This window comes from Vicugna pacos, unplaced genomic scaffold, assembly GCF_048564905.1.
Source record: "Vicugna pacos unplaced genomic scaffold, VicPac4 scaffold_143, whole genome shotgun sequence".
Taxonomy (NCBI): Eukaryota; Metazoa; Chordata; class Mammalia; order Artiodactyla; family Camelidae; genus Vicugna; species Vicugna pacos.
This window is the reverse complement of record NW_027328823.1, coordinates 9,539-143,129: the sequence shown is the minus strand read 5'-3', so window position 1 is coordinate 143,129 and position 133,591 is coordinate 9,539. Positions and strand designations below refer to the sequence as shown.

Genomic DNA, 133,591 nt, shown 5'->3' with positions numbered 1-133,591 from the left:
AGGTGACATTTTAGGTTATTGGGTCTCAGATTGCTGGCACACTCATCCCTGTTCTCAGACATCTTTTAAACTTGGGTGAAGTGATAAGTAGGGGAAGATGATTTACTGAAAGGTAAGAATACTTAAATTCGCATTAAAGCTACATTCTGTCAATCTTTCTAAAATGATTTTCCTCTGATTCTAAATCCACGACCTAGTGAATGTTGTACTCCTGTGTAAAATCATTGATCTTCACATCACATTTGTTGAGTGGTCAACGAGATTTGTTAATTAGATTATTCCTGAAAGGAAAAGTTCAGGCTTTTCAGAATTCCTTGTCTGATGTCACCCAGGCAGTCACAGTAGAAGACAGAGCTGATATAAAAATCCCTCAGCTGCCTGAACTGCAAAGCTTCTGGGATTACTGATCCCTGAAATGCAGGTGACTCTTGATGATAATCTGGGGGATGGTTTAAATGATCAGATTCTTCCAGTCCTATAAATGGGTTCCGTGGCCCCAGCCCCGGGAGAACTGGACATAAGGGCCATATCGTGTGTGGTGGGATGGGAAGGCAAGGTGTAAGAGCTGGAATCACTGAGATTCCACACTCGCTAAACACAGACTCCAGAGCCTAATTGTTGTCAGGTTCTGTTCTGGATTTGAGAGTGTGTTCATACATGATTCTTGCCCTTCTGGAGTCACTGCCTGGGTGGAAGTAACCTTTACATAGATCTGTGTAGGATGACATTTAAGTAGATGGGCTGTTATGGTTCTCAATGTGCCGAGGCTTGCTCTTCCAGGCACTCGTGGGACTAACGCGAGTCATGTTATTCACTCATTCACTGATTTATTACCCTTGAATTGATCACTCGTCCCACAGTAAGTGAAACAAGGTAACAGGAAGCTGAGTTTTGTCCCCTCTCCTATCACTGATTGTTTTTCAGTCGGGCGCCCTGCGTATGCATTGTGAAACGGTGGTATTTCGTGCCCAATGGGGCAGCACTGTCAGTTCTGAGAATCAGGGGAGACACATGGGTAGGACAGCACCCTGACACACATGGCACCCCCCATCCCGTGAGACAGAATTGTCGATGCTCAGGTGACCCGATGTAGACTGCGGTGCTAAACCTGAGCATGTTTAGTTATCCTGGTGGCTATGAAAATACAGACTACCAGTCGCTACCTCTGGAGACTCTGAGGGTGTGCACCCCAGGATTCTGCATTTTAAGAAGCACTAACGAATCCTGATGAAGAGATCTGAGTGTCCCACGGAGAAACACTGGTGTGCGAGGCACCAATATTGAGGATTCTCAGGGAACGATGTCTTTTTAGGATGGTCCATGGGCCCTCACTTTAGACTTTTGCCTTGAGTTTAATTGTATGTGTTCAGAAGTGATGTCTTTCAATTCCAGTGCATGTCAGCATGCTCTGTGCAGGGATTTACTCTCAGTAGATGGCAAAAACTATGATTCTTCAGGTCACCGAGCTACACTGTGAACGATATTTTATTTTGGTTTTCTTTGTAGCAATGCAGAGTCTCCCGAGAAGAGATTTAGACTCAACAGCTTTGTGTCAGACTTTGGAAGACCGCTGCTGCCCAAGGTGTTCTCTGGCAGTGCAATGACGAATCTAGGTCCCTCTTTCACTGCTACATCAATGAAGTGGACCACTTGGACAAGGCCAAAGCTGGTATCCCTACCATAGCCCTTTACAGTGTTATTCGGCTCCAGGAAGCCATCAGATGCAGCAGGTGTCCAGAGGAGGAGCCGAACAGACTCATGAAATGTGACATCCCCAACTTTATCAACACGGACCAGAACTCTGCCTTTGTGGAAGATGATTTCCTGATTTTGTAACTACCGATTGTTCTAGAAAATAAGCCAGTTGCCCAGAACTCACACAAAGACTTGAATTGAGAAACGTGCTTTCTCAGGTATCTTTCTGAAGATGTGAAGTCTGTCTTTGTATGGAAGGAAGTCCCCTTTCACAAAACTGAATGTGTTTGTGTCTGAGAGAGGGAAATGGAGACAGAAAGACGAAGAAGCAGAAGAGAGCCCCCTCAGAAGAGATCTAGTTAAGGTGAGTTTTTGTGCCTTTAAAAAACATTTGGGGTTTTAGGGGGAACAAAGTATTTACACTGTCTTATTCTCCTCATTGGAAACCTTGGCCCCGTCGTCAGAGTCAGCGGCCTTGAACGGGGGTTGCACGCTGCGTTTCATCTGGCACTGCGACTTCCACGCTCTGCCTTTAGCACGTTGCTTTGCCTGTCAGGGTTGCCACCCTTTTAACTGTAAGGTGAGGAGTCTGGAGTAGATGATCCACCCCAGCTCTGCTGTTTTGCAAATTTCTGATTTCGTATTCGGATGAGTCTGGGATACACCCAGAGCAGTATAAACCAGGCCCTACCTCCTGCCTATTGCTGGGGCATCCCTCAGGTCTGTGCCTTCTACTCAACCCTTTACTGAGCCCAGCTTTTGTCAGGAGCCCAAGTGCCTACCGGGATGGCAGGGGACTTGTCTTTCGTGGTCACGGTGGCCAAGAATTCTATTGGTGTGCTGAAACAACTCTTCTGAGATCCTCCACCCACCCCTGCTCAAACCTAATGACAGCACTACGGTTCCTTTCCTAGGAGGAGGATCAATCCATGGTGCATTTTATGACAATCCTGTCCCCAGGGATGCACGGAAGTTTATCAGCTGAGTGAGGGGAGGTGCCTCTGTGTCCCTGTATCTCTGTCTGCTGACAGTTCGCTGCCACCGGCTACTGAACAAGAAAAGTGCTATTCACCATGTTGTGTGTTTTCCAAATGTGTAGGTGATGGTCTTGTGGCTCGTGCGTGGGCTTTGATTTGGGATGGTGAAGGGCTTATAAATACCTCATCAACATGTATTCGAGGTGGCCTGGTGCCACACAGATTTGATTCATGAAGGCATCAAGCCTGCACACTGGTTTGGAAACAACTTGGTTTTGATCATTCACACTGCATGCATGACTCGCTGCTAATCTCTGGGTGGTTTTTTCATTTCAGATTTATTCACCCCATGTCTTGCTTAAGCTGAAAAATACATTTATTTCACCAGAATATTCTCTGATTCTTTGTTTACACACATCCAGTTTTTTTAATTCCTTTAAAAATGATTCTGTGTTTATAATGCCTCCTAATTTCTATCATCTCTATGTTGCCAGTGGCCTGAGACATGCACCAGATTTGATGCCGGAACAGTTCCACCAAAAGAAATCCCTTTGCCGTAATATCTTTTGAGGAAAATATTATTCTTTAAGGCTCTAACAGTAAATCGTAGAAGAAAGCATGGAACATTTCTTGTAGTTAATACATGTTCATGCGAAAAGAAATGATATTTTCATTAAACAATGTTGATTTTAATAACTTTTACAAATGTGAACATTATTATTCATAATTTAAGTAACCAGATAAAACCACAGTTATTTATTATGAAGATTGAAAACTATTTACATGGTCTCTTAATTAGAAGTAGCTTTATTAGAAGACTGAAGGGTATTTAAAAGATGGAAAAATACCCATGATGACACCATCATTTTTATTAACTAAATATCAAGAACTGTGCAGGGATAAGATTTAACCCTCTGCAAACTGCCAAGTTAGCATGAGGTAGTTTGTGGATGCTGCCAGAGGACAGGACACTCCCCCAGGATCAGAGACAAAGGACTCCCTGCCAGCACAGAAGGCAGCCTGTGGTTCAAGTTCATATTGGTTCCTGAGTTCCTTTCCTATTGCTGTTGTAACAAAGGACCACAGACTCAGTGGCTTAAAGCAATACACATTCATCTTCTCACTGTTCTAGGGTGCAGTAGTGCAAAGTCAATGTCAGTGGGCTAAAACCAAGGAGTGGCCAAGGCTAAGTTCCACACCTAGGCTCTTGGGAGGGATTCATCATCCTACCTTTCCCAGCTTGCAGAGGTGCTCACACTCCTTGGCCCAGGGCCCTGTGTCACTGTGACCTCTGCTGCCACTTTACATCTCTGTCTCTGACTATATAGATATAGAGGAAGAGTCTTCTACATCTGGTATGGACCCTTTTCCCTACATGGACATTGTATCCTTATTTATGTGCAGATGAAAACCCCTTCCCTCCAGGGTGCGGTGGCATCAGCTCACAAGATGACCACTCTGGGCTTTAAGTGTCCTCTTTGTATTGTCATCAGGGAACTTCTCTCTCCATAGTTAGCTCTGTGTTACTTTGTTGTTATATTTTACCCAGAATTACTGAAAGTTTTACTTAAAAGGGATCCTAATTAGCTCTGTTTACCTGTTTCCAGAGCTGAAAGCTTCAGTTCTAGAGTATCAGTTTGATTTTTCCTAAAAATACATTCCAGTATATTTCTCTGGTGAAAGTCTCTACCCTGTTATCTATTCTCCCATCATTTCCTTATTTTCTTGAATATATTAAAAGTATTTTATAGCCTTTATTGGTAACTCTGATGCCTACATCACCTGGGGTTTGCATCCTTTGTCTAATGCTCCTTATTCTCATGTTATCTGTCATATAGTCTGGACATGTTGCATGTCTAGAAATTCTTTATTACATGGCAGACATTGCAAATGAAAAATCCATGTTATCTTCTGTGAGAGCTTTTCTACCTTCCCGTTAGGCAGACAGTGTGAGGGACTGATCATGTCACTCCAATCAGGCGCTGAGGTGGATCAGGACTAAAGTGCCTTTTTTCTTAAAACAGCTTTGAGGTATACTTGGCAAAATAATTTTCACACGTTTAAAGTGTACAGCTTAATATGTTTTGACGTAAGAATATCCCCAAGGAACCATGACCACACTCAAGACAGTGAACATACCCATCACCCACAAAGCTTCTCTCCTGACTTTTTTTGTCCCTCCCTCCCTCCCCGTCTCTTCCCCTGGGAACCATTGATCTGCTTTCTATCACAACATATTGGTTTGCATTTTCAAGATCCTTATATGAATGGATTCATGCAGTATCTACTCTATGTTGTCTGACTTCTTTCATTCAGTGTAATTATTTTGAGAATCATCTGTGTTGCTGTATTAATAGCTTATTTGTCTTATAGTAGAGTATTGTTTAGTGCTGAGTTTTTACTGAAGAGTTTATTGTGAGCAGTGTTTGTATAGACTATCATTTCTTTCTGCATTTACTTCTTGATGGATGCATGGGTTATTTACAACTTGTGCTATTATAAATAAAATAGCAGTGAATATTTGGTTATAAGTCTTTGTATGGACATATGCTTTTCCTTTCTAAAGCACCAGATGAGGAATGTCTGGATTATATGGTACATAGGTGTTTACCTTTTTAAAAGAATCTGTTAAAGACTTTTCCAAAATGGTTGTACTATTGTAAATTCCTCGTGGTGTGTATCAGTTCTGGTTGCTCTACTTCCTTGCCAGCACCTTGTAAGGTCAGTCTTTCTAACTGTATTCATTCTAGTATGTATGTGAACTAGTATCTCACTGTGGTTTTTAAAAGTATTTCTCTAATCATTAATGACACCTTTAATCAGCATCTTTTCATATGCTTATTATCCATCTGGATATCTTTACTGAAGTGTGTTTTCTGGCCTCATTCATTCAGGTGTTTGAATTATTATTGAATTTTGAGACCTCTTTATTCTGGATCAGATACAAAGAGAGACCATTATCAGATATATGATCTGCAAATAGCTTCTGTCTATGGCTTGTCTTTTCATTTGCTTAGCAGTGTTTAGAAGAGCATTGAAGAGTCTTCATGTTCATAAAGTTCACTCTATCAGTTTCTTTTTAAAATAGATGATACTTTTGGTGTCATAGCAAAGAAAAATTTGCCAAACCCAAGGCCATAAAGCTTAAGCCTATGCTTGTTCTCCTAGCTGTTTTATAGTTTTAGATTTCCTATTAAGATCTATGATCCATTTTGAGGTAAATTTTGTATATTTTGTGAGGTGTGAATCAAAGTTCATTTTTTTTTTTTGCGTATCACTATCTAATTGTTCCAGCACTACATGCTGAAAAGATCCTTTCTCCACAGCATCCTTTTTGAGAATCAATTGTCTGTATAAGTCTTGGTTTAGTTCTGAACATTCTATTGTGTTCCATTATTCTATTTTCCTGTTTTACACCAACACCATAATTTCTGATTACTGTAGCTTTATAAAAAAAAAGTTTGAAAATCAGATAGTGCAAGTCTTCCAACATTGTTTTTCTTGTTCAAAGTTGTTTTGGATTTTTGGGATCCTTTGAATTTTTATATGAATTATAGAATAAGTTTTTAAATTCCTTACATCCTGTTCTGCCAAAATTCCACCCATGTCTTTGGCCGTCTCCAGAGCCACATTTTCTGAAGAAGTCTCTCTAGATCCCAGGTGAAAGGAATTTCTCTTTCGTCTGTGCTCAAATCACATTTGATATTATTTGATTCCATTTAATCATATTTGCCTGTATGTACTTGTCTGATCTTTCCAGCCATTTAGTAAATCTCAAAAGATTAGGAATCTTGACTTGGTTCCCTCTGTGTGCTGAGAAACTAGTTCTATGCTTTGCAGGAGTGAGCCCTGCAGTAAGAGGTATCTGCAGCACACATCTAGCTCATTGCTTGAATATTGTCAAGGAATTCTGCAGATTTAGAATTGTTTATTGATTGTTGTCTCCAAGACGGCTCAGTCTTTTTTATTTCTATTGCTACTGCTGCAGTTTCAAAGAACAATGGGCTAGTTATTTTCCAAATATCAAATCATACTCTAATTGTGTTGTCACGCAAATTATGTGCTGCTGTGTCTTAACAACCTGCTTAGTGTTCACAGGCTCCTTCACTCATGGAAAATTTGGGAGAATGTCATATCCTTAGAGATAGCAATGCTGTCTTTGGCGACCTGAGCAGCAGTATCTGAATTCACTCCTGCTGTTTTTCCAGTGTCCCCTCTAGACCTCCTCCAGCCCTCCATGGGGGGCCCTGCAGTTCTGCCCTAGAAAAGCCTGTTGCTTCTCAGGAAGACTTCCCTATGAAACATAATCATGTCCTTCTTGTGGGGACATTCAGTCCAGAGACCTGAAAGCAGGGGAAAATGTTCAGCCTGCTTTTGGTAGAACCTAAATTCTTCCATACTTGTTAGAAGCAATTTCAATGAGGAAACTGTTTTGGCATCTAACAAATCAGCAGAAATGACTGATGAGGAAGATCAGCTTCCCCATCCCACTCAGTCGTCATGTTGATGTGACACACACATTGGCAAACGTTTTCCCCTGTGAGCAACGTAAAGTTCAAGACGTTATGAATGGCTTTTTATTTTTATTTCTTAGTCTTTCCACATTCACTGTGTCTCGTGAGATTATATGAATCCTGCTTATTTTCAGCCCAGCACTAAACTTTTTAAAAGGATCACGTGTTTAAAAGGCTAGTGGACAATTTTTTAGAAGACAGAAATCCTTAGATTTTGGTCCCAGAGTTGAATCTTGGTTAGTGGTGAATGAAAATTCCCGTTAAAATTTTAAATTCAGTGATATAAAGTCTTAAAAATAGTTAAATATTAGTCAATTTCATTAAACACTATAAGAGTTATTTACCTTTAAGCCTGTTTCTGGGGCAATTTTGCAATGATTCCCTCCCTTTATCGATTCCCTCTTTATCAGAATCCTTGAGAGGCCCCTGTCATCATTGTCAGTATCATCATTATCATCATGGAACTGATTCTTCTGGAAGATTCTAGGAAAATAAAGAGATGGACGGGATTATGTGTAGGTCAGTGTGTGCATGTACAATAAGAACAGCTGTCAGGCATTAGATGCAAGATACCCATTTCATTTAGGGGAGAATGTGGTCATGAAATCCTGATGTGGTGAATGAAGGAAGCGGTGGGAACAGGATAGTCAATGCAAAGGAGGAGGAAGTGAGTGAGTTGGAGAGCATAGATCCTTGGTTAGTTGATCAGCACATTGGTAAGAATGAGGGGAGTGTGATGGCAGAATCATGTCCCTCCCCGGCCACAGGGTAGCCACCTGTGACATGTTACTGTACATGGCAAAAGGGATGACAGATATTTTAGGATTAAAAATCTTAGAGGATTTCTGTCTCCTAAATTGTCTATTAGTTAGCCTTTAAACCCATGATACATTATTATAGATTAGTGCAGGGGCACAAATAAAAAGGATTCATATAATTTCACCAGACAAACTGAATGTTGAAAGGATAAGGAAGAAAAACAAAAAGTCACTTATAAGTGCCTTGAACCATAAATTGCTCATGAGGAAATGTTACACAAGGTGAATGTCACAGCCACATACATACTGCCTGAGTGGGATGGGACAAGGGGATCCTGAGATGAGACAATAGGGTGAGTAGTCTGGATTGTCCAGGTGGGCTGAATGTAATCACAGGGGTCCTTAAAATGGAGGATATTTCCCAGCTGAGTTTAAAATCAGAGGGAGGTGTAGCGATGGAGCAATGTTCAGAAAGGCTGCTGACCATGAAAATGGAGGAAGTTGAGGGGCACAAGCTAAGGAAGGTGGGTGACCTCTGTAAACTGGAAAAAAAAAAGGAAACATTCTCTTCTAGACCCTCTAGAAGGAAGGAACCCTGCTGGTATCTTGAATTTATCCCAATGAGAACTGTGTTGGATCTCTGACATCCACAGCCATAAGCTGATAAGTCTGTGCTGGTTTAAGCTATTAAGCTTAATGGAATTTGTTACAGTGGTAATAGGAAAATAATATAGTGAGCGGTAGTGTAAGGGATTAAAGGTCTAGGATGGGGTGTGGAGAGAATTCTGACATTTACACCTAAAAAACAACCAGGTGAAGTGGGAAGGTGTTTTAAGGAAGTCCTACCTGGCAGGGCTGTCAAGCAGACTGGAGTGAGCGAATCCTTGGAGTTAGAGGAATCAGTTAAACCTCTACAAGGAAAATAAGAAATAAAATGTAGCAGGGCTTCAGTGTTAGTAGATGTAGGAATGGAAATGGGCAGAGAGATATAAACATTATTTTGAAATTAGCTACAGGTTTGATGACTGCATGTTTGGGAGAGTTAGCCGATGTGTGGACTGAATGCATCCCCTCAAAATCCATATGTCGAAACCTCATCTCCCAGGGTGATGATATAGGGATGCGGGGCCTTTGGGAGGTGATTAGTAGGATAAAATGAGGTCATGAGAGTAGAGCCCTCATGAATGGTATTAGTGTTCTTATACAGGGCCCCAAAGTGCTTGCTTCTCTCTCCTCTCTGGGCCATGAAGATAGTGGGAAGACAGCCATCTTCGAGCTGGCAATCCTCTCCCAGATACATTGACCTTGAAAGCCTCAGCCTCCAAACCATAAGGAATATGCTGGTTGTTTAAGCCACCCGACACACGGTAATTTGTTACAGAATCCCAGACTGACGAAGACAGTGGAGAATGCCACTGCGTTTGGCACTGATTGCCTGGAGAATGCTGAAACCCAGGGAAGTGGGCAGCACAGACGTTTACTCATTTAATCCTGCCAACACTGTAGGGGATAGAGTCTACATTTTCCTCGCTATTTAAAAGGTAAGGAAAAAGAGGCACAAATAATAACAATGACAACGACAACAACAGCAACAACAGCAACAATAATTTGTCCAAGATTCACACAGAACTCCCTGGAGGGAGAGTGAGAATTAATACTTATGCAGGCTGGCCCCAGAGCCCCTGCTCATAACTACTAAGTCAGATCACCTTGCTTATTTAGATCAGTTTTTTTTCAACTGTGATATGAGTGTACTGTGTCCAGTAACTTATAATTTCAAAATACCTCACTGTAAGGGAAACATTAGTTGCAGGCATTACAACCCACAGAAAGCTAGACATACAAAAATAACTTGTTAGGGCAAGATAACCAATAATGTTTTTAAATATTATACCTGCTGACCCTTTGCAATAAAGTGTTTATTTATAATTCTGTCTGGCTACAGAATAACATCATAATCCTGCATGTGGCTGGTGGCTCCCGTGTTGGACAGCACGGGTCTAGAGAATTTAAATGACTTGCCCAGCCTTGCCCAGGAAGCTCGTGGTGGGATCAGAGCTATAGTCTGGGACTGTTCCTTCCTATCCAACAATTCCCTCATGGAAGTTTAGAAGCTTCTCCTTTGGTGCCCAGCTGTCTATCCGTACTTATGACATCTTGTCAGGTGCCCCGGCCTGCTCCTGAACATCAGCCAGAACCCACTTCTGCTCTTTTTTGGCCAGGTAATACCTTCTAGCAACTTCCATTGCCTTCTTGGCATCAGTTTTTACATGGAAGGGTAGTGGCTAGAGAAGGAAATGTGTCCACATGACAGGTTTTTCATAAATATAGTAGGAGTGGTCAAGAGAAGAAAACCTCAGGAATACGAGTGGAAGCAGGTCATTTAATATACCAAATGCGTACTTTCAATGTATGTTTGTGTTTCCGAGTCCACGCTTGTTCTACTCGTGCATTATAGGCCAACACATCAGGAGACAAGGATTTGGGGCAAGAAATAGCGGCTTTAATTTGTAAAGCCAGCGGAGAAGATGGTAGACCAATGTCCTGGAGAACCATCATCCCAAGTCAGAATTCAGGCTCTTCTTATATTAAAAAGGGGAAGCGGGAATGCTTGGTTGTTGCAAACTTGGTGTATGAATTCTTTATTGTTAGAATCCTTTGTTCTTGCAGCTCTTCACCTGGGTCAGATCCGTGTAAACCTCCAACAAGCAAATGTTATTTTCTATTCTGTATCTTGTTATCTTTATACGAATGGAAAAGTGATAATATCCTTCAAAGTCAGAGCCTTGAGAATAGGGTCTCCTGTATATTTCAGGATCTAGGCAACATTGTTTCACAAAAGGTGCAGAAACAGCAAGACTAAGCCTAGGAAACAGGGCACATGTTTAAAGTCAAAGGAACAGATCTAATATGGAGTCAGATTTGTTCTTTCCTATTTCAGTAGTGCCATGGAGAAGGCACTGTGGGCAGCTTTCTGTAGGGTCCTGGAGGCTTTCTCTCTCAGCCTCTGTGCGCCTCTATTGAAAACCCGTCATCGCTATCTGGCCTGCTGGAAAACCAGTCCGCCTGTTTTGCCCTGAAGTTGTGTTCTGTTTATAACTCATCTCTACTCCTTGGAAAACAACTCAATAAAAACTCAGTTGGTTTCCCACCAGCCCTGAGCAGGGGTGAGGGATAGCATGTTATTATTTTATTAAAAAAATATATAAAAGAGTTTTAAAACAGCACTGGGCACATAGGAGAGAGACAATCAATGCTTCCTGGCTTAAATCGAAAATGATGACTCAGTGAGTCTATGGCTGCTGTATTTGCTGAGCTAGTTACTCCTTTGCTCCATTACACATTTATTTTAACTGAAAAAGAAATATATGCATATGGTTAAAAAAATTCAAACAGAGCAAAAAATACTCAAGTGAAAGAAGTTTTCCCTCATCCTCTGTTCTTACACGCCTCCCTGGAGATGCCAATGTTTACAATCCTTTGTGTGCTTTTCCAGATATGCTATGCAAGTTCCCACCAATGTATGTAAATTCCTTTAAAGTTTTACTTATTTTTAACTTTAAGGGATTTAAATCCTCAAGTGGCTTCTGCCACAGTAATAGAAAAGAAGAAATCTGACTCCATATTAGGTCTGTTCCTTTGACTTTAACCCTGTGCTCTGTCTCCTAGGCTTCTTCTTGCTTGTAAAACAATGTTGCCTAGAGCCTAAAATATACAGGAGAGCCTATTCTGAAGGCTCTGACCTTTAAGGGTATTTAACACTTTTCCAATCATATAAAGATAACACGTTGCAGAATAGAAAATAACGTTTGTTTTGTTGGAGGTTTACAGGGATCTGACCCAGGGAGATAGCTGCAAGAACAAAGGATTCTAACAAGAAGGAATTCCTACACCAAGAAGTTTGCAAAAACCAAGCACATAGGAAAGCAGCCTGAATTCTGACTTGGGGAGATGGTTTTCCAGGACATTAGTTTGCCATCTAGGTCTACAGAAACTTGCTATTCCATGCCCCAACACTTGGTCTCCCAACTTACTGGCCTGTCCTGCACTGAGGAGAATGAATTTGGACTCAATAACACTTCTACCTACCTAGCAAGTTGGACACTGGGACTGAGGGCAGCTCTCCCACACACAGGGGCCTACGGTGAGCCCTTGATTATTCCCCGAGGTTGGGGTGTGGTTTACCCAGGAGGGATGGGGACTCTACACCAACACTCAGGCAGTCTGCTCCTTCTGGGGCTCTGACATTTTACCTCCCGCTCCCTGCCAGCCCAACATTTGGGACAGTGGAGCTAAGGCAGAGATCGTGCCTGCCTGTTTCCCAGCGTGTAAAAGGGGAATATGTACTCTTCCCAAGGTAGTTCTGAGAAACAACACCTGCGGGTGCTTGGTTCCCTGAGCAACAGTAAACCTAGCTCCTTGTGGGGGCAACGGGTATGATACCCGTAGGGTTTCTGCAGAGACCTTAGCTGGAGGGCTGGGCCAGGGACGTAAAAGATGAGCTGTGGGCAATGACGGGTAAGAGAAGGGTGTATAGGCAGGACTGCTGCCTCCTTCGGGGTGCCACAAGAGGTAAAACGCTTTCTCCCCATCTCTGTTACTCCCCTCCCAATTCCAGATAACTGCCTTCCCTCTGCTCCTCCTGTCCATGTGTCTCCCTCCACTTTTCCCCGCCTCCCCTCCTGCTCCCCTATTCTCCCTCCCTCGGTTCCCCTTCTCTCTCAGGACCCAGAGCGGATCGCTGGCCCTCCTGCGCATGCGCAGTTGCTGCCAGCTGGACCGCGGGTTGGAAGCTCCAGCTCCGAGCCGGGGATCGGCCCCAATGGCTTCTCAGCTCTGTCGCCCTGTAGGCCTTTGGCTACTGCCTGGGGCCGGGGCCTCTGGCTGTGGAAGTGCAAGGTGAGGGGATATCGGGAAAGGGGTGAGGCGGCTGCGGGAGGGCGGTCGGCGTGTCACAGCCCCCCAGGGCGCCAGTCAGCGTGTGTTCAGCTGGATTGCTCGGGCCAGACCCCTCTGCCCGCGCCACCTGCCCCGGCGCACCGGCCACAGCTGCCCAGGGCCAGGTGTGCCCCTGCCGCCTCTTGACCCAGCCGGGCTCCCCTCAGTCCGCGGCTGGCATCCGCTTCCCCTCTCCCGCCGGCGAGTCCTCCCCTCCCGGTCTTCCTCTCCTTGGCCGCCGACCCGTCCCCACCACTGGGCGGGCTGTGTCCCGGGCGGGCAGGGTCTGCACACCCGGACGGGGCGGGCGGCTTGGGCTGGGGCTGGGGCTGGCCTCCGAGCGGGGCTGCAGCCCGCGTCCCCCACCCCGCTCTCCCTGCCCCGCGACCCCGGGGCTGCCTTCCTCTCCCTTTCCCGATCCCTGAGGTCCAGATTAGCGGCGTGGGCGCTGCTCCCCAGGCTGAGAGCCCGCGGCTGTAACTCCCAGCTTCTCCTGGTGGAGTCGGGAAAAGGGAGCGGCAGTGCTGAGGGAGCTTCTGTCTCCTTGATCAGGATTTCTGCCCCAGGTAAGTACCTTGAACACTTTCAGGTGTTATGATGGCGGTGCTTGTTGATGTCACATGTTTTTATACTGAGAGGGATTACAGTGGTGAAAGCAGGGCTTGGTTCAGTTAAAAATGAGCTGAAGGCATGAGGCTGTCTCATCCTCCATCATTCACTCTCCCAGGGTGAAACGTGAGACCGTCGATCTTAAAAAGATACTTATAGTCCCTAACTAGTCCAGCCCAGCTACTGTGTGTTAACAGGAACAGCACAACCTGAGGCGTTGGAGACCCAGGGACATTGCACTCCTAAAGAGCTCCTGGCAAAATCTGGTTTGTTTTGGTTTTTTTTGTTTGTTTGTTTTAATTAAATTGTGGGACAGACTAGTAGTATAGAGGGAAAAATAATTGGCAAGAAGGATTTTTTCATATAACAGCTTTATTGTGATATTGTTCACACACCATGAAGTCCACCCACTTGAATGTTACAATTCAGCAGCTTTTAGCATATTCACATTTGTGCAACCATTATTATTCCAGAACGTTTTCATCACATCAGAAAGACCAGTTGAAATGCATGACCTATCCACCCCTTCCCAGTGGTGGTTCTAAAGAAGTTTCTTGGCTGTTCCTGACCATAAATTAACTTGTTACATTCCATGAAATATCTGGGAGGAATTCTAATCAGAATTGCAATGAATCTGTCTATCAAAGCAGGAAGAATTAATGTCTTTATGGCATAAACTTCTTCTACACATGAATATATCTGGGACCCTAACTTTTCATCTGTCCAGAGCCAGGCCTATGGGAAATCCTCATTAATTCTTGGGTTTGTGAATGATGAGATTCAATACATCATTAGATGGAACTGTAGCCTTTCACTGAAGAGAAAAGTAACCTCGTAGAAGCCAAGTGATTCTCTGATGGTTAGAATGAGAGACCGCCAGTGCTGGAGTATTCGAGTGGACTTGGTGCTTGCAGAGTTCTCCACCACCTACAGCTAAGGGGATTACCGTGTTCTTTTACTTTTTTTTTTATGGCGTTGCTTTTATTTTTACTTATTATATAAAATTATTTTTTATTGAAGTGCTGTAAATTTACCATGTTAGCTTCAGATGTACAGCAGAGATTCAGTTATAAGCTTATGCATATGTATATAAATGTTTTTCAGATTGTTTCTAGTACAACTCATTACAAGAAATTGAAAATAGTACCCTGTGCTATATAGTAGGTCCTTGTCATTTAGTTTATATTTATTAATGTGTATCTGTTAATCCTCCCTTTCCTGCCTGCTAACAACAGTTTGCTTTCTATGTCCATGAGTCTATTTCTAGCAGCACCGTTTTTGCTAGCAATATATGCTGGTTGGCTCTTTTCTGTTTCAGTAGTTCCATCTTATGTGTGGGCGTTTTTCTTCTGGTGGGCCTGTGTGTGGTTTGCACACGTGATAATAGAGATCTGTATTTGGGAGAACTCCAGGCCTCGTGTAGTCCCTCGTATGGAGCGCCCACTGAACTGATGCTTGAACTTGGAAAAAAACAGTAAATGTTGGAATTTCCACTATGGTTGAGACTTCCAGGTTTCTATAACCTCTTTAGCCCACCTAAATTTTGGCTGCACCCAATACTGGATAATTTGGTGGAACTTCATGGTATGGTGGTGTAGAGACAGGGCCTTGTATGCTTCTTCTCTTTCCTTTTTCTAACAATCATTTTCCTGGGCCTTCCAGGTACTCCCCCAGAAGGGCCCAGGGCTGGCTTGGTGCTGCACTGAGGCAATATTTGTTAATAAGTCCCTTTCCTCATCTCTTCTGAGCCTCCATTTCCTTCTCTACACAATGAGGGCTTAGACTAGATAAGTGCTTTTCAGTTTCTTTTAAAGCCATGTTTCCTTTGAGAAACAGAAAATTCAAATCTCTCCTCCCATCACAACCCTTTAGATTTTGACACGTCCTCCAAGGAGTCACATAGCTCTTTGTGGTAAATTGATGTGATTGTGATTCCACGTGGCACAGAAAAGACTCTTCAGAGATTTATTGCAGGGAGAGGGCAGGAAAGGGGCAGTATGTCACACTTTCTTGTGTGAGCACTGGAGCAAAGGCTTGGGTTTAAATACAGTGTCTGATGTGGCATCTCTCTAATCTTGCACAATGTGATAAACCTCTATCCCTAGTTTCTTAATGTGTCAAGTTGGGGTGGTAATGTTTTAAGGCTTTTGTGAAACATTATACACATAAGCCATTTGTGTCTCGGTAGATACAAGACCTGCTAGAGAGTCGGAATTTCTTTAAAAATACATATATATTGTCCACATCACTCTGTCTGTGTGTATTTTGAAGTTCCTGGAGGGTGAGGGTTGAGTGTAATGTCCATCGTGGGACAGGTGGCCCATGGGTCTGTGTGCCTCAGATTGCCCCCTCCTCCCCAGTCCTCTTCCTCTCAGTCCAGGATGAAGTTCCCTAGTAGATTTACACACAGGTCTTGTGGAAATGGCTTTTCATTTTATTGTTTCACCAAGGAGGGTTGCCATCATGATCTCTGTGGTCAGGTTTTGGTGACCTGAAGGCTATGCAATTGGGGATTTCTATTTTATAAAAAGAAAAAAAATTACAAATACAAAATTAGACCTAGGTTGGTGGCAGGGGCTTTTGAAAGTGGGGACCATTAGCTTTTTTAGCTTCAGGTGCAGTGGCCTCTGGCCACGAGGACACATCCTCATGCTCTGAATTTGGAGGGACCAGTGGGTTCAGTGGGAATATTTACTGAGTGCATCTCATGGGCTGCGCATTCTCTTATTTGTACTGTGTGTTCCTTATTTGAGATGGTGAGCTGATTTAAACTCAATAGCCTCTTTAAAATAATAGACTTTTTATTTTTAGATGTAATGTAGATTCCCATGTAGTTGTAAGAGATAATATGGAGAGGGCCTATGGACTCTTTGCCCAATTTTCTTTAATAGTTCCATCTTGCAAAGTTGGGGTACTATTCATTCGTGACTCACTAACCCTTTTAGGTTTGTGTTATTGCCCTCACTTCTATTTATGAATAAACTGGTGTTGAGAGAAGCACACAGGTCTGCCCAGGTCACCCACGTGGTTAGTGAAGATTTGGGTGGAACGTGGGCATGGCATTTCCAAGCAGTACCATTATGATGGTCTGTGGCAGGGAGCAGCATTCACTTTGCTTGTTTATTCATTCATTCAACAAACATTTATTGAATAAACTCTGTGGGTCAGATGCTTTCATAGGGTTATCTGATTCTTCAGCAGTATGGAGAATCAGGTAATGTTTTCTTTTTCTTTTTTTTTTTAATATGAGAAAAATATCTCTGAGAGGTTATAATCTCCCCAAAGGAAAAATAGCTCATAAATGAGGGATAGTACATTTGTACAGTTCCTTCTTCTTATGCAAATGGTACCCTAGGCATTTTACATTTGCAAACTTCCATAATCCAGATATATTCTTGTAAGGCAAGAAGTTTTTTTTTTAATTGAAGTATAGTCAAGTTTACAATGTTGTGTCAATTGCAAGGTGGTTTTTTTTTGAATTTTGAATGGAGAAAATATTTTTTGAGGGGGTTAATTAAGTTTATTTATTTGTTTCATTTTTCTAAAATGAGGTACTGAGGATTGAGCCTAGGTCCTTGAACATGCTAAGCACGTGCTCTACCACTGAACTGTACCCTCCTCCCCAAAGCAAGTTTTCTTACCCATTATTCTGCACCTTAGGAGTTCAAATAAATTGGCGTTGAAATCCAGATATTTTGATCCTACTATGGTTCTTTGCATTATATCCTGCTGAGGGGTGGGGAAGCAGTTCCTTTATTCATTCATTTATTCAGCAGTTTTGAGCACCGACTTTGCATCAGGGCCTGCCTAGGTGCTTGGAAACAGAAAACAAGAAATGATCCTTTTCTGCAGGGGATGGAAGCCTAGACCAAAAGCTGGGTAATGTGATCTGAGCTTCAGTAGCCATGTGCAGACGCTGAGGACAAACTTATCCCCGATTTGCTTGGACTTCCCTTGCCTTCTGGCTGGTGCACACCAGGTCGCCGCATCCCAGTGAGGCCCGCAGCCCACAGCACAGTATGTACATCGATTTACCCTCCCTTCTCGGCAGCGCCTGCAACATGAACGCCCCTGACTACATGCAGTGCGCTGAGGACCACCAGACTCTCCCGATTGTGGTCCAACCCGTGGGGATCATCTTAGAGAATTTCTTTTGCATCTATAATGGAATCTCCTTGGTGAGCCAGATCAGACCGTGCGGCTCCCAGTGGGCACTCTGTATCTACTATAGGTATCTCTATGCGCCCGAGAATGGATGGAGTGACTTCCAGACCCACCGCAATGTCATGGGCCTTGTCAACATTACTGACTGCCTCTTGGCCAAGACCTTCTAGAAGCTCCACGCACAGAGGAGCTGTATGGCACCACGCTCTACGACTCTCAGCTCTTTGTCTTTGTGCTGTATGGGGAGGTGGCCGAGCAGCCGCACACCGACGTGGCCTTCAATCTACGAGGACTGCAGGGTGGTGGAGAAGAGGATCGACGACTTCACTGAGTCACTCTTCATCTTGCCCAAGTCCAAGTGGCTGGATGGGGACCCCGAAAATTCTGGGGAGAAGACCCCCCTCCTCTACATCCTATTTGAGAAGGAGGACTTCGTGGGACTGGACACAGACAGCAGGCAAGTCAACCTGAAGGCCGGGCCACCCTGGCTGTGTGACAGATTGCTTCCCTACATCCAGAATGGGATCATCAAGGAGGAGGGCTTTCTTGTAGCCAAGGCGGGAAGGAGGTGTAGCCCGCCGGTTTTCAGACGTTTAAAACTAAATCCGCCTTTGTTTCAGAGAGATCCTTTTAGGGTTAGTGTGGACACTTACTCCCCTCTTTCAGCCAGGACACTTGGGGGGACCCCTGGAGTTGCTGTCCAATAGAGTAGCCACAGCTACTGTTGTTAGTAGTGCTGGGGAGGAGGCCGGTCTGAGCTGAGATGTGCTGTAGGTCAAATGCACATCAGACGCTGAAACTTGTCTAGTAAAAAGAATATAAACTATCTTGTTACTTTCTATATTGATTACACGTCAAAATGATAGTATTTTACATACAGTAGAATAAGTAAGGTCTGTTCTTAAAATCAGTTACTTGGTTTTTTTTGTTGTTGTTACATTTTAAACGTGGCAACTGAGAAACATTATTTACATGACTCTCATTTCATTCCTGTTGGACAGCCTGTCCTGGGACAGTTTCATCCCTTTGCTTATAAATGAGACTCTGAATCCCGAGACGCAGAACGAGGTGCTGGTTGAGCTCAGGGTGGAGCCGATGTCTCCTGCCTCCCAGGCCCAGCACCAGCACGGCTCAGGCCCTCTCCCCTGCCTGACAGCCACCATGCCAAGTTAGGGCATCAGAAACACTGCCAGGGGCTTCCGAATTAGCTCCTTACGCAGGGAAAGGCATGTCACGGTGTATGGGACACAGCAGGGAAAAATTCGTCCTCACTTTGTCCCTGTGATTAGGTCAAAGACCCCACTCTGCCTTGGAAGTGCAGATGATCTCTTCTGGGCTGCCTAACCCCTCACCCTCTACTATGTTTCCCTGTGTATCTTTCAAGCTGTCCCTCGGGCAGAAGAGGGTGAGACGTCTTTGCCGAGAGGTGGTCCCCCTTTACTGGGGAGAGTGAGGTGAGCTGTGTCCCCCCGGCCTACGGCCTCGGGCCTTGAGTCTGGAGAGCGCTCATGGCGGTCCCACAGGTGACGGTCGGAGGACATGGCACGTGCTGCCGGGCCCGCTGTGCAGGAGGGGCTCTGTGATTCTCTGTGATTCTAAGGTCAGATTCTACTTTCTTGTTGTTGGTAAGATGGAGGAGAAGATGCCAGAGAATTGATAAAAAGAAAATCCACACCAGTCCTGTGAATGACAGACACAGGGGATCCGTGTCCCACCTGCGTGTGGTGCCTGGCAGGCTCTGGAATAATTTTCACTTCCTCCCCGGACATTCCTCTATGGCTTAAGGAAGGGGAGAGGCATGTCGTGGCCATGATCTGTACTTGTCCTCACAGGGCCCTGTGATCTACATGCCCACACTACACTTCTGCTCCTTGGAGATGAGGTGTCAGGTTTAGGAAACTGGGCACTGCTGAGGGCATAGCTGCCAGAACCGTGCTACACCAAGGCTGGCTCCGTTCACCTCACCTGTCACCTCCTGTTGAGTCCTAAGGCGTCATTCAAGGTAGGTGCATCGGTGCAATGAAAGCAGGGACCTCCTTCACCCCCTGGACAGACTGGTGGGTGATCAGTGGAAGCCTGGAGCCCTGCCCCAGCCCCACGCCAGTGCCTCCTATTTTGTCATAGGAGGCACTGGTGACATTTTTGCTCAGCAACTGCTTGGCTCTGATTCTGCAGAGCCAACAGAGAATGCCAGCTTGTTTTTGCCTTTTGAAGTCTGCCCTTGGGATTTGGCGGAGTAGCTGGATGTGTGCTTAGCCCATAGTGGTTGACACTGTCACCATTGTTTACCCAGAACCTCGTGTACCAGGCATGGCTGCCGGCATCAAAATACAGCAGCACATTAAACCTCCCTCCTGGTGGGTCTGTCTGTTCTGGTACCATAAGGGCTCAGCCAGCATCTGAACGTCAGTGAGATAACGTGGCCAGTGAGCTCGGGTCAAGCACGTTCTCCTCCAGTGACTTTTACTCCATTGTTGCTTTTACTATTACACAGTCATTAATTTTTTAAACAATGCTTTGGTTCAGGAGCAGAACCTAATTCTCCCCTGTTCCTCTTGGTGGGAGTGAGTAAAGTTGTCCAGCTTGAAATGCGACCACATTTTGTAGCTCAAAAGCTGTCTACACGCATCTAGGTGAAGTTTTGGTTTGGGGCGCTGACCACGTTGGGGTCCCCCGGCAGCATCGCTCCCCTCAGGCCCCTGCCTTCCCTGGATCAGGAGGTGAGGGTGGGTCTCACCGTCCCCGCGTCCCTGTCCTCATCACACTCACGTAATTTCTTGTAAATGCTGTCAAAGTCATTTTTGTTCTCGTGTGTTTCTAATTTTGGCTGTTCCTCTATTCCTTTTTCTATTTTCCTTTATCCCTTATACCACCCCGTGAGCATGTTGTTCGGTCTGAAAATGTGGGCTGTGCACACCCTGCATTGGAATAGCCAGATCGCCCTCTGTGCCGTCTCCATCGCTATAAAAAGCAAAAACTTAACAGTTGCCATGATTCGTATATTATCCTAGTCATCTTATTTTCTACTTTTTTGGAATTTTTGCTATGTTAGCACATCACCCACTGGAGTTTGATATATGTTAAAGTCCTTGCTTTGAGGAACCTATTAGTTCGTCCTTATATTTGGTAACAAATGCTCTCTTACTAATTTTGTTTATTTGTTTTGAAGAAGTGAGATGCGAATTGATTTAGGCGGCTGCTGAGGGATGTTTTTCATGGAGTATTTAAACTTGGAAAGTCAAAATCTGCAGCACCTTGCTTGATTCTGGCTTTTACACAAACGTGCTCGGCACACGGTTCCTGGCTGTCGCTGTGTGACGTGCGTGACGGCGCTTCCTGGCCGGCGGTCACTGGTGAGGAAGTGGCCGGCTCGGGGGTGAGCAGCTGCAGGGGACGCTGTTGGAGGAAGCAGTCACCGGTTTTTTGTTTTTTGGTTTTTTTTTTTGCATTCACCTTCCCAGTGCCATTTACTTTACTTTGCATTCATAGAGGGGCAGGAGCGGGCCTAAAACCATGCCACTCTTTTGTTCCCTTTATGAGGCTGGTTTTTCTAAGTATCAGGAAAACATTGCCTTGTCCTAAGGAGCTGGTTCACTTGGATCTGGTGGACACAGGGACCCCTAAATGGGACCATAGCTTCCTCTCTGCTTCAGCCAGTGGGCATTCAGAGCCGGGTCTGTGGTTTGCCTCAGCAGCCGTGCAGGCCTCCCTGCACCGGCCTTTACTTTTACCCCTTTTTGGCAGTAAATAGCTGACTCTGTGTCTGTTGCAGCTGATGTCCACCACTGACGGCCGTGTGGTTATTTTGCGGTAGTGAGTCTCCAACACCCCTGTCAGCCGTGAAGGGACCTTGCATTCTCACACCGACCCTGGTTCATCTCACCCAGGGAAAGGGCTTGGCCACCACCGTCATGCTGGACATGAGGCCTTGTTTCTCCTTTCATGCTCTGGTCCAAATGTGGACACTTCATCCTTCACTGACTTGGTCTCGCTTGAGACAGTCCAGACTTTCTGAAAGAGTCCATCACATTCTGGGGGGGAACAGAACAGAAGTAAGGGTCGCAAGTAGGAATCTAGGCTGTCTGGGTTGGCAAATGCAGGCTGGGATCTGTGATGGCCGGTCTGTGCCCTGGAAACTGGCCTTTCCCGTGGCTCCCGAGAGAAAAGGGGTCAGAACGAGAACAGACTTGCCTGGGTTGCCACCATCCTCATCTGCTCACTGACAGGAGTGTCAGCTAACTAGGAGCTCCCCCAGACCTCGGGCCCTTCAAACCTCAGATCACGGGAGATCCTTGAGTCCCTTCTTCTGGTCCTTCTTTGTGAGAATCCAGTGCCTTCTGAGGTGACTGGCAGCAGGAGATGCCTCCCCCTCCAGGGAACTCCCTTCGGAGGACTGTGACTCAGTGCACCTTGCTGTGAGCTTGTGGGTTTCCATCGTACTCCCTGCAGAACCAGACTTGAGACTGGCTTAGCGACAGAAATAACAAGACTGATTCCAGGGCAGGGCCAGGTGGAGGGAACAGTGGAAATTGAATGTGACCTCAAACACCTAGGTGGGTGCTGGGGCTGTTACTAAAATGGGGAGCCTGGGAGGTACCTGCCAGGAATCGAAGTCTAGAGTAAATGGTGGACATAAGGCCTTTTTTTTTTTGACATATGGCATTTTTAAGATGCCATTTGTCATCCAAGTTAGGACTTCCAAGAGGCACTCGTGTCTATGAGCCTGGGGCTCAGGTGAAGGAGCTGGACTAGAGATACACATTGGGATTCGTCATTCTTAGCTGGTGTTCACAGCCGTGCAAGTGGATCAGCTCATCTCAAGAGGTGCAGACTGTGTCTGAGGGGGGGCAGGGCTGTGTCTGGTTTGGAGGAAAGCCCGGACCATGCAGCTTTGGTGTGTCAGACAGCGGCGTTTGTGATTTTCAGAGCAATGGCATTTATCCTTAAGGTTCTGGGGGGTGGGCAGGCCCACCCAGGAAGAAATCTGAAGAGAGGGTTTTGGCCACGTGTGCACGTCTTGGGACGATCCAGAGGCTGCAGGGTCCAGAAGGGGAAACTCCTCAGAAGCTGGAGTCGGAGTGGGGAGTTGGGAGAATGTAGTCACACTCTCCTGTGATGAAGGGAGGCAGGCCTAGGGAGTCCGCACCCTAGCGGACTCTCTTTCCCACGAACAAAAGGCAATCAGACAGAAGATTTGAGGTAAGAAGGGATGGGCGTTGGGAGAGGAGCCAACCTGGAGAACGGTGGTTGAACAATTCTTGAATAGTCTCCCTGAAACATAGAGTTAAAAAAACCCAGACTCTTAAGAATATTGATAGTGACTGGGGAGGAGGCAGTTGTTTTTCTGACCTCCTAAGGGTAAGGTATGTATCCGGGGATATACAGAAGAATCGGGCAGTCTGTTCCTGGGGCTTCACCCTTACCAGGGGGAACAGTGCAAGTTTAAAGGGGGAGAAGGGCAGCGGAGGGAAACTAGCCAGGCCCCGTGTCACGTACCAGTCGGCCGCCCTACTTGCGTGTTGCATTCACATCCATGCCTCCCAAGTGGGCGGTGGCAGCCCCGTTTTGAAGATTGGGAAGCCTCCTCAGAGGTTTAAGGAATTGGTTCATTTAGCAGCTAGTAAATGCTGTAGCAGGATTCCAGCAGGGCCTTGTCAGACTTCAAGGGCATGTTCTCTCTACTAATTCCGGTTGTACCTGAAATGGTGAAGTGAGTCAGTTTCGGAGCCTTTCAGAGAAAGTACGCTTTAAGTGCCTCAGGACTGTTGCACAAAGCTCAGTGTTCTTTCATGGTTCGGAACCACCGCAGTGCTTTTTGCCCCACAGATGTAAGGTCTTACTCCTTTGACGATGGCGTGGTTGTAAATGACATACAGGTGCAAAACCACACTTAGCAGCTTCTGAAGGGAAACTCTCCTGTTCTCCCTTGATCGGCTTTCTTCCACGGGATGTAACTGTGCTGCAGCTAAGGCCTGAGCTTTCCGTATAGAGTGAGGGTTTGATATCCAAATTTAGCATAAAACAGTCAGATGGAGAAAATCGAAGATGACAATATATTTTGGGGTTTCATTAGACAAGACATACTATCTGTTAATGGCTCATAAAGCTAATGAGATTGAGTACAGAACATTTCATTTCTTATTTTCTACTGAGAGCTGTCTTCCAACATAAGGTTCTCTGCTTTGGAACTTCAGCTCAGCCACTAGGGCGCCTGTCATTTTGTTGGTGTGATTGCATTTACACAGTGCATGTAATCTGGGCTTCCTTAGCCCCAAACACTCCAGTGCAGAATCATAGGCTGTAGCCATCACTTAGTTATACAAATACTTCTAAAACTATATGATACCAAAAAAATAAATAAATAAAAATAAAGAGAGAGAGGGAGATTGCCTTTATCAAAGTTCCTTTGGATTTTAACTGCAAAGTGTTGTTGAGCAGCTCTGGTTTCCTTTGGATATGAATATATACATTTCTTTGCATGTAACTTGGATTTCAGGCTTGAACACCAAGCTCTTGTTTTCCATGAGCCACAAAAATCATAGCCAAATGACACACGTATGAAACAGTTTATTCTTTTTATCTGAGACAGAATCCTTGAATTTGGGACTTGAGCTGCGACTTTCCTGTTTGCTCTTCCCACCCCTCTTGTCACCTCACTCCTTTTTCCCACGTGGCCTCCAAGAGGTCATGGTCTCATAGGAGCAGGTGGACAAATACCAGTTGGTCGCCAAGCAGTGCTGCTGTAGATGGAGCCAGCCAAGAGCTAAAGGACATCATCAGGGAGGACTTCCTGGAAGAAATTGGCTCTACATTCAGTTCTGAGGACAGAGTAAGAGTCAGCCAGGGGAAGGAATCAAGAGGGTGACTCAGGTGGCAGGAGCAGCCTGGGTAGAGGCCTGGAGGCTTGTGGGGTGAGGACTCGGGGAGACTGCCCTGTGTGGTCCAGGGTGGTGGGTGACCCTGCTTTGAAGGACACTGGAGAGGGCCTAGGGGTGGAGGGCTTTGGAGGAGCTTGGTTTTTACTAGAACTGACACAGAAGAGGCAGTGAAGGGTGTCAGCAGGAAGTGACCCTTAGGAGAGCAGCTCTGCCTGTCCTTTTGAGTCCCACCCCTTCATTCTTTTATTCACAACACACGCAATTCTGAGTGTCTAGGGGAGAGGGGGTGGACCCACAGTAGTAAGCAAAATGTACTTGCTTCTTGAGAGCTTAGCAGTGTCAGAAGTTGACTTAGATTAAAATGTTTTATTAACACAGCAGGGCACCTAATCCAAAGTGCGGAGGTTGGAGGGAAGGAAGACTTCCTTGACAAACAGTTAAAATGAGCCTGGAGGCTAGTGGGAAGTAGCAGCAGGTCACGGGGCCCCTGAGGTCACTGGGGACCTGGTACTGAGGTGAGGATGGACAAGCAGGGTCGGGGGTGGGGCTAGAACTCTACCAGGGAGCCTCTGATGGGTTTGAAGTGGGGGAGATGTAATCAAATTTGTGCTTTGGGAAGGCTGCCTTGGCTGTGTGTGTGTGTGTGTGTGTGTGTGTGTGTGTAGCGGGGAAGAGGGGGAGGGTGTCACCAACTGGGAGGGTCATTAGAAGACCATTCACAGGCTCGGAGGCCACCAGTGGGAGAGGGGCGTCGGGACTGCTTGGGGACCGCAGGGGCAGAGTGGATGCCGGGTTTCCTTGTGTGGAGGGCTTGTTAGCGGGGTCGCTCTAGCGACACCTTGTGGCTGGAAGTAAACAGATGGAGGCCGCCAGGTGGACTTACCTCTTCTCTCCTTCCCTGCCTTGTGTGATGATCTTAGCTCTGCCAACATATGGAACAGAAGAGCTAAGTTCCAGAGTAGCCCAGGACTTTGCTGGGCTCGTTCAAGTGAGAGCAGATAGGATTTAGGCTTGTGTTGAGATCTGTAAGTTAACTTAGCTAGAAACGTCCTGTCTTTTGGATTTTCATAGGGGTAGTAATTCTTGATAAAGATTGCTTTCTTGGTGAGAGGAAATTTAATACAACTGATGTCTTTCTCAAAAAATATCTTATCTTTTAAGAAATTTAATATTCAAAATAATAGGAATATTTTAAAATGATAAACTAAGGCTTTCGTGTAGTTTCTTTGGTTTCTGAGTTGATGTGTAGGTAGACCCTTTGCATTACATAATAGCACATCTTTGACAGTATTTAAAGAGCTGTTAGTGAGCGCCCCCAATTTGAAAGCATCATTAAAGCTTGCTCTGAAATAGTGAAGTCATATAGGTCTTGTTTGCAGAAGCCAGATATTTGGTTTATAATCTGCAGCATAGCTCCCTTTATAAAATAATAATAGATTCAAAATTAACAAAGTGGAAAATAATTGATTTTTTTTAAAAAATGAAACATAAACTTTCTTGTGCTATTGTTGCAACTGGAAATTTTGAAAAGAAAAATCCTATTGTAATATCATCTAAGTGAAATACATATATGTCTGTCACATTTGAATAGTAACTGCACAGTGGTTTTTGAAGTCAGGATCATTCCAGCTCAGATACTGGCAGTGATGGTGGCTGGTTTTCAATGGAAGAGCCTAAATTTGCTTTCTTAGCTTTATTCTTTTCTTTTCTTATATTTTCTTTTCTTTTCTTTTCTTCTGTTTTCTTTTCTTTTCTCTCTCTCTCTTTTTTTTTTTTTTGGGGGGGGTAGTGCGAGGGTTGAGTAGTGCTGTGCCAGCATGATTTGGGGGCAATTTGTGGGCAGATGTCGTGCAGCAGCAGTGAGATATTTCCATGCATTTTACTTTCCGGACATCACCAGGGAACATGTGTGGTTTGTGCCTGCAGGATGGGATGCTGCAGGACTCCCTGGTCCATCAATGTTATGTCTTGGAGCTGCTCCGGTCAGTGAATGATTTTCTGTGGCTTGGAGCTAATGTGGTCTGATGCAGATGATCAGATGTGTAACTAAAGTACTGTTACTTGAAATAAGAGAAAAGCTAGCAAAAATGTCTCTAAAATACAGGATGAGGGAGGAGAATTGGCTGAGCTGCTTGCAGTGGGGATATTCTTAGGTGACTCCCTCACTGTGTCTCCTGTCACTATCCCCCACAGCCCTGCATGGCAGTCCTACTGAAGCAACCATTCACTTTCTCAGAAACGCGCTGAATTTCCTTGTGCCTCTGATTGTTCACTTTTTTTTTTGAAAGCACATCTTGCCCTTTGCTTAAATGCCATCCCTGCTAGCCACCACTTACACTCATTCTTCTGGACCTCATCCATATATAGCTGCTGAATGAAAGAACAAAATGTAGTATCTCCATTTAGTGGAATATTATTCAGACATAAGAGTGAATAAAAAAGAAAAAATAAATAAAGGGGAATATGAAAAAAGCCATCTGCTCTGGGTAGTCCACCCTGACTGCTCAACCCGGACTTTTCCCTTTGAAACCCCATCCCTTATACCCCACTCTACTATTTTTGATAGTATTTACCACCTTCTAATAAAGTTTAACATTTTCAAAAAAAAAGAGACATGCTGATACCACTTCAACATGGGAAAGCCTTGATAACAGCACGTTAACTGAAAGGAACCAGACACAAACAGCCACATATTGTTGATTTCAGTGATCTTAGAAATGCCCAGAATTGGCTCATGCAGTGGCAGAGAGCAGATGATGGTTGCAAGGGGCTGGGTGGAGGGGGGTTGTGGAGTGACTGCTAGTGACAGGGGTGTTCTATTGGGGTGATGAAGTGTTCTGGAAATAGATGGTGGTGAGGGCTGCACAACCGTGAGTGTGCAGAAGACTGCTGAGCGCTGTCTCTGGGAGTGCTTGTTGTTGGGGCGGCTTTATTTTGTTCTCATCCTGTAATGTGAAGGGTCATCTTGTGCTGAGACCATTCAACTCCTGTGAGTGGTAAGGCTAAGAGACTTTGCAGAGTCATGTTTCTTTTTTCCCCCTTGCTGAGTGTAGGCAAAAATGGTTTAAGCCTGAGAAAGTGCTCCATATGCAGAAATGTCTTTCAGTTTTGGCTGGTGTAAAAATCTTGTGAGCTTTTTAATCATTTAGGACAGTCTGTAGGGGGAAACAGCCTGTGAAGCCTGGGTGAGACTTGGAAGAGCCGCGCTACCCTCCCAGACACGGGTGGGGATTTCACCCCCATTCAGGCAGTGAAGGGCCAAGACCCGTGAGAGGAGTTGACAGTCATGAATATTTATGTGTATCCGCTGCTTCATCTTGGATATTAATTTCTAGCTGAGTCATTTTGTGGCGGCAGCCTCATCCTACATCAGGAATTTATAGTATCTGCTCTTTGAGGTGAAGAGCTGACAGACTTGATTATTTAACAGTCTATCTTGTATTGATATCTCAGATTCCTTTGTCAATCGCAAAACAGCAGAAATACAGACGTCCTTTAATGCCGATGTGATCTGGAGCAGGTTTAGTTTCTGTACCTCAGTGACCTTATCTGCGTGTGGGGAAGATGATAACAGTGCTTCCCTCAGAGGGGCTGGTGAGAGGAGACTGAGAAGCATAAATGGAAGACTTACACGAGATGCTCATGAATGACAAAATTTAGTGCTCTCAGCCTGGTGAGGCCTCAGGGGCAGAGATGTCAGAACAGAGCAGTCCTAGCCAGAGTTCGATCCGCATTGTCAGGTTTTATGATCACTATCACCACTGTGGGTTATCAGGTAGTTTTAAGACTTGGTAATATGAATTCATGAATAATGTTAAAGACTAGACAACTCAGATCCGGTTTACATAGTTCTCAAGATTTCCTGTGAGAAATGGATATTTTTTCCCCATCTTAAATCTGAGTGGATTCTCTAAAAAAATTCTGTAGTCCTCCATCTTTTTCCTTTAATTCTCCTTTTTTTTAAATAAAAGTTTTTAAATGGAGTTACTGGGGACTGAACTGAGGGCCTCATGCGTGCTGAGCACATACTCTCTCAACTGAGGTATACTCTCCCCCATAATTTTTTTAAACTTTACTTTCTTAGTATTCAGAGGTTAGAGGCCTCTAATTCTTTTTTTGGAGACTTGTCCATAAACCGGTAAATCTAAAATTAATGGACAAAATTTGGTTTATTAAAAAAATCATTAGAACTTTTATCAATCCATTCAAAAGGAAATGCTTATTGAGTTAAAATGTTTCTCCTTTATGGTGATTTCTAATTTTTGGTCTAGCTTAACTTATTAAAAGTAATCCTCATCATCATAATGACCAAGCTTGCTGTGAGTGGACACCTACCAAAGGCTAAACTGTTTTTCTCATGTTTTACTTCAAAGCAGGTGTTTGACGGTAGGTATCAATGTCTCCTTTTTGCAGCTGAGGGATTGAGAGGTGGGCAGCTTGTCCCAAATCAAACGCAGCTGGCGGTGCCTAGCTCGGTGCTGGAATCCAGGCTGCACAGGATGCATTCTCAATTTCTCCTCTGATCAGCCTCCCGTTGAGTGGTTTCCCGAACTCCTGTGAGTCCATAAATGACCGATTTTGGCGATCTCAGCCTGATGAGGCCTTCAAAGGAGAGACACCAGTGAGAATGTGAGACAGAGCGGCATAAATTAAAATTGTACATTTTCACAAATGTTGCATTCTCAGGTAATGACTTAAATAGTTTATGTTTTCTTTATATTAGTGCTATGTAAGCACTAAAAACAAAACATTAAAAATGATTATAGTGCAAAATAGGAGTGGGCTTTGAAAGTCCAATCATTGCTAATGATGTTGCTTGTTTTTCTCTAGTGGTGTTTATTGACAGAATAATTTACAATGACTGAATTTGTTTTATGTATGTAGTCTTAGTATGGAGGAAAAGTTTGTCAGTGCATATTGAAAGTAAAATCTTTACTCTTTTCTTTCCTGATGATAAATATGTACGTTGTTTCCATGGCTTAAGTATATTTCCTCATTTGTGAAATTTGAGTGATGCCATTTACCATGTCTGACTGTGAGAGGTAGACGCCTTGTATACAAAGCATCCAAGAGCTGCTTAGTAAAAATGTGCTGTCACAATGACAGATAGTTTAGAAGGATCAACTGTGAATACTAAAGAGGGTGGCTTGTTTCTGATGCATATTCAATATGGATATATATGAATATGGCTTAAAGTAACAAGGATTCAGGGTTTTGTGTGTGTGTGTGCGTGCAGTATGAAGTTTTAATGAAATCTGTATCATTCTATTGAGACAGGGACTAGTTAAATTGACTTAAGCAGACGACCTTGAAGATTATTTACACAGAATGTGTATTGTTACAACTCAGTGTTCATGCTGCCGTGTAACTATACACTCAGACATTTAAATTCGTAGGACTCTGACCAGAAGCATTAAGTTTAGAAAAATCCACATTGATCATTTTCAGGGAATAAGCTTCTCTCTTTTGTGATTAAAGAAAATTTTGATTTATTTTTCTGCACTCTTAATAGGTTTTAAAATATCAAAACATTGATTTGACATGTCAGCTTTTTTAATAGAAAAAAGCTCATGCTGTTTTAATATGTAAATAAATGTTTTTGTATTTCAATACACTTCTATGATTTCCTGGCTCTTTGAGAAGTATTTTGCAAGATACTTAGATTACCTCCTGTTGGAAAAATACAGACATGACTTTTATGAATATAGGCCTAGTACAGGTCTGTTGGTTTTTGCTACAGTGCAAGACATGAGGACTAGGAGAGCAGTATGTGCTACATAAGCTTTTAGTTATCTGATTCTTGTTTCTGATCCACAGGCAATTTTTGTGTTGCACCTTTCCAGGCAACCAGGAAGGCCTTTTAAGCCATAGGTGGCGCTGTTACACCTTCTTACAGTCTTAACTTTCCTGTTTGTAAAGGAAGTCTTAAACAACGTTTTTTTTTTTTTTTGATTCCTTTGCTTAGTGCTTCAGGGTAGCACAATGTCCATTATGTCTGACTACCTGGAACTATTATTCTGCTTATGTCTTAGTTTTATTCTATCATCTCGCTGTGAACATTTCAGACTTCCTGTGCAAACAGTTGCAACATCGGACTTTTCTTGCAGTGTTAGAAACCAGTGAGCCGGGATTTTATAAAAGAGCTAGAAGCGGCCTCTGGAGCACCTTAAAGCTGAAAAGTGTACTGAGTTCCCTAAGTATTATCCCCACCGCTGTGTGTCAATGGGTGGTAGGAGATTTGGTACATATACAAAGGGGTGTGGTGTTTTGACTTGGGTTTGCGTGCACGCGCTGCCACTGAGCTACGTGATCCTGAGTCAGTTCTTTCTGAGTTTTTCCCTCGTCTGTGAGATGGGGACACTCATTTCTGCTTTGTAGAATTGTGAGAATTAGAAATTATGTAAAGTGTTTAGCACAGTGTGTATGACAAGAGGGCTCATAATCTTAACTGCTGTTTGGTGTGAAGCCATCATTTGATAGTCTTTGGCAATTACTGAGAAACAGGAAAATAAGAAAAGCTGGTTTTATGATGAAAGATATTTGAGGAGGTTCCATAGTTCCTATACACATAATTTAGCATCAGCAGAGTCAGGACAGTTACACAGTCGCCCTGAACCAATGTTAAGCCACAGAATTTTTGTTACTTCATATATGTTGGGGCTTAAGGGGACCCAATACTTATACACATGTTGTGTCCAGCAGCCAACTGAGAGATGACAAAGAAGAACAGGCAGGCGATAAATGTCTCCTTTATTACTGATGAAGCCACGTTCTCCATGAAATTCAGGGCTGTGGGAGAGTGAGTGTCATGACACTATGTCCCAGAATTAGAGACTTATGCAGTCCCAGGTAACTCTGGTCCACAGCGAGCATTCCCTTGAGAGATTCTGACCCATAATGCACAGGACTGTCTTGCCATGGAACTGAGCATCCTGGCTGCTTCCTAAGGGTGGCCAACACTGGAGGGGAAGGAAAGCTTTCATATGCCCTGCTTGTCTCCCCGGACTCACACCTCAATCTGTTAGTGTGAGGAGGGCTAGCCGTGGGCCAGTGGTCAGGAGTGTGAAGGGAGAAGCAGTCTCCCATGGACCAGAGGAGTGGGGAGGAGGGAATCCCCCCTCAGTTTAAACAGGTGGTGGCTTGAAACAGAAGGGTGCTCCTCAAGAGTTTATAAGAGGGGAAATAAGGATTTCCTTTGGGACTCAGAATAGTCATGAAACACAGAAGATGATTAGATGGGAGACTTGTAAATCACTTTCTTATTAAATTGAAATTTGTTGGGCACCAAAAATGTGCTACATTCTTTTCTGAGAGTTTTACAGAAATGAATCCTCCAATTTTCACAACAAGTGAGTAAGAAAGATTTGATTGTTATCCCAGGTTTACAGTGTGGAAATTGAGGCACACAGAGGGTAAGTAATTTGGCCAAGGTAACAGAGCTAGTAAGTGGCAGAGCTGGGATTTAAATCCTGGCTATCTGGTTTCCAGGCTCCCAGGGATGGGCTTTGGGTGTTTACAGGTATCTGCATCCCTGGATCTCTGTACCTCTGCATCAGTTAGACCAGAAAGGACAGGGAAAGTGGAGTTATACAGGTGCTCACAGTCGTGTCTCAGCCACTGTCCATGGAGTGTGCCCCGTGATTGGCATTAATTGTTTTCCAGGCAGTAGATCTGTTCTTATAACAGAAATTTAGTCCATTGAGTTAATCTAGAAACCCTTCCTGCTCTGCTTCTGTCCACGCTTGCCATGTGACTGCCTGCCCGAGATTGGGCCGTGGAGGAGAATCTGTACTCATGGTTGAACTCTGATATTTCAATCTGGTTTGTAGTTTCACATCTCCTGTTACATTAATAAATTAAATTTCTGGTTTTCTTGCATCAGTGTGTCATAAGTTTGCTTAATGTGAAACCAGTCCATGGGAGCCCAGGGGTGCTGACGGTATAATTTCTGAGCATGTGGCATTTCTACCCGTGCAGAAATGGCTGGAGGATGTCCACCTTCCTCACTGATTTCTCCCAGCAGCAGGGTCCTCTCCCACCCCCGGATGTGAGGATGGGATCTCTCTGAGTAGGCCATTCAGAGGCCGAGTCCACCAATCCGAAAATGATGAAGTACCTGGAAGTGGGTTTAATAGAAGACAAGGGCTTCCAGGTTGTCAGATGTGCTGTTCGAGTCCATTTGGTGAAAAGCTGTCCACTGTCTGTGGTTGAGCTGCTTCTTTGCTGTTTAAAAGTCTGTATTACATGAAGGGATTTTAAAAAGCAGAAAGGTGTGATTTCAGGTGGTACATCCGCACCGGTGAGTAGTGCTGGATGACCGCCTGTGTGAGGAATAGACAGAGTCTTACAAACTTCATAAAACAGCTTTTAAAGCTCTTCCATCTGAGTGCACTTCGTATGGGGTCCAGTTCATGACTGGTCGCGCTGAGAGGGCACGTAACTGATGATGGCAGAAAGGACACGGAGGCATCAAAAAGGTCCCAGACATGTTCTGTGTTTAGAGGATGGGGCACAGAGTAACATATTTGAGCTGGTTTTTCATTGAACACTTTTGAGTATTTTCTAGGACTCCCCAATCCCCCATGGTTCCATGCAGCTGGGTGTCCCCTCAGTGCAGCTCTGTCAGCGCTTGCCCTGGGCTGACGCGGTGTCACGGGGAGCAGGACGGTCAGTGTCCCCGGCTCCTCCGAGCTCCGTCTCCTCATCCGCAGAGCCGGGTTTCTCATCCGTGTCTACTTAGTAGGATTGCTGAGAATCACACGTGATGGTTGTCAGGTGTGACTTTTGGTTGTCTCTGTGATTGGCGTATAGTCAATATTTGATAGAAACACTTGTTTTTTATTATAATTGTGGCTCCTAGATTGCAGTGGTTTTTAGTCTGCATTTATTTTTTTATATAAATTTATCCTTATTTTTAAGTAAGCACTTGTATTTATTTATTTTCATGAAGGTACAGGGGATTGAAGCCAGGAACATGTGCGTGCACAAAAGGTGCTCTACAATGGAGTAATACCCACCCTCCTTGTCTGCACTTAAAAATAAATATTTCAATACACAAAATATTTCTTAAACACCATCATGGGTCCTATTTTCTGCATAGACAATTGAATACATATGCCATCTCAATAAGAATAAATGTCATGGGGACATACCTTTCTAAATCTGTTTACGTGTTTTAAAACGATCATAGCTAGTGAAAAACACGAGTCTTGGATCCACTACTTCTTAGGGTCTGCTTTGCCATCATGGGGAATTACATTCTACAGAGAAGGCTTATTGGATCTCATTGATATTTGGATGATTTTGCAATGTTCAAGGCTTTCAAAAGCTGACCGTTTTGTATTTTAAACTAACTACAAAGTTATCTTCTAGAAGTTGTAAGTCCTTAGCTTGTGAAGTGCCCAGTAATTCAGTTTGTATATGTCTGTGTCTCTGTGAACGTGTATGTGTGTGATTTCAGGAATATAGCAATAAGTTCCATATAGCCTTCTGAAATCTTTCTCCTCCAGTTCAAGGTGTAGGTATATATTTACACAAATAAATTGATACTCTTTTGTGATTTGGCATATTGGTGGGAATAAGAGGTTCTCATAATTGTTTCAGAAGGGTTGGGGAGCATGAGCTTAGAAAATGGGAGGAGATAGAGGCAGGGAGGTTCTTTAAACTTTGTGCAAGATGAGAAACAGTAGCTTTTCTTTTTTCTTCTAAAGCAAACTGGCACTGAATTGTAACATACTAATACTCAGAATTGCTTTTCTGATCAGAGACAAGTGCCTCAGATTTTTCAAGGCAACATGAATGATGAAATGTGTTTTAGCAGTTATCTTTAAAAGTAGTTTTATTTTTCAAGTATAAGTCTATAGACTGTTCTTTTTTTCCCAGCTGCACAAGAATTTCTCATTGACCCAGGTACGTGATCAATGTGTTTAGTTTCTTTGGGTTATTTATTTTTTTTAAGTGCTTGATTCATTCTGGTGTGAATGAATGTTTAAAATTTCTGGATTTTGATCTTTAAAACTTGCTGATTTATCAGAACTGCAAAAAACCTGATGTTTGTTCCTTGTTTGGTGGGGCAACCTATTGATTTATGTTGTCTGTTATAGAGGGAAATTCTTCCTCTAGCCTGTAGATAATTAAGTGAATGGTTTGCAGTGTGCCTTAAAAATTATTTGAATGCATTGAGCATGTTTGTCCAGTGAATTTTGGATTGAGTCATAATAATGACTTTGCTTTGATTCTGTGGCTTTTGTCCTCTCCACAAGAATTTGAATTCTCTGTTGCATTTTGTATTCGTGTTCTTAACAGGGGAAGGAATTTTGCATTTTTTACAGAGGTGGGTTTTCCTATCCCCTCTGAATTCCTTCTGTAATTGATACAGCGAAAATCTGTTATTGCAGTGCTTAATTATTTCATAAAAAATTTTTTGGCTTAATCAGAAACAATGACAAAGAATGATAATAAAAAATACTAAAACCTTCCTTCCTTTGAAGAATAGAAATGAGGTGGTCAGGCTCACGCATGCTTTGTACCTGACACACTTACTCTCATGTCATTGTGTATCATGAGTCGGAGATGGAGTTGCTTCAGGTTTATAGATTTTTGTTTTAACATTTGTGTTGAATTCATTCTCTAGGCCTGATGATTCCTGTTGCCTTTGTGGAAAGTGTAGATGAAGGGAAACAAATGCTTTGTTTTGTTTTCAGGAGGCCTGAGATGCTGATGAGAAAAGAGTAGAGGGTGGGCTGAGGAAAATAGTGATAGACCCTAACCTCCAGGCTGAAATTGATGAACAAAGAAATCAATTAAGTGTATCGGTATTTGACTAATAGAAGTCAGACAGCCCAGACTGTCTAGTTATGCCCAAAGGAAAGTACTGAATTCACCTGCAGAATTAGGTGCTTTACCATGTAGAAGCAGCTTACAGCAATCAGAAAAATCAGTGATGAGATATAAAAAGAATATAATATCTTTTATTTCTGAAACTGTTCTACATTAAGTTGTGTAGAGCTAAAATTAAGTTTCAAGCACCAGGAGTTAAGAGTTTAGGTGGTTCTGTGGGATCGTTATTCAGGGATGTGTCTAGACCCTGCTGGAGTGGCCGAAGCTGGCAGGAAAAGATCCAGAGCCAGGATTTGTCATCCTAGGATGTCCTCCATAATGGTTCCATGTGGGAGCCCATGATTGAGTTAACAAGTTGTAACACATCCCAGCCGCCTGTCAACTTTAAGAAAAAAAATGTGCTTATTAACTGCTTTAAAGCAAACACCTGTGCATCCTCACTCCTGTCTCCTTGCCATAAAAAGCAGAGACAATGCCTTGCTTGCATATTTGAGGTTATAGATAGCACACTGCTTATTGCAGAGCAATGACCCAGGCCCTCAGCTATAAACGCCAGGCCTGCGTGGTGTTAGATAGTCTATTATCCCCAAAACAGGGACCAGGCTGGTCTGGTGGTCTGCTTTGTAATGAACATGTCTAAAAAATATATCTTGTTCCCCTCAGCCCATGACTTCCCTAAAGGTAAACTAAGCCTTAGTACTCATGGTGGAGTCTACAATCTCTGTCTCATCCCTTCTTTCCCCAAGTTCCTGCCTACTATCTCACAACTGTTATTGACTTTTTACTTTGATTATACACAATAAATATGGGAGCATTTGAGAGACTCGTGGATTTGGCTCCCTAATCCCTCTCGCTTTCTTTCCTTTTTCCGCAGTCTTGAGAAATTCATTCCGTGTCGGTAAGACTTCCGCCAGCCAGAACCCACAGTTCCAGGTGAGAAGGATGCAGGCTTTATCCCTCCTACCCGAGGGAGAGAGAGGAGATAATTGAGATATGCTCCCCTGTGGTCCCTTCCTGCCCCAGGGCCACTCCAGTTCACCTGCAGCCTTCTGGCCTCTGCTCACAGGGCCTCTGTCCCAGGATTGACCGCAGCCTTTTATTCCCTTGTCAACATTCCCTGTGCCTTTCAGAGGTTGCTCTCTTCTCTGCAATTCAACCCTGGCAGATGTGATGGTGGTCAGCGTGCTGATGGGCAGTTACTTGGGGACTCCCAGGAGCCATGCTGATTCTCCTGAGTCATTCGGGGTTACAGAACTGTCAAGCACTGCAGGAAGCCCATTCACGTGAGTTCAACACAGCATTACATCACTTTCATTTTATTTTTGAATTTTCAGTGGAGAAATTATTTGTAGCACACTGTTCCAGATTTTAGGCCGCCTGCTTTCCTCACCACCATTTCCTTGTTGGCTCTGGTGCTTGTTTTAAGAACCAGGTTTCTTCTCTGGTCATTTGTAGCAGCTGGGCTTGCCGAATCCTTGATTTGCATTTGAAGCAGAATGCTTCTTCGTGATGTCAAACTGATTTTCCTTGTCATGTCTGAATATTTCTTGTACACTCAGCAACAGTTTCAAGTGAAATGCTCTTGTCCAATTTCGGTTAACTAATATTTGCTGATCTCCTGCTTTCATGCTGAGGGCAGTTTCTTCTTCCTGTAATAAATGTTAGCAATTTGCATTTACTATGGAAGGTACTAATCCGAGGTGCTTTTGTTCTTAACAGTTTTAATACAAATCACCCATTAAAATGTACAGCGGATTTTACTCTATGCCCAGAAATGTGCATCCCAGTCAATCTTAGAATATTTTCTTCCCCCCAACAGGAAACCCAGTACGCATAAGCAGACATTATCAACTTCCCCATCCTCCCCAAGCCCCAGGGAGCCACTCTTCTGTCTCTGTGGATTTGCCTGTGCTGAACATTTCATGCAAATCGAGTCACTTCATGTAAGTGGAACCGTCTATTTTGACTGACTTCTTTCACACTGAGTAACGTTTTCAATGTTTGTCCATGTTGTGGCCTGAGTCAGTACTCTATGCTTTGCTATTGTTGAATAATATTTCACTGTATGGCTGGGCCCCTTTGTTTACCCATTCATCACGTGATAGTCATTTGGGTTGTTTCTGTTTTTTTGGCTCTGAAAATTAATGGCGAAAAGTAATGGTGAATATTCCTGTAGGAGTTTTTATGTTAACATTTGTTTTCAGTTCTCTTACTTGTGTGCCCAAGAAGCAGAATTGCTGGATCATTCAGAAGCCAAATGTTCAACTCTCTGAGGACGTGCCAGGATGTTTTCCAAAGTGGTCACGCTGTGTTACATCCTCACCAGCAATGGCTGCGGGCTCTGCTTCCTCTGTGTCCTCATTAGTGCTTGTTAATCTTTTTTTGATTTTAACCTATTGTAGTGAATGTGAAGCGGTTTCTCCTAGTTGTTTTGACTTGATTTCCTTTAGAGCTAATGTTATTGAACACCGTTTCATTGTGCTTATTGGCCATTTGTATATTTTCCTTGAAAAATATCTTTTCAGATTCTTTTTTCATTTTTTAATTGAGTTGCCTTTTTATCGTTGAGCTGTGGAATTTTTTTTTTGATACACAAATTCCTTATCAGATAAATGATTTGAAAAAATTTTCTCCTGAGTGTTGTTTTTTCATTTTCTGGATGGTGTCTTTTGAAGCAAAGTTTTAAAGTTTAATGAACTCCAATTTATCTCTGTTTTCATTTTTCCTTGTGCTTTTGGGGTAATATTTAATATCTGATGTATTTTATTAAAGCTTGTATATATAAAATAACTTAATTCTTAGGACCGTTCTAGGAGATGGGTGCGGTTGTTGTCCCCAGTCTATGCATCGGAGACTGAGATGCAGAGAATTTGACTGACATATTAGTGTCAAAGCTACCCAGTGCTGTGGGAATTCAGACCCTCATGTTTTTCCCTAGCATCTGAGCTCAACACCACCATGCTCCAATCTTTCCAGGAAACGTTAATGAAAAAATCTTTACTTTTTTGATTTCTTGTTAGATTTTTTTCTTATTGGGGACCTCAAATTCTCATTTTCTTTTCGGATATCAGTGTCGATTTATTTTAGGTCTCATGTAGGGAGAAGCATTGCTATCAGTTAACTTCTTTATTACTCACTCTCCAGTGATGATTGTTGCTAGTTGATCTAATCAAGTCATGCTTAAGTCTTTCCTGCTCATGACACTAACAGCAGAGTCATGACTTATAGAATGCTCAAAGAAGAAAGTACTTGATTGATTTTATTTTGCCAACAAATCAAACCAATCAGATAAAACCCTGGTGTTGACACAGACTATAAGCCCTCCAGAATAGGGTCACTGTCTTCATTGTGTTTCATTTGTTGGGTCACAGTGTCTGGATAGTGCCTTGCTGTCCAGCAGTTTTGTGAGGATACGGTGCTCGTGAATCATTGTAAGGACAGAATTTTGACAACAGACTGTGTTGTTCATTTCACGACGGGAAAGGTAATATAGAATTACTGTTCAGATCTGTTTTAAAATTAAGCTTTGAATTTTGAGAATAGTTCAAGAAGCCATACAAAGCTCTTTTTCACTAATTTTAGATCTATCTTAGACACATTATGTTTACATAGCAGAGTAACTTATCAAGTAGATTTGACAAAAGGAGTGTTATATTGATTATTTGTTTTAGTTGAAATATTCTACCAGGGATAAAGTCATAAGTGCCCATAAATGAACAAATATATTTGTATTTAAATGCAACATGGGAGCAGACTACATATGTTTCTATATAATATATATGACTGTGTGTTTTAATCTTTCTGTCAGTGTTTTAATAGTTTTTCAGCAATTTTGTAACTTTAGAATTCTTCTATGGAAATCACCCCCAATTCTAGTGCAGTTTGTACTGTGTATCCTGTCTTATGCATGGGATTCCACTGTCCCCTCAGTGAGGAATTTCCTCTCCTATTGTGTTAGGAGCAGAGTTAAAGGAACTGTGATTTCTAGGCCTTTGCTCTCCATGTGTTTGCAGTTGGCTCTCAGTCACGATTTTCCCTTTCCAGAGTTTTTATTGTTAAATTAGAATTTCTGAAAATAACTATTAATATGTTGCATTGGTCTCCCTAGAAACTTGACGTCTTTGTGCTTTTCAGTTTTCAATTTATGAAAAATGCAAATGCACTCTTGTTTTTAAGTTGTCCTTTTTCAATAGATATTTATCTCTTAATTGATAGAATAATTTTTTCCCAATGAATGAATCGGTGTGCATGTTTTAAAGGATAACTTACTTTTTATTTTTCTTATTGTAACAGTAATATTCATTGTAGAGAATTTAGTAAATAAGGATTAACACAGTAATAACTTCACAATGGCCTCTAATCTCACCTGGAGATACAGTTGTAAGGTTTGAAATTGAGAATTATAAGTCCTCTCAAATTTTTCTTTTTCAAGTACATATTGGTTACTGAGATCCTCGAATTCCCATATGAATTGTAGCAGCAGATAGTCAGTTTCTGCAGAGGAGCCCGCTGGGATTGTGATCGAGACCACGTTGAATATACGGATCGCTCTGGGGAGCACTGCCATTCCAAGAGCACTTTCTTTTGATAGGGGAATGTGTGTGGAGTGTCTGTCCTGGTATTTAGGTCTTCTTTAACTTTTTTTTTCAACAATGCTTTGAGTTTACAGAGTATTATTTTACTTTAATTATCTTTGCCTTTATATTGAGGACAAGTGTGCAAGGTACCGGGATCAGAAGTGTATTTGAGCCCCGCAACTTGCTGCCACCATGGACGCTGCGCTCTTGCTTCACCCGCTGTACAATCTTGCACAGAATACGACCTCAGTAACTCTCTCTTGAATGAATGATTATATGATTGTTGGATGATGCTTGAGAGTCCTTGTGATGATTTTTTTCCCCAGCCTTTCCCCAGTTCTTAACTATGCCCTTTCTCTTCCTAAACTCCAGCCTGGGTTTCAGCCTGCCTGTGGCATTGATTTTCCTTGTCTGTGGACTCTTCCTTTCACTGGTTCCCGATAATGTTACATGTGGGCTGTGGAAACTTGCTAGATGTCAAGAAAGAGCTAATCCATTGTAGGCCAGTATTTTTAGAGTTTGTTATTGTTTTATTGATTGAAATTAAATGAGGCTGCCCCCTGAGCCCTCCCATGAGCACTTTTGACCTTCCTACAGCTGATACTGCTCTAGTTGCTGCATGTGCCCTTTCCCCAGCCTTGATTTTGTAATTGAATAAGTCACCATCACTGGAGCCCTCTCTTTAAAAGATAAAGAGAACATTTGCTCCTTTTCCCTGTTTGGAGACTTCAATGAGATGAGATCCCAGATAAAGAATGGAGCCCCACCTCTTTCTGACCCCCGCTGTTTCCGTTCCTTTCTTCAGGGGAAAAGAGTACAATTCAACAGTATAAAGATTGATTGTGAGCTAATGAGATAGACAAGACAACCGATCATTTATTAAATAACCTTTCATGATAGAAACAAATGTATTATACACACAAACAGCACACAAAGCACTGTAGTACCATGGTTACAATCGTGGGTCCGAGTTCGTGTCCTGCTCTGGAGAGACCAGTCCTGTGAGATGGAGAACTGGTAAGTCGGCTTAGCCTCTCCAGAACTGGTTTTCTGTCCTGCAGAGACGGGGCTCGCTAGGCGTCTCCCCCGTAGAGGTGCTGTGGGGTGTAAATGATGCGCATGGGCAGCCTGAGCACAGCTGCTCATTCCTCGTAAGTGCAGGGTAGCATAGCTTTTGCGGTGATGGCTTTATGACCGCCCCATGTAGACTGTCAGTGCTCTGAAGGGATGCCTTGTGGTTTGGAGATGGGATTCTCACTTCTGTAAATACCCAAGTGTAGTGTTATTGGGCCCTGCTGATTTCAGTCTATTCTTTAGAAAGTACATATTGTAGATATATTTTTCAAGCATGCGTGCTTTTTTTCTTTTACTATTAAAGTTCTACCCTCTCATCTCTTGGTGTTACTTTTCATGGAATCCAGGAAACAGTCCTAAGCTACCTGCCTCTTCACACTTTTCCGTGGTGGTTTCCTTCCCTGATTAGAAGAGGGTTTTGCATAGGAAATTTTATTTGTTCCCCTTTTCTTGGAGTCTCTCTCTCTGTCTGCCCATCTCTCACCTCTCAATCTGTCCATTTCTCAACCCACTGCTTCTTCTGACATGTTCCAAAACGCATTTCAGGTAGCTTACAGAAGAACAGATACCAAATAAACAGGTGAGAAAATGGGGCCCAGTTCAGACAGTGAGGCTAGGAGGCGAGCCTGTGTGAGGGTTGCAGGCGTGAGACACATGCCTCTGCCATGTGACTTATAAGATCGACAGCAGCAGTGTGTTTCAAGCTCCCAGCAGACACAGGGAAGCAGGATTTGAGGGAGATGCTTACTGGCTGTGAAATAAATAAGTGACTTAGGAGAAGCCCAGCCTTTCCAGCTACTAAGGCTTAGGAGAATATTTTGAGTGTCTTCCAAAATCAGAGTATGGCATCTTTTCTTTTTTCAGAGTTCTATGTATAGTTGGTTACATTCTATACCTGGAAATTTCTCCAAAACTGCTTCCCACGTGAGTCCCATGGCTCGGGGATTGGGTGGTTCTGCTCATTGATGGGGGTTGGCCAGAAACAGAAAATGAGAGCCTCAAAGCGGCCTGGGATTTGTCAGTTATGTTTTGTCAGTGCTGTAGGTTTCAAGAAATGCTTTCACCGTTTCTCTCCATCTGAGGCGGCAGCGTAATCTCTTACCAGCATCAGGAGCTCAGGGCCACGGGATGGTGGGGGCTGACTGCACTGCCGTCAAGACAGCTGAGCTAGTCACTGCAGGTGTGGTTCTTTTACATACTGCAGTTCATGCTCTTTACTAGAATGTTTCAACAGGGAGTTAATTAACTGAGTTAATTAACATTTAATAAATATGATCTTTGTTGAAAAGACAGTTATAGGCAGAATATAAGCTGTGAAGTCTTTAAAAACGGTTTCATTACTGAAATTTCATTTGGGGAGATACACGGTTTATCTTATATATGGCTCTCTTTTAAAGTAACAAAGAAACAAGACAGAAAAGGCAGAGGATGATTTCTGTTCTTCCTCTCGGCTTGCAGGTGCCTTCACCTCCAGTGGCATCCATCCAGACACCAGCACTGACACTGGCCGTGCTCAGAACTGCCTCAGCCCTGAAGACACTGCTGACAAATAGAAGGGGGCCACGCCCTGTTACAGCAGGTGCTCTCACTTTGTGGGTCCTTATGTAACTGCGTGGTGTTAATCAGGATCGCCCGTCCTACATTGTGTGACGCTGCTGCTTTGTCTCCTAGTTACTTGTTTCTCTAAGTATTCTTGTATTATTCTCCAATGCATAGTACTACACACCTAAAAATGCTTTTTTTCAGATGAAAAAGAATGTGCATTTAAAATAATAACTCTGAAAAAGGGGGCAAAAAAGGCTATCCTTGTCCCGCTATTCAAAGATAATAATTAACACGTTAACGTATATTTTCATCAGTGTGGATCACCTCTGTCATAAAAAACCAGAGAGCACTCTGTGACTGTTTACTGTGTGGACACCTCCATTTTCCATTCGGCTTTTTATATGTTTTTCTACAATATTCTGTCTCCTCTGGCATGATTTTTGATGACCAGTATAGCATTCTGTCTTGTGGAGGCATTGTCCATTTTACTTCGGACTTAAATAAACTTTTAAATTCCAAGTATACTTAACTGAAATACTGAAAAGAGAACTGTGGTGGTAGAGGAAGGCCCTACCTCCCTTCCCCTTATTTCCGAAGAGTAAAAACTGTTGAAAATTTGATATATAAGTTTCATGACCTTTATGCCTATGACATACATATATACACACATATGAGAATTCCATGTATACGTGTGTGTATATATGCTTTATTTAAAAATGAGACCATACTATATGTTTTTCTGCAGCTCGCTTTAATCACTCAGGTGTATATCATAGACGTCCTCCCACTCCAGACTCACACGGTCCTTTCAGATAGAGTGGAGGGGTCTCCTGATTTGCGGGTGTGGTCTCTTTCCCACGCACACCTTTGGTGAGAGAATGCTGTGGACAAGGCCCTGGACCACGGCGAAATGCCGGCTCCCTCATTGCTCGCAGCTCGTCGTGATTTAACGCATCATTGTCTTGATGGTGGACAGTTAAGTTTTCTCCATTTTCCACTGTCAGAAAGGATATTTGACTGGCATCCTTCTTGTACAGACATTCCTGTGATCTTTTATGAGTATTCCTTTAGTTAAGGCTTCTGGAAATTTAGTCCCTGGATGTGACATTTGCATTCATCACAGACTCCATTCAAGTAACTCTAGAAATTCCTTCCATAGGGGAATGAAAAGATGCACAATTACTTATGTAACCAATTCTCTATTGCTGGATATGATTTCACTTCAGTTTTTCTTCCCACCATTGTAAACAGTGCTGTGTAAATGCCCTGATGGGTACATCTTTTTGGACTAAATTTGTTTTTTCCTAGAGGAAACGATTCGTAGAAGTGGTGTTGAGTCAGTGTGTACGTACGTTTTTCAGAGTTTACATATCCATTGACATGTCGTCCTCTGAAAATGTCGCTCATGGTTTCTTCTCCCACAGATGGACACTAGATAGAATATCTTTTAAAAATATTTGCCAATATGATGAGCAAAAGTGCTTTTTCATTGTTTTAGTTTGCATTTGATGACCAGTGAGGTATTGAGCATTTTTCACTCATTAGCCATTTGACTTTTTTAAAATGAATGATTCCTTTTATCCTTTGCACACATTTAAGTGGGGGAGCTTCTTGTTGGTTTGTGACAGCTCTTTGTATGTTATGAACATTAACTTCTTGTCTTCAACAACATGTATCACAGAGCTTTTTCTTGTCATTTCTTGCCTTTCATTTTGTTTAGGAGGATTTTAATTTTGGTAGTGTCTCAAAATATTCTTATGATAATAAATGTATTCCTTATGTGTTTTATCTTTGAAATTATTCTTAAAAATAATTTCTTATACTGGAATAAATCTCCTCTGTAGGTTTCTTTTAATCTCTAAGATGGAGATGATAATAGTACTTGTTAATGTAAGGGTAAGTTGAGTTAATAAGAACAAAGTGTTGTATTTGCTGTTATTAGTACTTTTTTATATTTACATCACTATCTGTAAATTATCTTGTGGTCCTTATGAGAGGAATAGTATTTATTCTTTCTAGGTGATTGTCTGATTGTCTCAGGACAATTACTGAAGTCATACTTTTCTCTTTGATTTGAAATCCCACCTTTACAAAATACTTATGTACACTAGAGTCTCTTTTTGAGCTCATGGTTCCCTTCTGTCAATCTGCCTTTCTTACTCCAGCACCATAACTTACATATTGTAAAAATTTATTTAATAATTGGCAGTCTGAATTTTTTTTCATTCTTTTCTTCCATCCCAAATTTTCTTGTCTAGTATTATGATTTTATTATTCCTGAAGAATTCCAAAATATTTTGTTCAAGTTAAAAAAAAATCAGATTGGAGTTGTCATGGGAGTTTTCAGTAAGTTTTGAATTATTCTGATGAGAACTTACATCTTTACAAAACTGCTTTCCTCCATGCAATTTGTTGATGTCTCTACATTCTCACCTCTTACTTTACCCCTCAGTACAGCCCTGAAGTTTCTCCATTTAGAACATGGGCATTATTTTTTAACTTATTCCAGATTATTGTTTATGTTTTTGTCAATTTTGTAAGTGAAAATTTTTTGCTATTATATTTTTAAACGCTTAAAACTGAAATTTAGAAAGGAAGATTCGGTTTGTAAATACTCACTTTGTAATTTGTCATTTAAAATTGTAAGTATTAAGTAGTTGTTCCAGAATCCTTTCTTTTTTGTTTTTAAAAATTTGTGTCGAAGATTCTCAAAATGTTCATAGCTAAGTAGTATAGGTGGGGAGACAGATGGAGAGAGGTAGTGTGGCTCATGTACAAACTGTGAGCAGTTTCATGGCTGCCTTTAGGCTGGAGAAACCACAGAAGAGCCCAGGTTAGACAAGGAATGGCTTTGTATGCACTTGAAAGCCAGCTTTCCTGCCTGTATGGTGAAGCCTGGTGGGCGTGGCAGGTAGATGATCAAGGTCTGATCAAGGTCATTTGCTGCACAGAGCCCTGTGTCTGTGAGAAATGGTGACCATTGCCATGGCAAATGCTTGGTGCCAGGAACAATGCAGGGGAGCTGGGGAGCCTGTGTTAAGGATTTTCCAGTCCTGGGAGTGGGAAGATCAGACTCTGCATTCAGATCTGAGTTTGAATTAATCCTCTTTAGTTTACTGGACCTCTGACTTTTGTCAAGTTATGCATCCTGTTTGAACTCCTGCTTTGTTGTCTCTCAAAACAGAAGAAATACAGCCTGCTGCTAGAGTGTTTGATCAGGGTAAATGATTTGTGTCTATAAGATGCCACGTACAGTCACAAGCTCAGTGAGCAATGAGCTGTTTTCTCTTCTCCTGCAAATCAGTGCTCGATAAGTCATCAGCAGAAAGCGAGTCCCTAATTTGTATGTGGTGCAAGGAAGAACAAAACTAACGTCTTGCCTTTCCCTGGCAGTATTCTTACTTCTTTGCTTCATGTACCTCTTTCCTCCTTCACTCTCCCCTTTCACCTCCTCCACCAAGAGCCCGAGACTCTCTCAGAACACTAGATTCAAATTATTTAAATGTTGGCTCAGTCCCATGAAATGACAGTGACTTAAAAAAACTGTACACATCCCAGAATTCATTGTATTTGATTTACACACACACACACGTGCACACACACACACACACACACATCAGGCTACCTCCCATTTGCTGAGGGAGAAGGGCCACTTTTTCTGAGTTTTCATTTACTCAGCGTGAGAGCAGTCTCTTAAGCAGAATTTCACCTGGCTTCGTGCATGGTTTTTTAAATTGGATTTCTGCTTTTTGTCCATAAAAATATTCTCCTATTAGAAGACAGGAAGTGGAGACATAGATATTCTGCTGAGATATTGGTGTTATCATATTTGAGTTTTAATGGACATAAGGCGGCATAGAGTCATACATTATTATGGATGAGAATCCATGATGATGTAACTTGGACAAGAATCTGGGTCTCCTGCCATCGTGTCCATGCGGGTGAAGAGGCAACTGGGTGGGGGATGGCAGGGAACCTTCTTGCTTGAGTTCCAGGTTCTTGTTAGTTTTCATTGCTCAGCTGCCTTTAGTTTATGTCCATGAGGCCTCTCATGGGAAGGTCACTATGTCCTGAGAGACTGAGTTACTAATCAGCAGAAAGCTCTGGACCCACTCATATTTTCCAGAGTTTTTCTGCTGACCTGCTGACACTTTATATAAATGAGACCTAACAAACTACTGGATATAAAATACTTATTGTTATCATTTGCCCTCAAGTTCCATAGGAATGGGGTGCTGTCTCAGGCTGTCTAAGGCTAGATCTGAACAAAGATAGGGTGATAGGCTCCGCTGCTGGACCCTCCCCAGTCGAATGGGATTTCCACCTTAGTTTTTAGAATCAGGCAGATGAGTTCAAATCTTGTCTTTACCAGTTATTAGCTTTGTGACCTTGGGGAAATAACTACTTTTTTGGTTCCAATTTTCTTTATCTGTAAATAAGTTCAGTATTTATTTTAGGGATTTTGTTTTAGAATTGAATGTGCTAATTCCCTAATTTATTCCTAAAATACTGATCACATGGTTCTATGCTGGTGCCTTAGTAGTTGATTGCTAAGGGACTCAACAGTGAGAATGGGGATGGGGCCCCCTGGATCATACAGTTTATATTCCAGGATATGCTTGTAAAAGACAAGATTGCAGTGGATTTTTAGTAAATGTCCATTCCTTTCCTAATCCCCATTGATTGTGTATATATCTTTATACTAATATATGAACAATTTTTTTTGCAGTTTAAATCTCTTTGTAGTATTTAAAGAATGTAACTATAACAAAAATACGTGAAATAAAATGACTTGACTTTTATTTTCCTTTCAATAAGCAAAACAAAAGAAAATAGAAAAGAAAAGAAAAAGTATTGAAGGAGTAGAAATAATTTTATTTCCGTGGAATCAACTCCCTATGTTAGGTTTTTCCATTGTGTTGTTCAACATCATATAAAATTGACAGGTTGTGACTTCAGTGTTGATAGCTAGGTGAGTATAGTTTCTTTTTGTGGTTGTCTTTGATGAATTATTTGCACTAGATCATAAATGATGTGCATGTTACATATTGGAAACGAGGAAACTTTGGAGACATACTACCTCCAATGCAGTCATTTTGTTACCGAGTCCAAACTCGTTCTGCTCGCCGCATGACAGGCCAATAAACCGGGAGATGAGGTGTTGGAGCAAGGAATAGTGACTTCACTTGCAATGCTGGCAGACCCAGAAGACGGCAGACTGATGTCCTGGAGAACTATCTTCCCCAAGTAAGAATTCAGTCTCCTTTTATACTAAAAAGGGGGGGGTTGTGGTTGGTTGTTGCATACTTCTTGCTTTATGAATTGTTTGTCCTTTGAATCCGCTGTTCTTGCAGCTGTCCATGTGGATCAAATCATGGTACCCCTGTAAAACCTCCAAAAAAACAAAGGCTATTCTCTATTATGCAACTTGCCATCTCTACAGAAGTGCAGATGAGCTAACATTTTTAAAGATCAGGGCCAGGAGAATAGGCTTTCCTGCAGATTTCAGGCTAAAGGCAACTTTCTTTTTCAAATGGTGCAGAGCTACCAAGTCTGAGCCTAGGAAACAGGGCACAGGTTTAAACTCAAAGGAACAGATTTAACATAGGGTAAAAACTGTACATTTTATTACAATTCCGTTTCCAGCTTCATAGATAATATTAGTAAGAAATACGAGCAATTTTGTATTTTTGCTTCTTAATAACCGATAAGTGTACCAACTATATTTTGTGAGCAGGGATGCTGTGCAGGCATTGGGGTGACAGCAAACTCTTGTAGGGGGTGGCCGACCCTGCAACATCTCTGATGCCCCGTGAGTGTTGGTGAGGGTCCCCGTAGCCAGGGGCTCTCTTCAGGAACCAGCATATGGGCATTGACCTCTGGAGACCTCTTTTTCGGCTGCAGGAATTTTTTCAGATATTGAGATTGAAAAATCACTCCAGCTGGGAATAATTAGGGAAAAAAAAGAAAAGGAAAAGGGTTTGGAGTAGAGTAGAAGAGTAGGACTTAAGATCACGGAGCCTGAGTGCTTGGCAGCGGGGCCTCGGGAGAGAGGGGAGCAGAGGTGGGGAGGGGCCTGGCTCCGGAACCAGCTCCTGTAATTGTCCCTGCACGCAAGCCACATAGCTTTAAATTGGCCTGGGCCACCTCTCTGGGCTGGATATCACCCTGGGCAGAACCGTGGTATCTGTAAAGTAAAATGACTTCACAACTATTGCACAGAGCTGCAGGTGTAAGAGAGCCTAAGCCTGTCTCAGAGTGCAGGGGACAAGCGGAAAGGAATGGCAAAATTTCCACTGACAATTGAAATTTTGTTAAATAGCCTGCTACAGTTGTTTGCATCACTTGAATGAATGCAGGCATATTTCTGTGGGCATTTATAGGTTCACTGAACCCCACCAGCCCCTCTTGCCCCCATCGGAGATGGGCTTTCTCAAGCACAGTGCCCCTCCTGCTTGGGTGGAAAACGCTGCTGGTCCTTGCCTGGGGCCGGGCTGCTGCAGGGCACTGAATCCCCGAGGCACGGCCTGTGAGACACGACAGGAACATCTCTGCTCTTGACTGGGTGCCTCCGTTTCCCCTGCAGTGTAAAAATGCCGATGACTGAGTTAGAAGCATGCTTCCAAGCTGTCCATGTCCTTGGCATCCAGAAGCGGAGCCTGGAAGCTTTCGAATTTATCCAGAATGCGGTTTACATTCACCTTCAGCAGGTGAGTGTATGTCCTTACACAAGTGGAGGAATTACTGCAGTTTTCCTGGAACTTTCTCACTACAAGTCCATTTGATTTTTCTGTGCTAGGATTCAGTATGGCCTGCTAAAAACTCTGGAGTGAGATCTTGAAACCCTGATGAAGAGCATTATTTATTTCATTTCTCTATATGATACTCTTTTACTTTTAAAATTCAGAATTTTTGGTTGTTTCAAAAATTTTTTGGGGGGGTTGGAGAATCATGTTTACTCTTACCATCTTTGCAACCTGTTGCTTTGTGCCTCTCACCTGTCTTCTGTCACTTGTGAGGCGGTTCCATTTGTGACCCTGTCCGGGTTGTTCATGTTATAAAACATAAAGCCTGTAAAAGTACAGTCCCTTTTCCTCCGAAGACATTCCACAAATACTCCTTTAACCTGGGTGTGGTTTTAAGAAGACAGAATCTTTAGAACATGTCCTTGCAGGTTGCTAGTGCAAAATCCCAAAATCAATAGTCTAGCTCAACATCTAAAATCTTTCTAATTTACCTTGGAATTGTATGGATAAGTGAAGCAGTTTGCTAAGAACTCAGACCAGGTTTAGAATACAGGTTGGTGTAGCTCAGCAGGTCCTCCCAAGCTGATGCTCTGCCAGAGGGCGGGGCCGAGGGGAGAGGGCGGGTCCTGCCCTCCCTGAGGTGACAATTTCATGGCAAAGACTTTCACCTGGTGAAGAACTTGGAGTTTCTTCTAAGAAGAGTGGGTCTGAAAAGAGTCCAAAAAGCGCGGGAGTGGCACAGTCCCATTTGTCTCAAGTAGGGGAGAGCGGCTGTGGGGCCACTTAGGAGACTCGTGAGTCCAGGTGGGCAGTGTTGGTGGCTTCCACTTGAGCTGTGGGACGGTCAGTGTTTAAAAGCGAACATATTGAAGGCATGTTTAGATGGTAAAAAGGAAAGGATGAAGGCTGGCTGTGAATGCAGGATGGAGTAAGGCCCAGGTTTCTGGGTGGATTAATGAGGTAAATGATGGTCCTTCTGTGCTCTGAGGAGGGAAAGCTGCAGAGGGAGTTCTGCGGAAAACTGATGAGTTCAGCTGTGGGTAAAGTGAAAGGTTGTTAGATGTGTGGTCTGGGAGCTCAGGTGAGAGCCAGTAGTGAGTAGGGGGAGGTGAGAGGGACTTTCAAATAATTTTGTATTGTGAACATACAAATAAGTATGAGTAATGACACATTTAACACCTCTATATTCTGGATTTAAAGCCCAGTAACATTTTGCTATACTGACTGGAGAGGTTCTTAATATTTTTTAATAGAAATTAGTAGAAACAAAATAGTGGAGTTAGTGAGCATCTTAGAGTAGATGTGTGTCCTTGTATGTATTTTTATACCTCATCTGTTTATAATCATAATCTACAAAAAGTTATCTTGCTTAGCATAAGAGTTAAACACAGGGACGTGACACACATTGTTGGGGGTTGAAGCTGATCTTCTCGGGCAAATTATGGACCCTCTCTTTGCCTTAGTTGCATCGTCTGTGACTGCCCCAGGGCCCCTCATCACAGCTGATTTCCTAGAGTAGATGTTGGGAGGGAGGCTGCTGAAGGGAGTAAGAGGTGGCAACTGCTAGGGATATTGAAGAGAGACAAAAACAGATTAAAGCCGATAAACTGAGTACAAATACCCTCTAAATAGAAGGAATCCCGCAGTGTTTTGAGCCGCTTATCATAAGGGAAAGAAAATCACTTGGATCCAAAGCTCTTGAGCATATGAGTATTGTGGGTGGGAGGGTGTCATTATAAAAGTGTTGAGAAAAGGCCTCTTTGTTTTCCTTGACATTACCAGTAAGGATGGGGAGCAGAAGCGAAACCCTCTGCTTCACAGTTGAAGGTGCTGTTTTGTGCGAAACTGACCAAAGTTTGGAAACCAGTCATCAGCGATGCTGGCAAATGAAGAGGCTTCTGGATTGGGTGGGGCACTTGCTGTGACTTCCAGGTGACCTGCTGGCTGGGGGCTGTGTGGCGGGCAGTAGTTTTGCAGGGTAGCCCGGGCATAATCCCTAGCTCTGATGCTGCTGGTCTGATTAACAGACCTGGGCGCAAACTGTCCTAATGGGGCAGCTCGGGATGTGGCCCTGCCGTGCTGAGAGCGAGAAGAGGGCTCCCCTGAGGAGGTGTCCCTGCAGAGACTGGAAACGTCCTCCTGCAGGGGAGGAAGAGCCTCTGAGCAGCGGGCCGGATGCACAGGCAAGACCAGCATGAGCACTGATGTTTCCGGGAGCCGGAAGTCATACAGTGGCCCAAACGGCCTTGTTCCTCAGAGACTGGAGGAAATAGATGCTGAAAAGGCAGGCTAGGGTCAGACCCTCTGGTGGGCTATGAGTGACAGGAGAGGATTGTTCAGGCAGGCATGAGACAACCCTGTGGGCGTCCCAGCTGGGGCGTCACGCCGAAGGGAAGAGCAGAGTTATAGACTTTGCCACTTATTAGCTGTGTGACTTTGAGCAATATCACCCCACCTCTCTCTCTATATATCTTCATCTGTAAAGTGACACAGTGACAAGGTCGTGTCATCAGAAGTATTAGCTTAGCTCTGATCCTCTTTGTCGACTCCTGTCAGTGCTTCCCTGCAAGGTTCTGCAACGGCTGCTTTTACCCTGAGACGGGAGGGCATAGAGGGACACTGTAATACCCGAGGGAAGAAAGGGGTTGCTTTAAAAGCAGACATGTAACATCCTGCAGCTGCAGACCTGCAGGCAGTTTGGTTGACTGTCCTTGAGAGGACTTTGGAGGCCTTAGCGTCGTCTTAAGTCTTGTTTCCTCTTGGGGACCGGATTTGCCTTTGGGGATTGATGTTGAAGATTTGAGCTTCTGCAAAGTTGTTTTCAGAGATGTGTATATACGTAAAATATCATATAAAATTAAATGATTTATTTAACGTGTGCGAATTTGTAGCTGTTAGGAACAGCTCTGTTGGACTGGTCTCCACGGAGGACACCAAGGGTCAGCAGAGCGTACAGGAGGGCAGGCAGCCTGCAGTGCTTCTGCGGGGTGTTCTCCCCAGCAGGGTGCTCTGCTGAGTTGAGTCTTCTACGAGTTTTGTTGCCAGAGGAGCAGACAGCAAATTAATGAGTTCTAGAGGGATTGTATAATGACAGGAAGAAATAGGAACCCGGAGATTTTCTGGACTAAAACACGCTTTGGTTCCTGATTCAGTGTGTTCCATTACAGAATTGATGAGTTGTGTCTATTCTGGAACGTCATTGAAATAAACGTTCAGCCTATATGTTAAGGGCTTTGTTTAATTTGGATGGAGGACTCGAGCCGGGATGACAGCCTCTCAGATCACTCTGAGGGACTGCTCCCAAGAGGTAGGGGAGGAGCTAGGATATATAGAAGCTTACAACAAAGACCAGGTAATTGGAACAATAAAATATTGCTTGTTATCTAAAGAAAACCAGATATCTCAAGTTCAAGTATTTACTGCTTTTCTATGTATGGTGAGAAGCAAACATTTGAGTCATTGAATTCATTCCTTTGGCAAGCCCCTGGCTATCTAGGGCCAGTATCCTGTCCTTTCTTACTCTGAGTCTGCTCAGAGGGCACCACTGTGAGTGGCTGAGAGGCCGGGCTGTAGGCATGTACTCGCTGGGGGTTGGCAGCAGCCGCTGATGACTCGGATTCAGCATTCTTTGTTTACTGTCATGGTTGCAGTATTTTCATGCACATTGTAGTATTTTCATTCACAGTGCTCCCACTTGGTCCTAAATTTGACCAATATTTTGAGAGAAATTTCATGACCAATTTTGTCCCACGGTGCTAGGATGGCTCATTCCTAGTTCAGGTGAAGAATCTTCTAAGTTGCCATTCAAGGTGTAAGTTTTTTTTTGTCAGACCCTGTTGATACTAAAAGTTCTCTGGATCACCTGTCTTACTAGTCTATTATGATACAGAAAGTGTTTACCCATCTTTGCTCATTCCCATAAATAGAATCACACTATTATATTTATTTTATTCAGGGTTATAAATTTTATCTGTTTCTTCAAGATGTTTAGCCATCATCAATCTTGTGGGCCTAGTTACACATTGGGAAATGTAACAGACAACAATTTTATAAAATAGACAGGATATAAGTAATACAGCTAGTAACGTTAATAAAGTCACGAGTAAGAATTTAATAGTCGAGAAGTTGTATTTTTGGGTTAAAATTTTGCTTGTGTTTCTGAGTTTGATCCTATGAGAAAGTTCATATTTATGGTCAGGGTCAGAGCAGGTATTAATTGGCCAGTTGAAATCTCCCACCTTGTAAGATCAACAGTGGCCTAAACAGAACTATAAATTCTTTTTAGAATAACGTTTCTGAGGGCTATCTAATTAGAGCCTTGGAGTAGGGAAACCCACCAAGGTAACACAGAAGTACTAGACATAGGTAATTTATCATAAACTTAACAATTGGAGTAGATCATAATCAAAGGTTGGAGAAATTATCAAAGTAATTGGTATACAGTCCTGGTCCGGTGTCTTGGGTCAGCTGTCTAGCTCAGATGTCGTCTTCTTCTCATCCTGGTCTGGTAGCTTTTTCTCCATTTGGGCATTGTTTTAAGGTGAGCAGCACTCGATAGGCCAGTGCAGTGCAGGGGATGTTTCAGATAGGAAATGAATCGGAGACTCTGTTTCCTTCAGCTTTGGTGTGTATGGTCTGGTAAAGAGTACCTGAAAAAGGGTCCTTCCATTCAGGTTGGAGACAGTTCTTTAAGTCATGCCTGTTGCAGTATGTATAATCCCCTGGCTGCAGGTCATGGGGCATTGGAACTTTACCCAAGGATAGATTTCTGAGCTTCAGAAACAAACCTAGAGTATCCTTTTCATAATTCAATTAAACCTTACAGTAATGTGACATGACAGCAAGGAATAATCTGGGAAGTGTCTTAGTAAATATGGACCTCAATTAACAAAACTAGAATTTAATATCCAGTAAAATATAATTTATTTTCTCTCTTAAGTTACCCTCAGTTTTCTCAAATATAGCCAAATCAAGATTAATTTTTACAAGTTAAGTCTGATTATTTGATCATATAGGCTTTTTTAAATTGGCTGTGTTGGAAGTTTTAATACGGAGTCTCAGGGTAGAATGTTAAGGTTTGCTAAGGCCAAGAAAGACACGTCAAGGCTTTTCATGGGTTTCTGCCTTACAGATTTAGGTAAATTCTTTTCTCTTTAAAATCCTTAAAATATCTTTATACTCCTATATCTGTTAGGAGATGATCTCCCTAATTTGTTTGATAAAGCCACTGGGGACCTAAGTGTTTTTAGTCTCTTGAGGGATCAGATAGAGAGAAAAGATAAGTGTTCCAAGTGTGATTACATAGGTATAATTTATCAAATTGCTGTGAACCATAACTAGCTTAAGGAGAAGAGATTCTTTACGTCTGGGAAACAGGTTAAAAGCCAGTAGTATTTCAAACAATATCAAAAATTATAACCATATTCAGCAGGTTAATCAGTCCCTTGTAACTAATTCTTTTAATGAGAGTTTTCATTAGAACTTTGAAATGTCTTACCCAGTTTAGTTCAGTGCTATAGTGTGAAATTTATTAGGAATCAGTAAATCTCCTTGAAGAGAAAGCATTTTGCAAAACCATCAGAAGAAAACAATTAACTGTCTATAAATGACAAAAATTTAAAAGCATGGTTAAACACCGTTACACTATAATCAATAAAGAAATCTGTTCACTATACCCATAATTATCACTGGTAACATTTCAGATATACCAGAATTTTAGGGAGTCCATATAATTTCTACAATATCTATATTAATAATATTGTCTCATTCAATATAACCTTAGAAGATTTATGATTCATTTGACAATTCCATGTTATTTAAAATGTCAAATGAAACTTTATAGTTAAAAATCTCTCTTTGGGATGTTTCAGGGGCCTTCTGTAGCATCCCAAACTTAACTGGAGATTAAAAGAATTTTAATTAATTAAATTAATTTTTATTTAATTAATTAGAATTTTATATTTGGGGAGCTTTTTGAAAGATTTCAGAACACTTGATCAGATAAACATATAGATCACTGTAAAGTAGTACTAATTCATTAACAAGAAAATACGTCAAAAGTAAAGGCAGAACAGATCAGCTAAGTGGTATAAGAAGTTTTACAATCTGTTACTGAAGGAGGATTAACATTTTAAGAAAATTTTTTCCACTTAACAGAGAGAAAAACAATTCTAATCTTGTACCAGCTTACTTCTAAGATTCATTTACGTTGCCCAATTTGTTTCTAAACTTAGCCAATTCTGACCATGTACAAAACTCTTCCCTCAGGGTTCCTTTTCCACAAGCCTTCCACAGCTTTCTATACTTATATTAGTGTGTCCCTTATTTTTCTTCTATTCAGAAGTAACCAGGTTCAGGAGAAAGTCACTATTTTTCATTAACAAAATATAATTCCATTCTTATATCTTCCTTTACGCATTTATATTACTTTCCTAGGATACTGAGATCATTCCCTTACTAATAGAGACTATTTCAGTGTGGCACCAACCATTTATTAATATTTCTATATACCTTTAGTTTCACTGTAAGAGGAAGTTAAATGTTAAGTAATTCGTATTTCAATGTTATTTTATCTGAAAATGGCATAGCTATTTAATAAAATCTTGTCATTTAACTTAATTTAGCACAACACTAGAATTTAAAGATACCAGACACTTAGAGATTATCTTAAACATACATTTTAAAAATATATTTTAAATATTTACCCAAAGCTCTCATCTCATTTGCATTTAATTTAATTTAAATTTTACCACAGCACATTACTTTTATTTTTTTTTTGACAAATCTGCAACAGATATAACAGGATCTTATTTGACTTTCATTAAACCTAGGTACAGTAAAGGTATTATACATAATATTGATGACTTTAAAGATGTCTATATTAATTAGAACATACTTAAACTAAACAATATCAAATATTATCTTAATATTGCATATTTTCCATTTCACATGACGCTGAAAGTCAATTTGTTCAGTTGTTATTTTAAAAATACTTAATGTTTAAGCTCTTATAATTTTACGTCAATTAAGCAGAGCTCTATGACTTTGAATTTTTTTTCTTTAGCAGTAGAAATATCTCACTTCTATAATGTGTACACAGGCTTATAATCAGAAAAAAGCTAGAGATCTCATAGCTTCACTTTAAAACTTACTTATAAGATACGTATAATAATAGTTGGAGTAAGCTGAATTTGCTTGCTCAAATCATTAAGGCTTACTATTTATGAAACAGACAGTTAAAATTTCTTCACAATGTCTGAAGGACCCTTCAGAGTTCTGAGTTCTAATATGCCAAAAATTTCTTGGCCTTAAGGTTTATTTCGTTGAGCTAATTAGACTCAGTCCTAGGTCACTGTTTGTTGTATTTATATTTCTGATGTGCAAGACAAAGACACTGTCTTCCAGGTCCCCAGAGAACTGCTCTCTCACCCAGGCCGTATTTTATCTCCTTAAATGGCATTTTTGTATCAGTGAGAAGAGCTGTAAACAAAGAATTCCATGTTTTAAAACTTTAAGGCTTACTTAAATATGTCTTCCAAAACTTGCATAAGGCATTTAGTAAGATCTCTTTTCCTTGTGTTATAAGTTAAACCCAGGGTAAACCTGTATTTTTTTATTAGCCACTCAAATTAGTTTTTAGTTTTACATTATATTGGACGGCTTATGTAACTATATTGGTTTATTTTAATTTGTTCAATTAATATTTTCAGAGGGACAGATATGTGCCTAGCCTTATAATACCAAGAAGGGGAAGTGTTTTTCCTCTTAAACATATGTATCCCACAACACAAGCAAAAGTTTTGTATAAAGACCACTTAAATATACCAATTTCACAAACTTTTATCTCAATTTTATTAAATCTTATACCTTTAATTTTTATATTTATTAAGTTTAATCAATAATTCTTATTTCTAGAAGGAGTGCCAGAAACCTTTTTTTGTGTGTGTGTGCATTGTATATAATTTTATAGAAGTCTCTAGGATGCCCAAGATTCAGCCAAAGAGCTTAGGCACTTCTCAGTTTTTAATTTCATTAATTGGTCTGTTATCCCAATTATTGGTCAAGTATTTCAGTCTATATATACATATATTTCAAACTGTGGAAAGTAAAATGGGCTTGTTTGAACTTTAATCTTGGGGGGGAGTAGGTGAACTCTTTGGCCCTTTTTTTTTTAACTTTACGTTGTGTAGTATCAAAACCCTGTATGTAAATCCAAAAATGTCCATTTTATGTATTTGATTCAAAATAACCATATAAAAATATTTATCCTTTTGGGATAAGCCACTTATTTTTTTTTTCGACATTTTTACAATCATTTTTCCAGTTATTCAACCTAATTAACATTAATTATTCTAAGTTTTTATTAGCATATCTAGAAACATTTATCAGAAAGGAAAACACAAAAGTAGCTTTTCAAACCAGTTTTATTTTTTTAACTAAGTTCTTAGGTTAACCATTAGATATATTTTTCTACATTTAAACTTGATTTTAATAGAAACCATAAAACAACTGTTTATAATGAGATCTCTTTAAACTTTCACCAATTAAAAAGTTTTTCCAAATTAAAAAATCCATCATATGGCCGTCAATTTATATACAAATATAATATATATATAGTGATTTTAAACCAATAAGATGCAGAGGCCCTTCCACATGAGAGTCGGGGTGTTGCCTAAATAAAATTCAAAGGTTTACTCTCCAAAAGCTAAAAGCCTTTGTGGTCCAGGCTGATGCAGCAAAGTTTAAGATGGCAAAATATCTGAAAATTGGTACAATCAAAGAATTGCTTAGAATCCCAATTTATTTGCGTGGCCACCATATGTACACAATACTTGAAACTTTTGTATGGTGGAGTCCAAGGTTTCCTTTAAAAAATAAACTAAACATACATATACATACATACACACACTTAAAACACCCAGAGAAAGATAAAACATTTACATTTCAAGGACACAGGAAGAGAAATCCAAGTTACCCCTAAAGGGGATTTTGTTTTTATAAGTTCAGAATTCCAAAAAATGTTTTTATCAGGCCTGGTTAGTTATTTTCAGAGTGAGTTTTTTTTTTTTCTTATTCCCAATTAATGTTGTAAATTTTGTATGTACATAAACCTGGCTGGGGTAATAGTTGGAGACTGGCAATCTGTCATTTCTTTTTCTTTTCTTTTCTGTTCTTTATTTTTTTTTTTGAAAGTTCTATTCCCCATTGTAAGGTTGGGTTCTCAGAATAAATTTGCTAGTAAGATTTCCCACAGGGACAACTCTGTGTCATGAAGTCTTTGTGTCTACCACTCCTGGAAGATTCTCTGTCACCCGAGAAAGCTGTTACCAGCCAGGAGGATGGTCCGAATTTTGGAGTTGAAAGTTTCCTCATAAGAGTTTTACTTTTATCCTGAAAAATTCAATGGAGGTAACCAAATTGAGGAAAATATTAGACCAGACTCTTACCTAACCACTCAGTCCTGAACCCAGTGTCTTTCTACTTGGACTCACTCAGGATGTCTCCACTGGGTGAGTATTTTCCTCATATGTTTCCACCAGCCCCACTTTGGACATATTCTCAAGGTGGATATTTCCTGTTTTCTTTCAACCAGGCCCCACTCAATATGTCTCCACTGGGTGGGTAATTCACCTCAGTTTCTTTCAACTGGAGGGCCACGTACCTGGATACACCGCCAGATAAAACTTAGGATCATCAACCGATATGTGAGATCCGAGAACCTAGAGAGACTCACCCAAATTCATCTGGACTCCCCGAGGAGGTGGATGGGCACAAAGGGCCACTGCTGGTACCAAGGCTCCGGTTACTTGGAGAGTTCAGGTGGAGACAAATCTGCTGTGGTGCTTCATGGTGTCCAAAACTGTTGACTGAAATACATGTGCAGCCTAAAAGTTAAGAGTTATGTTTCATTTGGCGGGAGGACTCGAGCCAGGATGACAGCCTGTCAGAACTCTCTGAGGGACTGCTCCCAAGAGGTTGAGGCAGAGCTAGGATATATAGGAGCTTTACAACAAAGACCAGGTTGTTGGAACAATAAAAGATTGCTTGTTATCTAAAGAAAGCCAGGTATCTCAAGTTCAAGAATTTAGTACTTTTGTATGTGTGAGAGGAAGCAAATATTTGGACTCACTGAATTCATTTTTTAGACAAGCACCTAGCTATCTCGGGCCAGTAGCCTGTCCTTTCTTATTCTGAGTCTGCTCAGATGACACCATTGTGAGTTGCTGTAGCAGCTGAGCTGCAGGCCTGTCCTAGCTGGGGGGTGGCGGCAGCCTTTAATGACTTGGTTTCAGTATTCTTTGTTTACTGTCATGGTTGCAGTATTCTCATTCACATTGTAGTATTTTCGTTCACAGACTGATTATGGATAATCTGCAACCTTGGAAAGCAACCGAGATGGAATTACTGCAGGTACCTTCTGCTTTAATAAGCCGTGTGCAAACATAAACAGGGAGGAAGCATACACTTGGATTTGGAGGTGTAGGAAAGGGATCCTGCACATTGCAGGAGAACGCAATGCAGAATTCCTTAAGTCCACCTTTCTTTACTGTAGTGGTTTCTGAGAACAGTTTATGGTAATTAACCAACATTGACAAACTGCACAAATTGCATTTAAGAGCTGGCCGGCTGAAACTTGTGTATTGGAGAGGTGGAATTCAAAGGCAAGTGGTCAGGTGGATTGGAGAGAGATGGAGCCAAGGCCTGGGCCCAGATTCCGGTTTAAATTGCCATTTCTTCACCATAGGGCCTTGGAATAGAATTCAAAATCTCTTAACCTGTTGGTGAATCTGTGAAATGGGCATAATATTCGTTTCACCCTGGGATTGTTGTAAGATCTAAAGAGTATTATAGCACACATGAAGCACTTAACCCACTGGCACTTAGCAGTGTTCACTGTGTGGGGCCGCCCCGCTTAGCATGTGTCAGAGCCGTAAAGGCAGCATTTGTCTGTTGAGGATGCACTTGCAGCCCCTTGGCTAGGTTATGAATTTGGTGATTTCCTATAATCCTTGTAATTCTATGTGCCATGGACAGTTATTTTCATGGACAGATGAGGAATCTCATGGTAAAAAGACTGTATAATTTGCCCAAAATCAGACCATAATTTTGGGTGCAGAGGCCTCGGTTCAGCATGGGCCCCTGGGCCTTCTGCCCTCTCTGTTCAGCACCAGAGCCAGATATGGAGTCGGCTGTTTCCCTGCCCAGAATATCCGGCAGGCCGCAAGACACATCTGGCCCTGTGCTGCTTGAGCAAAAACTCCGAAGGAGAGACAGTTACAAAAGGGATAAACATAAAAACAGACGACAGCAAATTGTGATCAGCTCTGAGAAGGAAAGGAACATGTCTCGCCGTGCAGAGCTGGGAGCTTTCCCGTCTGGGCTGCTCTGGGGGTGTTCATCTCAGCTAAATAAGTTCTGCTGCTGCACCAAGGCAGGAAGGCAGGGCGCGTGTGGCCAGGTAGACAGGGCCTCGTTGATCATACTCATTCCCCATTAAGCGACAGTTGTCTCGGGCACTTAACTAATAAACAGATGTTGGCCATAATCATCACGCACTTTGCTTGGTAGTTTTATTGGCCCCAGCATTGAGATGAGGTCATTGAAGCTGGGGAGTTTGCTGCATGCCCGTGATTACCTTGCAAATACCCCAACTGTTCTTTCAATCTAGACTGGTGTGGCTGTCATGTCCCAGCCCTGTGAATGGCATCGTGTAGCTTCTCCCAAGTGGCCCAAATGACTGACATTGATATGCTTAATTCGTTGGAAATAGTATGTGACAATAATAGAAAAAGGTAGTAAGAAATTGTTTGGAAAACTGGAAAAAACCTTTTCTTCCCCAGCTGGGGGAGCGTAACCTGTATCACTCACCCTACTCACTGCCTGTCACCTCCTCCCCGCCGACTCCGTGTTCATAAGCCACACTGAGTCTTGGGAGAACATTTTGCCTCATGACACTTTTGACTAGGACCTGCAAATTCTTTGTCCCTGGTTAACTCTCTCTTCAAAGCCATTCAACTTTTTTGCAGGCTCCTCCACTCAGATGTAAGAATAGCCTCTTTAAACTTCTTGATGCAGCTCCTTAATGAAGATCTTGTGATGGAAACCTAGCCAAAACTGGGATGTATGCATATAGTGACTGCAAACTCAGCACTTTGTTAGTTCAGAATCAGAGGGGTGAGTGACTCAGGAAATGCTTTTTTAAGGTAACAAGGGGAAAGTGAAAGGACGCAGGCTGTGTGAGAAAGAAACATCTCAATCACAGCCAGTAAGGCACCTGTGTTCAGGATGGGGTGTGGCGAGTGCAGAGTTCTCACAAAGAAAATAGTGGTGTGATGGGAGCGAGGACAGTTGGGTACTTTATTGGGGAGGAAAAAAAGTGGGCTGAACATTTCCTTGTTGAAAAAGAGGATTGTGACATGATGTGCTTGTATTTTGGAGAGAAGGGTTTTGTGGGGAGAAGCCTAGGAGTACGCTGTATGTCTGGGGAGTCAGCACAACAGAGAAACACAGAGAACCGGGCAGACCCCAAGACCCATGCTGGGGGAGAGACTGCCCACCAATTGGAGCCCTGGAGGCTGCTTCTGTCCCTTAGCTGTGGCCTCAGACCTCCCTTCACAGCCCAGTCCTGTTGATACAAGAATAAAAAACGTTGGGCATGAGAAGGGCTGTGTCCCAGGCTTTCATTGAGCCCCTGGGATGTGCCCCACCAGATTTTGTTCCTTAACTTCATGCAGTAAAGAATTCAAGAGCAAGCCAGTGTTGAGTAAAGGTAGATTTATTCAGAGAGATACATTGATAGGCAAGAGAAACTTCACGAGGTGTGGGGGTTTGATGCTCATATTAGAAGTAGGTACACACTCCACACATTGTGGGCCTTCCTCAAAGAGGGAGAGAGAGTGGTGACCGCGAGGTGGCACTGTGTTGCTTGTTTTCTTGGGCTTGGTGGTTTCATATGCTAATAAGTAGAAGGACCAGCCTTAGGGCAAGGGGCTAGGATTCCCAGGGAGTTGGCCATTTCCCACCCTTTGACCTTTTGTGGCTAGCATTGGGACTGCCATGTTGCCTGGGGCATGTTATTCACCAAGTTACTATTACAATGGATGTTTACTGAAGCTCAAGATCTGCTAGAAGTTAAATCTCTTCATCCTGAGCCTCAAGGCCTATTGGGGTTTGAATCCTTTAACATTTTGATGTTAATTGCTGTGGCCTTCCTTGAATGGCTGTGCTCTTCCCCCTTCCATCCTGTCTCACTGTGATGACACAGAGACAGCAAAGGTCGGGCCCTACCTGTACTCCTGCATTTAAAGGTGGGAGGTGTGAGGTGGGCTTATGATGACCCTGAATGGTAAGAAAAATGTTTCAGATTTTCCTACGTGAGACATGGGGACCTGACAGCAACCTCCGCAGATTTATCTCATGGGCATTATCGCTTGTGTTGTTATAGAAACAACAGGCAAGCCAAGAAACAAGTATAACTCACAAGGTTGTAGTACTGAGATTTATTTCGCTGGCACGCTCAGAGGGGCTTCATTTCCAAAGCTCTGAGCACCTCCAAGACGTGCACATGAGGTTTTATAGGGTTAATTACAAGTATGGGGCTATTAGCCAATATGGCTCAAACAACAAAAAGCAAGGAATCAGTACACTGAAGCTTATCAATTTGGAACAGATCCCTTTACTGACAATTGTTGTCCTTGGATTTACGTGTTAGCTTATTAGCCCATTAAACTGACACTAAACTTCAGGTTTACCAGGTAGCTCAGCAAAACTTAGATCAGTAAACCGACACTTATCACACTTAGATTTGTGACTTAGCTTGTTAGCCCAGCTGGGGTTTTCCTTCACAGTGTCACTTATATTTTTTATTTTTCTTTTTATCTTTTTTTAAGTATTTAACCCAAATTTAATATCAGGGTTCTTTGGGAAAGAAATTTCTCTTTATCTTTTCTTTGGGGTTCTTTTGGGGGGGAGGTAATTAGATGTATTTATCTGTTAGTGGAGGCCCTGGGGCTTGAACCCAGGACCCCGTGCACGCTAAGCACATGCTCTACCACCGGCCCCTTCATCATTTTCTTTTTGCTTTAGCTGCCAAGAATCTTACAGCTGAATTTGTAGTCGGCCTTTAACACTTGCCCTGACTTCATGGAATCCATTTTTATGAGTTTATCTCCCCCTGGTTTCATTTAAGTATTGAATCTCCATTTTCTCTTCACTCTCCGTTTTGCATTTTTGTTGTTATGGTTGTTAAGCTGTGTTTAACAGAATTGTTTAAATTCTCTTTTAGCAAGAGGCTGAATGTAAATAAATATGTAAGCAAACAGCACAATTAAATGCTTTTATACATTCTGAGCTGTTTAGTAGTAACTTAAAAACCGAATTGAATATTAAAGTGATAGCATTTTAAAAATATGTTTTAATTTTTCATAAAAATATAGCTGATTTAAAATATGATATTAGTTTCAGGTGTACAATAGATGCTCCATTTATAGTTACTGTAAAACATTGTCTGTATTCCCTGTGTTGTAAGATACATCCCTCTAGCGTGTTTACATTACATGTTGCAGTTTGTATAAGAAAGTTGGGTAACGCAGAGTCTGGAACGTGGCTGTGTATGACTCAGGTTCACGCTCACCCTGCCTGTCAGAGCTCAGGCCTTCACTCCTTTCTGCAGGGGAGCGAGTGGAGGCAGCTCTCATCAGCGCTGGCACCACCCTCTGAGTGGCAGTGACAGCAGTGACTGTGTGTGGACGTGCAAATTGTTTTTCCAAGAGCTTTATATGCGTTTCTGCATTTAATAATCAAAGCCCTCCTGTGAGGAAGCGTTTTAAGTTTTTAATGCATAATACATTTTATTTTGATATTGATAGATTTCAAACCTCTGGAAAATTTACAGTAGTACAATAAACGCTTAGATACAGTTCACCTTATAGGGCACTATTTGGCTTTCTGTGTCTGGCTTATTTTAGCATAAAATTTCAAGGTTCTTCCATATTGTAGCCTGAATCAGTACTTTATTCTTTTTGTTTGATAATATCCTTTTCCATTTTTTTTGGTTTTAGTTTATTTAAAAATATTTTCATTGAAGTCTAGTCAGTTTATAATGTTGTGTCAGTTTCTTGTCTACAGCACAAGACTTCAGTTAAAAAGGAACATACCTGCATTCATTTTCATACTGTTTTTAAACATAAGTTACTATAAGATATTAAATATATTCTCCTGTGCTATACAGTATAAACTTGCTGTTTATTCTTTACATACTCAGTAACTGCAAATCTTGAACTCCCAATTTATTCCTTCCCCCACCCTCCCCCCTCTGGTAACCACAGTTTGTTTTCTGTGACTCTGTGTCTGTTTCTGTTCTGTAGATAAGTTTATTTTTTTGTTCCTTTCTTTTTTATTTTTTTAGATTCCACATGTCAGCAATCTCATGTGGTATTTTCCTTTCTCTTTCTGGCTTACTTCACTTAGAATGACATTCTCCATGTCCATTGATGTTGCTGCAAATGGCATTATTTTATTATTATTTTATGGCTGAATAGTAGTCTATTGGACAAATATGCTACAACCTCTTTATCCAGCCATCTGTCAGTGGACATTTCGGTTGTTTCCATGTCTTGCTATTGTAAATAGTGCTGCTGTGAACATTGGGGTGTAGGTGTCTTTTTTAATTAGGGTTCCTTCTCGATATATGCCCAGGAGTGGGATTGCTGGGTCATCTGGGAGGTCAAGGTTTTGTCTTTTGATGAACCTCTATACATTTTTCCACAATGGCTCCACCAAACTGCATTCCCACCACAGTGTAGGAGGGTTCCCAATTCTCCGCAGCCTCTCCAGTATTTATTGTCTGTGAACTTCTCAATGATGGCTATTCTGACTGGTGAGAGGTGATATTTGATTGCAGTTTTGATTTGCATTTCTCTGATAATGATATTGAACATTTTTTCATGTGCCTACTGGCCATTTGTGCGCCTTCATTGGAGAAATGTTTCTTTAGGACTTCTGCCATTTTTTGAATTGAATTGTTTGTTTTTCTTTCTTATTAAGTGTAAAAGCTGTTTACATATTCTGGGAATTAAGCCCCTAGCAGTTTCATTTATTGCAAATATTTTCTCCCATTCCATAGGTTGGTTGTCTTTTTGTTTTGCTTACTGTTTCCTTAGCTGTGCAAAAGTTTGTAAGTTTAATTAGATCCCTCTTGTATATTTTTGGTTGTTTTTCTATTGCTTGAGTAGACTGCTCTAGGAAAACATTGCTGAGATGTATGTCACATGTTTTGCCTTTGGTTGCTTCTAAGAGGTTTATAGTGTCTTGTCTATATGTTTAATTCTTTAACACATTTTGAATTCATTTTTGTGTATGCTGTGAGGGAGTAGTCTAACTTCATTGATTTACATGCAGCTGTGCAGTTTTCCCTGCACCATTTGCTGAAGAGGCTGTCTTTACTTCATTGTATGTTCTCACCTCCTTTGTCAAAGTTTCAATGACCAAAAGTTTGTGGGCCTATTCTTGGTAAATGTGTTTATCCGTTCATTGATGGATGGATATTGTTAGTAACTTTTGGCTACTCTGAATGATACTGCTATGAATATTGATGTGAAATTTTTATGAGAATATGTTTTCATTCTGTTGGCTGTACAGTTGGCCCTCCATATCTGTAGTTTCCACTACATGGATCCAGATGGCTGATTGTAAAGGGACTCGAACATCCTTGGATTATGGTATCCAGGGTGTGGGGTTCCTGAAACCAACCCCCCAAGGGTATTGAGGGATGACTCTACATATAGGAGTGGAATTGCTGAGCCGTATAACTCTAAGCTTTTGAGGAAATACCAGGCTTCTCCAAAGAAGTTGCACAATTGTCCCTTTCCCCTTGCCGCATATGAGGTTTCTCTGCCTCCTGAACGACATTTGTTATTGTCCGTGATTTGGTAATAACCATCCTAGTGGGTGTAAAATGAGATCTCATTTTGATTTTGATTTGTCTAGTGATGTTGAGCATCTTTTCATATGCTTATTGGCCATTTGTATATGTATCTAAATTCGTGGTAAATTTAAAAATTGGGTCTGTTTTATTGTATTGTTCTGTTGTAAGAATTCGTTATATATCCTGGATGCTACTCTCTTATTAGATACATGTTTTGCAAAATTGTTCTTCTATTCTGCACATTGTCTTTCACTATATTTTTTTAAACATTAAAACAATTTCTTTACAGGGGAGGTAGTTAGATGTACTGATTTATTTTATTTTTCTTGCTAAGCAAGCACTCTCTGACTTGAGATACCCATTTCCCCTGTCATTTCACTTTCTTGATGATGTCCTTTGTAAGAAAAGGGTTTTAATTTTGATGAAGTCCAGTTTATCTGCTTTTTTCTTCTATCACTTGTGCTCTTTGTATTGTATCCAGGAAACCAAAGCCTATCCTAGGACCACAAAGATTTATACTGTGTCTTCTTTTAGAAAGTTTATAGGTTTAATTTTTACATTTCTGTCTGTGATCTACTTTGTTTTAATTTTTATTTGTTATATAAAATATGGGTGTTCAGATTCCAGATTGATTCTTTTGCCTGCAGACACCCAGCTGTCCCTGCACAATTTGTTGAATAGACTATTCTTTCAATGGGGTGTTTTTGGCCCCCTAGTGGAAAACTGTCTGTAAATGTAAGTTTTTCCCCGTGGGTTTTTATTGTGTCTCATAGATTTATTTATCCAAACTTATGCCAGCAACATACTGACTTATTACTGTAGCATTTTACTACCTTTTAAAGTGAGTCCTCCAACTTTACTCTTCTTTTGCAAGGTTGTTTTGGCTATCCTGGGCCCCTTGCACGTCCATATTAATTTTGGGATCAGTTTTTCAATTTTTGCAAAGAAGTCAGCTGGAATTTTGATAGGGATTCCACTGTATATGTAGATCATTTTGAGGAGTCTTAATATTTTTAATAATACTGTCTATCATTCCATGGAAATGGGATGTCTTCCATATATGTAGATCTTTTAAAATTTATTTTGGTGATACTTCAAAAAGTTCAATGTACAAATCTTGTAAATTTTTGTTAAATGTATCTCTCATTTTATTTTTAATGCTGCTGTAATTGGAAATGCTGAGTTTCTTATGGGTGGGACTATATATCAATCTTCTTATTTCTAGAATTCCTTAACAGCAATTACCCTAATTATATATTTGCTACTTAAATCTATCCACAACAATTCCCCACCCCGTGTTATAAGAAACCAAGACCCAAGTTAAGCTACCTGAACACCTATGTGGAAATGTGAAATGAGACCCTTGGGTGGGGCTTTGTGCAGATGATACTGGAGCTTATTCAGGATGGCTTCATCGTAATTTCTTTTAAACAACCCTTTCGGTGTATTTAGTCAGATACATTAAGAACATGCCCTTTTGATGTGCGGAGTAGCTAAGACTATGATTTTCAAATAATTTCTAATGAGAGTGTTGTTCTTGAAACCTAATTTGCATCAATCTTTGAAGATTTATGTTTCAGGGGCTTTGACTAAAGAACACCTGTCTTTAATCAATAACGACAACTAAATGCTCAAGCAACATGTAAGAGCTTGAGCAAACTGCCCCTACCCCATAGTGCTGGGTGCCTGCAGCTGCAACTGGAGTCAGCGCTTACCTATCCCAGTACGCTTGTGTTGATCTGCTCAAAGTGGTTCGTCCAACAGTTTGTCAGTAGTCTGTTGGACAAAGTCATTAAAAATTGATTGAAGGTTGCTGGAATGCAATATAATCTTATTAATATTAATTAAGCACATATTGAGTGCTTATTGTATGATGGAATTGTCCCTCAGCCTCACATGAATATTATTTCTCATAAAACCTCACATATTTCCTTGTTAATCTCACTTTACAGATAAGGAGACAGACAATTAGGTCTTCTCTCTTTTGGGGGAGCTCATTATCAATGATGGGAAGTTATAAGGAAAAAGATATTGATTCATCATGAGAAAACATTTTTCTGAGGGTCAGCAAAGAAGAAGATGAACACTGAAGAAGGTGATCATTGTTCAAGTGAGACAAGCCCTGGGTTGTGCGGAGTCAGCATCCCTGTCCTAGAGAAGGCACGTGTAGAGCTGCGTACTGGGTGAGGCGGCGCGGCCGCGCAGGGAACGCGGATGCTGGGCCGTTGGGCTGTGCTCAGGCCCGGTGGGGCTTTCTCCTAAGGGCAGTGGACCATCATTGACAGATTTTATGTTGGAGAGTGGGGTGCTCTCGTAGTTCACTTTTGTCTTGTAGAGTGCTTGGAAACATTTAGAAGGCTTGGCAGGAGGTGATGTGATGAGTCAGAGTAGGGTGGCTGCGAGGTGTAGCAGTGTTCAATTTTCAAGTTGTTTTCAGGCCCAGGCTTGTGGCTCAGTAGCCGTGTCAGTTTGAATGACGCACTCAAGGAAGTGAAACAATTTATCTAATCAATTGAAGCAGTGATGTACCCAATTCCCAGGACTGTTGTGGAGATCCAGTGAGATAACGTTTGCAGTGTGCAGCATGGTCCCAGCACAGAGTCAGTGCTGAGTGAGTGCCAGTGAGTATCTGGTAGGTCAGGTGTGGGTGGTGGGACTCGGTGTCTGAGGATATCTGGGCCCTGAAGGAGGGGTCCATTCACATCTGTGAGTGATGGGTCTGAGTTGGGAGAGGCACGGAGAACTTAGCCCCGGACCAGAGGCCCTGGGCAGGACGGCTATTGGAGGAGCACCGTGAAGTCAGCTCTTTGCAGGTGGAGTTGGAGGTGCCCTTGTGACATCTAAGTGCAGTGTCACGAGCTGAAAGAGGAGGTCTGGGCCAAGGCTGTGCATTTTCGAATAATGTCAACTCCTGAGGACACCGAAGTATTGATCACTGAACGGAAGTCATACTTTACAGGACAAATGAATAGTAGTATCACCTCTGTCATCAAAGCTCACGTCTATTTATTCATCACTCAGTTTGCTAATTGGGTACTTACAGAGCTCACTTCACCGTCCTCCCGTGGGCTCAGGCTCCACAGAAAAGAGCTGGTGTGTCTTCCTCTTTTCCAGAAGAAGACACATTTAGCTTGTAGCCTTTTGTACCTCGCCAGACTTAGGATATTAGTTTGTTGGTTTAATTGTATTTTCTGTTGGCCATGTCCTGACAGGAGAGAAATTTTACCTCATGGTCATGTTTCAATTAGCTGTTACTGAGAATTGCTGATCTGATACATAGTGTATGTATTATATTAACTTTGTAGAGTAGTTATCATTTTTCTGTCTTTGCCCTTTAATTTTGATTGCCCCTTCAGTGTTCTATCCTTTTTGGGGCCTTATTTTTTTTTAATTAAAAAATGTCTGTTAACAGTTAAGAAAACAAAAACAAAGAAAAAATGCACATGGGAGCTAAATTTAGAAAATGTCTAGTGTGTTTTCTATCTCGGCAATGGAGGGTTCTAGAAACTCGTGAAAACTTTCATTACACAAGTTCCTTAAAATGCTGATTAAGAAATAAAACCTTCCTTCCTCATCTTTCAAGCTGCACAACAAATTGTCAAGAAAGTGAGGGGAAATTCTCAGAAGCCAAGACAAATGAGAAAGCAGGGTTTCTGGGAGATATGTGAGCCTTAGAATCCCTGGGGTGCTGGTTCGATCCTGAACTGATTTTCAGTTGCCTTGACAGGAGGGCAGGATGTGAGCCCCAGGCCTCTGACACTAGGAGTTGGATGGGGGATCATATTATGGGCCAAGCCCATCCTGAGGATCTTGGTTTACTAAAGGGTGAAATAGGAAAAAAAAAATTCCTCAAGGCAAGAAAATAAGGAAAGTCAATTTTGTTGGAAGAGGGGAAAAATAACAAATCCAAAGTAAGGATATAATTTAAAGTTGTTCTGGCATTAGAGTGACCACAAACACCTGGCAGAAAAGCACAGATACTCCTTGATTGATAAGTTGTGTTTTGAATGAATCAGTGAACAGCCATTCTGAAAAAGGCCTCCAGAGTCTTGTGGATCAAGATACTGGACAGCAAACACCTCCCTTCCAAGGTCTCATTCAAATAACCAGAAAGGTTTTAAAGGAAAGAAGCCATGATCATAGTTCTATTTATTAACATTTCTATATGCTACGAATTCAGAGGTGACTATGTAGTTGTCTCCTCTATTATGGACCTTACTTTCTCTTTGGGGAGACAAAATGACATAGTTGGTAATCTTGGTGGAGGGAGGTGTTAGTCTGTTGCACTTAGCCAGGAGAGGAGATTAAGAAAACAGTGAAGGGTGGGTGAAATTTTTAGCTGAGGACAGTCTTGTTCACTTGGCTTTTAATTGCAGGCTCAATGAGCTGTCACTGGAGGGACTAGATCTTACAGAGGATGGACTTAGCTCAGGCCTCATTGGAATGGACAAATGAACCTGGAGAAAGACAGTCAAATCTGTGCAGACATTAAAGTTCACTTGAACGTGCTGCATCCCTGAGCCAAAGATAGGACAAATATGCAGCAATTCTTGAGGACAGAAGAGTGGTTTTTAAGGTTCTCCAAGAATGAATCCCATGGAACCGAGATGGCCATTTGTCAAACTGAGACTTTGTTCTTTGGACGGTGTACCCAGCAAGGGTATTGGCCTTTTATATGTTTCCATTTGTCTTTAATACATGTCTGTTGATGAGGACATGGGCACAAATGTTTGACACCTTGTCGAGGCGATTTTGGATACCTGCCTAGAAGCACGGGCACAGTTGCGGCTGCTTCATACATCTTGCAGCCCGTCCCTTTCCCCGGCTCCGTGATCACGGCAGAGTGGTTCCTTGTTGACCTGTCCGTTTCCTCTGTGACATCATAACCCATGAAAAGACCGGAGCATATTAACTTGGCTTTGTTAAAGTCAAAGAAACAGATCAAATATGGAGTCAGATTTGTTCTTTCCTATTTCAGTACTACCATGGAGATGGCAGTTTGGGCAGCTTTTTGTAGTGTCCTGGAGGCTTTCTCTCTCAGCTTCTGGGCGCCTCTATTGAAAACCCTTCATTGCGGTCTGGCCTGCTGGTAATGCACACTGCCTGTTTTGCCCTGAAGATGTGTTCTGTTTATAAACTCATCTCTACTCCTTGGAAAACAGCTCAAGAAAAACTCAGTTGGTTTTCCACCAGCCATGGGCAGGGGTGAGGTATACCATGTTATTATTTCATAAAATAATAGTAATAATAGTAATAGTAATAGTACTAGAAATAATAATAGTATTATAATAATAATAATAATATAAAAGAAGTCTTAAAACAGGACTGAGCACACTGGAGAGTGTCAATAAATGCTTTCTGGCTTAAATCAAAACTGATGACTTAGTGATTCCATGGCTGCTGTATTTGCTAAGCTAGTTACTCCTTTGCTCCATTACACATTATTTTAACTGAAAAAGAAATGCAAGCAAATGGTTAAAAAAAAAACTCAGACAGAGCACAAAAATACACAAGTGAAAGAAGTTTTCCCTCATCCTCTGTTCTTTCAGCCCTGTCTGGAGATGCCACTGTTTACTATCTTTTGGGTGCTTTTCCAGATATGCTTTGCACATTCCCACCTATGTATGTAAATTCCTTTAAAATTTTAGTTATTTTTAACTTAAAGAGATTTAAACCCTCAAGTGGCTTCTGCCCGGGTAATAGAACAGAACAAATCTGACTCCATATTAGATCTGTTCCTTTGAATTTAACCCTATGCTCTGTCTCCTAGGCTTCATCTTGCTTGTAAAAAATTGTTGCCTAGAGCCTGAAATACACAGGAGAGCTTATTCTGAAGCTCTGACCTTTAAGGATATTTAACACTTTTTCATTCATTAAAAGATAGCAAATTGCAGAATAGAAAATACCGTTTGTTTTGTTGGAGATTTACAGGGATCTGACCCACGCAGATAGCTGTAAGAACAAATGATTCTAACAAGAAGGAATTCCTACACTAAGAAGTTTGCAACAACCAAGCGCGTAGGAAAGGAGCCTGAATTGTGACTTGGGGAGATGGTTTTCCAGAACATTAGTTTGCCAACTAGGTCTACAGAAACTTGCTATTCCAAGCCCCAACATCTGGTTTCCAAACTTATTGGCCTGTCCTGCACTGAGGAGAATGAATTTGGACTTGGTAACACTCCTATCTACCTAGAAAGCTGGGCACTGGAGCTGAGTGTTATGGAAACAGGCCAGCCAAGAAAAAAGCACCAATCGGAGTGCTGGAGTACTCAGAATTATTATGCCGGCGGGCTCAGAGGGGCTTCTGCTCCGAAGTTCTGAGCACCTCCAAGACGTGCACATGAGGTTTTAAATACTTCAATACAAGTAAGGGGATATTAGCCAATAAGACTTAAAGAACAAAAAGCAAGGAATCAGTACACTGGAGCTTATCAATTTGTAATAGATCACGTTACTGACACTTGTTGAGCTTGGAATTACGAGTTAGGTTGTTAGGCCAATAAACTGACACTAAACTTCAGATTTACGAGATAGCCCAGCAGAACTTAGATCAGTAAACCGACACTTATCACACTTAGATTTGTGACTTAGCTTGTTAGCCCAGCTGGACTTTTCCTTCACATGAGGACAGCTCTCCCACCCCCAGGAAACCACTGTGAGCCCTTGATGTTTCCACTAGGGTGGGGTATGGTTTACCCAGGAGGGATGGGGACTATGCACCAACACTCAGGCAGTCTGCTCTGTCTGGGGCTCTGATCTTGTACCACACCACTCCCCCCAGCCCAACACCTGGGACAGTGGAGCTAAGGCAGTGATCCTTCCTGCCTGTTTCCCAGCGTGTAAAAGGGGAATATGTGCTCTTCCCAAGGAAGTTCTGAGCGACAACACCTGCGGGTGCTTGGTTCTCAGAGCAACAGAAAACCCAGCTCCGCATGGGGGCAACGGGTGTGATCCCCGTAGTGTTTCTGCAGAAGCATCTGATGGAGGGCTGGATCAGGGAGGTAAAACATGAGCTGCGAGACTTGAACGGTTACAGAAGGGTACAAAGGTAGGCCTGCCATCTCAGGGTGCCCTAGAGGTAAAGTTTTTTCTCTCCAACTCCGCTACGACACTCCCCTATCCAGACCCATCCCTTCTCTGCTCTTCCTGTCCATCTGTATCCCTCCACTTTTCCCCTCTTCTCCACCCGCTCCCATCTTCTCCCTCCCTCGCTGTCCCACCTTCTCTCGCAGAATCCAGAGGATCCATGTCCCTCCTGCGCATGCGCTGTCGGTGCCTGGTGGTCCGCTGGTTCGAAGCTCCATGTCCAAGCCGGGGATTGGCCCCAAATGCTTCTCAACTCTGTCGCCCGTTAGGCCTTTGGTTCCTGCCTGGGGCCGGGGCTTCTGGCTGTGGAAGTGCAAGGTGGGGGGCTCCCGGGAAAGGGTTCAGGCGGCTTCGGGAGGGTGATCTGCCTTTCACAGCCCCCAAGGGCGCCAGTCAGCCCCTGTTCAGCTGAATTTCTCTGGCCAGACCCTTCTGACAGCACCACCTGCCCCGGCGCCCCGGCCACAGCTGTCCAGGTCCAGGTGTGCGCCTGCCACCTCTCACGCAGCCGGGATCCCCTCAGTCCACGGCTGGCGTCCCCTTCCCCTCTCCCGCCCGTGAGTCCTCTCCTCCCGGGCTTCCTCTCCTCGGCCGCCTGCCCGTCCCCACCAATGGGCGGGCTGTTTCCCGGGTGGGCGTGGTCTGCGGACCTGGACGGGAGCGGGCGGCTTATGCTGGTGCTGGGGCTGGCCTCCGAGCGGGGCTGCAGCCCGCACCCCCCCTTTCCCTCCCCCCTAGGGCTGCCCTCCTTTCCCTTTCACCCTCCCTCAGGACCAGCTCAGTGGCGTGTGTGCTGCTCCCGGGGCTGAGGGCCTCTGGCTGTAGCGCCCAGCTTCACCTGGTGGAGTCGGGAAAAGGGAGCATCAGTGCTGAGCAAGCTTCTGTCTCCTCCCTCAGTGTTTCTGCCGCAGGTAAGTACCTTGAACACTTTCAGGTGTTATGATGGCGGTGCTTGTTGATGTCACGTGTTTTTATAGTGAGAGGGATTAACAGTGGTGAAAGCAGGGCTTGGTTCTGTTAAAAATGAGCTGAAGGCATGAAGCTGTGATATCCTCCTTCCTTCCCTCTCCAAGGGTGAAACGTGTGACCGTCGATTTTAAAAAGACAGTTACAGTCCCTAACTAGCCCAGCCCAGCTAGTGTGTGTTAACAGGAACAGCATCACCAGAGGCCTTGGAGACCCAGGGATATTGCAGTCCTAAAGAACTCCTGGCACAGTTTGGTTTGTATTGGTTTTTTGTTTTTCTTAAATTGTGGGACAGACTAGTGGTATAAAAAGAAAAATATTTGTCAAGAAATATTTTTTCATATAACAGCGTTATTGTGATATAGTTCACACACCATGAAGTACATCCATTTAAATGGTAAAATTCAGCAGCTTTTAGCATATTCACAGTTGTGCAACCATTATTATTCCAGAACGTTTTTATCACTTCAGAAAGAGCAGTGGAAATTAATGACCTATCCACCCCTCCCCAGTGGTGGTTCTAAAGAAATTTCTTGGCTAATCTTGACCATAAATTCACTTGTTATATTCCAAGAAAAATCTGGTAGGAATTCTAATCAGAATTGCAATGAATCTGTCTATCAAAACAGGAAGAATTAACGTCTTTATGGCACAAACTTCTTCTACCCATGAATATATTTCGGACCCTGTATTTTCCTCTGTCCAGAGCCTGGCCCATGGGAAGTCCTCACTACTTGTTGGGCTTGTGAATGATGAGATTCTATACTTCGTTAGTTGCAGCTGTAGCCTTTCACAGAAGAGAAAAGTAACCTCAGTGAAACAAGTGACTCTCTGATGGTCAGAAAGAGTGACAGCCATTGCTGGAGTGATCCAGTGGACTTGGTGTTTGCAACCAGAATTCTCCACCACCTACAGCTAAGGGGATTAGAGTGTTCTTTTATTTTTTCTTAATGGCATTGCTTTTATTTTTACTTATTTTTTAAATTATTTTTTATTTAAGTGTAGTCAATTTACAATGTTAGTTTCAGGTGTACAGCAGAGATTCAGTTATAAACATATGCATATGTATATATATATGTTTTAGATTGTTTTTAGTATAACTCATTACAAGAAATTGAATATAGTTCCCTGTGTTATATAGCAGGTCCTTGTCATTTATTTTATATTTACTAATTTGTATCTGTTAATCCCTCCTTTCCTGCCTGCTAAATACAGTTTGCTTTCTATGTCCATGAGTCCATTTATAGGAGCACCATTTTTCCTAGTAATATATGCTCTTTGGCTGCTTTCAGTTTCAGTAATTCCATCTTATCTGTGGGCGCTTTTCTTCTGGTGGTCTTTATGTGGTTTGCACACGTGGTAATAGAGATCTTTATTTGGGAGAACTCCAGGTCTCGTGTAGTCCCTGGTACAGAATGCCCACTGAATTGATGATTGAACTGGGAAAAAAACACAGTAAATGCTGGAATTTCCACTATGGTTGAGAATTCCAGGTTTCAATAACCTGTTTAGACAACCTTAATATTGGCTGCACCCATACTGGGTAATTTGGTGGACATTCATGGTATGGTGGTGTAGAGACGGGGCCTTATATTCTTCTTCTCTTTCTATTTTCTAACACTCATTCTCCTGGGCCTTCCAGATCCTCCCCCAGAAGTGCCCAGGGCTGGCTTGGTGCTGCACTGAGGCAATATTTGTTAATAACGCCCTTTCCTCTTCTCCTCTGAGCCTCCGTTTCTTTCTGTGCACAATGAGCGCTTAGACTAGATAAATACTTTTCAGTTTCTTTTAAAGCCATGTTTCCTTTGAGAAACAGAAAATGCAAATATCTCCTCTCAACCCAACCCTTTAGATTTTGGTATGTCCTCCAAGGAGTGACATAGCTCTTTGTGAAAAATTGATGTGATTTTGATTGCAGGTGACACAGAAAAGACTCTTCAGAGATTTATTGCAGGGAGAGGGCAGGAAAGAGGCAGTATGTGACACTTTCTAGTTTGAGCAACGGAGCAGGGACTTGGATTTAAATACGGTGTCTGACGTGGCCTCTCTCTAATCTTGTAGAATGTGATAAACTTCTCTACCTCAGTTTCTTGATGTGTCAAGTTGGGGTGATAATATTTTAAGGCTTCTGTGAAACATTATACAAATAAGACATTTGTGTCTCGGTAGAAACAAGATCTGCTAGGGATTCAGGGATTTGTTTAAAAAAAATTGTTGTCCATAGCACTCTGTCTGTGTGTATTTAGACGTTCCTGGAGGGTGAGGGTGAGTCTAAAGTCCATTGTGGGACAGGTGGCCCATATTTCTCCGTGTCCCAGTTTACCCCCTACTCCCCAGTCCTCTTCCTCAGTCCAGGATGAAGTTCCCTAGTAGATTTACACAGAGGTCTTGTGGAAATGGCTTTTCATTTTATTGTTTCACCAAGAAGGGCTGCCATCATGATCTCTGTGGTCAGGTTTTGAAGGGCTGCCATCATGATATCTGGTAAGAATTCTATGCAATTTGGAGTTCCAATTTAATGAAAAGAAAAAAATTACAAATAGAAAATTAGAACAAGGGTGGTGACAGGGGCTCTTTTAAGTGGACACCATTAGCTTTGTTAGCTTCAGGCGCTGTGGCCTGTTGCCACGAGGACCCATCCTCTTGCTCTGAAGTTGGAGGGACTAGTGGGCTCAGTGGGAATGTTAACTGAGTGTATCTCATGGGCTGGGCATTGTCCTATTTGTACTGTGTGTTCCTTATTTGAGACAGTGAGCTCACCTAACCTCGATAACCTCTTTAAAATATTAGACTTTTAATTTTGAGATGTAATGTAGATTCCCATGTGGTAGTAAGAGATTATATGGAGAGGGCCTATGGGCCCTTTGCCCAGTTTTCTTAATGGTTCCATCTTGCAGTGTTGGGGTACAATTCATTACTGACTCACTAACAATTTGAGGTTTGTGTTATTGCCCTTATTTCTATTCACGATTAAACTGGGGCTTCGTGAAGCACGCAGGCCTGTCCAGGTCACCCACATTGTTAATGCAGAGTCGGGTGAACGTGGGCTTGGGATTTCCAGGCAGTACCATTATGATGGTTTGTGGCAGGGAGCAGCATTCACTTTGCTTGTTTATTCATTCATTCAACAAACATTTATTGAGTAAACTCTGTGGGTCAGATGCTTTCATAGAGTTATCTGATTCTTCAGCAGTACTGAGAATCAGGTAATGTTTATATTTTTTAATCTGAGAAAATTAGCTCTGAGAGGTTATAACCCCCCCAAAGGAAGTATAACTCATAAAGGAGGGATAGAACATGTGTACAGTCACCTCCTTTTATGCAGGTGGTACCCTATGCATTTTACATTTTCAAACATCCGTAATCCAGATATATTCTTGTAAGGCAAGGCATTTTTTAATTGAAGTATAGTCAAGTTTACAATGTTGTGTCAATTGCAAGGTGTTTTTTGACTTTTGAATTAAAAAATACTTTTTCAGCTGGGTAATTAGGTGTATTTACTTGTTTCATTTTTAAAATGAGGTACTGGGGTTTGAACCCAGGACCTCGTACATGCTAAGCATATGCTCTACCAATGAACAATACCCTCTACCCCAAGGCAAGTTTTCTTATCCATTATTATGAAGCTTAGGAGTTCAAATAAATTGAATAGGAATCCAGATCTTTTGATCCTACTGTGGTCCTTTTCTTTATATTCTGCTGAAGGGGGTTGGGGAAGCATTTCCTTTGTTCATTTCTTTATTCAGCATTTTTGAGCAGTGACTTTGCATCAGGGCCTTGCTAGGTGCTTGGAAATAGAAAATAAGAAATGACCTTTCTCTGCAGAGGCAGGAAGCCTAGACCAAAAGCTGGGTAATGTGATCGAGCTACAGTAGCCATATGCAGACTCTGAGGACAAACTGTACCCTTGGATTTGCTTTGGCTTCCCTTGTCTTCTGGCTGGTACACACCAGGTCACCGCAACCCAGATGGGCCCGTAGCACACAGCAGAGAATGTACCTCGATCTCCTCCCCCTCTCGGCAGGGCCTGCAACATGAGCATCCCTGACTACGTGCAGTGTGCTGAGGACCACCAGACTCGTCCCGTTGTGGTCCAATCCATAGAGATCATCTCAGAGGAGAATTTCTTTTGCATCTATCAGCTACTCACCTCGGTTAGCCATATCAGCCCTTGTGGCTCCCAGTGGACACTCTGTATCCACTACAGGCACCGCTATGTGCCCGAGAATCGGTGGAGCGTCTTCCAGAAACACCCCAAGGTCGTGGGCCTTGTCACCATTACCGAATGTCTCTCTGCCAAGGCCTTCGAGAAGCTCCACATGCAGAGGAGCTGTATGGCACATCGCTTAATGACTCTCAGCTTTTTGTCTTTGTGCAGCATGGGGAGGTAGCCGAGCAGACGCGCACCGACGTTGCCTTCAATCTAAGAGTACTGCAGGGTGGTGGAGAAGAGGATCGAGGACTTCACTGAGTCACTCTTCATCTTGCTCAAGTCCAAGTGGCTGGATGGTGGCCCCAAGAATTCTGGGGACAAGATCCCCCTCCCCTACATCCCGTTTGAGAAGGAGGACTTCATGGGACTGGACACAGACAGCAGGTAAGTTTACCTGGAAGCCAGTCCACCTTGGCTGTGTGCTGGATTGCTTCCCTACATCCAGAAAGGGATCAGCAAGGAAGAAGTCAATCTTGTAGCCAAGGGGGGAGGGAGGTGCAGCCCGCCGGTTTCCAGACATTTCAAAGTGAATCCGCCTTTATTTCAGAGAGATCCTTTTAGGGTTAGTGTGGACACTTACTCCCGCTTTACAGCCAGGAACATGGTGGGACCCCTGGAGTTGCTGTCCAATAAAGTAGCCAAAGCCACTGATGCTAGGAGCACTGGGGAGGAGGCTGGACTCAGCTGAGATGTGCTGTAGGTCAAATGCACATCAGACGCTGAGGCTTGTCTAGTAAAAGTACATAAACTATCTCTTTACTTCCTATATTGATTACATGTCAAAATAATAGTATTTTACATACAGTAGATTAAGTAAGATCTGTTCTTAAAATCACATTCTAGTATTTGTTTTTTGTTTGTTGGTTTGTTTCTTTGTTTCAAATTTTAAACGTGGCAACTGGGAAACTTTCTTTACATGGCTCTCATTTCATTTCTGTTGGGCAGCCTGTCCTGGTACATGCTCATCCCTTTGCTTATAGATGAGATGCTGAGCCCCGAGAGGCAGAACGAGGCGCTGGTTGAGCTGCGGCTGGAGCCGCTGTCACCTGCCTCCCAGGCCCAGCACCTTTTCAGCTCAGGCCGTCTCTTCCTGCCCGACAGCCACCATGCCAAGTTAGGACATCAGAAACACCGCCAGGGACTTCCTAATGAACTCCTTATGCAGGGAAAGGCGTATCACGGTGTATGGGACAGAGCAGGGAAATGTTCATTCCCACTTTGTCCCTGTGATTAAGTCAATGGCCCCACTTTGCCTCGGAAGTACAGATGAGCTCTTCTGGGCTGCCTACTCCCCACCTTCTGCTCTGTTTCCCCATATATCTATCGTGTTGTCCCTCGGGCTGAAGAGGGTGAGATGCCTTTGCCGAGACGTGGTCCCCCTTTGCTGGGGTGAGTGAGGGAAGCTGTGTCCCCCCGGCCTACGGCCTCGGTCCATGAGTCTGGAGAGGGCTCATGGTGGTCCCACAGGTGGCGGTCAGAAGACCTGGCATGTGCTACCGGGCCCGCTTTGGAGGTGGTGCTCTGTGATTCTTGAACTTACCTAAGATCAGATCCTACTTTCTGGTTGTTGGTAAGTTGGAGGAGAAGATGCTAGAGAATTGATAAAAAGAATGTCTAGACCAGCCCTGTGAGTGAGAAGCACAGGGGACACTAGTCCCACCTGCGAGAGCCCACCTAGCAGGCTCTGGATGAATTTTCTGTTCCTCCCCAGAAATACCTCTATGGCTTAAGGAAGAGGAGAGGCATGTCGTGGCCATGATCTGTACTTGTCCTCACAGGGCCCTGTGATCTATATGCTCGCACTCCCCATCTGCTTCTTGGAGATGAGTTGACATGTTTAGGAGCCTGGGCACTGCTGAGGGCATAGCTCCCAGCACCGTGCTACACAGAGTCTGGCTCTGTTCACCTCACCTGTCAACTCCTGCTGAGGCCCCAGACATTAGTCAAGGTAGGTGCATCAGCGAAACCTAAGCAGGGACCACCTTCTCCCCCTGGGCAGAGTGGTGAGTGAGCAGTGGAAGCCTGGAGCCCTGCCCCAGCCCCCACGCCAGTGCCACTTCTTTTGTCATAGGAGGCACTGGTGATATTTTTGCTCAACAAATGCTTGTCTCTGAGTCTGCAGACCCACCAGAGAATGCCAGCTTGTTTTTGCCTTTGAAGTCTGCCCTTGGGACTTGGCGGAGTAGCCGGATGTGTACTTAGCCCACAGTGGTTCAGCGCATTAAACCTGCCTCCTTGTGGGTCTGTCTATTGTGGTACCATAAGGGCTCAGCCAGCATCTGAACGTCATTGAGATAACGCGGCCAGTGAGCTAGGGTCAAGCACATTCTCCTCCAGTCACTTTTACTCCATTGTTTCTTTTACTATTCCACAGTCATTAATTTTTTAAACAATGCTTTGGTGCAGGAGCAGAGCCTCATTCTCTCCTGCTACTCTTGGTGGAAGTGAGTAAAACGGTCCAGACTGAAATGCGACAACAATTTGTAGCTCAAAATCTGCCTAGACGCTTGTAGGTCGAATTTTGTTTAGGGGAGCTGAACACGTTGTGGTCCCCCGGCAGCGCCGCTCCCCTCAGGCCCCTGCTTTCCCTTGAGCAGGAGGTGAGGTTGGGCCTCACCATCCCCGTGTCCCTGGCCTCACACACTCACATAAATTCTTGTACATGCAGTCAAAATCATTTTTGTTCTTGTGTGATTCTAATTTTCTCTTGTTCCTCTTTTCCTTTTCTTTACTCCTTTTTCACTTGTACTGCCCAGTGAGCATGTTGTTGCTTCTGAAAATGTGGGCTGTGCACACCTTGCATTGGAAATAGCCAGATTGCCCTCCGTACAGTCTCCATCACTTTAAAAAGCAACAACTTAACAGCTGTTTTGATCCATCTATTATCTTAGTCATTTTTTATTTTCTAATTTTTTGGAATATTTGCTTTGTTAGCTCATCACCCACTGGTGTTTGATACCTGTTGAAATCCTTGCTTTTGAGGAACATGTTTGGTCCTCCTTTTATTTGGTGACAAATGCGCCCATATTAAATTTGTTTGATTGTTTTGAAGAAGTAAGATGCGAATTGATTTTGTCGGGTGCTCAGGGATTCTTTTCATGGAGTATTTAAACTTGTAAGGTCAAACTCTGCAGCATTTTGCTCGATTCCTGCTTTTACACAAACGTGCTCGGCACGCGGTTCCTGGCTGTCGCTGTGTGACGTGCATGACGGCGCTTCCTGGCCGTCATGATGAAGTGGCCGCCACGGAGGTGACAGCTGCAGGGGACGCTGTTGGAGGAAGCGGTCACCGTTTGGTTCTTTAATTTTTTTTTTTTTGCATTCAACTTCCCCGTGCCATTTACTTTACTTTGCCTTCATAAAGGGGCAGAATTGGGTCTAAAATCCATGACACTATTTGTTCCCTTTACGAGGCTGGTTTTTCTGGGTATCAGGACAACATGACCTTCTCCTAAGTAGCTGGCTCACCTGGATCTGTTGGACACAGGGACAGCTAAAAGGGCCGTAGCTTCCTCTCTGCTCCAGCCAGTGGGCATTCAGAGCTGGGTCTGTGGTTTGCCTCAGCAGCCGTGCAGACCTCCCTGCCCCGGCCTTTACTTTTAACCCATGTTGGCAGTAAAGAGTTGAATCCGTTTCTGTTGCAGCTGACATCCACCACTGACAGCCGTGTCGTTAGTTTGTGGTAGTCAGTCTCCAACACCCCAGACAACCGTGAAGGAAGATGATTTGGCCGACCTAGGACCCTGGATTCTCACCCTCACCATGGTTCATCTCACCCGGTGGAAGGGTTTGGCCACCACCATCATGCTGACCATGAGGCCTTGTTTCTCCTTTCATGCTCTGGTCCAAATGTGGACACTTCATTTTTCACTGAATTTGTCTCTCTTGAGACAGGCCAGAATATCTGAATGAGTCCATCACATTCAGGGTGGGGAACAGAACAGAAGTAAGTGTCGCAAGTAGATGGAGTCTAGGCTGTCCGGGTTGGCAAATGCAGGCTGGGATCTGTGATGGCTGGGCTGTACACTGGACACAGGCCTTTCCCGTGGCTCCTGAGAGCCCATGAGTTGAAGTGATAACAGCCTTGCGTGGATTCCCCCATCCTCATCTGCTCATTGGCAAGTGTGTCTGCTAATTAGGAGCTCCCCCAGACCTCGGGGCCTTCAAAGCTCAGACCATGGGAGAACCTTGAGTCCCTTCTCCTGGACATCCTGTGTGAGAATCCACTGCCTTCTGAGGTGAACAGCAGCAGGAGATGCCTCCCCCTCCAGGGAGCACCCTACGGAGGACTGTTAGTGCACCATGCTGTGAGCTTGTGTGTTTCCGGCCATGGTCCCTACAGAACTACACTTGAGATGGGCTTATTGATGGAGATAACAGGACTGATTCCAGGGCAGGGCCTGGGGGAGGGAACAGTGGAAATTGAATGTGACCTCAGACACCTCGGTGGGTGCTGGGGCTGTTACTAAAATGGGGAGTCTGGGAGATACCTGCCAGGAATGGAATTCTAGAGTAAATGGTGGACATGAGGCATTTTTAAGATGCCATTTGTCATCCAAATTAGGACTTCAAAGAGGCACTCGGGTCGATGAGCCTGGGGCTCAGGTGAAGGAGCCGGACTAGAGATACACGTTGGGAGTCGTCATTCTTAGCTGGTGTTCACAGCCTTGCATGTGAATTAGATCATCTCGAGAGCTGCAGACTGAGGCTGAGGGGGGGCAGGGCTGTGTCTTGGTTGGGGGAAAGCCCAGACCATACAGCTTTGTTGTGTCAGTCAGTGGCGTTTGCCATTTTCAAAGCAATGCCAGTTATCCTTAAGGGGCCAGGGGCTGGGCAGGGCCAGCCAGGAAGAAATCTGAAGGGAGGGTCGTGGCCAGGTGTGCGTCTTGGGAAGGTGCAGAGTCTGCAGGGTACGGGAGGGTAGACTCCTCAGATGCTAGAGTTGCAGTGAGGAATGGGGAGAAGTTAGTCACAATCACCTGTGAAGGAGGGAGGGAGGTCTAGGGAGCCCCACCTTACCGGACTCGCTTTCCCATGAACAGAAGGCAGTCAGACAGAGGATCTGAGGTGAGAAGGGATGGGCACTGGGAGGGGAGCCAACCTGGAGAATGGTGCTTGCAAAATTCTGGAATAGTCTCCCTGAAAATTAGAGTTAAAAATACCCAGACTCTTAAGAACATTGTTAGTGACTTGGGAGGAGGCAGTTGTTTTTCTGGCCTCCTAAGGGTAAGGCATGTATCCAGGGATACACAGAAGATACGGGCAGTCTGTTCCGGGGGCTTGATCGTTACCGGGGGAACAGTGCAAGTTTAAAGGGGGAAAAGGGCAGCGGAGGGAAACTAGCCAGGCCCCGTGTCAGGTACCAGTCGGCCGCCCTACTTGCGTGTTGCATTCACATCCATGCCTCCCAGGTGGGCGCTGACAGCCCCCTTTTGGGGATTGGGAAGCCTTCTCAGAGGGGTTAAAGAATTGGTCCATTTAGTGACTAGTAAATGCTGTAGCAGGATTCAAGCAGGGCCTTGTCAGAATTCAAGGGCATGTTCTCTCTACTGTTTCCAGTACTTCCCTGTTATACCTGGAATGGTGAAGTGGGTCAGTTTTGGAGCCTTTTAGAAAAAGTATGATTTAAGCGCCTCTGGACTGTTTCACAAAGCTCAGCATTCTTTGATGGTTCTGAAGCACGCAGTGATTTTCGCCCCAGAGAGGTAACGTCTAACTCCTTTGATGATGACGTGGTTGCAAATGGTGTACAGGTGCAAAACCAGACTTTGCAGCTTCTGAAGGGAAACTCTCCAGTTCTCCCTTGGTCGGCTTTCTTCCTCGGGATGTATCTGTGCTGCAGCATAGGCCTGAGCTTTCCATATGGAGTGAGAGTTTAATATCCGATGTTAGCATAAAACGGTCAGATGAAGAAAATCGATGTTGACAATTTATATTTGGGTTTCATTAGTCAAAATATACTATCAGTTAATGGCCCATATAGCAAATGAAATTGAGTACAGGACATTGCATTTCTTACTTTCTATTTAGAGTTCTCTTACAGAATAATGTTGCCTGCTTTGGAACATCAGCTCCACCACTCACGGCACCTATCAGTGTGTTGCTGTGATTGCATTTACAGAGTGAATGCAATCTAGGCTTCCTCAGCCTCAAACACTTCAGTGCAGAATCACGGGCTGTAGCCGTCTGTTAGTCACACAAATACTTCTAAAATTATATGATTCCAGAAAAGAAAGAAGAGAGAGAGAGAGATTGCCTTTATCAAATTTCCTTTCAGTTCTAACTGAAAACTGTTGTTGAGCAGCTCTGGTTTCCTTTGGATAAGAATATATACATTTCTTTGCATGTAACCTGGGTTTTGGGCTAGAACACCAAGTTCTTGCTGTCCACAAGCCACAAAAATAGTAGCCAAATTGCACACGTGTGAAATAGTTTATACCTTTTTCTGAGAAAGTATCCTTGAATTTGGGACTTGGACTGTGATTTCTGCTTTTTGCTTCCCCCACCTGTCTTGTAATCTCTCACTCCTTCCCACGTGGTTCCCAAGTGTTCGTGGTCTCAAAGGAGCGGGCAAACACCCAGTTGGTCACCATGTACTGCTGCTATAGATAGAGCCCAGACAAGACCTAAAGGACATTATCAGAGAGGACTTCCTGGAAGAAATGGGCTGTACATACAGTTGTGAGGACAGAGTAAGAGTCAGCCAGGAGAAGGAGTCAAGAATGTGTCTCAGATCGCAGGGGCAGCCCGGGCAGAGGCCTGGAGGCTTTTGGCGTGGGGACCCGGGGAGAGTGCCCTGTGCAGTCCAGGGTGGAGGGAGCCCCTGCTGGGGAGGACACTGGAGAGAGTCCGGGGTGTAGGGCTTTGGAAGAAGTTGAGTTTTACTAGAACTGACACAGTAGGCAGTGAAGGGTGTCAACAGTAGTGACCCTCAGGAAAGGTACTTCTGGTTTTGCTTCTGATATACTACAGACAAAAGGGTCGGGACGGGCGAGAGCAGGTATGTCTGTCCCTTTGAGATCCAACCCGTCATTCATTTATTCATAACACGTGCACTTCAGTGAGTCTAGGGGAGAGAGAGTGTAGCCACATAAATAAGCAAAATGTATTTGCTTCTTGAGAGCTTAGCATTGTCAGAAGTTGACTTAGCCTAGAATGTTCTAGGAAGAGAGGAACAAATTGTGGAGGTTGGAGGGAGGGAAGGCTTCCTTGGGAAACAGTCAAAATGAACCTGGAGGCAAGTGGGAAGTAGGAGCAGGTCAGGGGGCTCCTGAGGTCACTGGGGACCTATGTACTGAGATGAGGCTGGGCGAGCAGGGTCTGGGGTGGGGCTAGAACTCTACCAGGGAGCCTCTGAACTGTTTGAAGTGGGGTTGATGTAATCAAATTTGTGCTTTGGGAAGGCTGTCGTGGCTTTGTGTGTGTGTGTAGCGGGGAAGAGGTGGAGGGTGCCACCAACTGGGGGATCATTTGAAGACCATTCACAGGCTGGGATATGGGCTTCGGGGCTACTTGGGGACGGCAGGGGCAGTGTGGATGCCGGCTTTTCTTATGGGGGACTTGTTAGCGGGGCTGCCCTAGAGGCACCTTGTGGCTGGAAGAAAACTGATGGAGGCTGCCAGGGGGACATTCCTCTTCTCTCTTTCCATGCCTAGTGTGATTATCTTAGCTCAGCCAACATTTGGAACAAAAGAGCTAATCTCCAGGGTTGCCCAGGCCTTTGTAGAGCTCCTTCGAGTGAGATCTGATAGGATTTAGGTTTGTGTTCAGATCTGGATGTTCACTTAGCTAGAAACGTCCTGTCATTTCGATTTCCATAGGGGTTTTTATTCCTGATAAAGATTGCTTTCTTGGTGAGAGGAAAATTATTACAGCTGTTGTCTTTTTCAAAAAAAATCATATGTTTTAAGAGCTTTAATATTCAAAAGAATAGGAATATATAAAATATTTAAGGAAGTCTTTGGTGTGGTTTCTTTGCTTTCTGAGCTAATGTGGACTTAGAGCCTTTGTATTACTTAATAGCACATCCTTGTCAGTATTTAAAGAGCTGTTAGTGAGCACCCCAGGCCCCACCTCTCAAAGAATCGTTAAAGTTTGCTCTGAAATAGTGAGGTCATAAACGTCTTGTTTTCAGAAATCAAAAGGTTTTAAATACGCACCATAGCTCCATTTATAAAATAATAATAAGTTCAAAATTAAGAAAATGGAGGATAATTGATTTTTTTTAAAGCCTAAACATAAACTTTCTTGTGCTAATTTTGCAACTGGAAATTTTGAAAAGAAAAATCCTACTGCAATATCATCTACGTGGTATATATATATGAGTTTCACGTTTGAAATGTAACTGCGCAGTGGTTTTCAAAGTCAGGAGCATTCCAGCTCAAATACTGGCAGTGGTGGCTGCTGGTTTTCAATGGAAGAGCCTAAATTTGCCTTCTTAGCTTTTTTTTTTTTTTGTACTGAGAAGGTTGGGTAGTGCTTTGCCAGCATGATTTTCGGGCAATTTGAGGGCAGCTGTCGTGTTCCAGCAGTGAGATATTTCCATGCATTTTATTTTCTGGACATCACCAGGGCACATGTGGGGTTTGTGCCTGCAGGCTGGAATGCTGCAGGACTCCCTAATCCATCACCATTATGTCCTGGTGCTGCTCCGGTCAGTGAATGATTTTCTGTGACTTGGAGGTAATGTGGTCTGATGGTGATGATCAGACGTGCAGTTAAATGCTATTAATTGAAATAAGAGTAACCTAGAAACATTGCTCTAACAATACAGGATGAGGGAGGAGGATTGGCTGAGCTGCTTGCAGTGGGATGTCTTCTCAGGTGACTCCCTCACCGTGATTCCTGCCAATATCCGCCCCAGCCCTGCACGGTAGTCCTGCCGAAGCAAGCAAGCACTTTGCTCAGAAACGCACTGAATTTCCTTGCGCCTCTGTTTGTTGGCTTTTTTTTGAAAACACATTTTGCCCTTTGCTTAAATGCCATCCATGCTAGTCACCCCTTACACTCATTCTTCTGGACCTCGTCCATACATAGCTGCTGAATGGATGAACAGAATGTAGTATCTCCATGTAGTGGAACATTATTCACACGTAAGAGTGAATAAAAAAGAAAAAAAAAAGAGGAAAATGAAAAATGCCACCTGTTTTGGGAAGTCCACCCTGACTGTTCAACCCACACTTTTCCCTTTGAAACACAATCACTTATGCTCCACTCTACTCTTTTTGATAGTACTTACCACCTTCTAATAATCTTTAACGTTTCCAAAAAAAATAAAAAATAAAGAGATGCTGATGCCACTTCAAAATATACAAGCCTTGCTAACAGCATGTTAATTGAAAGGAAGCAGACACAAACGGCCAGATATTGTTGATTTCAGTGATCTGAAAAGCCCAGAAAAGGCACATGCAGAGGCAGAGAGCAGGTGATGGTTGGAAGGGGCTGGGTGGAGGGGGATTACGGAGTGAATGCTAGTGATAGGGGGATTCTTTTGGGCTGATGAAGTGTTCTGGAAATAGAAGGTGTTGAGGGCTGCACAACTGTGATTGTGCAGAAGACTGCTGAGCGCTGTGTCTGGGAGTGCCTGTTGTTGGGGCATCTTTATTTTGTTCACATCCTGCAATGTGAAGGGCCATCTTCTGCTGTGGTCATTCTACTCCTGTGAGTGGTGAGGGTCAGGACTTTGTAGAGTCCTGTTTCTTTTCTCCCTCTGGCTGAGTGTAGGCAAAAAAATTTAAGCCTGAGAAAGTGCTCCATCTACAGAAATGTCTTTCAGTTTTGCCTGGTGTAAAAATCTTGAGAGCTTTTAGCCGTTGAGGCTAGTCTGTGGGGGTAAATAGCCTATGAAGCCTGGGTGAGCCCGGGAAGAGCCGCGCTTCCCTCCCAGACACGGGTGGGGATTTCACCCCCTTTCAGGCAGTGAAGGGCCCAGACCCGTGGGCAGACTTGACAATCGTGAATATTTACGTGTATCCGCTGCTTCATCTTGGATATTAATTTCAAGCTGAGTCAGTTTGTGACGGCAGCCTCATCCTACAGCAGGAATTTATAGTATCTGCTCTTTGAGGTGAAGACCTGACAGACTTGATTATTTAACAGTCTGCTTTGAATTGATATCTCAGATTCCTTTGTCAAAAGCAAAACAGCAGAAATACAGACGTCCTTTAATTCCAATGTGGCCTGGAACGGGTTTAGTGTCTGTGCCTCAGTGGCCTTATCTGCGGGTGGGGAAGATGATAACAGTGCTTCCCTCAGAGGAGCTGGTGAGGGGAGAGTGAGAAGCACAAATGGAGGACTTACACGAGATGCTCATAAATGACCGAATTTAGTGCTCTCCGCCTGGTGAGGCCTTAGGGGTAGAGATGTCAGAACAGAGCAGTCCTAGCCGGAGCTCGATACGTGATGGTAGCTGTTATGATCAGTATCACCACTGTGGGTTATCAGGTAGTTTTAAGACTTGGTAATATGATTTCATGAATAATGTTAAAAGACTAGACATCTCAGATCCAGTTTACATAGTCCTCAAGATTTCTTCTGAGAATTGGATGGTTTCTTCCCTATCTTAAATCTGAGATGAGTCTCTAAAAATTTCCGTATTCCTCCATCCTTTTGCTTTAATTCTCTATTTCTTAAAAAACAAAGTTTTTAGATGGAGTTACTGGGGACTGAATTGAGGGCCTCATGCATGCTAAGCACATACTCTCCCAAATGAGGTATAATCTCTTCCCTGATTTTTTTTTTTAATTTACATCTTAATTTTCAGAGGTTAGAGGCCTCTAATTATTTTTCTGGAGACTTGTCCATGAACCTGTAAATCTACAATTAATGGACAAAATTTGGTTTATTAAAAAAAAATCTATAGAATATTCTACAGTCCACCCAAAAGGAAATACTCATGGACTTAAAATGTTTCTCCTTTAAGGTGATTTCTCCTGTTTGGTCGAGCTTAATTTGTTAACAGCCATCCTCATCATCATAATGACCAAACTCGCTGTGAGTGGACGCCTAACTGAGGCTAAAATGCTTTGCTCATATTTTACTTCATAGCAAGTGTTTGATTGTAGGTATCAGTGTCTCCTTTTTTGTAGCTGAGGGATTGAGAGATGGGTCAGCTTGCCCCAAATGACACGCAGCTGGCGGTGGCTAGCTCGATGCTGGAATCCAGGCTGCACAGGATGAATTCTCAATTGCTCCTCTAATCAGCTTCCCGTTGAGTGTTTTCCCGAACTCCTGTGAGCCCATAAATGACCGATTTTAGCTATCTCAGCCTGATGAGGTCTTCAAAGGAGAGACACCAGTGAGAATGAGAGGCAGAGTGGCATAAATTAAAATTGTACATTTTCACAAATGTTTTATTCTCAGGTAATGACTGTAAAGGAAATAGTTTTTTAATTTAGTGCTTTGTGAGAACTAAAAACAAAACATTTAAAATAACTATTGTGCAAGAGAGAAGTGGTCTTTGAAAGTCCAACTGTTGCTAATGATGTTACTTGTTTTTTCTAGTGGTGCTTATTTACTGAAAAATTTCCAAACACTGAATTTGTTTTATGTAGTCTTAGTATGAAAGAAAACTTTGTCAGTGAGTATTGTAAGTAAAATCCTTACTCTTTTCTTTCCTGATGATGAATATCTTAGTTGTTTACATGGCTTAAGTATATTTCGTCATTTGTGAAATTTGAGTAATATGGTTTACCTTGTCTGACTGTGAGAGCTGGACGCCTTGTATACAAAGCACCGTAGAGGTGCTTAATAAAAATGTGCTTTCACAGTGACTGATAGTTTAGAAGTATCAACTCTGAATACTAAAAAGGGTAGCTTATTTCTGATGCATATTCAATATGTGTATATATGATATACATTAATATGGCTTAAAGTAACTAGGATTGTTTTTTTTAAGTGCAGTATGAAGCTTTAATGAAATCTGTGTCATTCTAGTGAGACAGGGACTACTTAAATTGCCTTAAGCAGACGACCTTGAAGATTATTTACACAGAATGTAAGCTCAGAATTCATGTTGCCGTGTAACCATCCATCAGACATTTAATTTCTCGGGATTCTGACCAGAACCATTAAGTTTAGAAAAATCCACATTGATTATTATCAGGGAATAAGCTTCTCTCTTTTGTGACTAAAGAAAATTTTGATTTTTTTCTGCACTCTTTTCAGGTTTTAAAATTTCAAAATTTTGATTTGACATGTCACTTTTTTAATAGAGATAATAAAGCTCATGCTGTTTTAATATGTAAATAAATGTTTTTGTATTTCAATACCCTTCTATGATTTCCTGGCTCTTTGAGAAGTATTTTGCAAGATACTTAGATTACCTACTGTTGGAAAAATACAGACGTGACTTTTATGAATATAGGCCTAGTACAGTTCTGTTGGTTTTTACTACAGTGCAAGACATGAGACCTAGGAGAGCTTTGCTGCTGATTGCCAGGAGGACAGATCTCAGGTCTCAGTCTCCCCTCGTGTAAAATGAAGTGGCTGGACTGGATTCTTTCCTCTTCTAAGATGAGCTTCCATGAGCCTATGTCTTTTGTTTATATTTAGGAGTATTAGCAATATCAGATTAAATACTGAATACCCCTCCATCCCCCCGAAGCAAAGTGCAGTATATGCTACATAAGCTTCTAGTTATCTGATTCTCGTTTCTCATCTTACAGTCAATTTTTGTGTTGCATGTTTCCCGGCAACCTGGAAGGTCTTTTTAGCCATAGGTGGCGCTGTTGCAACTTTTTACAGTCTTAATTTTTCTGTTTGTAAAATAAGGCTTAAACAATGTGATTTTATTTTGATTCCTTTGCTTAATGCTTCAGAATAGCACAACGTCCATTATGTCTTCCTACCTGGAAAATTTTTTCTGCTTATATCATAGTTTTATTCTTTTATCTCGCTGTGAACATTTCAGACTTGCTGTGCAAACAATGGCAAAATCGGGCTCTTCTTCTAGTGTTAGAAACCAGTGAGCCGGGATATTATAAAACAGCTAGAAGCTGCCTCTGGAGCACCATAAAGCTGAAAGGTGTGTTGAGTTCCCTGAGTATTGACCCCGCCGCTGTGTGTTAATTGGTGGGAGTTGATTTGGTACATATATGATGGGGTGTAGTTTCTTGACTTGGGTTTGCCTGCACGTGCTGACACTGAACCATGTGATCCTGAGTCAGCTCGTTCTGAGTTTTCCCCTCGTCTGTGAGAAGGGGACACTCATATCTGCTTTGTAGAATTGTGAGAATTAGTAATTATGTAACATGTTTACCACAGTGGGTATGTCAAGAGAGCTCATAAACTTTAGCTGCTGTTTTGTGTGCAGCCATCATTTTATAGTCTTTGGTAATTACAAAGAAACAAGAAAATAAGAAAAGCTGATTTTATGATGAAAGATATTTGAGGACGTTCCATAATTCCTACACCCATAATTTAGCATCAGCAGAGTCAGAACTGTTACACGGTCGCCCTGGACCAACGTTAAGCCACAGAAATTTTTGTTACTTCATATATGTTGGGGCCTAAGGGGAACCAATACTTATACACATGTTGTCTCCAGCAGCCAACTGAGAGATGACACAAAAGAGTAGGCAGGCGATAAATGTCTTCTTTGTTACTGATGAAGCCACGTTCTCCATGAACTTCAGGGCTGTGGATAAATGAGTGTCATGATACTGTGTCCCAGAAGTAGAGACTCACCCTGTCCCAGGTATCTCTGGGCCACAGCAAGCCTTCCCTTGAGAGAATGAGCCCCATCATGCACAGGGCTGTTCTGCAATGGAGCTGAGCATCCAGGGTGCTTCCCTAGGGTAGTCAACACTGGAGGGAAAGGAAGGGTTTCACATGCCCTGCTTGTCTCCCCGGAATCACAACTCAATCTGTTAATGTGAGGAGGGCTAGCTGTGGGCCAGGGGTCAGGGCTGTGAAGGGAGTAGCACTCTGCATGGCCCAGAGGAGTGGGGAGGAGGTATCCCTTCCATCAGTTTAAACAGGTGGTGGGATGGAACAGAAGGGTTCATCCCATGAGTTTATAAAAGGAGAAATAAGAATTTCCTTTGGGTATTAGTCTAGCCAGGAAACACAGAAGATGATTAGGAAGGAGACTTGTAAACCACTGTAATATTAATTTGACATTTGTTGAGCACCCAAAATGTGCTACATTCTTTTCTGAGCGTTTTACAGAAATGAATCCTTCAATCTTCTCAACAAGCGAGTAAGGAAGGTTTGATTGTTATCCCAGTTTCACAGTGTGGAAATTGAGGCACACAGAGGGTAAGTTGACCAAGGTCACAGAACTAGTAAGTGGCAGAGCAAGTATTTTAACCCTGGCTGTATGGTATTGTGGCTCCCAGAATGGGCTTTGGGTGTTTAGATGTATCTGCATCCCTCGATTTCTGTACGTCTGTGCATCAATTAGCCCAGAAAGGACAGGGAAAGGAGAGTTACACAGGTGCTCACGGTCGTGTCTCGGCAACTGTCCACGAAGAGTGCACCGTGATTAGAATTAATTGTTTTCCAGGCAGCAGATCTGTTGGTATAACAGAAATTTAGTCCATTGAATTCATCTAGAAATCCTTCCTGCTCTGCTTCTGTCCACACTTGCCATGTGACTGCCTGCCCGTGTTTGGGCCGTGGAGGAGAACATATACTCATGGTTGAACTCTGATATTGCAGTCTGGTTCATAGTTTCACATCTTCTGTTACATTAATAAGTTAAATTTCTGGTTTTCTTGCATCAGTGTCTCATGAGTTTGGTTAATGTGAAACCAGTCCATGGGAGCCCAGGGGTTATGATGGTATAAATTTTTAGCACGTTGTGGCACTTCTAGCCATGCAGACATGACTGGGGGATGTACGCCTTTCTCACTGATTTCTCCCAACAGCAGGGTCCTCTCACGGATGTGAGGCTGGGAGCTCTCTGAGTAGCTCAGTCAGAGGCCAAGTCCACCAATCCGAAAATGATGAAGTACCTGGAAGTGGGTTTAATAAAAGTAAAGGGCTTCCAGGTAGTCCGATGGGCTGTTCAAGAAATTTGGTGAAAAGCTGTCCACTGTCTGTGGTTTAGCTGCTTCTTTGCTATTGAAAAGTCTGGAGTAGATGAAGGGATTTTAAAAAGCAGAAAGGAGTGATTTCAGGTGGTACATCCACACCGGTGAGAAGTGATGGATGACCGCCTGTGTGAGGCACAGACAGAGTCTTACAAACTTCATAAAACAGCTTCAAATGCTCTGCCATCTGAGTGCGCTTCATATGGGGTCCAGTTCATCACTGGTCACGCTGTGAGGGCAAGTAACTGACGATGGCAGAAAGGACACGGAGGCATCAAAAAGGTCTCACTCATGTTCCCTGTTTAAAGAATGTGGCACAGTGTATTATATTTGAGCTGGTTTTTCACTGAACAGTTTTTAGTGTTTTCTGGGACTCCCCAGTGCCCCAAGGTTCCATGCAGCTGGGTGTCCCCTCATTGCAGCTCCGTCAGCGCTTGCCCTGGGCTGATGTGGTGTCACGGGAAGCAGGACGGTCAGCGTCCCCGGCTCCTCTGAGCTCCGTCTCCTCATCTGCAGAGCCTGGTTTCCCATCCGTGTCTACTTAGTAGGGTTGCTGAGAATCACACGTGATGGTTATCAGGTGTGATTTCTGGTTGTCTCTGCGATTGGCAAATAGCCAATAATTGATAGAAACTCTTGTTTTTTTTTATTGTAATTGTGTCTCCTAGATTGCAGTGGTTTTTAGTCTGCATTTTTTTATAACTTTACTCATTTTTAAATATGCCCTTATTTTATTTATTTTTTTTTGAGGTACTGGGGACTGAAGCCAGGACATTGTGCATGCTATGCAGGTGCTCTACAACTGAGTAATACCCACCCTCCTTTTCTGCACTTAAAAATAAATATTGCAATACACAAAATAGCTCTTAAACTCCATCATGGGACCTGGTCTCTGTATAGGCAAATGAACACGTATACTATTTCGATAAGAATAAATGCTGTTGAGACATAAGTTTCTGAATCTGTTAATGTGCTTAAAAACGATCATAGCTAGTGATAAACACGAGACTTAGATCCAGGACTTTTTAGGGTATGTTTTGCCATCATGGGAAATTACATTCTACCGAGAAGGCTAATTGGGTCTCTTTGATATTTGGATGGTTTAGCAGGTGATCAAGGCTTTCCAAAGCTGACAGTTTTGTATTTTAAACTAACTACAAAGTTATCTTCTAGAAGATGGAAATCCTAAGCTTGTGAATTTCCCAGTAATCCAGGGGGTATGTGTCTGTGTCTGTGTCTGTGTGAACGTTTGTGTGTGTGATTTCAGGAATGTAGAAATAAGTTCCATATAGACTTCTGATATCTTTCTCTTCCAGTTCAAGGTTTAAGCATATACTTACACAAATAAATTGATTTTCTTTTGTCATTTGGCATATTGGCGGGAATAAGAGGTTCTCATACTTGTTTCAGAAGGGTTGGGAAGCATGAGCTTAGAAAACGGGAGGAGAAAGAGGCAGGGAGACACTTCACACTTTGTGCAGTATATGAGAAACGGTAGCTTTTCTTTTCTCTTTTCTTCTAAAGCAAACTGGCTCTGAATTGTAACACACTATTACTCAGAATTGCTTTTCTAATCAGATACAAGTGCCTCAGATTTTTCAAGGCAACATGAATGATGAAATGTGTTTTAGCATTTATCTTTAAAAGTAGTTTTATTTCTCAAGTAAAAGACTATAGCCTGTTTCTTCCAGCGTCTCAAGAAATTCTCATTGATCTATGTACATGTTCTATGTGCTTCTTTTCTTTTCTTTTTTTTTAAGTGCTTGTTTCATTGTGGTGTGAATCAATGTTTAAAATTTCTGGATTTTGATCTTTAGAAAATGCTGATATATCAGAACTGTTAAAAACCTGATTGTTCTTTGGTCCTTGTTTGGTGGGGCACCCTATTGATTACTCTTGTCTGTTAAAGAGAGAAATTCTTCCTCTAGCCTGCAGATCATTAAGTGTATGGTTTGCAGTATGCCTTTAAATTTCATTGAATGCATTGAACATGATTGTCCAGTGAATTTTGAGTTGACTCATAGTAATGACTTTGCTTTGATTCTGTGGCTTTTGCTCCTCTCCACAAGAGCTTGAATTCTCTGTTGCATTTTGTATACGTGTTCTTCACAGTGGAAGAAATTTTGCATTTTTTACAGAGGTGGTTTTTCCTAACACCTCTGAATGCCTTCTGTAATTGATACAACAAAAATCTGTTATTTCAATGCTTAATTATTTCATAAACTAGTTTTTGGCTTAATCAGAAACAATGACAGAGTGATAATAAAAAATAGGAAAACTTTCCTTCCTTTGAAGAATAGAAATCAGGTGGTCAGGCTCACCCATGCTTTGGGCCTGACACACTTAATCTCATGTCATTGTGTATCATGATTCGGAGATGGAGTTGCTTCAGGTTTATTGATTTTTGTTTTAACATTTGTGTTGAATTCTTTCTCCAGGCTTATGTATCCTGTTGGGTTTGTTGAAACTGTAGAAGGGAAACAAAAGCTTTTTTTGGTTTCCGGAGGCCTGAGTTGCTGATGATAAGGGTTGAGGGTGGGCTGAGGAACAGAGTGACACTCCCTCTGCTCCCAGCTGAAATTGATGAACAATGAAATCAATTAAGTGTATCGGTATTTGACCAATAGAAGTTAGCGAGCCCAAACTGGCTAGTTATGCCCAAAGAAAGTACTGAATTCACCTGCAGAATTAGGTGCTTTACCAAGAAGAAGCAGCTTAGAGCAATCAGAAAAATCAGTCCTATGATGAGATATAAAGTAAATATAATATCTTTTATTTCTGAAACTTTTCTACGTTAAGTTGTGTAGAGCTAAAATTAAGTTTCAAGCACCAGGAGTTAACAGTGTGGGTGGTTCTGTATGATCATTATTCAGGAATGTGCCTAGACTCTGCTAGAGTGGCTGAAGCTGGCAGGAAAAGACCCAGAGCCAGGATTTGTCACCTTAGGGTGTCCTCCATAATGGTTCCATGTGGGAGCCCATGATTGGGTTAACAAATTGTAACAGACCCCAGCCGCCTGTCAAATTTAAGAAGAAAACGTATGCTTAGTAACTGCTTTGCAAGCAAGTGCCTGTGCATCCTCACTCCTGTCTCCTTGCCTTAAAAAGCAGAGATAATGCTTTGCTTGCGTAGATGATGTTTTAGATAGCACTCTGCTCATCGCAAAGCAATGACCCAGGCCCACAGCTATAAAGGCTGGGCTTGTGTGCAGTTAGATACTCTATTATCCCCCAAGCAAGGACCTAGCTGGTCTGGTGGTCTGCTTTGTAATTCACATGTCTAAAGAATGTATCTTATTCCCCTCACCCCATGACTTACCTAAAGATACACTAAGCCTTTGTACTCATGGTGGATTCTACAATCTCTGTCTCATCCTTCTTTCCCCAAGTTCCTGCTTACTATCACACAACTGTTAATGACGTTTTCCTTTGATTATACACAATAAATATGGGATCATTTGAGAGGCTCGTGGAGTTGGGTCCCTACGCCCTCTCTCTTTCGTGACTTTTTCCACAGAGTCTTGAGTATTCATTCCCTGTACGTAAGACTTCTGCCAGCTAGAACCCACAGTTCCAGGTGAGAAGGATGCAGGCTTTATCTCTCCTACCTCTAGGGAGAGAGAGTAGAAAATTGAGATCTGCTCTTCCGTGGTCCCTTCCTGCCCCAGGTCTGCTCCAGTTCACCTGCAGCCTTCTGGCCTCTGCTCACACTGCCTCTGTCCCAGGACTGACAGCAGCCTTTTCTTCCCTGGTAAACATTTCCTGTGCCTTTTAGAAGTTGGTCTCTTCTCTGCAATACAACCCTGGCAGATGTGATGGTGGTAAACGTGCTGGAGGGCAGTCACTTGGGGACTGCCAGGAGCCATGCTGATTCTCCTGAGTCTCTCATTCGGGGTTACAGAACTGTCGAGCAGCAGAGGAAGCCCTTTAACGTGAGGCCAGCTCAGCATTGCATCACTTTCATTTTATTTTTGAATTTTCAGTGGAGAAATTATTTGTAGCAAACTGTTCCAGATTTTTGGCTGCCTGCTTTCCTCACCACCATTTCCTTGTTGGCTCTGGTGCTTGTTGTAAGAACCAGGTTTCTTCTCTGGTTATTTGTAGCAGCTGGGCTTGCCGAATCCTTGATCTGCATTTGAAGCAGAATGCTTCTTCGTGATGTCAAGCTGATTTTCCTATTTCTGAATATTTCGTGTACACTCAGCAACTCTTTCAAGTGAAATGCTCTTGTCCAATTCTGTTAACCCATATTTGCCGATCTCCTGCTTTCATGCTGAGGGCAGTTTCTTCTTCCTGTAATAAAAGTTAGCAATTTGCATTTACTATTTGAAGGTTCTGGCCCTAGGTGCTTTTGTCCTTAACAGTTTTAATACAATTCACCCATTAAAATGTGCAGCGGCTTTTACTCAAAGCCCAGAATTGTGCATCGCAGTCAATCTTAGAATATTTTCATCCCCCAACAGGAAGCCCTGTATGCACAAGCAGTCATTCCCATCTTCCTCATCCTCCCCCAGCCCCAGGCAGCCATTGTTCTCTCTCTATGGATGTGCCTGTGCTGGACATTTCATGTAAAACAAGTTATTTCATGTAAATGGAACTGTCTATTGTGACTGACTTCTTTCACACTGAGTAACTTTTTCAATGTATTTCCAGGTTGTGGCCTGGGTCAGTACTCTATGCTTTGCTATTGCTGAATTATATTCTACTGTATATCTGGGCCCTACTGTTTACCCATTCATCAGGTGATAGTCGTTTGTGTTGTGTCTGCTTTTTGTTTGTGAAGAGTAATGGCGCCGTGAATACTCCTGTAGGAATTTTTATGTGGACATTTGTTTTCAGTTCTCTTACTTGTGTGACCAGAGAGCAGAAATGCTGGGTCATTCATAAACCAAATGTTCAACTCTCTGAGGACCTGCCAGGCTGTTTTCTAAAGTGGCCACCCTGTGTTACATCCTCAAAAGCAAGGGCTGCGCGCTCCGCTTCCTCTGTGTCTTCATTAGTGCTTGTTACACATTTTTTTTATTATAACCTATTGTAGTAAGTGTGAAGCGGTTTCTCCTAGTGGTTTTGACTTGATTTCTTTTACAGCTAATGATATTGAACATCGTTTGATTGTGCTTATTGGCCATTTGTATATTTTCTTTGAAAAATACATTTTCAGATACTTTATACACATTTTAATTGAGTTCTCTTTTTCTTGTTGAGTTGTAGGAGTTTTTTCTTTTATTTGAAGATACAAATACTTAATCAGATAAATAATTTGAAAAAATTTTCTCCTCTCTGATGTTTTTTCACCTTCTGGATGGTGTCCTTTGAAGCAAATTTTTAACATTTGATGAACTCCAATTTATCACTGTTTTCTTTGTTCCTTGAGCTTTTGGGGTAATATTTAAAATCTGAGGTATTTTATTTAAACTTTTATATAAAAAATAACTTAATTCTTAAGACTGTTCTAGGAGATGGGTGCTGTGGCTGTCCCCAGTCTATGGATAGGAGACTGAGGTGCAGAAAATTTCACTGAAATATCAGTGTCACAGCTACCCAGTGCTGTGGGATTTCAGACCCTCATGTTTGTCCCCAGCATTTGTGATCTTCACCACCATGCTCCACTACTGCCTGGAATCATTAATGAAAAAGTTTTCCTTTTTTGATTTCTTGATTGTTTGTTTTCTCATTGGGGAACTCACCTCTTCATTTTCCTTGCAGAGATCTGTGTAGGTTTATTTTAGATCTCATGTACTTATTTATTACACAGGCTCCAGCGATGATTGTGCCTAGTTGATCTAATCAATTCATACTCAAGTCTTTCCTGCTCATGACACTAAAAAGAGAGTCATGATTTACATAATGCTCAAAGAAGAATGTACTTGAGTGATTTTATTTTTCTAACCAATCAAACAAATCAAATAAAAACCCGGTGTTGGAACAGATTATAAGCCCTGCAGAATAGGGTCACTGTCTTCCTTGTGTTTCATTTGATTTGTCACAGTGTCTGGATAGTGCCTTGCTGTCCAGCAGTTTTGTGAGTATACGGTGCTCGTGAATCATTGTAAGGAAAGAATTTTGACAACAGACTGTGTTGTTCATTTCACAAGGGAAAAGATCATATAGAAATACTGCTCAGATTTATTTTAAAATTAAGCTTGGTGTTTTGAGAAGGGTTCAAGAAACCATACAAAAATCTTTTTCACTAATTTTAAATCTATCTTAGACACATTATGCATACATGGCAGAGTAACTTATCAACTAGTTTTGACAAGAGGAGTGTATTATTGATTATCTATTTTAGTTGAAATATTCTACCTGGGATAAAGTAATCAGTGCCCATAAATGAACAAATATGTTTGTATTTCTATGCAACATGGGGGCAGACTTCATATGTTTTTATATAATATATATGACTGTGTGTTTTAATCTGTCTGTCAGTGTTTTTATAGTTTTTCATCAATGTTGTAACTTTAGAATTCTTCTATGGAAATCACCCCCAATTCTAGTGCAGTTTGTACTGTGTATCCTGTCTTATGCATGGGATTCCACTGTCCCCTCACTGAGGAATTTCCTCTCCTATTGAGTTAGTAGCAGAGTTAAAGGAACTGTGATTTCTAGGCCTTTGCTCTCCATGTGTTTGCAGTTGGCTGTCAATCAAGATTTTCTCTTTCGTGAGTTTTCATTGTTCAATTAGAATTTTGGAAATAACAATTAATATGTTGCAACACTCTCCCTAGAAACTTGATGTGTTTGTGCTTTTCAGTTTCCAATTTACAAAAAATGTAAATGCACTCTTGTTTTTAAATAGTCCTTTTTCACTAGATATTTGTTTACTTCTTTATAGTCAAAATATTTTTTTCCCAATGAATGAATAGGTTTGCATGTTTTAAAAGATACCTTACTTTTTAAATTTCTTATTCTAACAGGTATATTCGTTGTACAGAATTTAGAAAATAAGGATAAACACAATTATAACTTAAAAATGGCCTCTAATCTCACCTGGAGATACAGTTGTAAGGTTTGAAATTGAGAATTACAAGTCCTCTCAAACTGTTCTTCTATTTCAAGTACGGTTTGGTTACTGAGATCCTCGAATTCCCATATGAATTGTAGCAGCAGATAGTCAGTTTCTGCAGAGGAACCCACTGGGATTGTGATCGAGTCCACGTTGAATATATGGATCGCTCTGGGGAGCACTGCCATCCCAAGAATGCTGTCATTTGATTCAGGAATGTGCGTGGTGTGTCTGTCCAGGTATTTAGGTATTCTTTAATTTTTTTCAGCATTGCATAGAGTTTACATTGGATTATTTTACTATATATTTTGCCTTTATACTGAGGACAAGTGTGCAAGGTACCGGGATCAGAAGTGTATTGGAGCTCCGCAGCTTGCTGCCACCATGGACGCTGTGCTCTTGCTTCGCCCACTGTACAATGTTGCACAAAATAGGACCTAAGTAACTCTCTCTTGAAAGAATGATTATATGATTGCTGGATGATGCTTGAGAGTCCTTGTGATGATGTCTTTTTCCCAGAATTTCCCCTCTTCTTTACTATGCCCTTTCCCTTCCTTTCCTCCAGCCTGTGTTTCAGCCTGCCTGTGGCATTGATTTTCCTTGTCTGTGGACTCTTCCTTTCACTAGTTCGTGATAATGTTACATGTGAGATGTGGAAACTTGCTAGATGTCAAGAAAGAGGAAATCCATTGCATTCTAGTTTTTTTAGAGTGTGCTATTGTATTATCGATTGAAATGAAATCAGGCTGACCCATTGAGCCATCCCCTGAGCTCTTTTTGCCTTCCTACAGGTGATACTGCTCTCGTTGCTGCATGTGCCCTTCCCCCAGACTTGGTTTTGGGGTTGAGTAAGTCACCGTCACTGGAGCCCTCTCTTTAAATGATGAAGAGAACATTTGCTCTTTCTCCCTGTTTGGGGACTTGGATGAGATGAGGCAACAGATAAAGAATGGAGCCCCACCTCATTCTGACCCCCGCTCTTTCCGTTCCTTTCTCCAGGGGAAGAGTACAATTCAAAAATATAAAGATTGTGAACTAATGAGATAGACAAGACAACCGATCATTTATTAAATACCCTTTCATGCCAGAAACAAATGTATTATACACACAAAAAGCACATAAAATACGGTAGTACTGTGGTTACAAACGTGGGTCCGAGTTCGAGTCCTGGTCTGGAGTGACAAGTCCTGTGAGATGGAGAATTGGTAGGTCGGCTTAGCCTCTCTTGGACTTGTTTTCTGTCCTGCAGAGATGGGGCTCGCTAAGCGTCCCTCCCCCGTAGAGGTGCTGAGGGGTGTAAAAGACACGTGTAGGCAGACCGAGCACAGCTGCTCTTTCCTCGTAAGTGCAGGATAGCATCGCTTTTGCGGTGATGGCTTTATGACTGCACCGTGTAGACTCTCAGTGCTCCAAAGGGATGCCTTGCAGATTGGAGATGGGATTCTCACTTCTGTATATACCCAAGGATTGTGTTATTGGGCCTTGCTAATTTGACTCTATTCTTTAGAAAGTACATAATGTAGATATATTTTTCAAACATGCATGATTTTTTCTTTTATTATTTATAGTTCTACCCTCTCATCTCTTGGTGTGACTTTTCATGGAATCCAGGAAACAGTCCTAAGCAACCTGCCTCTTCACACTTCTCCGTGGTGGTTTCCTTCCCTGACTAGAAGAGGGTTTTGCATAGGTAATTTTGATTGCTCCCCTTCTCTTGGAGACTCTCTGTTTTTCTGCCCATCTCTCACCTGTCCATCTGTCCATTTCTCTACCCACTCATTCTTCTGACTTGTTTCAATAAGCATTTCAGGCAGCTTACAGAAGAACAGGTACCAAATAAACAGGTGAGAAAATGGGGCCAAGTTCATACAGTGAGGCTAGGAGTTGAGCCTGTGTGAGAGTTGCCAGCGTGAGACACACGCCTCTGCCTTGTGACTTATAAGATAGACAACATCAATGTGCCTGAAGCTCCCAGCAGACACAGGGAAACAGGGTTTGTGGGAGATGCTCATTGGCTGTGAAATAAATAAGTGGCTTAGTAGAAGCCCAGCCTTTCCAAGTACTAAGGCTTAGGAGAATATTTTAGTGTCTTCCAAAATCAGATTATTGCATCTTTTCTTTTTCAGAGTTTTATGTATAGTTGGTTTACATTCTATACCTGGAAATTTCTCCAAAACTTCTGCCCACGTGAGTCCCATGACTCGGGAATGGGGTGGTTCTGCTCATTGACGGGTGTTGGCCAGAAACGGAAAATGACAGCCTCAAAGGAGCCTGGGATTTATCAGTTATGTTTTGTCAGTGCTGTAGATTTCAGAAAATGCTTTCACCTTTTCTTTCCATCTGAGGCAGCAGCGCGCTCTCTTACCAGCATCAGGAGCTCAGGGCCACGGGATGGTGGGGGCTGACTGCACTGCCGTCAAGACAGCTGAGCTAGTCACTGCAGGTGTGGTTCTTTTACATACTGCAGTTCATGCTCTTTACTAGAATGTTTCAACAGGGAGTTAATTAACTGAGTTAATTAACATTTTATAAATATGATGCTTTGTTGAAAAGACAGTCATAGGCAGAATATAAGTTGTGATCACTTTAAAAATGGTTTCATTACTGAAATTTCAGTAGGAAAGATCCAGTTTATCTTATTTCCGCCTCTCTTTAAAAGTAACAAAGAAACAAGACAGAAAAAGCAGAGGATGATTTCTGTTCTTCCTCTCGGCTTGCAGGTGCCCTCACCTCCAGTGGCATCCATCCAGACACCAGCACTGACACTGGCCGTGCTCAGAACTGCCTCAGCCCTGAAGACACATCTGACAAATGGAAGGGGGCCGCGCCCTGTTACAGCAGGTGCTCTCACTTTGTGGGTCCTTATGTAACTGCGCGGTGTTATTCAGGATCGCCCTTTCTACACTTTGTGACGCTGCTGCGGTGTCTCCTAGTTATTTGTTTCTGTAAGTACTCGTGTAATTTTCCAATGTGTGGTACTAGACATCTAAAAATGCATTTTTCAGATGAAAAATAGTGTGTATTTAATATAAATGTATGAAAAAAGGGTCAAATGGATCTATCCTGGTGCCAGTACTCAGAGATAATAATTAACACATTAACATCTATTTTCTGTTCTTTTCATCAGTGTGTATTACCTCTGTCATAAAAACCAGCGAGCAATGTGTGCCTGTATACTGTGTGGAGACCTCCATTTTCCATTCGGCTTATTACACATTTTTCTACAATATTCTATCTCCCCTGGCATGATTTTTAATGACTAGTATAGCATTCTGTCTTGTGGAGTCCTCGTCCATTTTACTTTGGACTTAAATAAACTTTTAAATTCCAAGTATACTTAACTGAAATTCTGAAAAGAGATCTGTTGTGGTACCGAAAGTCCCCTACATCCCTTCCCCTTTTTTCCTGAGAGTAAAAACTGCTGACAATGTGGAGTATATATATTTCATGACCTTTATGCCTATGTCATATAAATAAACACATACATACACGTATATGAGAAATCTATGTCTATGTGTGTGTATATATGCTTTATTGAAAAATAAGGCCATACTATATGTTTTCTGCAGCTCGGTTTATTCACTCAGGTATATATCACAGACGTCCTCTCTCTCCAGACTCACCCGGTCCTTTCAGATAGAGTAGAGGGTTTTCCTGATATGCAGGTTTGGTCTCTTGTGTAAGGACACCTTTCGTGGGAGCGTACTGTGGACAAGGCCTTGGACCACGCCGAAACACCGGAACTTTAGTGCCCACAGCTCACCGTGATTTACCGCATCATTGTCTTGATGGTGGACACTTAAGTTTTCTCCATTTTCCACTGTCAGAAAGGGTGTTTGACTGGCATACTTCTTATACAAACATTCCTGTGATCTTGTATGAGTATTATTTTCGTTAAGTTTTCTGGAAATTTAGTCCTTGGATGTGACAACTACATAAATCACAGGCTCCTTTCAAGTGAATCTAGAAATTCCTTCTCCTGTGGGACATGAAAAGATGTAGAATAACTTATGTAACCAATTCTCTATCGCTGGATATGATTTCACTTCAGCTTTTCTTCTCACCATTGTAAACAGTGCTGTGTAAATGCTCTGATAAGTACATCTTTTTGAACTGAATTTTTCTAAATGAAACGATTCCAAAATGTGGAGTTCAGCCTGTGTGTACACACGTTTTTCAGAGTTTACATATCCATTGACATGTCATCCTCCAAAAGATCGCTCACAGTTTGTTCTCTCAAAGATGGACACTAGCTAGAATATCTTTTAAAAATATGTGCCAATATGATGAGCAAAAGTACTTTTTCATTGTTTTAATTTGCACTTGATGACCAGTGAGGTATTGAGCATTTTTCACTCATTAGCCATCTGACTTTTAAAAAGTGAATGATCTCTTTTGTCCTTTGCACACATTTAAGTGAGGCAGCTTCTTGTTGCTTTGTGACAGCTCTATGTATATTATGAACATTAACCCCTTGTCTTCATCAACATGTATCAGAGAGCTTTTCCTTGTCATTTTTTGCCTTTCATTTTGTTCAGTAGGTTCATTTTTGTTGTGGCCCAAAATAATCTTAAGATTGTAAATGTCTTCTTTTTGGGTTTTATTCCTGATATTATTCTTAGAAATACTTTCTTATAATGGTATAAATTTCTTCTGTAGGTTTTTTTAATCTCTAAGATGGAGATGATGATGGTACTTGTTATAGTGAAGAGAAGTTGAATTAATATGAGCAAAGAATTATATTCGCTGTTATTAGTACTTTCTAATATTCACATCACATTCTGTAATTTTTCTTGCGGTCATTATGACTGGAATAGAATTTGTTTTTTCCAGGGGATTCTCTGATTGTCCCAAGACAATTATTGAATTCCTACTTTGCTTTTTAACTTGAAATCCCACCTGTAAAGAATACTTATGTACACTAGAGTCTCTTTTTGAGCTCATGGTTTATTTTTATCAATCTTACTTTCTTACACTAGCACTATATCTTACATATTGTAAACATTTATTTAATATCTGACAGTGCGATTTTTTGATTCTCTTTTCGATCCCAAATTTTCTTGGTTAGTATTATGACTTTATTATTCCTGAAGAATTCTAATATAATTTTTCAAGTTAAAAAAAAAAAGAAGTGCTGTCGTGGGATTTTTTAGTACTTTTGAATTATCTTTAGGAGAACGTACATTTTTACAAAACTGCTTTCCTCCATACAAAATGTTGATGTCTCTACTTTCACACCTCTTACTTTACCCCACAGTACAGTCCTGTACTTCCACCATGTACAACATGGGCATTATTTTTGAGTTTATTCCAGATTATTGTTGATGTTTTTGTTAATTATTTAAGTCAGAATTTTTTGCTATTGTATATTTTAACTGTTAAAACTGACACCTAGGAAGGCAGATTCGGTTTGTAAATACTCACTTTGTAACTTCTCATTTAAAATTGTAAGTATTAAGTACTTGTTACAGAATCCTTTCTTTTCTGTTTTTAAAAATTTGTTTCCAAGATTCTCAAAATGGTCATAGCAAAGTAGTATAGGTGGGGACAGAGATGGAGAGAGGTAGTGTGGCTCATGTACAAACTGTGAGCACTTTCATGGCTGTGTTTACGCTGGAAAAGCCGCTGAAGAGTCCAGGATAAAACAGGGGTGGCTTTGTATGCAGTTGAAAGCCAGCTTTCTTGCCTGGTGAAGCCTGGTGGGCGTGACAGGTAGATGATCAAGGTCGAATGGAGGTTATTGGCTGCACAGAGCGCTGTGTCTGAGAACTGGAGAATATCGCCATGGGAAATGCTTGGTGCCAGGAACAAAGCAGAGGAGCTGGGGACCCTGTGTGTTAAGGAATTTCCAGCCCTCGGAGTGGGAAGATCAGACTCTGCATTCAGATCTGAGTTTGAATTCATCCTCTTTAGTTTACTTGTCCTCTGACTTTTGTCAAGCTATATACCCTATTTCACTTCCTGTTTTCTTATCTCTCAAAATAGGAGAATTACAGCCTGCTGCCAGATTGTTTGATCAGGTTAAATAATTAGTGTCTATAAGATGCCACGTACAGTCACAAGCTCAGTGAGAAATGGGCTGTCACCTGTTCTTCTGCAACTCAGTGCTTGACAAGACATGTGGGAAAGCCAGTCCCTAATTTGTGTGTGATGCAAGTAGGAACAAAATTAATGTCTTGCCTTTCCCTAGCAGTATACTTACAGCTTTGCTTCATTTACTTCTTTCCTCCTTTCCTTTCCCCTTTCCCATCCTCCACCAAAAGATCCTGAGACTCTCTCAGAATAGTAGATTCAAATTACTTTAAAGGTTGGCTCATCCTCATGAAATGATAGTAACATAAAAAAAATCTGTGCACATCCCACAATACATTGTATTTGATTTACACACACACGTGTGCACACATACACACACACAATCAGGCTACCTTCCACTTGCAGAGGGATAAGGACCACTTTTTCTGAGTTTTCACTCACTGAGCTTGAGAACAATGTCTCTTACACAGACTTTCACCAGGCTTCGTGCATGGTGTTTTTAATTGAATTTCGGCTTTGTGGCCATAGATATAGTCTCCTAATAGAAGAGAGAAAGTGGAGACATAGACATTCCGCTGAGATATTGGTGTCATCATATTTTAGTTGGAAAGGACTTAAGACAGCATAGAGTCGTAATATTATATGGGTGAGAATCCATGATGTTGTAACTTGGACAAGAACATGGACCTTCTGCCGTCTTGTCCACAAAGGTGAAGAGGCAACTGGGCAGGGGATGGTAGGGATCCTTCTTGCTTGAGTTCCATGTTCTTGCTAGTTTTCATTGCTCAGTTGCCTTTAGTTTATGTCCATGAGGCCTCTCATGGGAAGGTCACTCTGTCCTGATAGATTGAGTTTCTTATCAGCAAAAAGCTCTGGACCCACTCATATTTCCCAGAGTTTTCTGCTGACCTGCTGACACTTTATATAATTGAGACCTAAGAAACTACAGAATATAAAATCCTTATTGTTATTGTTTGCCCTCGAGTTCCATAGGAAGGGGTGCTGTCTCAGGCTGTCTAAAGCCAGATCTGAACAAAGATAGGGTGACAGGCTGTGCTGCTGGTCCTCCACAGTTGAAGGGGATTTCCAACTTAGCTTTATATTCAAGGCAGATGAGTTCAAATCTTGCCTTTACCAGTTATTATCTTTGTGAATTTGGGGAGAAACTGTACTTTTTGGTGTCCAAATTTGTTTATCTGTAAGTAAGTTCAGTATTTATTTTAAGGTTTCTGTTTTAGAATTGAATGAGCTAATACTCTCATTTATACCTAAAATAGTGATCTCATGGTTCTATGCTGGTGCCTTGGTAGTTGATTACTAAGGGACTCCGCAGTGAGATTGGGGGTGGGGGACCCTGGATAATAGAGCTTATATTCCAGGATATGCTTGTAAAAGACTGGATGTGCAGTGGATTTTTAGTAAATATCTACTCCTTTCCTAATCTGCATTGATTGTGTATATATCTTTATACTAATATATGAACAATTTTTATTGCAATTTAAATATCTTTGTAGTATTTACAATATCTAGTTATAAAAATACGTGAAATAAAAAGATTTGAATTTATTTTCTTTTCAATAAGCAAAACAAAATAAAATAGAAAAGAAAAAAGTTTTGAAGGAGTAGAAATAATTTTATTTCTGTGGAATCAATTCCTTGTAATAGGTTTTTTGTTCATGTTGTTAAAAAGCATATAAAATTGATAGGTGGTGAAATACTGGAAATGAGGAAACAGTGGAGACATACTACCTCTAAGGCAGTCAATTTGTTACCAAGTCCAAACTCGTTCTGCTTGCTGCATGACAGGCCGATTAATCGGGAGATGAGATGTTGGAGTAAGGAAAAGAGACTTTATTTGTAAAGCTGGCAGACCCAGAAAATGGCATATTGTTATCCAGTAGAACTCTCTTCCCCAGGGCAGAATTCAGTCTCCTTTTATACTAAAAAGCGGCGGGGATGTGGCTGGTTGTTGCAAACTTCTTGCTGTATGAATTGTTTGTCCTTGAAATCCTTTGTTCCTGCAGCTGTCCATGTGGGTCAAATTATGGTGCCCCTGTAAAACCTCCAAAAAAAAAAGAAAGGTTATTCACTATTTTACAACTTGCCATCTATACATAAGTGTAGAAGAGCAAATATCCTTAAAGATCAGAGCCCGGAGAATAGGCCCTCCTGGATATTTCAGGCTAAAGGCAACTTTCTTTTACAAAAGGTGCAGAGATAGCAAGTCTGAGCCTAGAAAACAAGGTACAGGATTAAAGCCAAATGAACACATCTAACATGGAGTGAAATTTGTTCTTTCTATTACAATTTCTTTTTCTCCCTCATAAATAATTTTAGTAAGAAACATGAGCAATTTTTTTATTTTTGCTTCTTAATAAAGGACTACAACTACAATTTAGTGAGCAGGGATGCTGTGCGTGCCTTGGTGTCACAGCAAACTCTTGTTGGTGGTGGTCGACCCTGCAACATGCCTGATGCCCCGTGAGTGTTGGTGAGGGTCCCCCTAACCAGGGGCTCTATTCAGGAACCACCATATGCGCGTTGACCTCTGGCACCTCTTTTTCAGCTGCAGGAAATTTTTTCAGATTCTATGATAGAAAAATCACTCCAGCTAGGGATAATCAGGGAGTAAAGGAAGAGGAAAAGGGCTTGAAGTAGAGTAGAAGAGAAAGACAGAAGCTCAGGGAGCCTGGGGGCTTGGCAGCGCTGCCTCAGGAGAGAGAGGAGCAGAGGTGTGGATGGGACCGGCTACAGAACCAGCTCCTGCAGCTTTCCCTGCACCCAAGCCACACAGCTTTTAATAGGGCCCAGGACTCTCTCCTGGCTGGATGTCACCCTGGGCAGAACCTTGAGAATCAAAGGTAAGGGGTGGGCAGCACTCACCTAGGGGGTCACTGAGGACTTTGGTCAAGTCCACATTGACTATTCCAGTCATGTGCCTTCACCTGTTCTTTATCTCAGGATCTGAGAAGCAGGAGCAAGGAACTCAGGGAGAGATGCAGGAAGATATCTGACTGTGTTAAGAGACGACAGTCACAGTGACACTGGGAGCGAAGACACTTGCAGCAAAGTAAAATAACTTCACAACCATTGCATCAGAGCTGCATGTGTGAGAGAGCCTAAGCCTGTCTCAGAGTGCAGGGGACAAGCGGAATGGAATGGTAAAATTAACACTGACAATTGAAATTTTGTTAAATAGCCTGCTACTTTTAATTTTATCACTTCAATGTATGCAGGTGTATTTCTATGAGCATTTATAGGTTCACACAACCCCACCAGCCCCTCTTGCCCCCATGGGGGATGGGATTTCTCAAGCACAGTGCCCCTCCTGCTTGCTTGGGCCACGCTGCGGGTCCTCACCTGGGGCCGGACTGCTACAGTACACTGAGTCCCCGAGGCACGGCCTGGGATACATGACAGGAACAACTGTGCTCTTGGCTGAGGGCCTCCATTTCCCCCTGCAGTGTAAGAATGCCGGTGACTCAGTTAGAAGCATGCATCCAAGCCGTCCTTCCGTGTCATCACCATCTAGAAGCGGTGCCTGAATCTTCTGAATTTCTGCAGAATGTGGTTTACAATCACCTTGAACAAGTGAGTGTGTGTCCTCTTTCAAGTGGAGGAGTTACTGCCATTTTCCTGGAACTTACTCACCACTAGTCCATCTGATTTTTCTGTGCTAGGATTCAGTATGGCCTGCTAATAACTCTGCAGTCAGATCTAGAAACCCTGATGAAGAGGATTATTTATTTTCTTTCTTTATATGATAGTATTTTACTTTCAAATTTCTGAGTTTTCAGTTCTTGGAGGAATGTTTTGGGGGTTGGAGAAACAATTTTGCTCTTACCATCTTTGTGACCTGTTGCTATATGCGTCTCACCTGTCTTCTGTCACTTGTGAGGCGGTTCTATTTTTGACCCTGTCCGGGTTGTTCATATTTTAAAACATAAAATCTGTAAAAGTACAGTCCCTTTTACTCTGAAGACATTCCACAAATACTCCTTTAATCTGGGTATGGTTTTAAGAAGACACAATAATTGGAATATATACTTGCAGGTTGCCAGTGCAAAATCCCCAAATTAATAGTCGAGCTCAACATCTAAAATCTTTCTAATCTACCATGGATTTGTATGGATAAGTGAAGTAGTTTGCTAAGAACTCAATCCTCCCAAGCTGATGCTCTGCCAGATGGTGGAGCCGAGGGACGAGGGTGTGTCCTGCCCTTACTGAGCTGACAGTTTCATGGCAAGGACCTTCACCAGGTGAAGAAATTGAAGTTTCTTCTAAGAACAGTGGGTCTGAAATGAGTCCAAAAGCGTGGGAGAGACACAATCACATTTGTCTCAAGTAGGGGAGAGTGGCTGTGGGGCCACCTGGGAGACTCATGAGTCCAGGTGGGCAGTGTTGTTGGCTTCCACTTGAGCGGTGGGACGGTCAGTGGGTAAAAGCGAACAGATTGAAGGCATGTTTAGATGGTAAAGAGGAAAGGATCAATGCTGTCTGTGAAGGTAGGATGGAGTAAGGCCCAGGTTTCTGGGTGGATTAATGAGTTAAATAATGGTCCTGCTGTGTTCTGAGGAGGGAAAGCAGCAGAGGGAGTTCTGGGGGAAAACTGATGAGTTCAGCTGTGGGTAAAATGAAAGGCTGTTAGATGTGTGGTCTGGGAGCTCTGGTGAGAGCCAGTAGTGAGTAGGGGGCGGGGAGAGAGACTTTCAAATCATTTTGTCTTGTGAAAATACATACAAGAATGAGTAATGACACAACCCCTGTATATTCTGGATTTAAAACCCAGTAACATTTTGCTATATTGACTGCAGGGGTTCTTAATTTTTTAATAGAAATAAAATAAATAGAAACAAAATAGTGGAGTTAATGAATATCTTAGAGTTGATGTGTGTCCTTGTATGTATTTTCATACCTCATCTGTTTATAAACATAATCTACAAAAAGTTAACTTGCTTAGCATTAGAGTTAAACAGAGGGACGTGACACACTCTGTTGGTGGTTCAAGGTGATTTCTTGGGCAAATTATGTAGCCTCTCTGTGCCTTAGTTGCATCTTCTGTGACTGCCCCCATGCCCCTCATCACAGCTGATTTCCTAGACTAGAAGTTGGGAGGGAGGCTGCTGAAGGGAGTAAGAGGTGGCAACTGCTAGGGTCACTGAAGAGAGAGACAAAAACAGATTAAAGCCGAGAAACTGAGTGCTAATACCCTCAAAGGAGAAAGAATCCCTTAGTTTTTTGAGCCACTTAGCCTAAGAGAAAGAAAATCATGTGGATCCAAATCTCTTGAGCATATGAGTATTGTGGGTGGGAGGGTTTCATCAGAAAAGGGTTGAGAAAAGGCCTTTTGGTTTCCCTTTACGTTTCCAGTAAGGATGAGGTGCAGAAGAAAAACCACCCGTTTCACAGTTGAAGGTGCTGTTTTGTGCGAAACTGACCGAAGGTTGGAAACCATTCATCAGTGGTGCTGGCAAAAGAAGAGACTTCTGGATTGGGTGGGGCACTTGCTGTGACTTCCAGGTGACCTGCTGGCTGGGGGCTGTGAGGCGGGCAGTAGGTTTGCAGTGTGACCTGGGTATAATCCCTGGCATTGAGGCTGCTGATCTGACTAGCAGAGCTGGGCAGACACCGTCCTAACGGGGCTGCCCGGGATGAGGCCTGGGACACCTGCCATGCTGAGGGCGAGAGGAGAGCTCCCCTGAAGTTGTGTCCCTGTGAAGATTAGAAACGTCCTCCTGCAGGGGAGGAAGAGCCTCTGAGCAGCGGGCCGGATGCACAGGCAAGACCAGCCTGAGCACGGAGATTTCAGGAAGCCGGAATTCATACAGGCCCGAACAGCCTTGTTCCTGAGAAACTGGAGGGAAAAGATGCTGCAAATGCAGGCTAAGTTCAGACACTATTGTGTGTCATGAGTGATAGGAAAAGACTGTTCAGGCAGCCACGAGAGAACCCTGTGGTTGTCCCAGTTGGGCGTCACACAGGAGGGAGGAGCAGAGTTATATACTTTGCCACTTATTAGCTGTGTGACTTTGAGCAATATCACCCCACTTCTCTCTATATATATCTACATCTGTAAAGAGACACAGTGACAAGCTCGTGTCATCAGAAAGCTTTGTTTAGCTCTGATCCCCTTTGTCCAGTCCTGTCAGTGCTGCCCTGCAAGGTTCTGCAGCGGCTGCTCTTGCCCTGTGATGGGAGGGCATAAAAGGGCATTGTAGCACCCGAGGGCAGAAAGGGGTTGCTTTAAAAGCAGACATGTAGCGTCCTGCAGCTGCAGACCTGCAGGCAGTTTGGTTCATGGTCGTGGAGAGGACTTTGGAGGCCTTAGCGTCGTCTTAAGACTTGTTTTCCCTTGGGGACCTGATTTGCCTTTGCAGATTAATGTTGAAGATTTGGGCTTCTGGCAAAGCTGTTTTCAGAGATGGGTATATACGTAAAATATCATATAAAATAAAATGATTTATTTAACGTGTGCGACTTTGCAGCTGTTGGGAAGAGCTGTGTTGGCCTGGTCTCCACGGGGGACACCAAGGGTCAGCAGAGCGTGCGGGAGGGAAGGCAGCCTGCAGTGCTTCTGCGGGGGGTTCTCCCCAGCAGGGCGCTCTGCTGAGTTGTCTCTTCTCTGAGTTTGGTTGCCAGAGGAGCAGACAGCAAAGTAATGAGTTCTGGAGGGATTGTATAATGACAGGAAGAAATAGGAACCTGGAGATTTTCTGGACTAAAACACGCTTTTGGTTCCTGATTCAGTGTGTTCCATTACAGAATTGATGAGTTGTGTCTATTCTGGAACGTCATTGAAATAAACGTTCAGCCTAAATGTTAAGGGCTTTGATTTATTTGGCTGGAGGACTCGAGCCGGGATGACAGCCTCTCAGATCACTCTGAGGGACTGCTCCCAAGAGGTAGTGGAGGAGCTAGGATAAATAGAATCTTTACAACAAAGATCAGGTAATTGGAACAATAAAATATTGCTTGTTATCTAAAGAAAACCAGATATCTCAAGTTCAAGTATTTAGTGGTTTTCTATGTATGGTGGGAAGCAAACATTTGGGTCATTGAATTCATTCCTTTGGCAAGCACCTGGCTATCTAGGGCCAGTATCCTGTCCTTTCTTGCACTGAGTCTGCTCAGAGGGCACCACTGTGAGTGGCTGAGAGGCCGGGCTGTAGGCATGAACTCGCTGGGGGTTGGCAGCAGCCGCTGATGATTTGGATTCAGCATTCTTTGTTTACTGACATGGTTGCAGTATTTTCATGCACATTGTAGTATTTTCATTCACAGTGTTCCCCCTTGGTCCTAAATTCGACCAATATTTTGAGAGACATTTCATGACCAATTTTGTCCCACGGTGCTAGGATGGCTCATTCCTAGTTCAGGTGAAGAATCTTCTGAGTTGCCATTCAAGGTGTTAGTTTTTTTTATCAGGCCCTGTTGATACTAAAAGTTCTCTGGATCACCTGTCTTACTACTCTATTATGATCCAGGAAGTGTTTACCCATCTTTGCTCATTCCCATACCTAGAATCACACTATTATATTTATTTTATTCAGGGTTATAAATTTTATCTGTTTCTTCAAGATGTTTAGCCATCATCCATCTTGTGGGCCTAGTTACACATTGGGAAATGTAACAGACAACAATTTTATAAAATAGACAGGATATAAGTAATACAGCTAGTAACGTTAATAAAGTCACGAGTAAGAATTTAATAGTCGAGAAGTTGTATTTTTGGGTTAAAATTTTGCTTGTGTTTCTGAGTTTGATCCTATGAGAAAGTTCATATTTATGGTCAGGGTCAGAGCAGGTATTAATTGGCCAGTTGAAATCTCCCACCTTGTAAGATCAACAGTGGCCTAAACAGAACTATAAATTCTTTTTAGAATAACGTTTCTGAGGGCTATCTAGTTAGAGCCTTGGAGTAGGGAAACCCACCAAGGTAACACAGAAGTACTAGACATAGGTAATTTATCATAAACTTAACAATTGGAGTAGTTCATAATCAAAGGTTGGAGAAATTATCAAAGTAATTGGTATACAGTCCTGGTCCGGTGTCTTGGGTCAGCAGTCTAGCTCAGATGTCGTCTTCTTCTCATCCTGGTATGGAAGCTTTTTCTCCATTTGGGCATTGTTTTAAGGTGAGCAGTGCTCTATAGGCCAGTGCACTGCAGGGGCTGTTTCAGATAGGAAATGAATCCGAGACTCCGTTTCCTTCAGCTTTGGTGTGTATGGTCTAGTTAAGAGTATCTGAAAAAGGGTCTTTCCATTCAGGTTGGAGACAGTTCTTTAAGTCATGCCTGTTGCAGTATGTATAATCCCCTGGCTGCAGGTCATGGGGCATTGGAATTTTACCCAAGGATAGATTACTGAGCTTCAGAATCAAACCTAGTGTATTCTTTTCATAATTCAATTAAACTGTACAGCAGTGTGACATAACAGCAAGGAATGATCTGGGAAGTGTCTTAGTAAATATGGACCTCAATTAACAAAACTAGAATTTAATATCGACTAAAATATAATTTTTTTCTCTCTAAAGTTACCCTCAGTTTTCTCAAATATAGCCAAATCAAGATTAATTTCTTTACAAATTAAATCTGATTATTTGATCATATAGGCTTTTTAAATTGACTGTGTTGGAAGTTTTAATACGGAGTCTCAGGATAGAATGTTAATAAGGTTTTCTAAGGCCAAGAAAGCCACGTCAAGGCTTTTCATGGATTTTTGCCTTACAGATTTAGGTAAATTCTTTTCTCTTTAAAATCCTTAAAATACCTTTATACTCCTATATCTCTTAGGAGATGATCTCCCTAATTTGTCTGATAGAGCCACTGGGGACCTAAGTATTTTTAGTCTTTTGAGGGATCAGATCGAGAGAAAAGATAACTGTTCCAAGTCTGTATACATAGTTATAATTTATCAAATTGCTGTGAACCATAACTAGCTTAAGGAGAAGAGATTCTTTATGTCTGGGAAACAGGTTAAAAGGCAGTAGTATTTCAAACAATATCAAAAATTATAACCATATTCAGCTGGTTAATCAGTCCCATGTAACTAATTCTTTTAATGAGAGTTTTCATTAGAACTTTAAAATGTCTTACCCAGTTTAGTTCAGTGCTGTAGTTTGAAATTTATTAGAAATCAGTAAATCTCCTTGAAGAGAAAGCATTTTGCAAAACCATCAGAAGAAAACAATTAACTGTCTATAAATGACAAAAGATTTAAAAGCATGGTTAAACACCGTTACACTATAATCAATAAAGAAACCTGTTCACTATACCCATAATTATCACTGGTAACATTTCAGATAAACCAGAATTTTAGGGAGTCCATATAATTTCTACAATACCTATATTAATAATATTTCTCATTCAATATAACCTTAGAAGTTTTATGATTCATTTGACAATTCCATGTTATTTAAAATGCCAAATGAAACTTTATAGTTAAAAATCTCTCTTTGGGATGTTTCAGGGGCCTTCTGTAGCATCCCAAACTTAACTGGAGATTAAAAGAATTTTAATTAATTAAATTAATTTTTATTTAATTAATTAGAATTTTATATTTGGGGAGCTTTTTGAAAGATTTCAGAACACTTGATCAGATAAACATATAGATCACTGTAATGTAGTACTAATTCATTAACAAGAAAATATGTCAAATGTAAAGGCAGAACAGATCAGCTAAGTGGTATAAGAAGTTTTACAATCTGTTACTGAAGGTGGATTAATATTTTAAGAAAATTTTTTCCTCTTAACAGAGAGAAAACCAAATCTAATCTTGTTCCAGCTAACTTCTAAGATTCATTTACGTTGCCCAATTTGATTCTAAACTTAGCCAATTCTGACCACGTACAAAACTTTCCTCAGGGTTCCTTTTCCACAAGCCTTCCACAGCTTTCTATACTTATATTAGTGTGTCCCTTATTTTGTCTTCCATTCAGAGGTAACCAGCTTCAGGAGAAAGTCACTATTTTTCATTAACAAAGTATTATTCCATTCTTACATCTTCCTTTACGCATTTATATTACTTTCCTAGGATACTGAGATCATTCCCTTACTAATAGAGACTATTTCTGTGTGATACCAACCATTTATTAATATTTCTAAACACCTTTAGTTTCACTGTAAGAGGAAGTTAAATGTTAAGTAATTCATATTTCAATCTTATTTTATCTGAAAATGGCATAGATATTTAATAAAATCTTGTCATTTAACTTAATTTAGCACAACCCTAGAATTTAAAGATATCAAACATTTAGAGATTATTTTAAGCATACATTTTAAAAATATATTTTAAATATTTACCCAAAGCTCTCATCTCATTTGCATTTAATTTACTTAAAATTTTACCACAGCACATTACTGTTATTTTTTTTTTGACAAATCTGCAACAGATATAACAGGATCTTATTTGACTTTCATTAAACCTAGGTACAGTAAAGGTATTATAGTTAAGATGGATGATTTTAAAGATGTCTATATTTATTAGAACATACTTAAACTAAACAATATCAAATATTACCTTAATACTGAATATTTTCCAATTCACATGACACTGAAAGTCAATTTGTTAAGTTTTTATTTTAAAAATACTTAATTTTTAAGCTCTTATATTTTTACATCAATTAAGCAGAGCTCTTTGACTTCGAAATTTTTTTTTTTTAGCAGTAGAAATATCTCACTTCTATAATCTGTATGCAGGCTTATAAACAGACAAAAGCTAGAGATCTCATAGCTTCACTTTAAAACTTACTTATATTTATAATAATAGTTGGAGTAAGCTGAATTTGCTTGCTCAAATCACTAAGGCTTACTATTTATGAAACAGATAATTAAGATTTCCTCACAAAGTCTGAAGGACCCGTCAGAGTTCTGAGTTCTAAAATGCCAAAAATTTCATGGCCTCAAGTTTTATTTCGTTGAGCTAATTAGGCTCAGTCCTAGGTCACTGTTTGTTGTATTTATATTTCTGATCTGCAAGACAAAGACACTCTCTTCCAGGTCCCCAGATAAATGCTCTGTCACCCAGACCCAATTTTATCTCCTTAATTGGCATTTTTGTATCAGTGAGAAGAGCTGTAAACAAAGAATTCCATGTTTTAAAACTAAGGTTTTCTTTATTTTGTCTTCCAAAGCTTGCATAAGACATTTATTAAGGTCTCTTTTCCTTGAGTTATAAGTTAAACCCAGGGTAAACCTATATTTTTTTTTTTAGCTACTCAAATTACTTTTTAGATTTACGTTATATTGGACGTCTCAAGTAACTATATTGGTTTCCTTTAATTTGTTCAATTAATATTTTCAGAGGGATAGACATGTGCCCAGCCTTATAATACCAAGAAGGGGAAGCGTTTTTCCACTGAAACATATCTATCCCACAACATAAGCAAAAGGTTTATATAAAGACCATCTAAATATACCAATTTCACAAACTTTTATCTCAATTTTATTAAATCTTATACCTTTAATTTTTATATTTATTAAGTTTAATCAATAATTCTTATTTCTAGAAGGAGTGACAGAAACCTTTTTTTTGTGGGTGTACATTGTATATAATTTTATAGAAGTCTCTAGGTTGCCCAAGTTTCAGCCAAAGAGCTTAGGCCCTTCTCGATTTTTAATTTCATTAATTGGTCTGTTGTCCCAATCCTTGATCAAGTATTTCAGTCTACATATAAATATATTTTAAACTGTGGTAAATAAAACGGACTTGTTTGAACTTTAATGTTGGGGGGGAGTAGGTGAACTCTTTGGCCCTTTTTTTTTAACTTTACGTAGTGTAGTATCAAAACCCTGTATGTAAATCCAAAAATGTCCATTTTATTTATCTCATTCAAAATAACCATATAAAAATATTTATCCTTTTGGGATAAGCCACTTATCTGTTTTTTTGACATTTTTACAATCCTTTTTCCAGTTATTCAACCTAATTAACATTAATTATACTAAGTTTTTATTAGCATCTCTAGAAACATTTATCAGAAAGGAAAAACAAAAATGTAGCTTTTCAAACCAGTTATATTTTTATATCTGAGTTCTTAGGTTAACCATTAGATATATTTTTCTGCATTTAAACTTTATTTTAATAGGTACCAATAAAACAGCCATTTATAATGAGATCTCTTTAAACTTTCACCAATTAAAAAGTTTTTCCAAATTAAAAAATCCATCATATGGCCATCAATTTATATATATAGAAATAAATATATATATATATATATATATATATAGTGATTTTAAACCAATAAGATGAAGAAGCCCTTCCACATGAGAGTCGGGGTGTTGCCTAAATAAAATTCAAAGGTTTACTCTCCAAAAGCTTAAAGCCTTCGTGGTCCAGGCTGATGCAACAAAGTTTAAGATGGCAAAATATCTGAAAATTGGTACAATCAAAGAATTGCTTAGAATCCCAATTTATTTGCGTGGCCACCGTATGTACACAATACTTGAACTTTTGTATGGCAGAGTCCAAGGTTTCCTTTAAAAACTAAACTAAACATATATATACTTACATGCACACACTTAAAACATCCAGAGAAAGATAAAACGTTTACATTTCAAGGACACAGGAAGAGAAATCCAAGTTCCCACTAAAGGGGATTTTGTTTTTATAAGTTCAGAATGCCAAAAAATGTTTTTATCAGGCCTGGTTATTTCCAGAGTGAGTTTTTTTTTTTCTTATTCCCGATTAATGTTGTAAGTTTTGTATGTACATAAATCTGGCTGGGGTTTTACTTGGAGACTGGCAATCTGTCATTTCTTTTTCTTTTCTTTCCTGTTCTTTATTTTTTTTTTGAAAGTTCTATTCCCCATTGTAAGGTCGGGTTCTCAGAATAAATTTGCTAGTAAGATTTCCCACAGGGACAACTCTGTGGCATGAAGTCTTTGTGTCTACCACTCCTGGAAGATTCCCTGTCACCCGAGAATGCTGTTACCAGCCAGGAGGATGGTCCAAAATTTGGAGTTGAAAGTTTCCTCATAAGAGTTTTACTTTTATCCTGAAAAATTCAATGGAGGTAACCAAATTGAGGAAAACATTAGACCAGCCTCTTACCTAACCACTCAGTCCTGAACCCAGTGTCTTTCAACTTGGACCCACTCGGGATGTCTCCACTGGGTGGGTAATTCACCTCAGTTTCTTTCAACTGGAGGGCCACGTACCTGGATACACCGCCAGATAAAACTTAGGATCATCAACCAATATGTGAGATCTGAGAACCAGGAGAGACTCAGCCAAATTCATCTGGACCCCCCGAGGAGGCGGATGAGCACAAAGGGCCACTGCTGGTACCAAGGCTCTGGTTACTTGGAGAGTTCAGGTGGAGAGAAATCTGCTGTGGTGCTTCATGGTGTCCAAAACTGTTGACTGAAATAAACGTGCAGCCTAAAAGTTAAGAGTTATGTTTCATTTGGCGGGAGGACTCGAGCCAGGATGACCGTCTCTCAGAACTCTCTGAGGGACTGCTCCCAAGAGGTTGAGGAAGAGCTAGGATATATAGGAGCTTTACAACAAAGACCAGGTTGTTGGAACAATAAAAGATTACTTGTTATCTAAAGAAAGCCAGGTATCTCAAGTTCAAGAATTTAGTGATTTTGTATGAATGGGAGGAAGCAAATATTAGGACTCACTGAATTCATTTTTTAGACAAGCACCTAGCTATCTCGGGCCAGTAGCCCGTCCTTTCTTATTCTGAGTCTGCTCAGAGGGCACCATTGTGAGTTGCTGCAGTGGCTGGGCTGCAGGCCTGTCCTCGCCGGGGAGTGGCGGAAGCCTTTAATGACTTGGTATCAGTATTCTTTGTTTACTGACATGGTTGCAGTATTCTCATTCACATTGTAGTATTTTCGTTCACAGACCGAATATGGATAATCTGCAAACTTGGAAAGCAACCGAGATGGAATTACTGCAGATACCTTCTGCTTTAATAAGCCGTGTGCAAACATAAACACGGAGGAAGCATACACTTGGATTTGGAGGTGTAGGAAAGGGATCCTGCACATTGCAGGAGAACGCAATGCAGAATTCCTTAAGTCCAACTTTCTTTACTGTAGTGGTTTCTGAGAACAGTTTATGGTAATTAAACAACATTGACAAACGGTGGCACACATTGCTTTTAAGGGATGGCCGGCTGCAAACTTTTATATTGGACAGGTGGAATTCATAGGCAAGTGGTCAGGTGGATGGGAGAGAGATGGAGCCAAGGCCTGGGCCCAGATTCCGGTTTAAATTGCCATTTCTTCACCATAGGGCCTTGGAATAGAATGCATACTCTCAACCTGTTGGTGAATCTGTGAAATGGGCATGATAATATTCATTTCTTCCTGGGATTGTTGTAAGATCTAAAGAGTATTATAGCACACATGAAGCATTTAACACCCTGGCACTTAGCAGTGTTCACTGTGTGGGGCCGCCCCGCTTAGCGTGCGTCAGAGCCGTAAAGGCAGCATTTGTCTGTTGAGGATGCACTTGTAGCCCCTTGGCTAGGTTGTGAATTTGTTGATTTCCTTTAATACTTGTAACTCTGTGTGACATGGGCAGTTATTTTCATGGACAGATGAGGAATCTCAGGGTAAAGAAGACTGTGTAATTTGCCCAAGGTCAGACCATAATTTTGGGTGCAGGGGCCTCAGTTCAGCATGGGCCCCTGGGCCTTCTGCTCTCTCCGTTCAGCACCAGAGCCAGATATGGAGTTGGCTGCTTCCCTGCCCAGAATATCCGGCAGGACCCAAGACACACCTGGCCCTGTGCTGCTTGAGCAAAAACTCCGGAGGAGAGGGAGTTACAAAAGGGATAAACATAAAAACAGACGACAGCAAACTGTGATCAGCTCTGAGAAGGAAAGGAACACGTCTCGCCGTGCAGAGCTGGGAGCTTTCCCGTCTGGGCTGCTCTGGGGGTGTTCATCTCAGCTAAACAAGTTCTGCTGTTGCAGCAAGGCAGGAAGGCAGGGCGCATGTGGGCAGGTAGACAGGGCCTCATTGATCGTACTCATTCCCCATTAAGCGGCAGCTTTCACGGGCACTTACCTAGTAAACATTGGCCATAATCTTCACGCAATTTGCTTGGTAGTTTTATTGACCCCAGCTTTGAGATGAGGTCATTGAAGCTGGGGAGTTTGTTGCATGCCCGTGATTACCTTGCAAATACCCCCACTGGTCTTTCAACCTAGACTGGTGTGGCTGTCATGCCCCATCCCTGTGAATGGCATCGTGTAGCTTCTCCCAAGTGGCCCAAGTGACTGACATTGATATGCTTAATTCGTAGGAAATGGTATGTGGCAATAAGAGAAAAAGATAGTAAGAAATTGTTTGGAAAACAAGAAAAAAACCTATTCTTCCCCAGCTGGGGGAGCGTAACCTGTATCACCCACCCTAATCACTGCCTGTCACCTCCTCCCTGAGGATTCTGTGTTCAGAAGCCACTCTGAGCCTTGGGAGAACATTTTTCCTCATGACACTTTTGACTAGGACCCGCGACATCTCTGTCCCTGGTTAACACTCTCTTCAAAGCCGTTTAAATTTTTTGCAGGTTCCTCCACTCTGATGTAAGAATACCCTGTATAACTTCTTGATGCAGCTCCTTAATGAAGATCTTGTGATGGAAACCTAGCCAAAACTGGGATGTATGCACATAGTGACTGCAACTTCAGCACATTGTGAGTTCATAATCAGAGGGGTGGGTGACTCAGGAAAGGCTTTTTTAAGGTAACAAGGGGAAAGTGAAAGGACGCTTGCTGTGTGAGAAAGAAACATCTCGGTCACAGCCAGCAAGACACCTGTGTTCATGATGGGGTGTGGCGAGTGCAGAGTTCTCACAAAGAAAGAAGTGATGTGATGGGAGGGAGGACAGTTGGGTAATTTATTGGGGAGGAAAAAAGTGGGCTGAACATTTCCTGGTTGAACAAGAGGATTGTGACATGACGTGCTTGTATTTTGGAGAGAAGGGTTTTGTGGGGACAGGCCTAGGAGTACGCTGTATGGCTGGGGAGTCAGCACAACAGAGAAACACAGAGAACCGGGCAGACCCCAAGGCCCAAGCTGGGGGAGAAGCTGCCCGCAAATTGGAACCCTGGAAGCTGGTTCTGTCCCTTAGCTGGGGCCTCAGACCTCACTTCACAGCCCAGTCCTGTTGATACAAGAATAAAAAACATTGGGCATGAGAAGGGCTGTGTCCCAGGCTTTCGTTGAGCCCCTGGGATGTGCCCCACCAGATTTTGTTCTTTGACTTCATGCAGTAAAGAATTCAAGAGCAAGCCAGTGTTGAGTAAAGGTATATATATTCAGACAGATACATTGAAATGCAAGAGAAACGTCACGAGGTGTGGGGGTTTCATGCACAGATTAGAAGTAGGTACACACCCCACAGACAGAAGGTCTGTCTTCTCCAAAGAGGGACAGAGAGTGGTGACCGCGAGGTGGCGCTGTGTTGCTTGTTTTCTTGGGCTTGGTGGTTTCATATGCTAATAAGTAGAAGGACCAGCCTTAGGGCAAGGGGCTAGGATTCCCAGGGAGTTGGCCATTTCCCACCCTTTGACCTTTTGTGGCTATCATTGGGACTGCCATGGTGCCTGGGGCATGTTATTCACCAGGTTACTATTACAATGGATGTTTACTGAATCTCAAGATCTGCTAGAAGTTAAATCTCTTCATCCTGAGCCTCAAGGCCTATTGGGGGTTGAATCCTTCACCATTTTGATGTCAATTGCTGCGGCCTTCCTTGAATGGCTGTGCTCTTCCCCCTTCCATCCTGTATCACTGTGATGACACAAAGACAGCAAAGGCCGGGCCCTAACCGTGCTCCTGCATTTAACGGCAGGAGGTGTGGTGTGGGCTTATGATGACTCTGAGTGGTGAGAAGGATGTTTCAGATTTTCCCACGTGAGACATGGCGACTTACCAGCAGCCTCCCCAGATTTATCTCACGGGCATTATCGCTTGTGTTGTTATGGAAACAAAAGGCCAGCCAAGAAATAAGAATCACACAGAGGGTTGGAGTACTGAGATTTATTACGCTGGCGGGCTCAGAGGGGTTTCTTTTCCAAAGCTCTGAGCACCTCCAAGACGTGCACATGAGGTTTTATAGGGTTAATTACAAGTATGGGGCTAATACCCAATAAGGCTCAAACAACAAAAAGCAAGGAATCAGTACACTGAAGCTTATCAATTTGGAACAGATCACGTTACTGACAACTGTTGACCTTGGATTTTCGGGTTAGCTTATTAGCCCAGTAAACTGACACTAAACTTCAGATTTACCAGGTAGCCCAGCAAAACTTAGATCAGGAAACCGACACTTATCACACTTTGATTTGTGACTTAGCTTGTTAGGCCAGCTGTGGTTTTCCTTCAGTGTCACTTATCTTTTGAATTTTTCTTTTTTTCTTTTTTTTAATATTTAATCCAAATTTAATATCAGGGTTCTTTGGGAAAGAAATTTCTCTTTTTCTTTTCTTTGGTGATCTTTTAGGGGGGCAGTTAATTAGATGTATTTACCTGTTAGTGGAAGCCCTGGGGCTTCAACCCAGGACCCCGTGCACGCTAAGCACACGCTCTACCACCCGCCCCATCATCTTTTCTTTTTGGTTTCGCTGCCAAGAATCCTACAGCTGAATTTCTAGTCAGTCTTAACACTTGCCCTGACTTCATGGAATCCATTTTTATGAGTTTACTTCCCCCTGGTTTCATTTAAGTATTGAATCTCCATTTTCTCTTCACTCTCCATTTTGCCTTTTGTTGTTATGGTTGTTAAGCTGTGTTTAACAGAATTGTTTAAATTCTCTTTTAGCAAGAGGCTGAATGTAAATAAATATGTAAGCAAACAGCACAATTAAATGCTTTTATACATTCTGAGCTGTTTAGTAGTAACTTAAAAACCGAATTGAATATTAAAGTGATAGTATTTTAAAAATATTTTCTAATTTTTCATAAAAATATAGCTGATTTAAAATATGATATTAGTTTCAGGTGTACAATAGATGCTCCATTTATAGTTACTGTAAAATATTGTCTGTATTCCCTGTGTTGTAAGATACATCCCTCTAGCGTGTTTACATTACATGTTGCAGTTTGTATAAGAAAGTTGGGTAACGCAGAGTCTGGAACGTGGCTGTGTATGACTCAGGTTCACGCTCACCCTGCCTGTCAGAGCTCAGGCCTTCACTCCTTTCTGCAGGGGAGCGAGTGGAGGCAGCTCTCATCAGCGCTGTCACCACCCTCTGAGTGGCAGTGACAGCAGTGACTGTGTGTGGACGTGCAAATTGTTTTTCCAAGAGCTTTATATGCGTTTCTGCATTTAATAATTAAAGCCCTCCTGTGAGGAAGCGTTTTAAGTTTTTAATGCATAATACATTTTATTTTGATATTGATAGATTTCAAACCTCTGGAAAATTTACAGGAGTAGTACAATAAACGCTTAGATACAGTTCACTTTAAAGGGCACTATTTGGCTTTCTGTGTCTGGCTTATTTTAGCATAAAGTTTCAAGGTTCATCCATAATTGTAGCCTGAATCAGTACTTTATTCTTTTTGCTTGATAATATCCTTTTCCTTTGTTTTCGTTTTTGGTCTATTTAAAAATATTTTCATTGAAGTCTTGTTAGTTTATAATTTTGTGTTAGTTTCTTGTGTACAGCACAACACTTCAGCTAAATAGGAACCTACCTGTATTCATTTTCATCCTCTTTTTAAACATAAGTTACTATAAGATATTAAATATATTCTCCTGTGCTATACAGTATAAACTTGCTGTTTATTCTTTACATACTCAGTATCTGCAAATCTTGAACTCCCAGTTTATTCCTTCCCACACCCTCTCCCCACTGGTAACCATAGTTTGGTTTCTATGTCTCTGTGTCTGTTTCTGTTCTGTAGATAAGTTTATTTTTTTGTTTCTTTCTATTTTTTTTTTTTAGAGTCCACATGTGAGCAATCTCATATGGTATTTTCCTTTCTCTTTCTGGCTTACTTCACTTAGAATGACATTCTCCAGGTCCATTGATGTTGCTGCCAATGTCATTATTTTATTATTATTTTATGGCTGAATAGTAGTCTATTGGACAAATATGCTACAACCTCTTTATCCAGTCATCTCTCAGTGGACATTTCGGTTGCTTCCATGTCTTGATATTGTAAATAGTGCTGCTGTGTACATTGGGGTGTAGGTGTCTTTTTCAATTAGGGTTCCTTCTGGATATATGCCCAGGAGTGGGATTGCTGGGTCATCTGGGAGGTCAATTTTATGTCTTTAGAGGAACATCTATACACTTTTCCACAATGGCTCCACCAAACTGTATCCCCACCACAGTGCAGGTGTGTTCCCAATTCTCCGCAGACTTTCCAGTATTTATTGTCAGTGAACTTCTGAATGATGGCTATTCTGACTGGTGAGAGGTGATACTTGATTGCAGTTTTGATTTGCATTTCTCTGATAATGATATTGAATATTTTTTTATGTGGCTACTGGCCATTTGTACGTCTTCATTGGAGAAATGTTTCTTTAGGACTTCTGCCAATTTTTGAATTGAATTGTTTGTTTTTCTTTCTTATTAAGTGTAAAAGCTGTTTACATATTCTGGGAATTAAGCCCCTAGCAGTTTCATTTATTGTAAATATTTTCTCCCATTCCATAGGTTGGTTGTCTTTTTGTTTTGCTTACTGTTTCCATAGCTGTGCAAAAGCTTGTAAGTTTAATTAGATCCCTCTTGTATATTTTTGGTTGTTTTTCTATTGCTTGAGTAGACTGCTCTAGGAAAACATTGCTGAGATGTATGTCAGATGTTTTGCCTATGGTTGCTTCTAAGAGGTTTATAGTGTCTTGTCTACATGTTTAAGTCTTTAACACATTTTGTATTCATTTTTGTATATTCTGTGAGGGAGTAGTCTAACTTCAATGATTTACATGCAGCTGTTAAGTTTTCCCTACACCATTTGCTGAAGAGGCTGTCTTTACTCCATTGTATGTTCTCACCTCCTTTGTCAAAGTTTCAATGACCAAAAGTTTGTGGGCCTATTCTTGGTAAATGTGTTTATCCGTTCATTGATGGATGGATATTGTTAGTAACTTTTGGCTACTCTGAATGATACTGCTATGAATATTGATGTGAAATTTTTTATGAGAATATGTTTTCATTCTGTTGGCTGTACATTTGCCCCGCCATATCTGTAGTTTCCACTACATGAATCCAGATGGTTGATTGTAAAGGGACTCGAACATCCTTGGATTATGGTATCCAGGGTGTGGGGTTCCTGAAACCAACCCCCCAAGGATATTGAGAGATGACTCTATATGTAGGAGTGGAATTGCTGAGACATATAACTCTAAGCTTTTGAGGAAATACCAGACTTCTCCAAAGAAGCTGCAACATTGTTCCTTTCCCCTGGCCGCATATGAGGTTTCTCTGCCTCCTGAACGACATTTGTTATTGTCCATGTTTTGGTTATAACCATCCTAGTGGGTGTAAAATGAGATCTCATTTTGTTTTTGACTTCCCTAGTGATGCTGAGCATCTTTTCATATGATTATTGGCCATTTGTATATCTATTTAAATTCGTGGTAAATTTAAAAATTGGGTGTATTTTTTTGTATTGTTCAGTTGTAAGCATTCGTTATATATCCTGGATACTACTCTCTTATTAGATACATGCTTTGCAAAATTTTTCTTCTATTCTGCACATTGTCCTTTAACTATATTTTTTTAAACATTAAAACAATTTCTTTACAAGGGAGGTAGTTTGATGTAAAGATTTATTTTATTTTTTTGCAAAGCACGCACTCTCTGACTTGAGATACCCTTTTCCCCTGTCATTTCACTTTCTTGATGATGTCCTTTGTAAGAAAAAGGTTTTAGTTTTGATGAAGTCCAGTTTATCTGCTTTTTCCTTCTATCACTTGTGCTCTTGGTTTTGTATCTAGGAAACCAAAGCCTATCCTAGGCCCACAAAGATTTATACTGTGTCTTCTTTTAGAAAGTTTATAGGTTTAATTTTTACATTTCTGTCTGTGATCTATTTTCAATTAATTTTATTTGTTATATAAAATATGGGTGTTCAGATTCCAGATTGATTCTTTTGCCTGCAGATACCCAGCTGTCCCTGAACCATTAGTTGAATAGACTATTCTTTCAATGGAGTGTTTTTGGCCCCCTAGTGGAAAAGTGTCTGTAAATGTAAGTTTTTCCCCGTGGGTTTTTATTGTGCCTCTTAGACTTATTTATCCAAACTTATGCCAGTATCATACTGACTTAGTACTATAGCATTTTAGTACACTTTAAAGTGAGTCCTCCAACTTTACTCTTCTTTTTCAAGGTTGTTTTTGCTGTCCTGGGCCCCTTGCACGTCCATGTGAATTTTGGGATCAGTTTTTCAATTTTGCATAGAAGTCAGCTGGAATTTTGATAGGGATTCCACTGAATATATAGTTCACTTTGAGGATTCTTAACATTTTTAATAATATTGTCAATCATTCCATGAAAATGGGATGTCTTCCATATATGTAGATCTTTTAAAATTTATTCTGGTGATACTTCAAAAAGTTCAATGTACAAATCTTGTAAATTTTTGTTAAATGTATCTCTCACTTTATTTTTAATGCTGTTGTAAATGGAAAGGCTGAATTTCTTATGGGTGGGACTATGTATCAATCTTCTTATTTGTAGAATTCCTTCACAACAAATACCCTTGGTATATATTTGCTACATAAATCTATCCACAACTATTCCCCGCCCCGTGTTATAAGAAACCAAGACCCAAGGTAAGCTACTTGAAAACACCTATGTGGAAGTGAGAAATGAGACCCTTGGGTGGGTCTTTGTGCAGATGATACTGAGAGCTTATTCTGAATGGCTTCTTCTTAATTACTTTTAAACAACCCTTTCAGTGTATTTAGTCAGATACATTAAGATTATGCCCTTTTGATGTGCGGAGTAGCTAAGACTATAATTTTCAAATAAATTCTAGTGAGAGTGTTGTACTTGAAACCTAATTTGCATCAATCTTTGAAGATTTATGTTTCAGGAGCTTTGACTAAAGAACAACTGTCTTTATTCTATAATGAGAACTAAATGCTCAAGCAACATGTAAGAGTTTGAGCAAACTGCCCCCGCCCCGTAGTGCTGGGTGGCTGCAGCTGTAACTGGAGTCAGCACTTACCTCTCCCAGTATGCTTGTGCTGATCTGCTCAAAGTGGTTCGTCCAACAGTTTGTCAGTAGTCTGTTGGACAAAGTCATAAAACATTGATTGAAGGTTGCTAGAATGCAATATATTCTTATTAATATTAAGTAAGCACATATTGAATGCTTACTGTATGATGGAATTGTCCCTCAGCCTCACATGAATATTATTTCTCTTGAAACCTCACATATTTCCTTGTTATTCTCACTTTACAGATAAGGAGACTGAGAATTAGGTCTTCTCTCTTTGGGGGGAGCTCATTATTAATGATGGGCAGTTGTAAGGAAAAAGATATTGATTCATCATGAGAAAACATTTTTGTGAGAGTCAGCAATGAAGAAGATGAACACTGAAGAAGGTGATTATTGTTCGAGTGAGACAAGCCCTGGGTTGTGCGGAGTCAGCATCCCTGTCCTAGACACGGCACGTGTAGAGCTGCGTGGTGGGTGAGGCGGCGCGGCCGTGCAGGGAAAGCGGATGCTGGGGCCTTAGGCTGTGCTCAGGCCTGGTTGGGCTTTCTCCTAAGGGGAGTGAACCATCATTGACAGATTTTAAGTAGGAGAGTGGGGTGCTCTCATAGTTCATATTTGTCTTCTAGAATGTTTGGAAACATTTAGAAGGCTTGGCAGGAGATGATGTGATGAGTCAGAGTAGGGTGGCTGCGAGGTGTAGCAGTGTCCAATTTTCAAGTGGTTTTCAGGCCCAGGCTTGTGGCTTAGTAGCCGTGTCAGTTTGAAGGACGCACGCAAGGAAGTGAAACAATTTATCTAATCAATTGAAGCAGTGATGTACCCAATTCCCAGGACTATTGTGGAGATCCAGTGAGATACACTGTGCAGTGTGCAGTGTGGTCTCCAGCAGAGAGTCAGTGCTGAGTGAGTGCCAGTGAGTATCTGGTAGGTCAGTTGAGGGTAGTGGGACTCGGAGTCTGAGGATATCTGGTCCCTGAAGGAGGGGTCCATTCACATCTGTGAGTGATGGGCCTGAGTTGGGAGACGCAGGGAGACCTTACCCTCCGACCAGGGGCCCTGGTAAGGACGGCTATGGGAGGAACACCGTGAAGTCAACTCTTTGCATGTGGAGTTGGAGCTGCCTTTGAGACAACTAACTGCAGTGTCACGAGCTTAAAGAGGAGATCTGGGCCCAGGTTGTGCATTTTCCTAAAATCTCAACTCCTAAGGACGCTGAAGTATTGATCACTGAACGTGAAGTCATACTTTAAAGGACAAACGAATAGTAGTATTATCCCTGTCATCAAAGCTCACGTCTATTTATTCATCACTCACTTTGCTAATTGTGTACTTACAGAGCTCACTTCACCGTCCTCCCGTGGGCTCAGGCTCCACAGAAAAGAGCTGGTGAGACTCCCTCTTTTCTAGAATAAGACACATTTAGCTTGTAGCCTTCTGTACCTCGCCAGACTTAGGATATTAGTTTGTTGGTTTAATTGTATTTTCGGTTGGCCATGTCCTGACAGGAGAGAAATTTTACCTCATGGTCATGTTTCAATTAGCTGTTACTGAGAATTGCTGATCTGATACATAGTGTATGTATTATATTAACTTTGTAGAGTAGTTATCATTTTTCTGTCTTTGCCCGTTAATTTGTTTGCCCCTTCAGTGTTCTGTTCTTTTTGGGGCCTTATTTTTTTTTTAATTAAAAAATGTCTGTTAGCAGTTAAAAAGAAAAGCAAAGAAAAAATGCACATGAGAACTAAATTTAGAAAATGTCTAGTGTGTTTTCTGTCTCGGCAATGGAGGGTTCTAGAAACTCCTGAAAACCTTCATTACACAAGTTCCTTAAAACGCTGATTGAGAAATAAAACCTTCCTTCCTCATCTTTCAAGCTGCACAACTCATTGTCAAGAAAGTGAGGGAAAATTCTCAGAAGCCAAGACAAACGAGAAAGCAGGGTTTCTGAGAGATACGTGAGCGTTAGAAGCCATGGTGTGCTGGTTGGCTCCTGAACTGATTTTCAGTTGCCTTGACAGGAGGGAAGCAGGTGAGCCCCAGACCTCTCACACTAGGAGTTGGATGGGTGATCATAAAATGGGCCAAGCCCATCCTGAGAATCTTGCTTTACTAAAGGGTGAAATAGGAAAAAAAATTCCTCAAGACAAGAAAGTAAGAAAAGTCAATTTTGGTGGAAGAGGGGAAAAATAACAAATCCAAATTAAGGATATATTTTAAAGCTGTTCTGGCATGAGAGTGACCACAAACTCCTGGCAGAAAAGCACAGCTACTCCTTGATTGATAAGTTGTGTTTTGAATGAATCAGTGAACAGCTATTCCGAAAAAGGCCTCCAGAGTCTTGTGGATCAAGATACTGGACAGCAAACACCTCTCTTCCAAGGTCTCATTCAAATAACCAGAAAGGTTTTAAAGGAAACTAACAATAATCTGAGTTGTATTTATTGACATTACTATATGCTAAGAATTCAGAGGTGACTATGGAGTTGTCTCCTCTTTTATGGACCTTATTTTCTCTTTGGGGAGAAAAATGACATAGTTGGGTATCTTGGTGGAGGGAGGTGTTAGTCTGTTGCAATTAGCCAGGAGAGGAGATTAAGAAAACAGTGAAGGGTGGGTGAACTTTTTAGCTGAGGACAGTCTTGTTCACTTGGCTTTTAATTGCAGGCTCAATGAGCTGTCACTGGAGGGAATAGATCTTACGGAAGATGGACATAGCTCAAGCCTCTTTGGAATGGACAAGTGAACCTGGAAAAAGACAGTCAAATCTGTGCAGACATTAAAGTTCACTTGAACGTGCTCCATCCCTGAGCCAAAGATAGGACAAATATGCAGCAATTCTTGAGGACAGAAGAGTGGTTTTTAAGGTTCTCCAAGAATGAATCCCATGGAACCGAGATGGCCAGTTGTCAAACTGAGACTTTGTTCTTTGGACGGTGTACCCAGCAAGGGTATTGGCCTTTTATATGTTTCCATTTGTCTTTAATACATGTCTGTTGATGAGGGCATGGGCACAAATGTTTGACACCTTGTCGAGGCGATTTTGGATACCTGCCTAGAAGCACGGGCACAGTTGCGGCTGCTTCATACATCTTGCAGCCCATCCCTTTCCCCGGCTCCGGGATCACGGCAGAGTGATTCCTTGTTGACATGTCCGTTTCCTCTGTGACATCATAACCCATGAAAAGACCGGAGGATATTAACTTGGCTTTGTTATATTCAAAGAAACAGATCAAATATGAAGTCAGATTTGTTCTTTCCTATTTCAGTAGTACCATGGAGACGGCAGTTTGGGCAGCTTTTTGTAGTGTCCTGGAGGCTTTCTCTCTCAGCTTCTGGGCGCCTCTGTTGAAAACACTTCATAGCTCTCTGGCCTGCTGGAAAAGCACTCTGCCTGTTTTACCCTGAAGATGTGTTCTGTTTATAAACTCATCTCTACTCCTTGGAAAACAACTCAAGAAAAACTCGGTTGGTTTTCCACCAGCCATGGGCAGGGGTGAGGTAAACCGTGTTATTATTTCATAAAATAACAGTAATAATAGTAATAGTAATATTAGTAGTAGTTGTAGTAATAGTAATAATAATAATAATAATAATAATAATAATAATAATAATAATAATAATATTAATAGAAGTCTTAAAACAGGACAGAGCACATTGGAAAGAGTCAAAAAATGCTTTCTGGCTTAAATCAAAAGTGATGACTAGTGATTCCATGGCTGCTGTATTTGCTAAGCTAATTACTCCTTTGCTCCATTACACATTTCTTTTATCTGAAAAAGAAATACAAGGAAATGGTTTAAAAAAAACTCAGAGAACAAAAATACACAAGTGAAAGATGTTTTCCCTCATCCTCTGTTCTTTCAGCCCTCTCTGGAGATGCCTCTGTTTACTATCCTTTGGGTGCTTTTCCAGATATGCTTTGCACATTCCCACCTATGTATGTAAATTCCTTTAAAATTTTAGTTATTTTTAACTTAAAGGGGTTTAAATCCTCAAGTGGCATCTGGCCGGGTAATATAACAGAACAAATCTGACTCCATATTAGATTTGTTCCTTTGAATTTAACCCTATGCTCTGTCACCTAGGCTTCATCTTGCTTGTAAAACAATGTTGCCTAGAGCCTGAAATAAACAGGAGACCCTATTCTGAAGGCTCTGACCTTTAAGGATATTTAACACTTTTTCATTCATTAAAAGATAGCAAATTGCAGAATAGAAAATAACGTTTCTTTTGTTGGAGGTTTACAGGGATCTGACCCACGCAGATAGCTGCAAGAAGAAAGGATTCTAACAAGAAGGAATTCCTACACTAAGAAGTTTGCACTAACCAAGCACATAGGAAAGGAGCCTGAATTGTGACTTGGGGAGATGGTTTTCCAGGACATTAATTTGCCATCTAGGTCTACAGAAACGTGCTATTCCATGCCCCAACATCTGGTCTCCCAACTTATTGGCCTGTCCTGCACTGAGGAGAATTAATTTCGACTTGGTAACACTCCTATCTACCTAGAAAGCTGGGCACTGGAGCTGAGTGTTATGGAAACAGGCCAGCCAAGACAAAAGCACCAATCGGAGTGTTGGAGTACTCAGAATTATTATGCCGGTGGGCTCAGAGGGGCTTCGGCTCCGAAGTTTTGAGTACCTCCAAGACGTGCACATGAGGTTTTAAAGGCTTAGTTACAAGTAAGGGGGGATTAGCCAATAAGGCTCAAAGAACAAAAAGCAAGGAATAAGTACACTGGAGCTTATCAATTTGTAACAGATCACATTACTGACACTTGTTGAGCTTGGAATTACGAGTTAGGTTGTTAGGCCAATAAACTGACACTAAACTTCATATTTACGAGATAGCCCAGCATAATTTAGATCAGTAAACCGACACT

The 133,591-nt window shown here is 41.9% G+C and overlaps 1 protein-coding gene across 1 annotated transcript; it reads left to right on the top strand.

Annotated features, from left to right (window-relative positions):
* The first annotated feature begins 12,652 nt into the window (after positions 1–12,652).
* On the top strand, positions 12,653–78,887 carry LOC140695116 (uncharacterized). The gene is made up of 14 exons (XM_072958021.1): positions 12,653–12,843; positions 13,309–13,448; positions 36,247–36,305; positions 36,503–36,655; positions 37,192–37,315; positions 41,888–41,947; positions 42,482–42,602; positions 47,706–47,815; positions 49,155–49,278; positions 73,471–73,642; positions 73,751–73,806; positions 74,096–74,235; positions 74,398–74,545; positions 78,669–78,887. The coding sequence occupies exons 9-13, from the start codon at positions 49,202–49,204 to the stop codon at positions 74,400–74,402; spliced, it is 450 nt and encodes a 149-aa protein (XP_072814122.1). The 5' UTR covers positions 12,653–12,843; positions 13,309–13,448; positions 36,247–36,305; positions 36,503–36,655; positions 37,192–37,315; positions 41,888–41,947; positions 42,482–42,602; positions 47,706–47,815; positions 49,155–49,201; the 3' UTR covers positions 74,403–74,545; positions 78,669–78,887.
* The last annotated feature ends 54,704 nt before the right edge of the window (positions 78,888–133,591 follow it).

Coding starts and splice junctions, on each gene's coding strand:
- LOC140695116 (XM_072958021.1), top strand. CDS start 49,202: ATGTCCTTGGCATCCAGAAGCGGAGCCTGGAAGCTTTCGAATTTATCC. Junction 49,279..73,470: donor TTTACATTCACCTTCAGCAG/GTGAGTGTATGT, acceptor CTTCTCTCGCAG/AATCCAGAGGATCCATGTCC. Junction 73,643..73,750: donor TCTGGCTGTGGAAGTGCAAG/GTGGGGGGCTCC, acceptor TTCTCTGGCCAG/ACCCTTCTGACAGCACCACC.